The sequence below is a fragment of the Sparus aurata genome, chromosome 24, assembly GCF_900880675.1.
Source record: "Sparus aurata chromosome 24, fSpaAur1.1, whole genome shotgun sequence".
In the NCBI taxonomy this organism is placed as follows: domain Eukaryota; kingdom Metazoa; phylum Chordata; class Actinopteri; order Spariformes; family Sparidae; genus Sparus; species Sparus aurata.
In genome coordinates, this window is record NC_044210.1 from 17,120,631 (window position 1) to 17,226,655 (window position 106,025).

The window sequence follows — 106,025 nt, forward strand, 5'->3', positions numbered from 1 at the left end:
AAATATTAATAATAATAATTTGAAAGTTTAATCTCTGAGCAGGTGAGTTTTTTTTTCAACATATGTCATTAAAAATTGTTTGAAAAATGGGGAAAAGTAAAAAAAATAAATAAACAGGACACATTTATTACCTCATAATTCTGACTTTATATGTCTTTTTTTTGTTTTGTTTTCATAATTAAAACATTTTGGCACTGATGAACTTCCATAAAAGTGGAGCTCCATCATTTTCTACGGAGCTACTTCATAAAGTTTTACTATTAAATCTTCCTGTGGGAGTCCCACCGGGCCGACACACACACACACACGCACGCACGCACACACACACGCACACACACACATCCTCATTTACACACACGCTTACATGCACACGCACACGCACGCTCGAGCTGCAGGCTGCATCCCCGCCCCCCATGAGCGCGTCTCTCCTCCCGCAGCCGCCGCACATCACGCATGCAGCGGGCGCATCGGCAGCTGATCGATTCATGTATCGGTAAAAAAGAAGAAGAAGAAGAAGAAGAAAATAATCCATACAGCCGCATGGTGACGTCACGCCGCTGATCGGGTACAGCGGCTGGGCGGGCAGGTGGGCGGGAGGCTGGGCGCCGCGCGGACGATCGATGGGCGCGTTGGAACTGAAATAAGAAGGAAGGTGATCATAAAACCCCGCACGAGGAGAGGAGTGCGTGGACGTGGACGCGCGCGCGGGGTGACTGCTTTTTTTTCGCTCGCTTGTTTGTTTGTGCGTCGGCGCGTGCCGAGTGGAGTAGCTGTCACGGAGGAGGATGGATGCGTAACAGGACGGATCGAGCCAGCTGTGGCCTGCGTCTAACAGCAACATCTGGCCGGTGAGTCGCGCTCAGAGCCGGGGGGGGGGGGGGGGGAGAGAGAGGGACAGCGAGGCTCGGCTCCCCGGTGCAGCCGCGCTCCGCCGCTCCGTCTCCGGTCCGGTGAGTCGCTGTGACCTCGTCCTTGGCTGCCAGATGGAGGCTGAGTGATTGATGTGCACGGTTGACAGACAGGCTGCTGTGTGGCGTGTGATGGAGAGGCTGAGCTCGAGCTCTGCACCCTGCAAACGTGACATGCTGTGTTAAATGGCTCGTGCACACCTGCAGTTGTGCAGTGCATCACCTTTTAAGGTAGAGAACTATTGCAAGATGTGACCGGCTGAAGGGTTAAAGCCTCCCCGGTCCTCACAGCAGGTTCAGTCTGCACCCGGAGAGAATGAGTGAGTCTGTGGTGAGATCTGGTTTATAAACTCAGAGGTTTGAGGTCAACACCGTCTCCTGCAGGTCAGAGAGGGCGCCTCAGCAGCCAGCCGGCTCTGGACTATATCGAGGGGGAGGCGGAGGGAGAGATGGAGGAGGGGGACGCGGAGGGGGAAGGGCCCATGGCGGTCCGAGAGGGCCCGAGCTGTCAGGGCCTCACGCCCAACGCCAACAGCAACACCACCACCACCAACAACCTCCTGGCATCCGTCAAAGAGCAGGTAGGAGGCCTGAGGGGCTGCAGACACACCCTTCTTCTTCTTCTTCTTCTTCTTCTTCTTCTTCTTCTTCTTCTTCTTCTTTTTGTTCTGGTTCTGGTTCTGTGTGCTTCCAGACTTTTATCTGACCCTCTCTGGTTGGCTCATCTTATCTACTCCACTGTGTGACCGGCTGTCCAGGGACCTCGCTGCACATCAACACTTGTATCAATGAATAGTTGTTATCAGTATCTACAGACGTGGACACACAAACATGTCGCCACCTGCATGACACAACAGCTCCGACTGAGAGAGACACAAAACATGGTCGTTGTCTCTCTGTGCTTCTTTTGTGTCTCTTTGCAGTACGTGTGTGTCTCCTCGTGGTCGTTTTGCATCTCTGTTGTTGTTTCGTGACTCTGCTTCTTTCTCTGTACTCATTTTGTGTCTCTGAGTGGATGTTTTGGCAAAGCCCTTGTTGTCGTCGTGCATCTCTTTGTGGTCATCTTGTGTGTCTTTGTCATCCTTTTTCGTCTCTTTGTGGTTGTTATGTGTCTCTGCGTCTCTTTGTGGCAGTTTTGCATGACTTTGTGGTCGTCTTGTATCTTTTTGGTGTCATTTATCATCTCATTCTGGTTATTTTGTGTTTCTTTGTGGCTGTTTTTTGTCTCTTTGTGGCTGATTTGCGTCTCTGTTGTTGCCTTGTGTCTCTTTGTGGTTGTCTTGGGTGTCTTTGTGGTTGTTTTGTGTCTCTTTCTGGTTATTTTGTGTCTTTGTGGTTGTTTTGTGTCTCTTTCTGGTTATTTTGTGTCTCTTTGTGGTTGTTTTGTGTCTCTTTGTGGCTGTTTTGTGTCTCTTTGTGGCTGTTTTGTGTCTCTTTGTGGTCGTCTTGTGTCACTTTGTGGTTGTTTTGTTTCTTTGTGGTTGTTTGTTGTCTCCTTGTGGTTGTTTTGCATCTCTGTGGTTGTCTCGTGTCTCTTTGTGGTCATTTTGTGTCTCTTTGTGGTTATTTTGTGTCTTTGTGGTTATTTTGTGTCTTTGTGGTCATTTTGTGTCTTTTTCTGGTTGTTTTGTGTCTTTCTGGTTGTTTTTTGTCTCTTTGTTGTCAGTCCAGTGTTCCTGGCTCTGCACCCAGTCGGCCTGTTTAGTAAACCATCTATGACACTAAAAAGCCAACTGGCCACCATCTGACTCTGATGGCGGGCACCTCCACCACCACCACCCGTGTAGCTCCGCCCCTGCTCGCAGGATAAATGCAGCCTGTGATTCACCCAAATTTAGTGAGCAAATCCTGAGGATTATCTCCAGATGAGGCTGAAATGTAATGGGTCTCCATGCTGAGCCTTAACGAATTTGCACCCAAAATTCTATTAAAACTCTCATTAATGATTTCCTTGGACGTGGACCTCGGTGTGAAGTAATACAACAACAGCAGCCATGTTTCCCGACAGGAGTAAACTGCACGTCATCCGAAGCGGAGCTCTTATTTAAAAGACTTCCGACACGGCAGATTTTTCACGAGATGAAGAACAGAGACGACTTCGAGAACAAACGTTTATGAGAACTGACAGCGGCGTTATGAAAGTGTTTCTGAGCGTGTTCTGTTGTCTTGTTCTTCACACATTTCTGTTACAGTCTCGTCTTCTGCCTCCGACTGAAGTGAAGCTTCTCCCCAAATCATCAACTTCTCACTTATTCTCCCTCCGTTTCCATGCCGCCGTCGTCGCCGTCGCCGTCGTCGCTGTCGAAGCTCAAAGCCGGTGTGACAAAAGTTGTGACAGTCGTCTCCGGTTAAATGATGTAGAATTTAATTAATGTGTTGCCGACATATTCTGAGCTCTGCATGTTGATCTGAACTGACAGTTAGAGATGTTGACATCTGTTTCTTCTGCTATTGAAAACCCTCAGATCTGCGTTACATATTAATGGAGGGAAACACAACAGAGACTGGCGGCTGCCTCCGTCTGTCTCGTCTCCCCGCTGTTATATCAACGCTTCCCTTCCATCCCGTCAGCTCGGGAGTCTGTCTGTTCTCCTGCTCTTAATTATGCCTGGACAGTCGCCACGTTCTCAACTTAGTCCCTGGGTTTGTGACACTGAATCAGGCACACTGCTATTTAAAGGCTTATGATGTCCAAGAAAAGGGAATCTGCTTTACTTTTAATCTGCGATTTTCCTCGGAGCTAGCAGACAAAAATTGGGGCCTCGGATTCCTCTTAAGTCTCGATTGATGTGAAGTTAAGGAAAAGGCTGCTGGGCTCCCTTGATGTCGCTTTGGTTTTTTTCCCGCGGAGCGCAGCAGGAGCTGCTTTGTCACCCCTCGATCATAGTTAATGCCTCAAAGGCTCCGCTCGCTGCTGGGAACTCGTTCATTTCACACATGAGAATCCGTGACTGCTGCCTCAGTTTCCCGCTGCAGCGACGAGGATGCGTGTGATGGATGTGCTGCTTGTTTTATCCCTCGCACTCGGGAGCTCGATTCAGGACCGTCGCACCTCTGTAATTATCAGGAACGGATGCTTGATCAGTTTAAGGGTCAATAAGTTTGAACCAGCAACTCGCGCTGTGTAGTTTGAGGTAACAAAACAACTCCACGGACTAAGATTGCGATATTGATCTGCACTTTTTCTGTAAAAGGCAGCTGAAAGGGCAACTATTCCTTCACAATGTTCTGTTTATTGTCCAAGAAACGCCCCAGAAAAATGTCACGCTTGGTTTTTTTCCCAGCTGCTCAAAATGACTTATGGTCAAGAAACTTCCTGACCTCAAAAAACAAAGGTGGGAATGTGTTGTGCTGCAGAAGTCGACAATTTGATAATGTGATTGGATTTCATAAGCAAATATTGTGAGTGTGAGACGACAAGTTTGGTGTAAATCTTACAAACATTACATCCCCGGCATTTAACCTCTGAGGACCTCTAGAGTCGTTTAAATCCCGTTCGGGTCTTCGATCCAGCCGGCTGACATGTGAGAGTCACTGGTGTCAATATAAGTTAAAGCAGTTTGTGATCTAGTGAGGAAAAACTGCACAAATTTGGATTTTGGTGATGATTTTTCAAGGTCAAAACCTAGTACACAAACTGGTCTGGTTGATGTATTGTATGTAAGATTGCTGTCAGCTTCGGATTACTTGCTGGGAATCTGGAGGATGTGCAGTCGTACTTTCCCCGACAGCCCAAAGGATACGACAAGTAGCTAAACGTTGGCGTAGAAATGGAGTCCACCAAGATCCAGCAAGCCCCTTTAACTCGGTAGATGTTGGCACCAAAACAAAAACAAAACACGCAAGACAAAGCTGATATGAAGCATTGTAATGCGCTGAGAATGACGTTATGTGTTTTGTCATTTAGGCGTGAGGGCTGCCTGACTCAGAGACCCCTCCTGTGGGTTGTGTGTGGGGATTGGATGACAAATCATCTGGTCTGTCCTTCAGTCCTGAACGCTCGCTGAAAGCCATAATGTGTTTCGCTGCTCCGGAGAAGAGAGCTGATTTCTTTTATCAGCGGCTGCATGTTGATAACAAGACGGCAAGAAATGGATGATTAACAGCGAACAAAAAAACACACCCGGCAACGAAAGAAGCACGACTGCGATTCTGACTCGGAAGCAAACATTAGATCGTGTAGTGTCTCAGACTGTTGAACAGGCTGTGACCAGAAAATACAATCAACCAGCTTTACCTTCCTCTCTGTGTTGAAATGCAGGCGCCAGCGCTGCTGAAGCGTCAAATCTACCGCCTGCAGTTCCTCCACAAAAATGTCAAATTAGACGTGCTAAATGGAGCACATCAGTTATTGCCTGCCATTGTGTTCAGGGCCTGATGCTTTTCCACTTTGCTCTCATTTAGCCCATTAAAATTAGGAGTGTGATCGACGTGGGCAGGGAAATACCAGAGCTGGAGACGTTGTGGAGGGGGAACTTGGAAAACCTGTACGTGGTGTTGGTCCACAGTTTGTCACTTCTGCAGCAAACATTGCGAGATTGATTAGATGTTGAGACAACAGCTCGCGGCAAAGATGCTCCGGAATGAAAGATGAGACGCCCGTAGCTGCTTTTTGCACCGTTCCCCGAAATCAAGAATGAAATATGTCTCCGATATCAGAGCTGAACAGTTTAGGGAGCTGTCACAATATGAATTTTTCACCGAGCCAAAGTCTGGCGTCAGAGGATTTTGTGCTTGTTGGGGTTGACATTGAAGCTGACCTCCAGCTAGCTGCGTGCTAAAGCTCCTCAACCACTTTCCTCTGAAGTTCACAGCCTCTTTGAAGAAGCAATGAACCAGAAATCCTGTCATTTTTTTCCCCCCGTTTGGGGAGAAAACATTTGGCAGTGAAGAAATAGTCAGACATTTATAGAATGTGCTCATAAGACTGTCATACTTGTCCGTTCGTTGATGGCTGTATTATCTCTGTCTGTCTCATCTTATCTCATATCAAGGCTGTTACCAAGACAGCACTTCTTCATATTAGTAATATTGCATTTTTTTTTAATCATGGTGTGCTGCTGAATATGTAACTTATGCATTTCTGTACCTCACAAACTCCTCTTGGTTCAACTTATCTCCGGTTTTGTCTGTCTTCTCTTGTGTTTCTGATACAGTAGTTTCTAAGCTGTAGTTTCCCCGGTAAACACACCAACACCTTCTGCTTTTAAACATTAGATCAGACTGTTGAACAGAAAATATAATCAGCTTGACGAGCACAGCTGAAACATCAAATCAACCTCTTGTTAACTCAAAGAGTCGCGGTCTGATACGGTAGTTTCTGAGTTGTAGTTTCCCCAGTAAACACACCGACCTCTTCTGCTGCTGCTCCTCCAGCTGGCAACAACCCATTAGCTCCAGACAACCAGTAAACATACAGTTAGGAAGTAGCACGCTAGCTAGCTAATTCCCTCCACTGGTTTCCCTCCTGTTTGCTCTCCAGAAGGCGACCAGGGCCGCTAAAATAACCTTCTCTCGTGGAAAACATTTTATTTTTGGGTGATTACACACTAATGAGAACGTAATGAAGATAATATTTTTTCTGCCCATAAATCCCTCTAAATCCTGCACACTGGATCTTTAATAAAAATGGATTGATGAAGTGAATGCGATTAGCTTAGCTTAGCACAAAGGATTTAACAGATGCAACAGTGGGAAGTTACTGCTCTTACGCGAGAAATATTCGGGCATAAAAAGTGGTAAAAATTTTCATTTTGGCTTTTGTATCGATTAAATAAAGTCAAATATGTTCCTTTGTGATTAAAGTAGATGGGCTCGGATGTAGATTTCCCAGTCCTCATGCTAAGCTAAGCTAATCGGCTGCTTGATAGCTTCTATTTAACGGACAGACATCCGACTTGCCACTTCAAAATGTTCACATATTCCTTTCAGTATGTTTGAGGGAGCGAAATGCATCTTAAAGCACCAAAATCAAAATGAAAGTGGAGACTTTTTTCACTCTGTCTTTCTCAGTATCACACACATTTTTCATCTTGCTCGCTCCAGCAGTTCGTGAAAGCGGCGACAGATTTCTTACGTCGAGAGAAACATTCGAAAAAACAGCGGCTACCGAATCACAGTCAGCCGTAAATATTCTGCTCGTCCTGTTTCTCATTTTATACACTTTCTCTCTGTTGTTCGGTTCAGACGTACTTAATATGTTCGGTTGCTTCCCCAGAATTTAAAATAAAGCTCTGGGGGGTTGGACGATGCTTGGCTGCACAGCGTGAGCTTGTAGTGGTGGCCCGGCGATGGGTTTTGGCGTGGGCAGCCAGGTCAATAAACAACAACAACATCCCAAAGAATTCTCCCAGAGGTCTTTTTATCCTGTTAGAGGAAAACAAAGCACGCTGATCTTTCATTATTTCTAAAACACGGAGGCTGCTTTTCTGCCCAAATGACACCAGATATTCATCCAGCGACGCGTTTTGGTTTCCCCGTTGCAGACTGTTGTTGTGCGGGGCAGCTCCCAGGTGTGAAAGCAGGATCCCGCTGCATGAATGTGACGCATGGAGCTGCTGGAAAAGAACATGCACGCTCAGCAAAAGCCGGAGAGGGAGAGAGAAAAAACAGAAGGAGGGAGGGCTCGTTAAAACAACAACACAACTGGGCCACGTCAGCGCTCCTCCGTGCTCGGATTGATCCCGACGATTAGGTCCAGAAACGGCACGCGCCGCGTCAAAGCCAATTTACCGAACCATAGCGCTCGATATGACCGAGGGAGCTGCTTTTTCCCTGCGAGAGGCTCACCTCGCATGAGCTGCAGGGTCACAGTCTGAATCGGAGGGTTAAACCGGCTCTGTCAATCCAGTTATGTCACCAACCCCCGAGCTGCCCTGCCCATGATCGTATCCGAGGCATAAAAACTGTTGCTGTTTGACATCTGCCTGGATTTGAATGCATGTCATATTTTTGGAAAGAGAGAGCTTATGATGGCCTCTTGTCGCAGCCTGCCTTGTTGACTTCGGATCACAGGCGCCTGAGGTTTTCGTACAGCAAACGCTGATGTCTCCCGATTCTACAGAAAACCCGCCCTCGGATCCTGTTTCAGATCTCGTCAGGGGTTGTTTTTCTCTCCCCGTGAACCCGGTTTGCCTCCACATGCCTCATCTACTTAGTGACGTCCGCCGTCTCCCAGAAAGCCTTCCTGACATCCCTCAGAGACAAAAAAGAGCAAAACTTGTTGCTTCCCATCAAAGGTGGGCGTTTGGGCGTACAAAGAGACTGAAGTGTTTTTAATCCATCTATGGGTTACATGTGTAGGCGGCGAGAGCAGGCGAGATGGCAAAACAGAAGCCGGATGCGCGGCATTGTGGTCTGTCGAGGCTATTGTGGGTGTTGGAGACGATATCGCTGCTTCATCCTCTGATGATTTCTCCCTGTGTGATTGTTGGACGTCAGAGTAAGAGGCCACCTTTGGGAGGGAATAAAAGACAAACGCGATTAATGCCGCGTGTGAAAGGTTTCCGACAAGTCACGGGACAGATATCCGTCAGAGTAAGAAAGCGTTTAAGGGAGCGAATTCTTCCCTTAAGATGTTTAAGAGCGGCGATGTGTCGCAGCGGCAGAACTAGGGCGAACATTTCACGGGTATCTCAGATGCGGCCTGGATAAACCAAACTGCTGGGCTGTGATTAGACACGGCGAGGAGGAGGACGACGCGGAGAGAGGGCCTGTGGTTGAAGTCACTCGATAAGAGAGAGAAAAAGACTTTGTGACAGCGCACAATAAACCGAGGCGAGTCGTCCGGTAGCCCCCAGCTGGTACGAGACGTCGCCTGCCACGGCTTTGCCTCGGCCTGGCAGGGCTCGGCGTGTTTGCAGACATCACGAGGCGACGGGCGCAGGGGCGAGACGTGGCTCTGTTTGTCCCTCGAGGCGCGCCGTAACGTTGCGAGGCTGCAACAAGGAGGGCTGTGTGTTCCTGTGCCGTCTCCCTGCTGCTCTGGAGTGATGTAAGGAGCAGAGAGAGGCCGAGTCAGCAGTGATGCCGTGGACGGATGCAGCACGTTTGAGCAGCATGCTGGTTGAATGACACACTGTTGTGTCCTCTGAAGGAGTGAGCGCGTCAACGGTGCAGCTGATACCGTCGCTTCACATATGAGGCGACGTCTCGATGTCTCTTTCTCAGTGAAAAGCTTCCTGGACATCTCCTTTTTTTCTTTATGAACCCATCACTGGTTTTATCTCACTTGTGCAAATCCGACACAATCACCAGAATAAATGTCGGCAATGTACGTTCCTGCAAACCGCAGACATGTTGAAGCTTTCTATTTCTAATTGTGACATGTTTTGGCTACATTAAGGCACAAAAACACTCGGTCAGGGCAAAAACACTCGGTCAGGGTAACGACTTGATCATGTTTTGGCTTAGGATACCTGGTTTTGTCGTCCCTACCCCTCACCCAACGTATCGTCAAAATTATCCAGTGGTTTCACACTTAAAAATGTTTAAAAGCAGCCTCAAATAGTGGCTTTTCGCTTGTCAGCCATGCAGATCTGGATAGAGTCAGGGACTAGAACTATTTAGGATTAGGAAATGATTAGTTTTGGCTTAAAATAAGTCTGGAAAATGTTGTAACCTCTCATGAAAAATATCCGATTTAGTTGCAACTAACACGGCTGGGAAATGTCCTGACGTCTCGACAGAAAATCTGTTTGTGTTGCCACTAACAGCTTGAAATGTTCTAGTAGTTTCTGTAGAAATATCTGGTTTTGTTGGCGTCAAAATGTCTCGACGTCTCATCAAGAAATAGTTGGTTTTGTCTCCAAACACTGCTGGGATTTGTCCGGACGTCAGTTCCAGTTATGTTGCCACCAACATGGCTGCAGATTGTCCGGACATCTCCTTAGAAATATGCAGATGTTGCCATGAACACAGCTGGAAAATGTCCCCAAGTCTCGACAAAAATATCTGTTATCGTCTTCAAACACACAGCTATAGAAACGTCCTGACACACCGACATAATAATCCTAAAGTTTCTCTACTTATTTCCCTAGAAAAACGTCAAACCACTTAAAAACTTTAGAGAATAAACTCTTATGTAAGTCTGCACTCAAAACAGAGTCCATTTTCTGCATTTGCACAATAAATTAACATTTTTGCGATGGTTTGGAGCAGCCGGCAGCCCTGTAAGCGGACAAACAGCTCTCCAATTAACTCGGAATAATTGCTGCGGAAAAAATCAACACTTATTAGCGCTGCAAAATTAGCTGTGTGTACCCAATCTCCTCATGGGGATCGTTAGAGCTTCGTGCAGTCTGCAGCTGAAGTGATAACGTATATGCAGCCCTTCTGTCTGTATGTATATATATATATATGTGGCACATTATGTCAGATGATGTCAGGATTTTCATTTTGTATCCAGAAGCTGAATCATGGCGTCTGTTTGTTGTTGTTTTGGCCGTCAGCTGAGATATCACGCAGCTAACCAACATGTGGAGGCCATTAAGTGAAACCACTGCACACCATCCGGCTGACGGAGAGCGTCAGGGCGTCTCACGGGCCGGCGCTGACCCAAATACAAAAGAGCTTTTATCAGGAGATGTAAACAGATGGAGAGCTGCAAGTATGGATTTACTGAAAGTGTCTTTTGTAGTTTCAGAGGATTATGAATGGAAGCCTACTGAACCAGTTAGATAGATAGTCCGCCATCTTTGCTCGGACTCTACTGGTATTCATCTGATTTATTTGTGTTATCTGTATCTATACTTGAAGTAAAAACTCAAAGTAATCCCCCTTTAGATTATCTGAAGATGAATCTTTTAGGTGACACGTGTGTTTTTAAGAGAGGAGCGTATTTGTTGTGATCTCTGAAAGGTTTGGACGCTGGTCACCAGATTTCGTTTCCAGTTCCTGAAATATCTTCTCGTCAAGATATCTGCGAAAGGCTGCCAACAGGCTTCCTCGTTTTCATACTATCACACTAGTATTTTTACATTTTTGTGTTAACTAAAAGCCTCCGAGCACCTCTTGGCGTCAGTTTTCCTTCAAACGATCAATCGACCCAGACTACAGGTTGTGAAATTGACTTTAAAACAAGTCGACCTCTGAGAACATTTCCCTGAACGACTCCGACGTCAGGGGTTTCTCAGGAGGCTGTGTGTGTTCCAGCCGGGTTGTTTCACATTTAGACATTAGTCGCAGACAGCTAATTCTCCAGTGGCGCTCCGTGATGACACCAGCTGTGGTTCCTAGAAGATTTATGAAGCAGCTGGGAAGCCCTCCGCGTTATGTAACAGAATTCAAATGAGGGGAGTGCCAGAACAACCAGCCATCCGCAGACATTCGGCAAACATCTGCTTCGCTTTCATACCCTTGAGCAAGGCACCGGCTGCAGGTCTAATGCATAAGACATATTGTGTGTGGCTCGTCATATTTTCCAAAATGTCACATCAACCTGCAGCACAGATCCATCTCTAGTTCAGTAGGTGGTACCGCCTGAAGACTGAGATCAGGAGAGAGAAAACAAGCAGGCCAGAAGGTCTGAACTCGTATAAAAATCAAATTATCTTCACTGAAGGCTTTAAAAGGTTTTGAATATAGTTATGCATGGTCTTAAATTCCCAGAGAAAAGTCAGGTTAGTCACAGAGAAATGTGAAATGTGTCAAGTCTCAGTCTGACTTTAAAAAAACAATATTTGCTGTCAGAGAGCCTCTGTTGATATATTTTGGCGCCTCGTCGAGAAGCAAACTGGATCGTTTCTGGAACTGGAACATCCTGGTGGGCAGAATTCATTCAGTATCAAGACACAACACAAACATTTAAACGCTTTAATGTCCAGACGACAGTTTATGAGAAACAGCGAGTGCTCGTCAGCGAATACGTTCCCCTAATGACAGAAATGAAAAGCAGCATTTCAGATCTTTAATGTAACTTTTACTGTACGTATGAAAATCAAATGGTTATATTGAAAAGAAGCAACGAAAGACGTTATTACTAATGCTGCATAACATCCCACAAAAGCATTATTGCTGTGTATTTTTATAGTGTTTTAACAATTTTCTGTAATTTGTATAATCCTAGCATGTCGATATCTATCTCTGAATGGAAGATATTGGTATGAATGATGGATATTAGGGTTGGAATGATGCAAAGTGAGGAAAAGAAGAGCTGTAAATCTGAGAATTAACTCAAACTTGACTTAACTTGTGAGAGTTGCGTCCAAATCAATCCTCAAACTTCAGATCTGGGATGAATTATTTGTTTTTTTAAAGCCTAGATGCCAAAAAGTTTTTGGATCCAGCCTCTAAAATGTTTTTCTGAACATTTTATGCACATAACTATTATTTTTTTCATTAATAAAGGAAACAAGTGTGTATTTTTATAGTGTTTTAACAATTTTCTGTAATTTGTGTAATCCTAGCATGTCGATATCTATCTCTGAATGGAAGATATTGGTATAAATGATGGATATTAGGGTTGGAATGATGCAAAGTGAGGAAGAAAATATCTTTAAATTGGAGAATTTACACAAAAATGACTTGACTTGTGAGAGCTGCCTCCAAATCAGTCTTCAAACTTCATTATTTGCTTCATTATAGCTTAGATGCCGAAAAGTTTTTGGATCCAGCCTCTAAAATGTGAATGTTTTTGTTTTTCTCCACATTTTATGGACGTAGCTACACTGTTCCATTAATAAAAGAAAGATGTGTGTAAGAAGTTTGACAATGAAAACTACGGTTACTTGCAGAGAGCCAGAGGAAGTACAGATACTTGAGTATTAAGTACTGGTGCAACTTCTTTACTCAAGTAAAAGTAATCAAGTACAGCTCTGAAATGTACTCAGAGTATCACAGTAAAAAGTCTCCCTCTGAAGGACATTTCTACAGCCAATTTCTGGTCAAAAATAACTGAAGCTCACATCATATTAATATAAATCAAAGACTATTAAACTTAAAGGTAGAATCAGTAGGATTTGTCCCAGCTGTTCCTGAACGCACCACAAAGATTTGATGAGTCTCTGCAGAATACGTGGCACCAACACGCCATCATGTTATCATATCGTCAGTCAAATGTTCTGGATGTATTTGTTGGACCCAGAATCATCAACATGCTGCACGAGAAGCAGCTCATTATCTGTTTATACCCTCTAATGTCAGTCGCAGCCCTGTATTTTATCATTCTCTGCTCAACTCTCCCTCTCTTTGTACTTAAACGCTGAAATTATGTGTAATTATATTATCAGAGCTGACGGCCATTGAAAGGTCCCGGACACAGTTTTTAGTGTTTTTTTTAAATCTCAAATCCACTTTAACGGGTTTAAAACGGCGCTTCAGTCTCTTCAGCGAAGCTCACAGCCGGTGAGAAATCAGTCAAGTCACGCAGACCAGAACACAGAAATGGGTTTTACATTTAATTCTAACTGGCATCAAATGGGTCTTAAAAAGGAGGCTTAAAATTGCAGTGTCATGGTGGATGTGTGGTTGTAATCGCTGCTGTGAATGTCTTTCCCCGCAGGAGCTTCAGTTCGAGCGACTGACTCGAGAGCTGGAGGAGGAGCGGCAGATTGTGGCGAGCCAGCTGGAGAGGTGCATGCTGGGAGCCGAGTCCCCAGCAGGAGACAGTAGCAGGTAGGTTTGACAATGTGAAGTTGACCTGTTTGTTGGATTTAATGGCTGATTTTGCATCATTTTTCTTTAGCAGCAGATTGCTTATACATGAGGAAGTTTCTGTCCAATCATAGCTTAGCAACCGTAGCAACGCAAGCTAACATGGTGTGTTTGTGGCCCCTAAAATGAGTCTGAATTTTCTGGACCATCTAGGACAAAAAATACGAAAGCAAGATTACAAGGATCCGATGAACCTCTGTGCTCGCGCTCTAACTTGAGCAAATGTTAGCTTGTCCAGCTAACCCAGCGTAGCTTCCAATGCTAAGGAGCTTTTTCCTGACGCATTATTTCGTTAGAGGTTATATCAAAAAATAAAAGTAACTCCACTGTTTTGTCGCTCTGTTGAAGCTGATACTGGAGGCTACTAAATCAGAGTTCAAGCTAATGTTACCACTAAGCTAATTTTGTATTTGATTTGGAGAAGTTTACCCTGTAAAAGCTCAAAACAGGGATCGTTTGTGTAGATTTGCGTAACATAACGTAAAATTTGCGTAATTGCCTTAGGAGTGAAGCTGCTGTTCACGTCGAGGGTGGCGTGTGTTTGTATTTAGTCGAGCCTCTCAATGACCTCAGCACTCACCTGAGATCTCGGTTCTCACTCTTCTTTTACTGCTGCTGCAGTCGGGCTGATAAACAGGAGTGAAGACAAAAGTAATCTAATAACAACTCTGGATCAGAGCAGAATCTGACGTGACTTTTGGGTGTTTATTCCTCCTGTGGAAACACACCGTCAGTCTTCAAGAATTATATTATTTATGTTGCCATCAAGAGCGTATTTAAGATCCAAGTCGGCTGGTAAAACAGTGTTTTCACAAACGCGGTTCTTCTGTTAGCTTTATTAGCTTATGACAGCTTATTAAAACTCGCTAGCAACAGTTGTCGTTGCAGCGGGCATAATTGGCGGTTGTTGGGCGCGATATAAAAAGCCTTCTTTTGTCCTCTCGCGTTTGAAATCAAGGACGTATTGTTTAAAACAAAAGCTGGTAAAATGTGCCTCCGTTCAAATCTTGACAGGCAGATTCACTTCAGCTTTTCATGCAGCCGCAGGAGAGTTTTCAGCCGTTTGAAAGCATTTAATGTTCATAAAAATCAGATCAGTTTTATCCTTTGAGCTCTTATTCACGAGGTTGTGATAAAACAGAAAGCTTTCTGTGAAAATGATGTCATTGACTGGTTCTGTTTCACTTTGGATGCAATTTACTGTCATTTAACATTTCTTTTATGGGAGTTAAATGAATTTTTTTTTAGTCTTTAAATGCCCCCGAAACATAATCATTGTTGTTATTAAGGCTTACAGCCGGCTGTTACTCATGCATGGCTGCATTCGGCTCTGTCAAACCACATAATGGTGATATTTGTCTTCATGAGGGACGATGTTCACTCCCATCTGAACACACACACCTTCAGCTGATTCTGTCTATTTATATCTCGATTTTTTTTATTCGATTTTGACCTCTAATGCATGAAAATAAATCAAGATTATGTCTGAAATCATCAGGAATGTTTGATCAATAATTCATCCGCCCGCTTCTTTGTTCTCGCAGGTGTTTTCTTACTCCAGATAACTCATTTCATGGCGATGCGTCAGGTTATATAACACATCTGATCTCCAGCTGGGGGTCAACTGACTTCCATTTTTATATCAATTTGAAAAAGCAAATTCACACAATAACGCTCCGTTCCTCGTAGATTGAATGTGAAGAAATGTTTTCCGGGCAAAAAGGTTTTCATATATATTTCTTTCCTTTACGTTAGAAGCACTTTCTTCTTCCTGCCTCTTCCCCGACTGATTGAATATAAAGTATTCGGCCATGACTCTGATTTGATTTCTCTCTCTCTCTCTGCTTTCTCCTCTCCTCCATTTCCTCCTCGTCTCTTCTGCCGAAAGCTCGTCTGAGAAGTCGTTTGCATGGAGATCTGCAGGTACTATTTCTGTCTTTTTAACCACATAATTGTTTCTAAATCGCAAACTGTTAATTTAAAGTCCCACATGTTAGAAAAGATGATTTTGAAAGCTGTTTTTTCCGGATGTAGAAAGTCAATTTAACATCCAAAGGGCAGAAAATTGCCAGGATGCAGCGACGGCCGGCGAAGCAAAACAAAACAAAGTGTCCGTCGGTATATCTGAGCTTTGAAATGGACCCATTTACTATTCTGTCACAGATCCCTCCACTCGGGCTCCTCGCTCGTTCCTCACTGTCGGCTTTCCAATAAAACAAAAGTCACTGCTATAAAATGTAATATTCTTCTGTGTCAAACAATCAATATGTTCAGTTCCTGAGATTAAGAGGAGTCAGTCCGCCGTCTGACTCGATTTATATGTATTTACATTCCTCTTGGTTTTGTAGAGAAATGTTTAAATGTGTGTTTGTCGTGTGTGCTTGCGGCAGGAGACTCGCAGGGCGGAGCCATGGAGGCGTCCGGATGTCCGGGTCGTCCCATGGAGGTGGAGGACGGGCTCTACCTGCCTGAACCGGACCGGGCCTCCCTGCATGACAGTGAGGGTCTGTTAAATGTACACAGCACACGGTCAGAGCAGAGGTGCTGAAGATTATGGTGTCAGTGAGTCATGAAGCGGATGACTCGATTGATTAGAGATGCATTCGTCAATGAATCAGGTAGACAGCAAACAGAAAACTATTCGGAAACTAAATTTTGCTTGTTCCAGGCTCCAAAACGTGCTGGTTTTCCTGGTTGTGGACTATTTGTAGGACAAAGTGAGACATTTGATGAGGTCAGCTTGGACTCTTGGATGATTTTTCACTGTTTTCTGATGTTTTATAGACCAAACTATTAATCATAGAGAAAATAATAGGCAAACTAATCATTAATTTGGTGCTTTATACCCCCATTCCACGAAATTTAGCTGGTGATTTTAATCTAAAGCGTCACATTTCGTGTCCTGAATGCGTCGGAAACAGTTGTAACAGAAGAGAAAACACCAACCAGACCCCGTTGTGAAAGAAGCGTCTGTAAAACGGTGGATAGATTCTTTTAACCGGGTCACAATCCGGTCCAGTAACATCTGGAACATCTAGAAGAGACGTGCGATTGGATTATTTTATCCCCATTCAAGTTAGCCGGGCGCTGAACCAGAAGTTAGCCGGCTCGGTCGGTGATCCAGGTGTTTTCACAGCCGGGAAGTTGAACTTCTTTGGCTTCAAAACACGACTGAGCAGCTTTCATTGGATGAACTTGACTCCACCTCCAACACTTTGTCCACCAGCTGACCGGGGTCACATTCCCACTGCACACAAAACGCCAATCTGAGCAGGTTTAATTTGGATATTTGACCAGTGGAAAAAGGGGTGTTAGTGAGGATTTGGAGCCGCAGACGATTAGACAGATATAATAATAAAAGTACGAGGAAGAGAAGAAATGAAAGTTGGTCAACTTGCTGCCAACACACGAGATCTGAACCTCGATAACGAATCCCACAGATCCCACTCATAATAAACACGACAGTGGGAGGCTGATGTGCAGGTTTTTCCATGCCGTCGCTGAGAATCGAAGTAAAAATGAAAAGAAAAGAAAAAATCTATCGACCATCTGTTCCGATCACCCAGAAACACACACACACACACACTGCCGCTCTGCTATCAGGAGGTTTATTCTTTATTTTTTTAACTTGTCGATAGAAGCTTCACACGTACTCACACCTGGGAGGAGCTCTGCAGTGCAACCGCAGCCCGGCGCTGTCGGACATCAGGCATCTCCACCGGAGCGTTTGACACTTCGCTCCATCAAGCTTCCTTCCGGGCTTGTGTTAAAACCGCGAAACAGAGGGAGGCTGACGGAGCGAGGCGCCGCTGCAGCCGCTGCAGCTGTGAATCGCTTTTTTTTGTGTGTGTGTGTGTGTGTGTGTGTGTGTGAACGGATTACAGAAAAAAGAAATGATGCAACAAGGTTTGAAATACTTTTGTCAAACCTTTGCGTCGCTCCACAAAACACACGACTTCTCCCTGATTACAATAAATTATAATATCATTGGTGAAACTTCTGAGCAGCTGTTTGAAATTTCACCCTTTTGGTCTTGTTTACACTCCATACAGACGGAGTGGTAAAAATATCCCCCACTTCCTCCTCCTCCTCCTCCTCCTCCTCTTCATCCTACAGAGGAAAGTAGGCCAGCTTTATTGAAGCTGTGCCGTATACGCAGATTGTTCCAGGCCCGGCGTAAAACAGGGCTTAATGCAAATATCCACACGCATGCATTTACATGCATAATGTCTTCTAGCAAGTTGAAAGTCAAGAGAGATAATATGCAAATCATGAGAGCCGCGGTGGCTGATCGGGCCAATCAAAACCCTCCAGACGTGAGGTGATAATGAAGCGTCTCCAGGTGTTTCCTCACCCTCTTATCTCTCTTCCCTCGCAGGCTCAGGAGGTCACTCGGCGCAGATGACCTCGTACTCCGACAGCGGCTACCAGGACAGCAGCGTTAGTTACTACAGCAACCAGAACGTGGTGCGTTCAGAGCCCCGAGCCTCGTTATCGAGGAGCCCGAGAGCCGAGGGTCAAGCGTCTGGGCAGGTAGGCCTCACCTCCGCTGAGTAAAACATCAGACATTTATTAAAATCTTCTTTTTATGTTCACTGATTTATTTTAAAAAAGGTCGACGTTTTTTATTTTTCACAGACACATTTTTTGGGGGGATTTGCTTCCTGGCAGCCTCGATTCAAGTCTAAAAAAACGTAAAAATATATGAAATATTAAAATATTGGTCCAGAAAATATGAGAAATAAGAAATGAGACCTCGGAAAAAACACTTGAGGGCGGTGAGGAGCTAAAAGGGCGTTAAAAGATGAAAGTGAGACGTGACACAGGAGGATATAACTTCAAAATAAAGCAGGAAATAACAAACAACAAACTCAAACTATGACACTGAAGACGTGAGCTAGCATTAGCCTAATTAGCTTGTGTAGCTGCCATTATCGTCTGTAAATGAGGATTCTTCATTAGATTCATGAGATTCAAACATTATTCTCAGCCTCGGAAGTCAGCTGAGGAAGTTATTTCACCACGAGGTCATCGCGGCATCATTTCTTCTGCTGAATCTTGCGGAGAGATCGTATTCTACGTCCTACACGCGACTGTTTCCTCCAGCATGCTGTCACCTGGATGACTAATAATCCTCAGAGTAATGGCGGCGTGCACTGCTGGGCTCAATATTTACTGTCATGAACGGCGAAGAACATCAGCTCAAAGCCCTTCAAATCAAATCGAGTCGTACCTTAGAAAACCGTCCGGACTCAAACGCCATCAGCTTCCTTTTCATCGTGGCTAATAATTATCTGCTGTCTGCGTGACAGTGGAAGCAGGAATGACAGATAATAGCGAGCATGTTTGAGTCCTGGAATAAATCAGGAAGTGATTTATTCCGGGCCGAGCAGCCTCGCTGGATGGGCTTACATACCTCGGCTCTTAATTTCCCTTCGAGGCGTTCGAGGGGCTTTGATGGATTAAGGCGGCGCAGATCGGCATCCAGTTGGCTGAGTCTCTAATTGAGGGACATTTTATATTGATAATAAGGAGGGAAAAAGTAAATGTTTGTCAGCATAAATATAAAAACGTCGTATTTACTACTAAGAGCTCAGAGTGTAATGAATTTAGACGTTTATTCAAAGGCACGCGCGCTCAGTGAGGACGGAAACGATGGCCTTCATCAGACGAGTGTCGGATTACTGCTAATTAGCAAGTGTGTTTGCAAATAGGAGCGTTTGAGCGTTTTGTTTTCAGGTATTTATTCAGGGGAGAACTGAAATGTGAGCGATTGTCGGCACTGTTACGGATACGACTTGACATTTCTCTGTCGACTCTGGCCCGGAGAGCTCCTGGAAGCCAAGAGTCAAGTGAATTTTAATTAAAAAATGAGTGAAATGTCATTAAATGTCATTGAATAATGAGGCTGCTGGATGTGTGTAGATGGTTTTTTTTCCTGGAGCAAAAAAAGTGAGAAGAAGAAGAAGAAGAAGCAGCGAGTCCTCGGGTGAAACTTACCAAATCTACACAGAGGACGCAAAAAAAAGAGCAATTATGAAGTTAAAAACTCCAATTTTTAAACGTCTGTCTTGATAAAATGCATCATCTGAGCTTTTGGTCACAAGGCAGATGTTCTGAAGATGTTTTGATGTTTTTTCATGACTCTTCTTTTTTAAAATTAAGTCTAAAAATTCCTAAAAAGTCAAATGTTAATTAAAGTTATCAACAAACTATGACATGGGTTTTTCTCGGTATTGTGCAGAGACATCTACAGAAGTTAGCATGCTAACTGGCTAGCCTCGATCGACACGCTCTCCGGCCCGGTAGCTGCACGGCTAACTGAGCTAACTGAGCTAACGCTGTTTGTTGTTACTGTGATGTAGCAGAATTAGAAAGATGGTCAGTTCTTGCACTTTTCTCCCCCGTCTCCCTCGCAGGTGTCCGGCCGGATGTTACGCCGGATGGCCTCCCTCCCCTCCAGGAGCCAGTCTCCCGGTTGTGGCACCGCCGGGACCGTCTCGCCCTCCCGCATCTCCCTGCGAACCTCCCAGGGCAGCACCTACGACTCGCCCATCCTCTCCGAGCCCAAACCTCTGGCCGCCGTGTTCCCCGGCACCAGCATGCCGCCCTCCTGCCCCTCGCCAACCTCCCCGACTGATGGCACGCAGGCCTTGGGTGGCGTTGGGGGAGGAGGGGTGACAGGAGTGGGAGTCGGTGGCCGTCTTGGATCCACCCTGTCGCTGGTGGAGGGGAGGGCTCTGACGGGGTCGCCGCTGCGGTCGGGGATGACGGCCGTGCCGCAGCACTACGGCTCCACGCTGCCCAGGCAGAGCCAGCCGCTGGCCTACGGAGCCGACCCATACGGGCTGTACCAGAGGAGCGCGCTGCCCCGACCCGACAGCCTCATAGGTCAGTCTGACGCCCACAGCGGCCCTCAGTTCATCATCTGAGGTCATGATTCTGGACGTTGTGCTACCAGACAACCTCTTCTCTATAAACTATTTATAATTATTTGCTTCTTATCATCTCTGCGCTGATTAAATGTTTAAAAAAAAACACACACCATCTGTCTTTGGCTGCAGATTTGTGGAGCTGTGTGTTCACACCACGCGGCTCTGCACCACCAACCAACAATATGAGCTCCTTCAGAAGTTGTGTCTTTATTTGTGGAGCTGTTGTTGTTGTTGTTGTGTCTCAGCTGTGAGACGAGTGACGTGACGGACTCAAAGTTGTTGGTTTCCTCATTTAAATGTGTTTGGAACCGGTTCAAACAGAAAATATGTCGTATACGTGCCGCTGTCGTAGAGACACCTGGGTCTCTTTCTGCTGCAGCTACACACAACACGGGACAAAACACGAGTTAATGAGTTTATTCCGTCTGTAACGGAGACAGAAGACAGAAATGCTGCCAGATCTTCAGTCGGCCTTCATCTTCCCAGGAGAGACAGAATTGCACAGTGGAAGTAAAATGCAATCAACGTTTACTTCACGATGATACATTAAAGCAAAAAAAAACATGTTTATTTATGTTGAATCTATCATCTCTGTCCCCTAAATCAGACTCGGCACATGAGGGTAACAAACGTGGATCTAAAAGCTGAATTTTCACCTCTAAAATGTTTCATTTTGAGAGCTTAAACTCTTCAGTTTTTCCCATAACAGTGCTGCTCTACAGTTTATACAGAAAAAGTCAGGTTATATTCGATTTATAGCTTCAATATTCAAGCTCAATTTGAACTATATTACAGAATCTTTACAGGACACGGTCAGAGTTTGGATCGTATCTTTTTAAAGGCTGAAATCCTGCAGCTGTCTCTATTATAAAGCTCGTGTTATCGTCCCTGGAGGGAACTCATGTTAGACATTAAACACCCATGAGAGGATTTACTGCATGATCATCTGCATCCTCGTGTGTCTGAAGGAACATGCTGGATCTTTACATCCGGAGTCTCTGTAACGGCGGTCTGATATCATATTCCAGTCAGAGTCGAGTTAGAGAGGTCAGTCTGAGCGCTGGACGGATCCAATCAGGTCAGAATCTGGGCCAGAACACTCACATTAAGCTCCCTTTGAGCATTCTCGCTGCGGAGTTTCTGCCGCAGCAGACGACGGTTTGAATGTTTGTGTCCGAGCCTCGCGTGTTAAATATTTCCAGCCCACCTTCCTCCTCGTGAATAAACAACGCCGCGCTCCGCAGCCTCCACAACATTTCCTCTGTTGATTTAATAACCTCGCCTCCTTTGTCCGGAGAAAGTTGACTGAGCAGCGCTGATTTAATATTGAAGCTTTTCACCCGAGCCGAGCTTCCTGCATCTCTGCGAGGCAGCGAGAATTATCAAATAAGCCCGCATGTTGAACAAAATAACTTTTCTCAGGCAAACTGCAAACTCGGCATGTGATTTTATCTGGCGCGCCGGCTCAGGGAGCTCATTTCATGGAGTTTGTCAGTCAAATTATCTTAAAGCAGCAGCAGATAATGCTGCTGCGTTTGATGAAAAGCGTGTTTGAAAAAAAATAAGGAATGTAATCTTTAAAGGAAGAGAGGATTTCACTCCGAACAGGTAGATGTTTTGACGAGGGATTGATCCGCTGCAAACAAGCGAGGCGAAGATCACATCGCAGCCTCTTGGTGCAAAGTGCTTCCTGTAGAATTCCTCTCTCATGCACTGATTAGCAAATTGATGACCGCGTTGGTATCTACTGGACGTGAAGCAGTCGATAGGGAGCGGAAAGGAAGCGGCGGGTGGTCGTAATCCAGCTCGAGTGTTTCCTCCAGAAACGCTTCGAACACAGAGCTCTATTTTTAGCGAGCAGGCAGTTGATTAGAAACAGTCCAGCATACGTACGCTAATGTCATGTTAACGAGATGCTAAGAGGCTCTTTATGCTGTTTATGCTCCTGTTCCTCCTCCTTTTGCTGAAATGTTGCTCTTTAAAAAGCGGATCCTACTGCTTCTCTTCCCTCCTTGTTGGTTGTATTTGTTTGTTGCGTTTCCTGTGCTTGACTCAAATTGTTCTAAGCTCACGGTTTCTCTTGCGGTTCCTTTGTGGTGGTTTATGAGCGGTAGTTGTCCCGGTAAACACACCAACCTGTTCGGCGTCCTTCCTTATCTTCTGCTCCGACAGCTGAAGAGGTCGGTGTGTTTACTGGGGAAACTACAGCTCACAGTCTGCTGTATCAGCAAACCAACCGTGAAGAATATCAGCACAACCCTTTTACACCAAACAACATCTGAAAATACAGTTAGGAAATGATGTGGTAGTATTAATCTGAGTACCAGAACCACAATTTTTTAAAGAAAATGCCACAAAATCACTAATTCGAGCTCCTCAAGTGTGAATATTTCCCGGCAAATTAAATATCTTTGCGTCGACTGTCGGCTGAACAAAACAAGTACTTTTGAAATGTAAACTGAGGATCCTGGGAAATCGTAAAGAATAATTTTGTGTGATTTTCTGACATTTTATTCACTAAACAAATAATAATAATGGAGAAATAATCCATCTTTAAACGTGTAAAACCTGAAACGCCCTGAGGACAACATATAGGATATGTGTGTGATTGGGCCCGAGCTCTGGTTCTTAATTACTGCAGCTCTGCTCGTCTTAACGAGGGACTTCAGGTGGATCCGATTGGCCTGATGACCTGTGAGGAACGGAGAACCTGCAGAGCTGCTTTAATGTTCCAGTCTCAGCAAATGCAGGCGTGAGAGTTTCCAAGACTTTCAGGTAATATTGATCGATCTGAACTCAACACGACCTCGTTAAATTGCTTGTTTAGTCCCATTAATAGTCTCAAATCTAAATCTAAGTGGATGAAAAACTCACATCTGCTCGTTTGGCCTTCAAATGAAAATATAAACAGTTAAAATATCACCATGACTCACAACCCAAATATTCATCGAACCAAGCATCTGTCATAAAAACACAACATGTTGCCGTCAACACTTCGTTGAGTTGTCGCTCGTCACTTAACCTTTTTATTGCGCTGAAAACAATCTTGCTTTTGACATTTTACTCATAATCGTCAGGTTGCTTCGGTAGATTTGCAAGATGAGAAGCTGATCGACGTCCACGTTGGAAATCCAGCCTCCGACCTTGTGTTTTTCTTCGACTGGGGCTTGGCGGAGAAACCCGAGATGGGATTATTTCTGTACTCTGCTACCGGGCTGTTTATTGAACCGGGCTCAGAGAAGCCTTTGAGGACTCTCTGGACCACATTTCAAACCAAAACAATCAAACACACTTTTGCTCTCAGGCAGATTTATATAGAAAACGCCAAAGATACGACCTATCTCCTGCAGAACAGCATCGGGGAAGCTCAATCTATCGCAGCTCCTTGCCGCGCTGGAAGATTTACAGTCGTGGAAGCGCTGCTGATGCTGCAGCGACACAGATTTATTCCTCCGTCCTGCCCTATGTCACTTTATTAAGCCGCTCCCACTGACCCATATAGGGGTGTTTCTATCACAAAGCTTGTGGAGCATCAGCATGTGATTAGCAGCTGACGGCGCTGGAAGGCTTTATTACGCTGCGATCACTGTGTGTGTGTTTGTGTGTGCGTGTGTGCCTGGTTTAATTTTTCATACGCCACGTGGCCATGTGTGCTGCTGCTGCTGCTGCATCATTCTGAGCGTTTGAGTGGACGTCACATGCGTTTGTGCACCTTTTGTGTTGTGCTTTTGTTGTGTGAAAAAGAGGGATGGTAGCTGAATTGGTCGTATGTGGGAGGCCGAGTCAGTGAACTAAATAAAATGCCTCCTATTCTCTGGCTGAGTGATTTTTCAACCCGCGGTGCTGCTAAGTGGCCTAATACATCGCCTAAGTCCTTATTCTCAGTTATCCTGCAGATCCAGCGTAATCCCAGATTACACGAGCGAGATATGGATAGAGACAGAGATGGATATACAAGATTAGGCTATTACCGATCAACTGCACTCGTAGTCCAGGTCGTGAAACCTGGTGAGCAGCCAGAACATGTCAGCCTGCGAGGTGATCTCTTTTTATTGTGGGGAAAAAAATTGCAGTGTCACCGGCGAGGATGAGGTTTCAACAACGAGCCAGATAGAAAAGATTATATTTCTAATAGTGTTGTTTCCAACCGAGGGCGCTTGAAGATTTCCTCGCCGCGCAGTTGCCAAGGGTACCCGAGAGATGGAGGAGCCGAGCTAATTTAGCAACACGAGGATAATGACTTATTTACATACTGAGTCAGCTGTAACACCTGGACACTTATAAAGGAGAGCGTTTAAACTAACAAGCAGGCGAGGAGAAATCTGAGTAGATCGATAAAAGTATTGGATACATGCTTTAAAATAGCTGCAAGTACATGTGTTAAGTTCAAATAGTTTAGTTAAATAGATTTACAGTAAATGTGATTGTTAAACAGTTTAGATAGGTAAGATTAAATGGTGACAAAGCATAAAGTATGAGGTTGAAACAAATATTGGCTAAATAGTTTGATAAAATGAGTGGATAAATGACTTTAATAGATATGTAGCTCAAAATTAAGGGTTTAATAGACAGCAAAATGGTGAAAAAGCCAAAAAGTATGAGATTGAAATAGCTAACGTAAACAGGAAATGATAATAGTTAGCTACAAGTCGTGGGTAATTGGTTGAATTAATTAGCTAAAAGTAATGGCTGCATGTGGAAGAGTTGGCTAAACATAATGGATGGATGGTTGAAATAGTTAGCTTAAAGTAGGCTAATAGATAAATGTGGAACAGTTCGCTAAAAGTGAAGAATAAATGGCTGAAACAGCACGCTAGAAATAATGGATAAATGTGGAAGATTAGCTAAAATTAGTGAAAAGGGAGTTGAAATAGTTAGCTTAAATTTTGCTAATGGATGAATCGTTAAATAGCTAGCTAAAACGTTATGGATAAATATGTAATAGTAAGCTTAAAGTCATGAATACATGGTTGGAACGAGTTAGCTTAAAGTTAGCTTAAACAATTAGCTAAAATTAGTGATAAATGTTAATAACGGTTAGTGTACAGAAGGTGAATGGATAGATGGTTAAATAGTTAGCTAAAACTAGTGGATGCATGTTAGAAATAGCTATAGCGAAAAAGCTAAAGCAATATTTGCTAAACCAAATGAGTAATAGGCTAAATAGTTAGCTCAAAATAGTGGATAAATATGTAATAGTAAGCTTAAAGTCATGAATACATGGTTGGAACGAGTTAGCTTAAAGTAGGCTAATGGATAAATGTGGAACAATTAGCTAAAATTAGTGATAAATGGTTGAAGAGGTTAGCGTACAGGCTAATGGATAGATGGTTAAATAGTTAGCTTAAAGTCATGAATAAATGGTTAAAAAAGTTAGCTAAAACTAGTGGATACATGATAAAAAAATAGCTATAGCGAAAAAGCTAAAGCAATAGTTAGCTAGACCAAGTGAGTGATGAGGCTAAATAGTTGGAAGAGTTAGCTCAAAATTTAGGATAAATGATTGGAACATCAATTTTACCACTCAGAGTGGAAGTAAGAAAACCAGTTGATCAATAAAAACCTCACTGACAGTTTAACATCTCTAAAAGTGTTGAATAATGTAAACTATCAAAGATGAGTTTGAACCTGAAGGTCACGGTTCAGACTCGTGTCCTTCACTGCTGACGAGCCCTCCAGAACCGACACCGAGGTCCAGATTCAACCAAATTGTGTCGCAGCAAATGCACCACGTTTCTGCCTCATTCACTGATTCATGTATGTAAAGGAAAAGAGAGGAAACTGCAGAAGCAAACCGCTCCTTCATCACCAGCTCCCAGAGCAAACTGTGTGCTTCAGCTGTTGGACCGGTCCACTGAGGCGGACCCCTCCTGCCCTGAAGCCTCTTTATAATTGGAGCGCTCTTTGAACTGATCTGCTCTCAGATTGGAGGATGGAGAAACCCTCTGCTCCGCTTGTTTGACTTGCTGATGACGGCGCCTGCAGCAGATTGTGGACTGACCAGAAGAGTCTTCATGCATTTTATTAGCACAACACGGCGGTTTTTGCATGAGTCAGCGATATGAGATACAGTGTTTGGGATAATCCGGTTTGCACGGCCTCACCTGCAGATGAATAATGAGATGCACATGTGATTTATGTAACACTGTGACGGGTGTAACCGCGCTCAGCTGTCAAATCATGTACGTTTCCAAACACGTCTGCAGTGTAAATGTCCTTGTTTTGGAACAAAAACAAAGATTTTAAGTGTCTTTAAAGCCTTTTTTTGTTTCTGTTCGTGTCAATAAAGTTTATGGATCTCGTCGACAGGGCTCCACAGCTCGTACGCCGGCCACGCCGGGCAGATGGATCCAGAGCTGAGGGCGGCGTTGTCTCCAGACTGCCACATGACGCCCGTCTTCGATGAGCGCTCCTTCCATAGCCCGCTGTACCACAGCCCGACCCACGACGCCCAGGCCGGCTCCCTCTACAGGGGCAACGCAGGTACTGCAGCCACAACGACGCTAGCTTAAAGCGCTCATACGCTCATTTTACAGGTTAATATTTGTATTTTGGGCGTCTGTTTGCGAGCTTTAACACTCAAACAACGCATTAATTTACTCATCTTGTCGATTGATGCAGATCTAAAGATGTAATATCCATGTTTTTATGGAGATCATCAGAATCTATCAACAGATTCCTGCATTATCTCAGCGTAAAACCAGTTAACTTTTGCTTGTTTGGAGCATTTAAGCGAACAAACGCCTACAAATCTTGAACAAATCATTATAAAATAAATGTTTTCATTTTAGACCGTTTTTCAGACAAATACGGCAATTTTAAGACATCGGAAACTGACATTTTATTGACTAATTACTGATCCAAACAACTGTTGGATGGAACCTCACTCATACAGAATAATATATACCTAAACAAACACTTCACCCTGCATGTAAAATGTCTGTTTATTAGTTTGTTGGAAGGTCTGATTGTTTAGATTCGGGAGATAAAGTTCAATACATGATCACAGAACTGGGGAATCACCATAAACTACTCGTAAAAAGATGCATAAACTTCCAGTTGGAATAAAAAAGGGAGAAGACATCGCTCTTGTCGGCGGTCTTTAACTGAGAATCTGGATTATTAGAAGTGATGGCAGCACTTTTCAGCCGCACCAGTAGTAATAAAGTAATGATAGTGTGGGGGAAAACATTTCAAATCACTCAGAGATCCTCTCCCGACATCACAGAGAATCACTCAAACAGCCGCTCGTTCCTTCACATCAGCATCCCGCTGGCTCCGGCTTCACATCTGCTCGCAAGATTATTTCTCTCCCCCCAAAAAAAATCTGAGGCGGAAATCACAGTTTACAGGCGCAGGAAGTGTTGTTGTTATCGCTCCCCGAGGTCACAGCTTAATTAGGCTGAAACCTTTCATGTACTCGGCTGCGTCTTAATTGAAGGATGATTTAAAGCTGAAAGCTCGGCGGAGTTTGATAGCGGAGGATCTGAGGAGCCATTTTAGTTTTTCATTTAGTGGAGATTTAAACAGGTTTGTGGCTCTGAGACGGCCCGCTGCGTTTAAAAACGGTCTACTGCGTCTTCAAGCGCTTACACAACTGATGCTTCTTTCTCTTTTATGTGACCTTGGATGTGTTTTAGCTTCAGCCGCCTTCTCTTGAACTCCCAAGTTAAACAAAACCTGGACTAGATGTATTGTTTGACTCCTCTCCTCAGGTATGGGGACCCTCCCGAGGGCCACCAGCCACTGCAGCACGCTGCCGTACCAAAGAAGCAGCTACGGGCTGAGCACGGCGGCGCTGTACGTCGACTCCTACCGGGTCTCCGGTGAGCCCGTCTTCTCCCACCGCCACTCCGGGATCGTGGACCGAGTGGCCACGCGGACCCCGTCCATCGAGAGCATCCACAAGGACCCCAGGTGCCCACACATACGTAGATACACAGCATGCATGTGTAGATGTTTCATTAAGATTTAGAGACAATTTGCTATAAGAAATAGTGTTAAATTAATCAGGGAAGGTTGGAAACTGTCTGGGTACGTAACCATTTTGACTGCCGACCAAAATCTGACTTCTGCAAAGAGTTTATTCTCATTCCATCATTAGATATCGTCTAAATTAGTTTTAAGTTTGCTAGTTTGTTTGGGTTTTAAATCATTCTATTCAATAGAAACAATATTAAGAGTAAGACTTATGTCGGCCATGTTCTCCATCTTAGCGTTTTAGCATGCTAACGTTTGCAAAGACAATTAGCAACTATCGCCAAAATCACAACAATCGATAAATCGTTTCTGTCATTTTTCAAGGAGCTGCTGATTCATAAATCCATGTCAGGGTGAATAATAGTTTCGCTGTCAAGTTTTCATCCAGACTGTCTTCGATGCTAACATCAGCAAGCTAGCACGATCACAATGATAAGCAGGCGGCTGCATCGATTAGTTGATTGACAGATTAGTTGATGGAATGACGTTTCAGTCACTGTGTCAAACATTTGCTTGTTCCAGATTCTTAAATGTGACGATTTGCTGCTTTTCTTTGTGATTTCTGACAGTAAATAAAACATCTTTGTATTTTTGGACAAAAGAAGCATTTTTCACTATTATTTTGACATTTTATGGACAAAAAGACTAATAGATTAATCAATTTTTTTAGGTATTTAGGTTTTTAGGTATTAGTTTGTTAAACAAGTGTTAGATAAAGTAAAACTGGACCTGAGGACTGAGTAGTTCATCCTGAGGGGAACATGAACGTCTTTATTACGTTTAAAGAAAAATCGGTTCAAAACTTCTTGTTTTTGTTTTTTTTGCTCAAATCCAAAATAATTAACCAGCTGGTGGCGCTAGAGGAAATATCAGGGGATCGCCAAAGTCGGGAGGGTTTATCCTCTGGGAACTGTGAATGTCTGCACCAAATTTCATGCCAATCCATGTGACAGTTGTTGAGATATTTAAGTCTGAACCGAAGGGATGAATCACAAACTATCCACAAAACCTTTAGCAGCAAGAAAATGAAGCCGTTCTCCTGCAGAATGACACAAAGAGAATAAAAGATGAAAGGAGGAGAGAGTGAAGTGAACCCTTCTGAAAGTTTCCCTCCTCTTTTCCCCCCTCAGGGAGTTTGCCTGGCGCGACCCCGAGCTGCCCGAGGTCATCCACATGCTGCAGCATCACTTCCCCTCCGTCCAGGCCAACGCCGCCGCCTACCTGCAGCACCTGTGTTACGGGGACAACCGGGTCAAGGTGGAGGTAAGGTTGACGGGACACGCTGGGCTGTCGGAGTAAAAATAAACGTGGTGGACGTCACAGTCATGAGTCACTCCTCAGGTGGAGGAAAGAGCTGCCATGTTTGAGAAAGACGGAGAAACTTTCAAAATGGCTGCAGCTCTGGTGGCAACAAAGGAGTTGAAACGGATATCCAGGACATTAAATCACAGCTGGATGTACGTACGACACTTTGGGGATAAAATAAAGACCTTAAACTTAAACAGACCCTGCAGAGGAAACAAGTGTTCCTCCAAAAGGTTCCTTATCTCCAGGGAAAGTTCCTCAGATGTCTCCTGTTGTGTCCCTTCACTTGTTTTCAGAACCTCGCTGCCAAACTCGGAGCCAAAGCGCCATCTGCTAAAAAAACTTTAAGTAACGTCGGTGCCAAAATGTTGCCGTCCGCTGCCGACACGCTGCAACGCCGCGCTCCCTCTCTGCTCCGCTTCCCGTCGCAATAAATAACTCCGGCAAGATGGCGGAAGCTTCACGCGCGAGCCGCCGAGGTGCCGTTCGGTTTGTTTGGCGACGAGCTTTTAATTAGCCTTTTGGAAGCGGCCTGGACTCGCGCCTGCTCATTCAGCCGGAGACTAATGTTTCTCAGCGACGGTTTGAACAGAGCGCCTGCTGCTCTCCTGAGACGGGTTATTTCAGGATGACACCAGAAAGTTTGGAGCGCGACTCCAGAGAGGCGTCTGTGTTTCAGCTCAGGTCGTTATTCCACAATATTCAGAGGATCTTTCTTATTATTGGAGCTTTTAGGGATGATTTATTGTCCTTTCAGTGCAAAGAAACATCAAAACATGCCGTATTAGTCTCGCTCTTCTTGACATTCATCACTCTGTTGAGGAGAAAGTGACAGTTTTTCAATGTGGAGGATGTTTAAACTGTAATTTTAGGTTTTTACTGATACCACCGATCAACACAAGATAAATAACAAATCTAAAAATGTTAAGTAAGTGAAAAAAATATATTGATCATGAGAAAATATTTTTGAATAAAACAGAATTTTTTTTTAATCTAGAGTTTCTTTTTTTTCTATAAATAAACTAAAAAACTAACAAAAAAATCTAATAAGACTGGAAATTTTTTTAAAAAAATAATACAAAAATAATAATAAATAATACACAGGTGATCGAAGAACATACATTTAATAATAAATCCTATAAAAATAATTTAAAAAACGACTTTATATTTGTAGAAAATGTGAAAACGGATCATCCCTGTGTCCTAATTAAAGGATTTGTTGAACAGTACTAATATATTACACATGCAAATGATTTATCCTTACATTTTTCAGACATACTAAACAAGAAAAACAAACTATAAACTAAAAAAACTAACAAAACTGTCGAGAAATATCAAAAAAATAATTTTAAAAATTTATAAATTGTAAAAAAAACAACTTAAAAACCTTGAAAGTATATATAAAATGTATATTTCCCATGTCGATTTGTAAAAGGGTTTATAAAAGTACAACATCACAGTGATATTCATATATAGTTCATACTTTTAATGTATATTTGTCTATAAACACATTTATCTTCACATTTTATGAAGAAAACAAGCTCAAAGTAAACTGATAAAACTGAAGAAAAGAAATAAACAGATCATTAAAGGACATGAATGAATAAATAAACTCATAAATCACATCGAATGATCCAGAACGAGTTTCCACAGAAGCTCTCGGCTTCAAAGTGGATGAATCCCATAAATCTGAGCGGATCTGCAAACAGCTCCCGCTTTGAAGTTTTGATGTCAGTGTTCAAAAACAGATGAATAAATAATGTATCCCACATTTATTCTCAGACAGAAGTCGAGTTACTGTAACTCTCAGTGAGAAACACCTGACGCTGATCTCAGGTGACGTTAAAGCTTCAGAGTTAAACGATGACTTCAGACACTGACGCTCGGTTCTCTGAGCTGTAGAGACGTAAATCTAAAACTCACTTTATCCAACAAAACTGCAGTTTGGTTAATTTGTCTCGTCTGATTAAGTTTGTGCTGTGTGATCTGAAGCTGGAGGAGGAGAAAAGCTCTTTGGTTTGATTATGTAACGCTTTGTCTTCAGCTAACAGCAGCTCCTCTGAACAGGCAGGATGATTTTATTTAAAGTATAAATGCTGCGCTGACGAGCTTTGATCTGCTCGATTTTACATAAAGAATGAAAGAGTATGTTGTGTCTGTGCTGATGTCCGTCTCTGTGATTGGTCACGACCTGCAGGTGTGTCACCTCGGAGGGATCCAGCATCTGGTGGACCAGCTGGATCACAAGGTGGCCGAGGTCCAGAAGAGCGCCTGCGGGGCCCTGAGGAACCTGGTGTACGGCAAGGCCACCGACAACAACAAGGTGGCGCTGAGGAACTGCGGCGGCGTGCCCGCGCTGCTGCGCCTCCTCAGGAAGACAACCGACAACGAAGTCCGAGAGCTCGTCACTGGTAGGTCCGGTCGGGTTCAGTCACGAGGTGTGCAGGATTTAGTTTACGTATCTTTTCATCAGTGGATAATCACCTGAGACAAAGAGTTGAGTTGTTTGTTACCTTACAATGAGACTTTAATATCCTCAGAGCGAGCAGCTGGTCCTCAGGACAGTCCGCCATGTTGCACTACAGAAGCCCAGAAGAGACAAACCAAACACTAGCTTCAGAGCCGGCTTCTCATATTCTGAGTGATCTTTATTATTATTTTGGCCCTTTTCTCTTTTATTTTCAATTGTTTTACTTCATGCTTTTTCACTTTTTTTCACACTGAATTTTTTTGGCATTTTTCACATTTTTTTATTTTATTTTTTTTTCACCTTTTAATTTTTTGTTTTTCAGTTTTTCAAATGTTGACTTTTTTTAACAATTCACAACTTCTGAATTTTTCACAATTTTTCGCTTTTGTGATTTTTTCACATTTTTCATGTTTTACACATTTTTTCACAATTTTGCCTTTTTTGCTTTTTCACATTTTTTTCATTTGCATATTTTTTTCTGTCTTTTTTTAAACATTTATGCATTTTTCCCGCAAAAAATAATTTTCAGTTTTTTATTTTTTTATTTTATTTTTTGGGGGCTTTTTATGGCAATTTTCAAATTTTTTAAAATTTTTCCGTCACATTTTTTTGTTTGTTTTTTTTCCGCAGTTTTTGCAATATTTTTTGCATTTTCCCAAAAAATTCTTTTTCACATTTTTTTGTATATGCATTGGGCTTTTTTGTTATTTAAAAAAATATTCATAAAAAAAACAAATAATTAAACCCCAGAAATAAAACTAAATACTCACTCACTCAGAGAGTAATTATTGCTGCTGCCTGTCTCATTTTGTTATTCCAACAACACAAATGTGGAGAACGTTTGCGTCTGTACCTATACAACCTATACTATACTACTATACTATAATTATAGCAGCTCCTGAGATGTGTTGGATGGATATCTCTCAGCTCAGTGCTGCAGTATTTAATGAGCAAACAGCAGAAATGATTTAAAAAGCCCTTCAGACGTCCTCGGTCACACCAGTGTTCTGTCACTCTGGCTGAACCTCTCTGGCAGAAGTAACATGAAACAACATCTCCAGCAGGTCAGAAAACAACTGGGAGCCTCTAAAGTCGGCCGTGTTGGTTCAGCTGTCGCCTCTTTTTATCCCTGAAGAGATGAACTCAGGTGAAAACAGCGTCCACACTGACAAAGACTCTCTCCAAAACATGACACATGGAAATCCCGCTGTGATGCTCGTGTGGGCGTCCGCCTGCTCGCGAGGTTCGCCGGCCGCCCGGCTGGCCGAGCGTCGGTCTGCGTCGCCCGTCTGACCGGCCGGCCGGCTGGCAGCGCATTAATCTGTGTATCGGCTGTTCTGTGGGAGGTGAGAGCGGCGGCGGCTTAAACACTCAGCGCGTTGTGTTGACAGAGCAGATCTCGGCACAGTCCGCGGGACAGATGCTCAGATAATGTGCTTTGGAAACAGGATGCTGCCGACAGCTCTGCAGCCACACCACACACACTGTCGACTGCCAGCAGATATGAAGCTGAGACACCGCTCGGAAAAACAGGGAGAAGGCCTCAGTTTGTTATAAAGCTTTTAAAAAAGTTTAATTTTACAGCTCAGGGCTGGATTTCCATTATTAAAGCTGTGCGTCACACTCTGGTGGACGTGAATGTCTGCAGGACGTCCGTTTTTTTTGTCTCTCATCACCTCGTGACTAATATTCAGAAACTTACCTGCACATTTTGGAACACGCTTTGATTTCACTCATCTTAAAACAAAAGAACTGAAGCACAAAGACTTTCTTCCTCGCAGCGTGGAGCGAACAAACACTGTTGTGGTTTGATTCACGCCCACGCTAAAAATACGTGCCAGCTCTGGAGAGCTTTGGAAGCCACGAGGAAGTTTTCTGTGTTATTTCTTCCACGGAGTCATATTTGGCTCCGCGCTGTCGAGTGTTTGAGGGGGTTTCTCTTCTTATAATGCCTGGAGCAGATTTTACTCTCAAACCAGGAGATAAAAAGACGAGATGGTAAAGAGACAGAACACCGAGGAGGTTATTCAATCAAAAGGAGGCAGAATAAAGGAAGTTTCGTGTCCTGATTTGACTCCTCAGCGTCGAGCGATAATCCGACAGCAGCTGGAGCGTGCTCGCTGCGGCGTGGGAAACTTGCGTTGCCTACGTGCAACCCCAAACATGTTGCCCATGCTAAGCTAAGCTAAGAGGCTTATTACCCTCCCAAAATGTCAATCTAATCCTTTAAATACTGTCTGTCTCGTGTCTTAATGCTAACGATCGTCACTATAAACATTTTTATTATCCTGTTTTTTTCTGAGGTTTGTTTGATCTGCAGTCGTTGTCGTGTCACTGTTTCTTTTAATCATTATCAACTCTTTTGTTTGGTTAAAATTTGCATTACTTGCAAACATTTTTTTTTCCGTCTCCTCTCTCCTGATTTAACCCAAAATTGTAATCTTTTGTTGTAACATCAAACTATTTCTGTGACATTTCCTAAGCGATTCCGAAGAAGACAAAAAGGAAACGTTCTAAAAACTTTGACTTTTCCTCTCCAGGCGTCCTGTGGAACCTCTCGTCATGCGACGCGGTGAAGATGACCATCATCCGCGACGCTCTGAGCACGCTGACCAACACGGTCGTCATCCCGCACTCGGGCTGGAGCAGCGTCTCGCACCGCGACGAACACAAGGTCAAGTTCCAGTCGTCCGTGCTGCTGCGCAACACCACCGGCTGCCTGAGGTGAGCAACGAAACAAACGCACCCGTGTGCTGCTGTTACGAGTCCTACGATGGTAAAAGATCCACATATATGAGTGTTTGTCATAATCTTTGCTGATGACGCTTCTGCATATTCATCTCAACGCTTTTACACTTTGAAATGTTTGAAAACTCAACAAATCCTTTCTCACTTTTCCAAAAAAATGGTTAGAACAAATTTCGCGTTGAGTTTCCAGACTCAGTTAGCTCATTAAACTGCCCCGGCTTTGAAATGCAAGGGTGACTTTTGGATTTATTGCTCGTCCGCGCTGCTTTTGTCTGTCTGCTTTTCATTTTAATGATTCTGTACAAACCCCGGCGCATAATCACAGTCACATAATCGTCAGCGAGAGGCGCCGTAATGGAGATTTTATGCAGCCGTGATGTCCCGAGTATGAGTTTGACCACATTAGCTCACAGTGACAAATAACAGCAGTGAAGATGCGAGTGTGTCTTTAAAGTCAAAGCTCAGGGTGACGATCCGCCGCCGTTACATGCAGATTACTCGTGTGTACGAAAACAAACGCTCATCTTCATTCGACGGATGGAATTTGAAGTGGAAGCTCCAGATAGCTGAAGATAAAAAAGTTGATCTTCATGTTTTAAAAGATCCTGTAAAACTCCAAACAACACGTTAATATTTCCTGGTGTGAGCGTTTTTTAACACCCATGAACTTCTCTCCTCTCTGTCTGTCGGAGTAATGAAGAATATTTTCAGTGTTTTTCATGAAACCGATCGAGCACTCGGCGTCTCCTCCTCTTTAAAATATATCTAATTAAAGAGGAAGCTGTCCGACCTTCATGGCAGGAGGCGATGAGGCTTCAAGAACCCGCGTGAACCGGCAGATCCTCAAACTAATTTGAAACAAGAGGGTCAAACTGTACCGAGTCATGAAAATACTGTGTTGGTTTTTAAATGATTTATTATTTATTTATTGCTTTCTGGTCTCAACAGAAACTGACGTACAGCGAGCTAAAAAACGAGCACAACAAAAACAAATAATGATAAAATATATAGCCAACATGATGGCCAACGGCATAAAAGTCTGTGTGCAAGTCAACTATTCTGTTTTTTATTAAAAAGAGAAGAAGAAAATAAAGAGGGAGATAAAATAAAGAAGTAAAAATGAATAACAGACATGATATGAAACATAGATACAGAAAAAAATGTCAATTATATGCAAGAAATATTAAAAAATATACACAGAAATAAAGTAAAAATGAAAAAAAGGATTATTTATTATTATTATTTCCACATTTCTTTATTTACTTTTGCCTATTTATTATTTTATTTCTTTCTTTTTATATTTCCAATTTTTTATTTGTCCTTTAATTTTAAAATAATTTAATATTTTTTTATTTGCGTATTTTTTTTATTTCTGTTATTTTCACATACTTTTTATTTAATTATATATTATTTTATTATTATGATTTATTATTTAAAAATATTTAATTATTAATTAATATGTTTTTCTTTCTTCTTTACTGATTTTTTTGTCTTTTTTATGGCTCATAAAATTGGACGTGCACAGTCATAATATACTAGTGTAGTTTCTGAATGTCAACATTAAAGTCATAGATTGATTGTGATTATCTTAAACATCCGATAAATCTGAATTGGGTTAAAGTGTTTTAACCCAATTTTTCAGATATTCTGCTTCATTGTTTATTTCCAGTCTTTTAACCCTCAAACGACCAACTGTGCATCCATGAAATCATCCTGAGCCGTCAGGTGACCCGTCGCAGTGACCACACCTGTCAGCTGACTCACTGAACGAGCCCTCGAGAGGAGAATCTAGTGGATGAAATTGATGCTTTATTGGACTCTGATTGGCCTCCAAATCAAACGAATCAAACCTGCTGAGCGGAGACTTCCCAGCCCAAATGTTACAAACTGGCCCGACTGGACGGACGCCACTCGTTCTTTCAGAGTCAGGAGCCAATCAGGAACAAGTCCAGGTGTGTTTAATGAAGAATGAGCTTGCAGGAAAAAACGATTTTTAACGGCGTCGTTAACCGTCTCTGATGACGAGCGTGGTGCAGGTGAACTGGCGGTTCTTCATCTGCTCTTATACGACGTGCTGCTGCAGGGAAGCTGTCTCTCTGAGCTCAGATGCCGCCAGCGTTCCTCAGCTCCCAGGCTGTAGATTGATAGTATAGAAATGCATTGTGGGAGTTATGTGCCGTTGTGCAGTCTTCTCATGTCAGCGCTCCATTAGCAGCAGCTGGAGGTTCCTATTGGAGGAGCAGCTCCCTCCTTTACTGTATCCGGGCAGGTTTTTTGAGCCACCCTGTGGGGGAATCCACACACTGCACCTCGGTCTGAGTTAATGTGTGTGTGTGTGTGTGTGTGTGTGTGTGTGTGTGCGTGTGTGTGTGAGGAACCTGAGCTCAGCAGGGGAGGAGGCGAGGAGTCAGCTGCGTTGCTGCGAAGGTCTGGTCGACTCGCTGCTTCACGTCCTCAAAGCCTGCGTCAACACCTCCGACTACGACAGCAAGGTGCAACACACACACACACACACACACACTCACACACACACACACTCTCACACACATACACACACACACGTTTTAATCCTCAGATACCTGCCTTTACCTCCACCCAACACTGACACTGATCATTACTGGTATCGCTACAGGTGAGGTGTCGGAGATCTTTACAACACAGATTCGTTTATATCATCTGTGAAAACATCATGTGACTTCTCTTCATGTCTCTAGGATTATATTACGGCGTCACTGAAGGGTCAAAATGTCCAAGATCCTGATCCCGCCCTTCCCTCTAGCGCCACCTTCAGACTAAAACTATAAAAATCTGGAAATCAAAGCCAGCGACCACAAAACAGACTAAAGTTCCCCCCTTCTGTATCTGACCTCAGATCGTGGAGAACAGCGTCTGCACCCTGAGGAACCTCTCGTACCGGCTGGAGGTGGAGATGCCCTCCTCGCGTCTGCTCGGCAACCAGGAGCTGGACACCCTGCTGGGCTTCTCCTCCCCGGCCAAGGAGCTGGACTACCTCTGCTGGGGGAAGAGGAGGCGCGGCAGGAAGAGGGGCGGCTGGCCCGACGACAAGGTATGAACACGGAGGTTCCCCAAAACACTGAATCCCCTCAAAAGTAAAAGACTTTGGATTGTTTTGTAAGATGTTTTAATGAGTTTGGTGTTTGGTGCAGTGGGACGGCGTCGGGCCGATCCCGGGTTTCTCGCAGCCTCTGAGAGGGGCGGAGCTGCTGTGGCACCCAATGGTGGTGAAGCCGTACCTCAACCTGCTGGCTGAGAGCTCCAACCCCGCCACGCTGGAGGGCGCCGCCGGGTCGCTGCAGAACCTCTCTGCTGGAAACTGGAAGGTACGACTTCGAATAAACATCTTTTCGTTTCAGAAAAACATGACAAGACGTGATAATAACTGTGTATGTGTCCAGTTCTCGGCCTACATCCGAGCGGCGGTGCGTAAGGAGAAAGGTCTGCCCATCCTGGTGGAGCTGCTGAGGATGGACAACGACCGGGTCGTCTGCTCCGTCGCCACCGCGCTCCGCAACATGGCGCTGGACAGCCGCAACAAGGAGCTGATAGGTCAGAACGCACACACAGTCAACACACTGTGAAAAGACCATCGTAGCACGTCAGTCAGAAACATCAACAGCTTGTTCACATCACAGGATGACACCAGTCCAGTCATCGAATCAGTGAGAACACATCGCCCCCCGGTGGACGACATGGGTGTTTTATCATGTCTGCAGATATTTTATTGACAATTATAAAAACTCTGGGCTTGGAATTTAGAGACAGTCAGTGTTGGAAAGCTGATAAAACCATTTGTTTTATTAGGAGCATACAGTAAACTGAAAGCCTGACAGAGAGAAAGAGGCTTAAATGAATAATGTCTCAGTCTAATGTTTCTGCGTCTCCTCCTCCAGGAAAGTACGCCATGCGGGACCTGGTGAACCGGCTCCCCGGCGGCAGTCCGTCGGTGCTGTCGGACGACACGGTGGCGTCGGTCTGCTGCACGCTGCACGAGGTCACCAGCCGCAACATGGAGAACGCCAAAGCTTTAGCCGACAGCGGAGGCATCGAGAAGCTGGTGAACATCAGCAAAGGACGAGGGAAAGGGTGCGAAAGTCTTATTTTTACGAGTATTGAAAATCACATTTCAAGCAATTAAATCTGAAATGTTGGGTTTTGTGAAATGTCATTGTGTTTTGACCCTCAGGGCCACCATACATCTGTCCAGAAAAGTGTACAAATTCAGAATTTTTATATATTTGAAGTGGAAATCATTTTTAGATGCCGTGTGTCTTGATGTCTCAGGTACTCGATGAAGGTGGTGAAGGCGGCGGCTCAGGTGTTGAACACGCTGTGGCAGTACAGAGAGCTGAGGAGCCTCTACAAACAGGACGGCTGGAACTACACCCACTTCGTCACCCCCGTCTCCACCCTGGAGCGAGACCGCTACCTTTCACAGCCGACCCTGCCCACCAGCCCGCTGCAGATGTCCCCCGTCATCCAATCAGGTGAGAGATCCGGTCATGAAGGTCAAAATGAAGGTCAGACAAAAAAAATAAACCAAAATCCGATAGAGGAAGTAGGATTTTACGACTTGTTTCTCTCTCAGGTGGTAGTGCAACGTCCTCACCGGCGATGCTCGGGATAAGACGACACAGTACGAACTATCAGCGGGCTCAGTCATCTATGCAACTCGACACGTATTATGGAGACAACAGTTTACACAAACGGCAGTACACAGGTTCGTACTGTGGCGTCCCTCAGGGATCTATCATCGGACCACTGATGTTTCTGTTTAAACACAAAAAGGGTTTTAAATACATAAACTATCCAAATGGATTGTTGAAAAGTTGTCTTTACCCCCATGTTTTGTCTTTAATTTGTTTTGTTTAATTTTGCATTTCAGGGTCTGAGAAGAAAACTCCGTATTTCATTGGGACGTATTCCTCCCAGTCAGGAGAGGATCTGAGAAGGTCCCAGGTAACAAATCTTTCAAATTCAGCCATTTTGTTGCATTGAAATTAAATAAAAGTAAATTATAACAGACCAGTAACACAGTTCAGAGTGTGAATAAACAACAGTGTGAAGATTATGTGAAAGACGTCTGTATTGTCTTCTCATCCCTTGATTTGGAGTTGCTGTAAATCGCCTCCTTACTTTTCAAACTGACCTCCATCGGTCTCTGAGGTTGTGTTCAGTGACAGTTTGATGTGTTTATCTTCAGGATGCTAAGCTGAGACATGTTCCCACTGGCTGCACAAGTATCTGAGTCATGAGCTAATTAGCTAACAGTAGCTAGCTACAGCCAAGGATAGCTCACAGTGCGGCACTTGTCGATCTGGTGATGTCCTGCCGTTATATATTTTTGGAGTTACTGTCAAATTCTTGCCATATTCTTAAAACTAGACCTTTAAAAACTGATGCTCGTGTTTAATTATGACGTCATCATTCCTCTCCCAGCACACAGAGCCATTTTACGACGAGCCCGACAGGAAGAACTACAACAGCTACAGAATGTACCTGTCGTCCCCACAAGGCTACGGAGAGGAGAGCTACGAGGACGAGCCAGTCCACCTCACCCCGTCCTCCCCCGACGGCTACGCAAGCCAAGCGCTCCGATTCAAAGCCAACACCAACTACGTGGACTTCTACTCCACCACGCGGAGGCCTTCAAACAGGGCGAACAAGTTCACCGGCTCCCCCGACTCCTGGGTGTAAAAAGAAAAAAACACGACGGACACCGTGTACGTTGAGTCTGTTTCCGTGGGTGTGTGCGCTGTGTGGTTGTGCGAAAGCGTGAGGATGCATGTGGATGTGTGTGCATCTGTGTTGAAACTGTTCTGAATGACCGCGGCTCGGTTTGACACCTGCAGCTTTTGACTAAGTTGAAACACGGCCAGAATAATGCAGATAAATATGAACTAATCCTTTATTTTTCAACTTTATTCCACATTAAGAAACATCTTTCACTGTCGTAGAAAAACAGCAGAAATTGTGCATTTAAACCTAAAATGATTCGTCAATTAATCGATTAAGTTTACTGATATTTAACGGACCAAACATCAAATCGGTTAATTGAAAAAATCATCGATAATGGTACACATTTTTGAGATTATTGGTGCTCTATTTTTTGTGCAATAGCTCTGTAAATAGCAAACAATTCTTGAAAAGTACAGCAGGAAGAAGTTCACAACCCGCACAGTTGAAAAATGTCACAACCCAGTAGTTGCATTTGCAGTTTTTGACCACTAGGGGGAAGTAAGACTCTGGGATGGTGACATTCTTGTATATAAATTGTTTAAAAGGTTTTAAATTGGTTTTGTAGATACTTCACTGCCACTTAAATTTGTTTTAACTGTGTTTTCCACCTTATAAAATCTCTTGGAAGCTTCTTGAAAAACATCAGATAAGTGATGAGGAGACTGTAACCTTGAATTAATACATGAAACAAACATAAGTCCCAGTTTCTTATCACAGTTTCCAGTTTGCTGAATTAACAAGAAAGCCAAAATAGTAGCCATAGTAACACTTTATCTTGACCCCGATGGAAAACATCATGAGGTCGAGGAAAGACGCGAACGAGAAATCAGACAAAGACAACCATGGTGCTACGAGAATCCGACTGCAGAGACACTAGGCTGCAGAATTAGCCGAGATTTTCGGGACTGCGTCGTCTCCTTTCCTTTCCTAAAGGACGTTCCAGTGTAGAGCTGCAACCATTCGTCGATCAAAAGAAAATTACTAGTTTGTTCGATTAATCGCTTCAGTCTTTTTCCAAGCAAAAAATGTAAAACATCTTCTGGTTCCAGCTTCTTAAACGTGAGGATTTGCTTTGTTTCTTCGTCATTTATGACCGTAAATGAAGAGTCTTTGAGTTTTGGACAGTTGGTTTGGAAAATTAACAGTTTGAAGACGTCACTTTGGGATCAAGGAAAGCATATTTCAAATTTTTTTTAATCGACTAAACAATTAATCGTCCTAGTCCGATGTTTCCTTCACTAAAGGAGATAAGAAAGGAAGCACTGAAGCATATTTCTTCAGCCAGCTTCTGGCTCATTTTGATTTGGTTAGGAACCGTCCTAAAAGTCATGTGACTCTCATTAGACAACCAGGTGGACTAACGATGTGACCTTAACGACTCTTAAAGGTGCGAATGTCTCTTCAGAGTCAGTCGGAAGTAAAACACGTCCAGCTGATTGCGATGTAGCAGTTCTATGTAAGAAAGAGGCTCAAACTTTATAATTTCTTTCTTGAAAAGATAAAAAAAATTGAAGAACATTTTTTTCTCAACTTTATCTGCATTATTGTGACTCTTTTCCGTGAAAGATGCTTTAGTCAAAAGCTGCTTTTTGAGAGAAAACCCGGCCCTGACGTTGTTGTTCACCAGAGTGTTTGTTAACAGTCAACAGATTTCATGTTTCTCTGCAGTAAAAGTGTGCAGTGTGTTGGCTTAATGACATAAATATTGTTCGCCAGCATCTTCATGAACGCGAGCGGAAAAAAAAGGGACTCCGCAAAGACGAGACCTCACCTGGGACAAATACTATCTCCTCTTTAAACCTCGAGCTCTAAAAAAAGGTGTTGTTGGATATAATTTGACGCAGGTTTGGAGGAGAGAAACCGAGGAGCGACCTTTAAAGACTCAGAGAACCCCGGGTTACATCAGTGACCTCTCCTGTATGTTGGCTGAAAGTGCAGTATATCATAAAGTGTGTGAAATATGTGACGACAACATGTGAAAATCTATTTGTACAGACGCAATGGTTTAACTGTCCTGTTACATTGTTGTATTCAATATGTAGAACTTTATATGTGATCGTGTGGAGAAGATTTTTCTATTATTTATTGATTATTTTTATTAATTTAATTAATCGTGACCTGACCAAAATACCCCCCCCCATCTGTCTGTTCTGTCCAACACTGATGATGATGATGATAATGTGCAATGTTACAGAGGGAAATATATGTATAGGGATTAAAGATTATATCACGACAAGAAAACATGAGTTTCGTTTTGTTTTTTTGACAAGAAAAGGACAAAAAAATGAAAGTTAAATAGATATATCTTTATTAGCTTCAATTGCATCAGTAGTAGGTATATTCAGAGATGCCACAGCCGAAAGAAAAAGACTAAAAAAAAATAAATAGCGAACTCAAAATGCACGTCATGATGAGGTAAATGCGCGGCGTGTACAAATATCTCTCAGTTTGTCCTCCCTGAGCATGCCTCTGACACAAGCTCCATGCAGTTACATTCATGTATTTATTGGTCGTGTACAGCCGCCCTGCTCGCTCAAAAACGGCCACAATCAAACGGTTAAATGTCAAATAAAGAAGCTGAGTCGTGATGTTATTCGGCAACGATCCCGACACTCCGTTTGCGTGAAACGTTGCCCTTCGCATCATCGCTCGCTCAAATTGAAAACATGCTAAACTGGCAGCACAGATGTCGATCGTTGATTAGTAAAAGGGGGGATCATCGATTTAAAGTCTTTTAGTGATTCTGGGAAACCCTGTAAGGTGTTTTGATTACTTAAAATAGTGTCAGTTAAAGGGAAAGTTCACCCAAAAGTGAAATTCAGTCATTATCTACCACCACCGATCCTCTGATCTGGAGTCGTTGACCGACGGGAGGAGAGCTCAGAGATCTTCACTCCTGTTTATCAACCAGACTGTTGCAGAAAGCTTCAGTGCAGAATTCAGCTTTTAAAAAGAGAGTAAATAATGTTGCTTTATACCAAGTTGGGATCTCAGAGCTTCCGTAGTTCCGTCATTTGGCAATTTCTTTATGTTTTAAAACAAGTCCCGAGCTACTTCAGTTGTTTACAAGAATGCTGCAACACTGTTTTGCTGTGAAGCTCCAGAAAATGTTCCATCAGAGGGAGATAATGACTGAATATGTGGGTGAACTTGGGACACTGAACTAAATTCAGTCTTATTCTATTGATTCTAAAGGCACAAGAGTGAAAAAATGACTTTTCCAGGATTGTTCAGGCTTAAATCAATTTCAAACTTTTCTTATTTTTGTGTTTTTTCGAGGGGAAGTCTGTCATAAGATCTCTGATTGGTTGATCAGGAGCTTTTACAGATGTTTTAGAAAATATGTCTGCTGTAGTCTTCAAACCAAACTGTGTTACTGTTTTCTGAGTCCTGGAATGCCTGATTGGCTGGTCAGTGTTCCTGCAGGACGTCAGCACAAAACACAAATCCTTTTGACTTTACAGCAGCGTCCAAAAACTGAGAGAATATCTAACTGATCCAGGAAAAGTGTAATTTTCTGTAAACGTGATAACATTTATGAGGAACAATTAAATTTCTCTTTTCTGGCTTTTTGAATGACATTCACATTCTGCTTTTCCTGCTGAAAAAAATCTCCTTTTGAAGCTCGGTAGTGTTTGTTTTCAGATGATTGTCACCTTTAGGTGGACGACAGAGCCGACAATAACTGGGGAAAAATGTCAAAAAAGCGACGACGACTTCAAAGACAATACAAGGTTTTAGTACATACGTAAATACAACCAGGGGAGTTCAGCGAAGTGTATTTCTGTCTGCGTAAAGTAGCTCAACCTCAACTGTGACTGAACTTCATCGAGGTGAATAATCCCCAAATCCTGCATAAAACACGACATTCTTAAAGGAACATTTGACATTTTGCGAATACTCTTATTTCCTTTTTTTTGGCGCGAGTTAGACGAAAAGATTGACACCACTCTCATGTCTTTGTGTAAAACATGACGCTACAGCCAGCGCTAGTTAGCTTAGCATTGGGAATGGAAACGTTGACTCAAGTCTTGACTAGTTTCCTGCAAACGCCCAGAGATATAACAAATGAATGAATTATAGACGGGGCTGGTAGTCGGATTTAATTACCTACAGACAGAGCCAGGCTAGCACTTTCCCTCTGTTTTCAGTCTTTATGCTAAGCTAAGCTAATTGGCGTCTTGCTGAACCTTCATTTTATCCGACACACATGAGAGTGGCGTCAATCTCCTCGTTAAGCTCTTGGCAAGAAGGTGAATAAAGATTCTTTAAATAAATTAATGCTGGTTTGAGATTAAATGATAAAACTGCCTTTTCTCTCTGGCTCGTTAAGCTTTGGGAAGCTGTACAATCTTAAAGTCGCGATCATAAATCAGAAACACTAACGCAACGAGTCTTCAGACTTCAGCTCAGGTGACGAAGATTTCTCAAATTTTTTTGGTCACCATCCTTCAGAAAGAAACTCAGGGCCTCATTTATAAATGTTACGCTTTATTTACTCTGTTGCATAATTACGAATATAAATAAGAACATTTATAATCAGAAGATTATTTTTCGATCGGTCAGTTTTCGCCTAAAAGAATAATTTAGGACATAAAGCAAAACATTTTCTAAGTGAGGCCTCAGACATTCAGCAAATTAAATATGTTTACATCTCATATCAGTTATATACACGATGGATGTTTGGATGTTGCTTCTCTGAGCGGTGACAGTCTGTTGTGATGGCCTCCCATTGGTGCTCCAACGGGAGGGGCGGGGCTTGTGGTTTCCAGGTGAGGCGGTGGGCATGCGTCGAGTTGTTGATGGTCTGTCTGCAGGAAGAAAACAAAGGTTTTATGAGATTATGACACATTTTTTTCTTCCAGTTTATTGTTTTAAATTCATATTTTTAATATTTGTAATCAGTTACATGCGCAATATGTAATTTCTGCCACTAGGGGGCTCTCTATCAAACAAGATTGGAAGAATAAACACCCAAAGTCACATCGGATTTGGGTCTAATCTGGACATGTTAAAAGTGGATTTATTCTATCTTCATTCCTATTAATCAACCCGACTATAGCAGCATCCATGTGACTTTTCATGAGCAACAGCCGAATGCAAACACTATTAAAATACCATCAAAAGGTCGAATGTATTTTTAAAAATAGATTTTAATTCAGGATCTTCTGACTGGTACTCACAGGGTTTTAACTTGCAGTTGTGGTTTCAGTTGTGGGTGTAGATTCCTCCGGCCCGGATGGAGCTGGTGATGGGGGACGACAGTGGATGATGGCCTGGCCGGATGGGCTTCGCTGTGGCACAAAGAAACAAGTTCAGTAACAAAGATTTGACTTAACATCCGTCCCAGAATCTGACCGTCAGCTCACCGATCTGTGCGGAGAACCCCCTCCTGGCCATGTTCTTGGCCCGGACTGCCTCCTTGATGCGGTCCACCTCCTGCTGGTAGCGCTTGCGGTCCCTCATGGCGTTCTCCTTCGCCTCCTTCAGGGCGTTCTCAAGCGCTTTAACTCGCTCGGCCGTGGCACGCAGGCGCTTCTCCAGCTTTGGCAACTCGCAGCGAAGATCTGCGTTGTCCCGAACCAGCTGAGGGCAGTGGGGGAAAGTGACTGAGCACATTTACTCAAGTACAAGTACAAAGGTGATTGTACTTCCATTTTTCTACCACTTCATACTTCTACACCACAACATTTCATGACTTTACCTGCTTGTGGACCTTGGTGAGCTGTTCCAAGTTGTTCTCCAGGAAGGAGATCTTCTGTTTCTGGGCCACGTTGCCGAGACCCTCCTCACAGTCCAGCTCAGCACTCTGAAAAACCCAGACCACAGGTTCAAAGTCACGCCGGTGTTGTCATAAAAAAAGGATTCACATGAACACAACCAAGGGAAAGGTCATGTACCTTCTTGACCCGCGTGGTGAGGTCCTGAACGAAGAGTTTGCGCAGGTTGTGAAGTGTCTGCAGCTCTTTGGCCTGAGAGAACAGAAAGAAAATGATCTCGGCTGAGGAATAAGAGAATTTTATTCAAATGTTTGATGTTGTAGGTTCAATACTCGGGCTGCTCTTGAACAACAACATACAAGTAATCAAATGAGTATCTCCCTGACCAAATAGCACAAGATGATATTGTGCTTCTTTGAGGTTTTGACTTTGTGAGTTCAATTTCGGGACATTTCCTTCAATTCTGCTCGTCAGTGGGCTGATCACAAATTCTGAGGATGGAAGTTGGTTCCATCCTCAGGTGACTGTAAGAATTTTGAAGTCCAACAACAAGAGAAAGCATAAAAAAGCTTCAAGGAACATTATATAAGTTTCTTGATCAAATAGCTCAGGATGTTAGAAGTCTACCCTGGAGATCTTGAGGACGTCTGTTTGATCCTGGCTCAAGTCTTTGAATTCAAAAGTTGGTTGCTCAAAAGAGAAAGTGAAAAGTTCTCAGAAATGGGTCTGAAGCACCTCAGGTGAAATAGCCCAGTATGTTAAAAGACTTGTCTGAAGTTCTGAAGGTTGTCAGTTCAATCCTCAAGTTTTTAAGAAAAAAATCCAACATAAGGAGGAAGAGTTGCTGCCCAACCATCTGATCCAGTAGCTGGTGTGTTAAGAGGATTGTTTAGAGTTTTGACATTGTGAGTTGGCTGTGGGAACCCACCCTGTACCCTGCCAGGACTTGAACTCATGTCCTTCCGTGCCAGCTGCTTATCTCACTGAGCTTCTCAGGCTGGACCATGATGTTGAATTTCTCACATTTCACACTAAGAAGAGGAGTAGACGTAGAAAATTGAACCGTGATGTTGTTGTTTTAAAACTTCTTTTGGGCCCCACACCGGGACTCGAACCCTGGGCTGCTACAGTTTGGTCAAAGCCTCTGTACTCTAGACTTATACCAGTTAATCCCACTGAGTTATACTGGGTCTCTCCTTGAGAACCACTGAACTTTTGTAGGTCAGAGTGTTTAGATCTCAGTCATTTGAAGAATGAAGACTAAGTAATTTATTGTGTGTCATTGAGAGTGTGATTGGTTGCAGGTGTGTGTGAGGGACTTCAGGTTGTCCAGGGAGCTGATTGGAAGCCAAGAGTTTAAGGGCCAGCTCCCCTTCAGTTCCTGTAGTTGTCCCTGACCAGATGGTGGGGGCACGCTTGTGGTTGGAGAATAAGTGTAAGTTGGAAACAACTGTGTGTAGTGGTGACTACAGAGTGACGGCTAGTGTGTGCTGGCTGTTGCGCGCCACGGTTGTGTTGGTCACCTGTTGCTGTTTTTATGGTGTGTGTTGCCACAGTTGGTGCATTTGGTTTTAGTTAAGGGCCAGCTCCTGGGGGCTCTCCTCTGTTGTCCCAGACTGCCAGCACGTTTGTTTTTAGTGTACAAGATGTGTTTTTGTATAAAACCATTTAAAAATGCGTCGCTGCTGGTAGTGCTTGGAGGATGGGAAGAGGGGAGTCTTATTTTCATGCTATTTTCAACAGTGTGCCTGGAAAATAAATGAAATATTTTAAAGGTTTTTATAAACAAAAACAATTATGAAACATTACGACCTTCAAATGTATAAATGTTTGTAGCATGTGGTCCAGGGTTACCTCCAGGCAAAATGGCCGCCTATCAAACAGGAAGTGGGAGACTCCAATTTGATTCATACTCAGAGGAACCCAGATTGTACAGAGGGGGGTATCTGGTACCCTAGAAAAGCATTTTTCAAGACTCTGCTTGACATTGAAGTCCAATATCTGTCCATTCTCTCTCAGAACATTTTCAGCTTCCTCTGGAATAAAAACTTTCCATAGTTTGAGTCAGAGACACTCACCACAGTCTCCTCCAGGCCCTTGAGGTCCTCTCTGGCCTGCTCCCTCTGTTCATTCAGCTCTCTGGACAGAAAACAGAGATTTGACACCAACATTCACAGAACACACACAGTATTATATCAGATATGAATCACTAACAGCGGTGCTGTTTGGACCTACATGAGTTTCTGCAGCTTGGTATCCTTCTCCTGCTCTTCAGCCTTCACTTTGTCGTAGTCCGACATCAGTCTCTCCTGCTCCAGCAACAGACCCTGGTTCAGACTGGAGACGACGAGGAGAATTAGAAAACTCTTATTAAAAACTGAGGAACTGGGTGAATTATTTTTTTTTTCATGTGTGAAACCAAGCGGATATTGAATTCATTTCCTGCCAAAACTGTTTTTTCACCCAATTTCACAGATGGTAGAAAAAAACGGTTCTTCATCTGTTTTGGAGGTAAAATTACTAAAGTTATTTAAAAATTATTCAAATCTTTTGACTTGGTTTCAGACAAAGAAACAAATTATATTTCTCTGATTTTTATTTTTTTTTATTTTTTTTATTTCTTACTTTACCTAGTAAAGTGTGGTGAATTTCCCAAAAAGTTCTTTTTCATTTGTTTTTTTATTCCATTTGGAAAAGATAGATTAAAACTACACATGGTAAAAAAAATAATTTAAAAAAGCATAAATAGCTCCACCAATATGTCCCAAAACATTCTTTTTGACTCTGTTTCAGACATGGAAAAATCAGTTTAACTTGATTTTTATTTTTATTTTTTTCCTTTACCTTAAACCTTTAATGCTTTACTTTAAATAAATAGATAAAAATGTCTGGAATAATTTCAAAAACTGACAAATTGAGTTAAAAAAATCTTTCAGGACAAGTTTTTTCTTCCTGTGTGAAAATAGATGAGTTTGTTTTTTTTCAGGAGAAAAGTTTTTTCCCGTGTGTGAGTGGAAAAGAAAAATCAGGAATTTTTTCCATGATAAATTTTTTTTTTCATTAACTGAGTGGGAAAAAAGATTTCCGATTCACACAAAAATTTCTTTTCAAGTCAGTTTTTTTTAAATATATATAAAAATGTAAGGATTTCCTGCCACAACTGATCATGGTAAAAACAATAAAAATAATAATTGTTCCCCCCAAATTCTTTTGTCCAAAAATGTTCTTTTTGTTTCAGATACAGAAAAGAAATTCTAACTAACAACATCAGACTTATAAGTTCTTTTATACCTGGTTTGGCCCTTAAAGTCAAAGTGATGCTTGAACACACGTCTCACATTCAAATGGAGCTTCTTAACCTACTGAACTGATTCTCAGCGGTGCTAAAAGTCCGTCGCAGCTCATCTTGAAGCTTTGGAAACCTGAGAGTGGAACCTGACTCGAGCCCACGAGTTAATGACTTTCATGCAGCGGCTTTATTCACCGAGCTTCACTTCACACACTCCTGCTCCTCAACAGTCTCTTTGAAAACGTGCCTGAGTGGAAGTCAAGCTCAAGTGAAACCTTGAACTGTGCGTTGAATGAAATCCTCTGTGATGAATGGACGACTTGTGAAACTCGAGATGGATGACACTGGATTTAACATTTCCAAGCAGGAGTGAGTTAAATGTGAAGTGTTTTTCCTGGAGGATGTTGTGTGTGTGAGTGTATCAGTGTGTGTCCTCACTCTGTCAGCTCGTCCAGCATCCTCTGTTTGTCCTCGATCTCGTCTCGGAGGCGGCTGAGCTGCTTCTGATGAGCCTCCCTGTGGTTCTCCAGCTGCTCCTCCAGTGTTTTCTGGAGGAAACAGAGACGGAGGAGCACATTAGAGACGCGCCATCGCTTGACATCGTTTGACTGTTGCGGGTTTCCAGCTGCGAACAGACGGCGGTGATGTTCAGGTCCACCGCTCCTCACCTTGATGTCATCGTCGCCATCCAGTCTGCTGATGTCCTCCTTCTCCTTCTCCTCGCCAGACACCTCGTGTCTCTTCTCTGAGAACCAACAAAGAAGACACGTGACATTACAGGTGTTTCACTGACTCCACCGTGACATATTTCATCTAACAGGAGGATTATTTGTCTGTGTGTGTGGAGGTTGCGAGGCTGTTTGTCTTGCCGTGTACCGACCCTGAGCCTGCAGTTTGGCGAGCTCCTCGGTCAGAACGTCCTGACTCTCCTCCAGCTGCCTCTTCTTCTGCTCCATGTTCTGCATGTAGTCAGTCAGAGACTTGATCTTGGCCTGGTGCTGCACACACAGAAGAGAAAAACACAAACACCAGTGATGGTGGCAAGAGAAGAGAGAGATTCTTGGATTTGGACAAACGTCTGGCTGATTTCAGACGAGAAGTCGCTGTTCACCTGCGAGATGAGCAGCTGACAGGACGCCAGCTCCTTCTCATTGGCCTGGATCTTGCGGTGGGCGTCGGCCTGAGCGCTCTCCAGCTGCTTGCTGCGGTTCACCAGAGACTTCACCTCCGACTTCATCTTACTGATGTAGAGACGGGCCAGAGTGAACTCCTCCTCCACCGCCGAGCCGTTCCCCTTCGTCTCTGAGGACTGAAGGAGGAGGAGGTTTAAGGGTTTGAGTGTGAAAGATGACGTGAAAGCTTGCGTGTGTGTGCTCGTACTCACCGCGGCGCTCTTGACGTCGCTCGTGCCGATGATGGCGCCGATGTCGCTGAGGTCACGCAGCAGCAGGTTGAGGACCTCGGCGGCTCTCTTCCTCTGCAGGCCGTTCAGCTCCTGCAGCTGACCCAGCTCCCTCTGCACCGCCGACAGCAGCGCCTACAGGTAAAACCACCGTCATGTAACATGTTGCATCATGGGAAACTTAGTCATTGTCACATTAATTCATTTTCAAACCGTGGACTCACCGCCTTGTGCTGCAGCTCCTCGGTCAGCTGCAGGTTGGCGTGGTCCCTCTCCTCCACCTCCTGGCTCTTCTGGTCGTAGTTGACGGCCAGCTCCTCCAGCGCCTGCAGCACCTCCTTCACCTCCTCCTTGGCCAGCTCGTTCTCCGTCTGCAGCCGGCACAGCTCCTCCTGGATCTTCTCGTAGTCGCGCCGCGTCGACGCCAGCAGCTAAGAAATGACAAAAAAATGTCAAATACGCTCACAGGCTCGTTTTTATATCAAATAACTTCATGGCGTGGGAGACGAACCTCGTCCTGGTCCATCATCTGCTCCTTGAGCTTCTCGGACAGCTGACTGTACAGGTTGATATCATCATCCTGCAGAAACATCAATAATAGTCGTTATTACAAGTAATGTAAGTGATGAGAAACAGTTACAAGATCTGGAGGTGTGGCCTCGCCTTGTCGTCCAGCTGTTTGTACAGGTTGGTGATGTCCTCCTCGTATCTGCTCCGCTCGTCGCTGCTGACGGAGACGCCTCCTCCGGCCGGCAGCAGGTTGTCGATGACGGGAGTGTTGTCGCACGGCTCGATGCTCTTCTGATCTTTGGCGCTCAGCTGCTCCTCCTCAGGAACATCCTCACCTGTAACCACAAACTCACCTGTGACTCATCCCAACATTAAATAAACACACAGCCGTCTGTTGGATTTCATTTTACTGTTTGTTATATTTATATTTATTGTTTATTTTTATTTTGCCCGTGTCTGTCCTCCATAGTTTACTGCACCAAACATCCTGTTACAGCAGCGTGAGATCATCTTTAGCTGTGTGTTGCTGTGTGTGTGTGTGCGTGGCCTGTCAGCAGCCGTGTGACTTCAGTAGATAAAAGAATTGATTCCTGTAATAATTATTGACATTTTAATTGAGGTGAGATGAAAGCCAGCGGGGGAGAAGAGGTGAAGAGCCGCTCCGTTTAAATGGCTCGGCACGGAGCCAGCGGCTGACTCATGTCAGAAACACTGCATCAGCATAGTGTGTGTGTGTGTGTGTGTGTGTGTGTGTGTGTGTGTGTGTGTGTGTGTGTGCAGGCTTCACAGGCTGCAGCTGAGCTGATTTGTTGCTAAGGAGGGGGAGTGTTATCGGCATCCGCAAGGGAATTAAGAGATTAAAAAAACAAAGACCAGAGAGGGAGAGGGAGAGGGAGAGAGACATTAAAAGAAACAGATGAAACGAAGAGAGAGAGAGAGAGGTGGGGTTGAGTGGTTACTATGCAACAGAGATGGAAAAAAGGGCGAGGATGCTGAGGAGGAGAGACCGCAGTCTCTGAGGAGAGGAAGATAGTGTGGTTAGAGACACAACAGCACTCAGTGCAGTGACCTCGATACTGTGTTTCAATACAATCTGAACATATGTAAATATTGTTATGTAGGTCATCTATATTACATGATGTTAAGTGTATAATTAGGCTGTAATTAACCGGATATACGAAGGATGATGATGAGGACTTTTCGGATGAACAGCTGCAGGCAGTGGTGTGTACAAGGGGGGGCAGGGGGGCCCAATTGTTGAAAAACGCGTGTTAAAGTGCCCAGTTTGTTGGCAAAACATACTAAACTGCCCCCAAGGCTGGTTAAAACATGATAAACTGCCCTCTTGGGTGGCAAAAACGCATGTTAAAGTGCCCTCTTGGTTGGCAAAACACACTAAACTGCCCCCATGGCTGGTTAAAACATGATAAACCGCCCTCTTGGGAGCTAAAACGCACGTTAAGGTTGCCCTCTTGGTTGGCAAAACATACTAAACTGCCCCCATGGCTGGTTAAAGCATGATAAAACTGCCCTCTTGGTGGCAAAAACGCCATTAAAGTGCCCTCTTGGTTTGGCAAAACATACTAAACTGCCCCCATGGCTGGTTAAAGCATGATAAACTGCCCTCTTGGGTGGCAAAAACGCGCGTTAAAGTGCCCTCTTGGTTGGCAAAACATACTAAACTGCCCCCATGGCTGGTTAAAGCATGATAAACTGCCCTCTTGGTTGGCAAAACATACTAAACTGCCCCCATGGCTGGTTAAGACATGATAAACTGCCCTCTTGGGTGGCAAAAACGCGCATTAAAGTGCCCTCTTGGTTGGCAAAACATACTAAACTGCCCCCATGGCTGGTTAAAGCATGATAAACTGCCCTCTTGGGTGGCAAAAACGCGCGTTAAAGTGCCCTCTTGGTTGGCAAAACATACTAACTGCCCTCCCATGGCTGGATAAAACACGGATAAACGTGCCCTCTTGGGTCCAAAACGCGCTAAAATGCCCTTCTTTTCTCCCCTGCCCTTAAAAAAGTCTGTGCACGCCACTGGCTGCAGGATCACGTCTCATTTCTTTAATCCTGGGCTTTGAATGATCCATCGTGACTTCCTTTAAAATCACGCCTCAGTCGAGATATCACAATCTACAGGAGTCTGGTTTTGTGAGGGCTCGTAAGTCTTTGTATCTCACCGTTCCTCCAGCGGTTGAGCTCAGCCTCCAGCCTCTGGATGATGGTCTTCAGACTCTTGTTCTTGTCCTTCTCCTTCTCGTACTTCTTCTTCCACTCCTCGGCCGTCAGCTCCAGGTTCACCGACACCGTGTTCTTGATGGTCTTCGCTCTGAAACGGACGTTTTAAAAAGACGTTTTATGAAGTACAGTCGCAACAGATGTGAGGAACTGGAGAAACCAAACACTCCAGTATTATTCTGATATGAAGTAACTGTTGCATTCATCAGTAGGAAGCATTAAAACACCCTTTAGCTTTTCACAAGTCCTTTCTGGTAAACTCCCACATGATCCTGTCATGCTCGCCCAGCTGTCGTAATCCCATTTTGGATTGAAACTCTTCATTTCCTCTCAGTTTCTCCTCAGCAGAGGGCAGATGGCTGCACACTAATTGTCATCAGTCATCTCCTCGTTCGCTGATGCTACTTTGTGGTTCGTTACGTAAGCACTTTGAATTCGGACACTGTTTTCCAAAACTCTTTTTTACAGCTGTTCTTTGTTTGAACACGCTACAAACACGAAAGACCGGTCACACAAAATGTCATTATAACAAAACAGGAAACGAGAATATTGTGGATTATTCTGAGTTTTAGGGGACGAAAAACAAGAAGCCAACTTGTGCTCGGACTGCTGTGCCAGAGCGAAACACAAACAAAGTTGTGAGGGTGTGAGTGCACCGTTATGTTTCATCAGAAGGATCTATAAATAGACATGAACACAGACACACCGCAGGAAACTCAGCGCCATCTGGTTGCTAGTTAACAGCACTGACGTCAGCCCAAGTCTTAATGAATCATTAAAAATTAAAAATCAGTATTGTACAGTATAAAATGTAAAGATTGTTTAACTGTGAGTCGTATTGTCTGTTCCATTTATTATCCAAGCATTTCACAGCTCTATAGAGTCACAAACGTCCCATATATACAAAAAAATAACAACACGGCATTTTTTTGCACACCGTGAGTAGATACGACTACTCGTCTCGCTGCAGTGACGTCAACGTGAACTCCTGGGAGTTACGTGACGTCATTCTCAGGTGTGTTTACAAGAAATCATCGACCAGAGAGGATAAGGAAACACCTCCGCCTGGTGTCGGCTTGATAAGCTGCAGAAATCTTCCTGCTTTGTCATTGTGGTATTTGAGGAACTGCCTTTTTTTCTGGGTACCTCTGTCCGAACATGAGCGTAGACTTGGTCTCGGCCTCGTTGTAGACGGACGGCGAGCAGCAGATGATGATGGTGGTGCGACAGTTTCCCCCCAGAGAGTCCTGCAGGATCCGAGTCATCTTACTGTCTCTGTACGGCACGTGGCTTTTCTGACGGATAAAAATATCGCCGTCAAACCGTTTGTTTACATCCTTCAAATACACGCAGACGGAGGAGACGATGAGTGACTTACCGTTCCCTCAGCGAGAGCCGAGATGACGTTTCCCAGCGCCGACAGAGATTTGTTGATGTTCTTCGCCTCGTCCAGCACGGCGCCCTTCTGCTCCCGTCTTACTGACCTGTTCCACCAGACAACATACAGATTTCACATCAACGCTCTGTTTCATTAACGGCTCAAACCTTTCACTAATTATCAACTGACCTTCTCGCTGCCCGCCAGGTCGACCAGGTAGAGCTTCCCCGACAGTTTCTTCTCCGTCTCGATGTTTTCCTGCTTGATATTAATGAGGAAGATGCTGTGGCTGCGAGAGCTGTGCTCGTTCATGTCTAGAAGATGATTACAAAAAACAAAATTTGTAGATATTTTACTGCAATTTCTGTTTGTCTCCTTCATAAAATGTCAGGGGGCAGTGGTGTGCACAAGGGGGGCCCAATTGTTGAAAAACGCATGCTAAAGTGCCCTCCTGAGAGCCAAAACGTGCACTAAAGTGCCCTCTTGGGAGCCAAAGCTCATGCTAAAGTGCCCTCTTGGGAGCCAAAGCTCATGCTAAAGAGCTCTCTTGGGAGCCAAAATGCGTACTAAAGTGACCTCTTGGTTGGCAAAACACATTAAACTGCCCCCTTGGCTGGTTAAAACATGATAAACTGCCCTCTTGGGTCGCAAAAATGTGTGCTAAAGTGCCCTCTTGGTACCAAAACACGCGCTAAAGTGCCCTTCTTTTCGCCCCTGCCCTTCAAAAAGTCTGTGCACGCCACTGTCAGGGGGAAATATCAGAAACAGAGCCAAGTTTATTGCCACGCAGGTTTTCACATACGAGGACAGCAGAAAAATAAAAGAAATCGTTCATCTTTTTCAGATACAGACATGAACAACAACATACAGGCTACAATTTTCATTTTTTACTTAGAAATAAATATATTAAGATATCAAAGACGGGAGAAATAAATAAATAAAGGTGCATACTTGTCACTGCGACGTGCCGATTGGATTTGCCCTCATCGATGACGTCCATCACCTCCTCTGGACTGGACACAAAGCGCTCAGTACAACCCTGAAACAGAGAGACATCGTCTTGTTTCCTGCAGACCACGATCACGTTGTATTGAGCAAAAACGGAACGTATAGAAATAACAAAACAACACCAACCTTGACGTATGGCACTCTGTTTTTGTCTTCGTGCACAGCCAGGTTCGTCTTCGACACTTTAACCAGAACGAAGATCAACAAAGTCAAACACAGATTCTTAAAAAACGGACGTTACAAACTTGAGATAAACCCTTTCTTACCGTCCAGCAGGTCTCTGATCTTGTCCAGGTAGATTTCAAAATAGGAAACCTGCAGAGAAACTCAGAACATTAAACATCTGCTCACTTCCCATTTATTTATCATAATTGTTGAGACTAACAGGGTTAATTGTTCCGTACCTTGATGTGAAACTCGAGGTTCTCGTCCATGGAGTAGATGTGGTCAAAGATATCGTGGGCGATGCGAGGGATGATCCCCATCAGCTGGGGGTCGTGCAGTTTGCCCTGAGGACGCCAACATATTCACATTTTAATGCTTTTTAATGTCTTAGGAACTTTGAGGAAACTTGAGGAGTTTTGAGAGGAACATCGGGAGTTCAGAGGTGGAATTAAAACTAAAAGTAAAGACTGTGACTCATCACAGACTCACAGATCAGATCAGAGAATTAAAAAGAGGTTTTTAAGCTGCTGTCTCGGTGGATTAATCTGCCACTGAAGTAAAGATGCCTGATGCTGATCTCGTTTGAGGACCGTCTGTGCCAAGAACTCGGCTTATTTGACTTTAAATCAACTAGAAAAACAGCGAATTCGTACGTGTTTGCAGGAAGTTTGAACCTTCCTGGTACAAGAAGCTCTCCGCTTTCAGGCGTTTGATTCCTCAAAGCTCAGCCATCGTATATTCTTGACTGGATTTACTGTTGGCAGTAAGTCTGTTACACAATGCCTGCTGTGCCGTAATCCTCTGATGGAGGCGAGAGCTCGAAATAAAGGTCACTGGATTTACACGATGGCTTTGACTCCGGGGTTTATCGATCGATAGACAACAGTAACAGTACAGAGTCTGAGGTACGCTCACCTCCATGGTGTGTGTCTTCCCAGAGGACGTCTGTCCGTAGGCGAAGATGGTCCCGTTGTAACCGCCCAGCACATCTGGAACGACACAAAGACAAAGAATCAAGTCCAGGTGGATTCTTGAGACATCTGATCACGTCAAAGTCAAGTTCTGAGTCTTCAAATCAAGTCCACATCAAGTATTGAGTCCTTGAAGCAAGTCAAAGTCAAGACTAAATTCATGGAATGAAGTCCAAGTTGGACCTGAAGTCATCAAATCGGGTCCTTGTCAAGCGTCGAGTCTGTTATTCAAGTCCAAGTCAAGTCTCCACTTACGGAAATCAAGTCCAAGTGAAGTCTTAGACATTGGATCAAGTCAGAGTCGAGTCTCAAGTTCTCAAATCAGGTATAAAGTCCTTTAATAACATCTCAAGTCAAGTTTGAAGTCCTTGAATCAAGTTAAAGACAAGTTTAATGTCATCCCATTAAGTCAGAGTCAAGTCTTCAAATCAAGACCAATTCAAGTCTCAAGTCTGAATATCAAGTCTTGGTCATGTCTGAAGTCCTTAAATCTAGTCAAAGTAAATTTTTACATCCTCAAATCCAATACAAGTCCCAAGTCATTGAATGAGTACAAATCAATTCTTTAATCTCCAAGTCAAGTCTCAAGTCTTGAAATTATGACAAAGTCGAGTCCCAAGTCCTCAAATCAAGTCTCAAGTCTGAATATCAAGTCTTGTTCATGTCTGAAGTCCTTAAATCAAGTCAAAGTCAATTTTCATATCCTGAAATCAGTACAAGTCAAGTCCCGAGTCACTGTATTAGTACAAATCAATTCTTTAATCCCCAGTTCGAGTCCCAAGTCATCAAATCAAGTCAAGTCTCCACATATAGAATCAAGTTCATGTAAAGTCTTGAGACATCTAATCAAGTCAGAGTCCAGTCTCAAGTTCTCAAATCAGGTATAAAGTCCTTTAATAACATCTGAAGTCAAGTCTGAAGTCCCTGAATCAAGTTAAAGACAAGTTTAAAGTCATCTGATTAAGTCAGAGTCAAGTCACAAGTCGCTGAATCAAGTCCAGGTCGAGTCTCTAGTCTTCAAATTATGACAGTTGAATCCCAAGTCCTCAAATCAAGACCAATTCAAGTCTCAAGTCTGAATATAAAGTCTTGGTCATGTCTGAAGTCCTTAAATCAAGTCAAAGTCAATTTTCATATCCTCAAATCCAATACAAGTCAAATCCCAAGTAACTGAATTAGTACGACTCAATTCTTTAATCCCCAATTCGAGTCCAAGTCCCAAACCTCAAGTCATTGAATCAAATCATAGTCAAATCTGAAGTCCTTGAATTAGGTCCAAGTCAAGTCTCAAGTCTCAGAACAGACACCTGATTATCAGAAATTTAAGTCTGTGATTAAAGTCTGAAGTCATTCGGCACCTGTACAAAAACACCTATTTAAATAAGATAGTTGGGGATTAAAAGAAAGAGGACAGATTAAGACTTAAATCTGATATACGGTAGATTACAGTTACATAAAGACAGAGTTTCATAACGTTCCCTCCAGCAGGTTTAAACCTTCGTACCTTTAACGATCTGTTTGGCACACTGGTCGTAGACTTGTTCCTGCGACGTGTTGGGAGGCAGCACGCGGTCGAACACGTAGGGTTTACTCTGTCACAAACCAACACAGAGACGTTAGTAACAGCAGAGCAGTGAAAGCATGATTTCAGTAAACAGCGTGACAACATGATAACGTAACTTCACAACTTCACAAAGCAGCCACAACATTTATCGAATCAAATCGAACTCAAGTTTCAAGTCCTCTAATGAAGTCCGAGTCAAGTCGCAATCGTCAAAGCAAGTCCTAGTCAAGACTGAAGTACTCTGATAAAGTCCAAGACAAGTCAAGACCTCGACTCAAGTCCTAGTCAAGTCTCAAGTCTTTGAATCGTGTCACAAGTCTTTGAATCAAGTTCCAGCTCCTCTAGTAAAGTCCAAGTCATGTCAAGACCTCAAATCAATCCAAGTCAAGTCTAAACCCCCTGACTTCAAGCCAGACTCAAGTTTCAAGTCCTCTAATAAAGTCTCAAGTCATTAAATCAAGTTCCAAGTCCTCTAGAAAGTTCCAAGCCAAGTCAAGATCTTGAATCAAGTCCTAGTCATGTCTCAAGTCTTTGAATCAAGTTCCTAGTCATCTAGTAAAGTCCAAGTCACATTAAGACCTCAAATCAAGTCCAAGTCAAGTCTAAACTCCTCACTTCAAGTCAAACTCAAATTCCAAGTCCTCTTATCTCAAGTTGTTTATTCAAGCTCCAAGTCCTCTAGTAAGGTCCAAGCCAAGTCAAGATCTTGAATCAAGTCCTAGACAAGTCTCAAGTCTTTGAATCGTGTCTCAAATCTCTGAATCAAGTTCCAAGCCCTCTAGTAAAGTCCAAGTCATGTCAAGACCTCAAATCAAGTCCAAGTCAAGTTTAAACTCCTCGCTTCAAGTCAGACTCAAGTTTCAAGTCCTTGAATCATGTCTCGAGTATTTGAATCAAGTTTCAAGTCATCTAGTAAAGTCAAAGCCAAATCAAGACCTTGAATGAAAACCGAGTCATGTCTCCAGTCCTCTTATTATGTCGTGAATAACATTTGACAAAAGACAAAATAAGATTTGAGGACTCAAAAACGTCTCTGGTTAAAATGCTAAAATCTTTCAAGTGTTCGCTGGAAATATCTCAGCACTGTTGTTGGGTTATTTCAAGACATTTATCTGGCAAAAGTAAACATTTTTGGAAAGAGTTTCTCGTCCTTCTTATTAAAAACGGTTCTATAAATGTTTATGAAGAGAAATGCAGTAAAACAAGCAGGATTATCTGCCAGAATGATCCTAAATAGTCTAGAAACGAAAGAAAGGCCCAGGCAGACTGGGAGAATCTATTATTACATCCTCATGTTACTTCAAAACACTGAATGTTCGCCAGCAGCTGAAACTGTAAAAGCAGCATATTCACAGAACTGAGCCTGTCGAAAATATTGATCATGTCAGGCACGTGACGCTTGTTTCTATCACTTTGGTGTTTTAAAATTAGAAGTCCTGCGCTCTAAACGCTCCGGTAGCTTCCAGGATCCGCTCATCCATCACTCCCGCTGCCCTTGTCCAGCTCCTGACTCGGTCTCTGGGGGGGTAAAAGCCTCGTCGCTGTGAAAAGCAGCTCTCAGCACTTGGCGGCAGCAACAGCAGCACTCTCAGTCTCTCTGAACCCCCGAGATGAAGCAGAGAAACCACTGACACGAACAGTATCGCAGCGTTCCACCTCGGTAATGTGTTTCTGCAGCGTGATTGATGGCGAGCGGCCGTGATGAGCAGGTTCTGGTTCTGGAGGACGTGACGACTCCTAAATTTGACAGATCTTATTAATCAGGTTGACAGATTCAGCTGCTGATCCTAATCAAGGATTTTTGTATTTCTGTGCCATGATTTTCCTTTTCCTCGTATTTTCAGACTGAGCTATAATGCTGTGTTCAAGGACAGGTGGGAAAATACAGCATCTGAAGCAAAAACTGACATTGTGTTTTGTACAAATTGTATGCGTGAGCCCTTTCCGGAGGTCGGAGATGAGCTGCGTGTAATAAAATCACTTTTTCAATCAATTTTCTGGCACCAAGTGTAAATCTGTCTCTTTTATCTCCACCCACCTGGAACTACAAGGTGTAGAAAACAAACACCAGCCTTAAAAGATGCTCTAAAATCTAAATCAAAGGCTGGTCAGTGTTCACAAAGGCGCTCTTGTATCTCAGTGATTCACACTGTGGATAAACACAGTATTGATCTCCCTGAATCAGCACATTTATAACGGTGAGTCAGCGTGAGTTCAACCTTCGACCTCTGACTCCCAAACGATCAATTATTAAGTGTCTGAGATCAAGAGATCGATATTTAAGACGTCATAGAGTTAAAATTTGTTTTTAACATTGTGTTCACAGCTCAGCTCGCTCCTGATTGGTCCATAGAGAATCACTAAAATCTGTCGTCCATTTTGGATCTGTTTCTACCAGCGTTGTAAAAAATATCCAAAATTCTTATTTCAGTAAAAGTGAAGATATCGTGTTACGACATTATTCTGGTAAAAGTGAAAGTCACGTACATGAACAGTACTCGAGTAAAAAGTCCTAAAGTATCTGATATTATACGTACTTTAGTATCAAAATCACACATACAAGTACAAATATTCTACTTTGACTCTGTTGCAAAGTAACTAGTAACTAAAGTGATCGAATATTTGGACAATATTTGCCACCAACAAGTTCAGAAAATGTAAATACTCGAGTAAATGTACTTCAGTTTCATTCCATTAGTGTTTTTTTACCACCATGGTATATTTTTTTGTATTCAATAAACATAAAAAATGAAAGTATTTGATTAGATTTAAAACAATATCCACGTTGTTTATGTTCTGTCTCGTCTCTGCTCATGGATGTAACCATTTTGTCTGAGTACTTTTACTTTTTTGGGAGTATTTTGTGTTTACGTTGATGTCAACATGACTCAACAGTCCTCCGTCTTGTTTCTGCTCATCATCTCCAACATCTCCTCCATAATTTAAGACAAAGTAACGCAGGTTAAAATGGCGTTAACGGCTGAATTAGTAAATTTAGATGATTTATTTACCTTTTATATCACCTGTACTTGATACAAATTCCCTCATATTACATTATAGCAGCATCATAGCGCCCATTTTTTCTATTAATTTCTATTTTTAAGCTATTTTAAATATCTAAGTAATGTTACGAGCAGCCTAGTTGGAATTTTTTTCTTTATTTACACAAACTGTCTGGAGTTAAACTTCTAATCAAGTCTTATTTTTAGCATTTTAGTCACATATAGCTGAAGACTGAAACTTACTGCAGACTTACAGATCATCTGTAGGTAACGTCATGACGTCACGTCGTCTCTTTTGCCTTTTATTTCCTACATGTTTCTATTTATGCCTGCTCCCTTTTGATTCTCCTACAAAGAGAGGCCTCATGAGCCTCGAGCATAGCGACAGAGATAGTTTTATGTCCGTAATATCGTTTGTAATATTTGTTATTGAGCTTTAATATGAATCTAAACTCTGCAGGACTGGAGGCTCACTGCGCACTTGGCATCTCCAGCCTGCCTGCAGAGCTCCAGGTGACTTTCTTCCTCCAGCTCCACTGCAGTGTTTGTGTTGTCAGCTCCACACAGACACGTAAACAACATCAACACAACAACAACAACAACAGCAGTGACACTGACAGACTCACCGCGATCACCACCGTGTCCTCCTCCTTGAATTTGGGGATGTATTTGTCTCCTCGGGTGATCTCGGCCTCGTTCAGCGGCCTGAAGCGACACATCACCCTCACCCCGCACTCCGACGCATCCATCATGTCTGCGGGTCTGCTGCTGCTCACGCAAATGCAAACAAACAAATAAACAAATAACCGGATGACGGAGGGGGGAGAGAGTCTGTGTGAGGCGGGGTGGTGCCCGGAGGACAGGCTGACAGGGCCTGGATGGTGATCCACAGAGCGGGAACACGCACTCAGATCATTCCCGGCGACCTGGAGGAGAAAACGTCAGAAGTTTTAACCGCAGCGCGACGCGTCCTTCATCCACGCCGAGTGTCTCCGCGCCTCCTCCGCTGCGCCATGGCCAAACCGGATCAACCCGCAGCGCTGCGTCCCGGGGCCGGCGTGCAGGCCTCCAATCTGCGGCGGTGACACGGACAGTCTCTGCGGGAGGCTGGAGGAGGAAGAGGAGGAGGAGGAGGAGGGCTGGTGCGGGTGTCTGCGCGTCCTACCAGAGGGAGAGCCGGGAGAGGAGCCGCAGAGACAACCGCATCGTCCTCAGCTGGCAAACACAGGCGCGCTCCCGCTGACGATGCCGCGGCGCGCTCCCGTGTGCCCTGCATCAGTACCATCACCGTGTCGTCCGCATGCACGCGCACAAAACACCTGCATTAATTTCTTATGAATCCCCCAGAGATCCTTTTTCCAACCAGGTGGACGATATTAGAGGGATTGCTTATTGATTACGTATCGATTCGTGACACTTTTATAGGCATTTTTCTGACTGCACATTCAGATGATCAATAACCTGAAATAAACAAACATTACAACGTATTATTATGATCTAATTAGCCTTGTCTATCCTAAAATTAACCTTTACTAGATAATATTATAGCTAAGCTAACGTTATAGCCTACATCAGTCTGAAATGGACCATTTTAGCACAACAAGTAAGCTAACGCTACTCCTACTTAGGGTTTATTAGCTATATTTTGAAGCTAGCATGACTTTTACTTCATCAAGTGGAAGATAATTAACTGGTTTAACAGTTCCTATAATGAGTTTATAGCTAAAAACCCTTATTTATCTTAAATTATCTCCTACTTTCTCCTATACTGTGATTGATGCTAACGCTACATTCATAACTGACAAGGATCACAATCATATTTTAAAGTGAAACATCAATATGAGTTGATTTGGATGATATGTTTTCCCTTATTACAACTCTACGTTTGTAAATGAAAAAAAAAAATAGATTAAAAACTCAAAAAAGAACAAGTAATTAATGCAAATTACCCTTTAGTTGAATCACAGTGGCGGCCATTTTGCTAAAACGGCAGCCGTCTTCGGTTAACTTGCTAATGTTAGCAACATGTAAATATTTGTTGTTCTGTAAGAAAATTCAGATAAGAAATGATAGTAACCAATTATTTAATTATTCATTATTCAAACTCACATTTCTGGGAAAGAAACCTGCACTTTGAAAATAAATATTGTCTCGTGGTTTTATATAAACTAGGCTAAGCTAGCTAGTTATTAGCTAACACTACAAGCTAATATAAAGTGTCATGTCATGTTTCATTTGGAGGATCAAGGTTAATTCCTGACTGTGGAAACAAACAATCTCACCACAGAATCCATTAAACAGCTTTTCTTGACCTTTCCATCTTCTAAATAATTCAATAATTAAAATCTGAATGTCTGAACTTTTTAATATGACATCTTTGATTCCTCATGAAGATCATATAATATAAATGAAGCTCCAGGACAGCTTCTGAAAGGATGAAGTGTTGAGATTGTAACTGAGTTAATGTTCTACCGCATCAGTATGGAAGGAAAAATATGTAAAATAAAGAAAAGATTTTAAAAAATAGAAGATTTAAATGTAAGTTATGAGGCAAAACAACATTTTTATAGACTGAATATTCAATATTTTAGTATATTTAATAATAATTTTGCAAGGCTAGCTAAATAAACTAACATAAGCAATCCTGCAACTAATTAATGAACAGATTAAAAGGATTTTTTTCTTACATTACAGGCAATTTAAAGTAGTATAACACAGTATTAAGATTGTAACTCTGCAAATGTTTTTCCATTAATATGGAAGGAAAAACATGCAAAATTAAGACACTAAGTAAAACACTTTTTTAAGATTTACATGCAAATTCCTTCCAAAAAAAATCATATTTTTATTTACAGAAAATTAAAGATCTGTTGATAAATGATGAATAATTTGCCTCACTATGTAGGTCATTCTATATATCCAGTAAATTGTGCATTAAAAATACCTATCAGTGTGTTTTTAATTCACATTTTCAGCCATTATTTCATCTTTATTCTTTTATTTTCCACATTCCCAGGTGGAATATGCAGAATTTAACTTTCAGTGCTTCATCTTAAAGGTGTGATCTCATGTTTGCTCACTAGAGGCCAGTGTGGATCAACAAACACTTGCTCGAGACTTGATTCAAAGAAACTCGCTGACCCCGGCTGTGTAAAAGTGAATGTGTGTGAAATAAGAAACATCTTCAGGACAAACGGGAGGCAGAAAAACACGTTCCACGCCAGATTATTCAAGTAAGAGTGACCATGTTTTTAATATCTTAAACATCTGTGCAACATTTTTCAAAATGTTACATCACTGCATGACCTGTAATGTTTCACAATATTTACAAAAAAATGCTGCTTACATCAAACCATTAAAAAAAGTCCAAACAATCTCAAAATAATGGACTCTGACAAACTATCCCTAGCCCACATTAATGCAAAAAGAAAAAAAATAAACAAGAGCAATCAAGTGCACATCATACTTCACGCAAGTCTATTCTTTGTAAAGTATATATTAGTGAGTAAATATATACTTAATTACAAGTTTGAAAAAATAAAAATACTGACAACGAAAGATGTGGAAGAGGAAGATTCAAAGAGCAGAAAAATAAAAACCACACTCACACCTCAACACACACACAATCACAGGCGGTAGGAGGGGAAAATAAAAAATAAAAATAGACTGCACAGATCATCTCAAAACACAAAAAACGCTTTGAACTCTTGACCACAAACAACATGAAACTGATAGAACAGATCCATAACACATGGGTTCCCAACGTGAGACCGGGTTCCTGCATGTCATTGCACAAAAAACAGGGGCTGGGGGAGGAAGGAGAGGCAGAATGAACTTTACCGAAACAGCTCATGTGTTCTCGACTCCGAACGTCACATTTTTGAAAACGGCACAGATTCCTCGCCACAGATTACAGTAAAAACTCAACTGAGGTTCTTAAAGCGTGCGCACTGAAAACATAAGGACATTTAGATTTCTTTTTAAGAAAAAAGATGTTTTTGACAATTTTTGAGTTTTTGACCTTTAAATACTGATGATTTTTGCTACAAATTTCACCGTTTTTCAAAAACGTCCTCGAGTTTTTCTGTGAGCACACGGCGACAAAAAAGGAAAAAGAAAATGTTTCGTAACAAGTGAGATCTCGTTAGAAAATACAGTACAACTGAAGTTTAAGGTTCTTAAAAGTGTGCACACATGAACAACGTAAGACTGGTTGAAATTGTTTACTTGGCTGCGATTCGTCTTTTGAGTTTGAGGCTCCTCCTTCTTCGTCGTTGTGGATTTAAAGGTGCAATATGTAAAAAATCTGTGACGTGTCAAAGAACATTTGGCTGCCATTAGCTAGTTAGCTCAGCTGGCCGTGCTGGGTCAGGCTAGCTGGTTCGTCCCAGTGTGTTGAAACTTTGCCATTTCTTTAATGTTTTAAACCAAAATTCGTACCTATCGCAACTTTAAATGTAGCGTTTTAATGTTTTATTGAGCGATAAAGTGAAGAAACGCTCCTGAAAGTCGTGTATTATTGGGTTTTTCCTCGCTGTAAATGCAGAAAACTTTGAAAAGTTCAAGGAATTTGTTGCATTTTAGATATTAAGTGTCTGCATCCTTTATTTTGATAAGGGTGGACAACTCTAGCTACCATTAGCCAGTTAGCTGAATTAGTCGTGCAGTTACCGGAGTTGGGATTAGCATTACAGGACAGGATGGGTCGTGGTTAGCATGCTAACTTCAGTAGATATCTCCCTAATGTTAAACTTCATCTTTGCCATGATGTTAAACTTGTTTCTTCCCATTATGTTGATGATTTTAGTACATTTTTCTTACATATTGCACTTTAAAAAGAAGTGTTTTTGTACTTTACTGAGTCAGAAAGTAAAGAATCTCTTCACAAACAAGCGATTTATCGACTTTTTCTTGTAATGACACGGTGAAACGTTCAAGTATTTTGTGGCGTTTTAGTGTTTTATTGTGCATCAGATATTTGTAATAAGGGTTGAAATGGTAATAAAATGAAATGTGAGCCTGCGTGTAACAGATGTTAAGAGGTAAAGCTACAGATACATTACTACTTCGTGGCTCTTAGGTTAATCTGGAGGAGAAGATGAAGACGAGGAGACATTTGGGGAACAAATTACAGCCGGAGTTGCTGAAGAAAAGGTGTCAAACAATCAAGAGATGCAGTGTTGATCTTCGCCATCGATCGGTATATTGCACTTGATAACTCTGTAGTGATTTCAGGTTGTTTTGATCTGGAGGAGCAGCTGCGAGCGAGCGATTCAGTTCCCAATACTGTCGACTTTAAGACCGATCAAGTGATGATTTTGATAGATAAGTAGTGTTAAAACTGCATTTATTAGCAACATAAACGCCGTCTGCCTTCTCATGTGTGCATATTCATAAATAGTTCGATCCTGTAGGCAGAATTTTCCTTTAACTAAGAAATCTGTGACACAATGTGTAACAAAAAAAACAATCCTCACTGTAAGAAAAAGAAGAAGAAAGTGTTATCTGTAATGCTCACTTCTTAAATAAAAAAGGGAACATGGACTCTGAATACATGATCTATTCACTGTTAAAAAAAAACAAACATAAAAACATACATATACACATATAAGGCTTGAGTTCTCAACTCTTGGTAGTATTATTGCCATCTAGCATATTTGTAAAGCTTAAAATAAATATGGAGTACTGTACATAAATAATTTACATCGATAAGCAAAACAAAAACAGAAATAAAAACACAAGGCCCCTAAATGTGAAGAAATGCTTTCATCGCTCTGGAGTTAGTGTTCCTCATGATCATCTAGACTCTCCTCTGAGGCTGGTTACTCTATCTAAAGCTATAGTTGTGGCGAAAATAAAGACGACTACAGTCATGGAGAAATCAAACATCACTGTACAAACGAGCACGAGAACATGATCACAACAACCCAATGATTCATCGATGCAGCCGGTTGATTCTTGGCTGGAGCCGAAGGAAGAATCCACCTGGAAACAACCAGAGTGGTGATTCTGTGTTGCGTTCAGGGTCCATTTTGTTTGCTTCGTGTTTTGTAACGAGCCAAATGAATGAGACACTGACACGAAGGAGCGGTCACGAGTCTCGTCAGCTGTTAAATTAATCACCTACTAATCTGATAATTGAGTTGAGTGTTTTTTAAAGATAGAGAAAGTCACAATTCTCTCAGTTCAGCTTCTTAAAAGGAGAATATTTTCTGGTTTCTTTCTTCTCTGAGGCCAAAAGAGACATCTGAGATCGTCATCTTTAAGTTTGGGAATCTCTGATCAACAATTTTCCCAATTTTCTAACATTTTATTGACCTCAGTTGGCTCATTGATCTTAAATCAGATTATAGATCTATTGAAGATATATGCTCCACTTAAAGTTACCAGGTTACTACAGTGTATGTAAATGTAAAGCTATTCAATCAATAAAGCTCCAAATATTCTAAAAGAGAGACGACATAAATGCTGCCAATCACCACAATTTAGAAAATGGATCCAGAGAATGTTTTTCAGCATTTTCTCTCAGTTTTTACTTGAAATTAATGATCGATTATTAACCAGCTCAAGTTTTGGATGAGTTGATGATTCCTTCACCCAAAACATTGCAAAACAACAAATGTTGACATTTTAGAAGCTGGATCCAGATAATGTTTGACATTTTTCAGCATCTTTTGCCTGAAAATGACACATTTCTGAGCATCAAAACTATAAGTTTGATCCAGAAATGATGGAAAAAATGTCTTGTTTTGTTCTCAACCCAAAGATTTTCCATTTACTGTCACAGAGGAGGAAATAAATCAGGAAATATTCACATTAAGAAGCCGGAATCAGAGAAATTTTACTTTCTTTTCCCCCAAACAAAATGGAATTATTCTAATAACTGAAGCTCAAACAGGTTATCGTCTCCATTGAACCCAACGTGACATTTAACAGTGTAAAAGCGCCTGCAGGTGGATTTTTCCTTCGTCTATCGGCAGGTAACCAAACTTCCTTCTGCCTGCCAGTTATGACGAGCCAACAACATCCAAAACATCATGATTTTCCCGTCAGAGTGACGGCTGGAGCGAGATGAAGATGTACCGACACTCGTCCGGCCGCTCTGTTTCCTGCTGCGGGGGAGGAACATTGAACACTTTCTGCTGGTAAAGTTCATTCTGTATTATTATTTTTTCACCGCTGTTTCCCCCAAAAATACAAAACGAACACTTAACTGGTGTGAAGCGACTTTCGTAATGGAGAACTCATAATAATATACTCATGCCTGTTCCACTGCTGTTCCCTTACAAAACAAAACCAAACAAAAGAAAATAAAATAAAAAACAGCACGTCTTACAGTTCATCATATAAAAGCTTTAGGCTGTATTCTTATTTATCCTATGCATGCGGCCGTATGCAACCGCACTTCTGAATAGAAACCAAGACATTGGTACACTTCTGCTTTGTTTTGTACAATAAAAGATAAAATGTGCATTAGGTATGCTTGTACATGACATTGTACAATATTTACATACAATTCTTAATAGCATGAAATTTCAGGATTATCTATATACATATTGAAAATGTATCAGAAATATTTGGACTGTCTATTTTCTTAAATATGTAAGGTAATGCTTGTAGCTTTTTTTTGTTGGTTTTTTACTATTTTATACTAGAAAAAAATAGTTAATTCAGTGAGCTGTAGACAAATTGCAACCGTTTTTGACGTTTTTCCTCTACTTTTCCTTGTTTTTTTCTTTTTCTTCTACAGTTAAAACTGTATTGGTGATTGGAATTTCCAGCACCTTCTGTGGTCAGTCATTAAGTCAAGTTGATGTCATGGAACAACGATGTACCACTGAAGAGTCCATGTGTAGCACCTGTTAGAGAGCTCAGATCGCATCAAGGCTTGAACGGACGAAGTCTCCGAAAGGCTTTGAGGACGTTCTGCGGCCGACACATTCAATGTTATCTGGATATCTTCCTCCTCTTAGGCTTAGGGAGCTTCACCTGACGATCTCTCGACGGGATCTGATGACAGACGGACAGAAACGTTAAGGACGGATTAAAAGCAGAAAGTCAGGAGGAGGAAACAAAAGGTGGAAATACTCACTGTGCCCGACATCTTATCCAGCTCGCTCATGGCCTCGTGGATAGCAGCTTCCAAGTGATTATTCAGTTTCCCCGGTCTGTCGGACACATTTCACATTACTAACAGCCACACTGGGATTCAACAGGTTTATAGCTTTAAGACATTTAGTTGCTGCAGGGAGAGAGACACACTTTTTCAGGACATCATCTTAACCACTAGGTGTCAATGCTACACAGGACAAACACCAACGATAATAATGAAACTGAAACAAATAACGAAGGAGCAACAGTTTAAAGGATGGCTTAAAGTCCAGAGAGTTTATCTGCTCTAACGAGAGCTCCAAAAGTTAACAAGCTTGACTAACTAGGTTATTGATCTGCTATTAAGTATGGTTTAAAGATACTTTGGGAAAAGCTCTCGACTGGAACATCCACTAAGTTGAAGTGGGAGCTGGATCTGTAATGCTCTGTATTGGATTTGTAAGCTGACTGAGCCCTCCAACCATCACCACCGACTAGAAAATGAGAAGTCTACTTTCATATATTACCGTTCAAAGGTTTGGAATCAATAATGGCTGTTAACAGACTCCAAATGTCTTGCTTATATTTCAAACAGTTCAAATTACAGAAATTAAATGATTAAAACTTCCATTCCACACTTCATGTCCCCACAGTGTTGTGTGACAGGGGAAAATAATGTTGTAAACATTTTGTTCTGTTTGATTTTTAGTTTAATTTCCAGTCCAGAAAAACCCGAGTGTCCCAAAATAAAGACTGAACCAGAACGGCGCCTCCACAGTCCACTCAGTGGTTTTGATTGAACAGATTTAAAATGTTCATCTGATATTCTGGGATCTAATTTTAAAAGTGCTAACCCCAGACCGACCTTCTATTTGTATTTTTTAATTATTTAAAGAGTAGCTGTGCTAAAGCAATATGGCCGTTCATTTCAGCTCGTTACAGACATTGTTGTGCACTCGGCGCTGAAACAGGAACCCGGTCCAAGTCAAGTTTACATGATTTTGTTTGCTTCTTTTGTAAAAAGGACTTTATATAAACAGCATGAAATGGTATTCAAATATATACCAAATGACTGAAATCAGTGACCAATAACTTAAAGAATACACACAGATTTCAAGTGATAAATCTGCTACCGTCATCTCTGTAAACTGTCCTTGCTTAGCAGCTACAGCATCAGTAACTAAGGGTGCTGAATAGGGTCAATTAAGGCAATAATATGAGCAACACTGTAACTTTGCGGCAGGCAGGTTTACTTACTTCAGGCCTCTCTTGGCGGCTCGGTCAAGTGCCTCTAAATCGTGAGTTAGTGTTTTTAGCTTCTCTGGCTCCACCTGGACAGAAACACGAGAACACATCTGAGCACATTCAGGACTCAAAATTATAGTGAATTTGTTGTTCTGTCTACCAGAGTGTTTGGCAGTCATCGGCAGAAGAACCTCTTGTATTCAGAAAGGCTGTTCTGGCAGGTAAAATGGTGATTTTGGAACCCATCTGCCACTATGGCCAGAGGACAGAAATGTTTGTTTCCTTCTGACTCTTTTTCAGTGTTGCCACAGATTGGTTTCAGTCACATACAACCTTTTCTGTCAGCTTACACTGGAAGAAAACATTGCTGTCACCCACGACTCTCCAAAACTTTTGATGTGGGAAGATTTAGTAAGGTTATTGAAAGCAGCTGTCAGTCTGCAGTCTTGTCTAGTCTGAAAATTTAAACTTGGCTGGTAAAACGATGACAGGTGGTCACAGACGGTTCCTCACCTTGGCCTGCTCCCGCAGCTGCATAGCAGCGCTGTGCACTTGTTCGTCCCCAGCCAGCTTGGCAGGCCAAGGCGGGAAGCCCTTCAACTGGCCCCACACCAGCTCCCCCATATTGAAGGTCCTGGAGCGGTAATGAAGCAGCTCTGAGGAGGGCGAGTCCGGCTGCCGCAGGTCCTCCTCGCTGCTCAGGCTCTTAGTGTCCGACGGGCTGGGCGCCATGCCATTGAAGTGGCCGTTGTAGTGGCTGTAGTCTTTGGCTGTGGCCAGAGGTCCCTCTAGGCTCGTGGAGGAGCTGGGCGACTGGTCGTCCCCCGTCAGCTCCTGCCGAGGGGGGCCCAAGACTTCTCCGTAACCCCGGGTGTTAAAGTGAGGGGTGGCGCCGTTGATGTGGGCGCAGCGCTCCACCGTCTGCTCCAGACGTTCCTTGTAGTTCAAAGGAGTCCGGCTGCAGTTGTTGAAGCGATAGCCGTCGTCGAGGAAGGCCTTGTCGTGGGCCATGACCAGGCCGTGGTCGTTGGACCCCTCAGTGGGGCAGGGTGGAGCTGGGGCCAGGCTGGCGGGTCGCTCCATACAGGGACTACTCCTCACTTGTGTGGAGCACTCCAGGAACTCCTCACCACCCCAGGCGCTGTTGTTGCTGTGGCCGTCGAAGCCTCCGCCGTGCTGCGTCTCCCCGTCCCACTGCCCCCTCGGAGTCCCACGACCAGGAGAGCGGAAGTAGTCGTTGGCATCGTGGCTGTCTGGCGTTCTCTTCCCTGGGTCCATGTTCTTCTGACCCCGACCCAGCCTCACCTGCCTCGGTCTGACCTGCTGTGCTAACACCTCCCCCTCCTGGTGCCCGTGCAGGACTGAGCTGACTGCTTTGGGGAGGTTGACGGGCTCCCCTATAGAGGCAGTGAAGGCACTCATGGCGCTGAGGGCGGGCACCGGACTCGCCTGTGTGGTCCCGCTCACTGTTGTCGTTATGGTGACGTGCATGCCCTTGCTGGCGGCGTCCACCACAGCTCTGTAGATGGCGTCCACCGACTCTGGGCCTCCGCCAGGGCCCCTGTCAGAGCCCGCTGGAAGCCCCTCGCCCTGTGGCTGTTGTCCCTCCCCGAACTGTGGGTGCGACAACATCCCCTGCTGTGGACACAACAGCAAGGTCACAACATGACGAACAATATTCATACGAAACTTTCTGAAATAATAAAACGTAGTTCGTGATCCCACCTGGTAGTTCTGGTAGAGGCAGGCCATGGAGCCGGCGTTAGCGTTGTTGCTGTCTGTGTAGGGTTGGTTGTCAGAGAAGTGCTGCTGTCCCTGGTAGGCTGGATGGGAGGCCACGCCCTGCTGCATGCCCTGGTGGACCTGCTGCTGGTACATCGGACCCCCGCCGGCGTTGACGTGTGGCTGCAGGCCCATGCCACAGCCGAGGGAGGAGGGGTTTCCTGCAAAACCATCAGGACGTACCAGTCAAACAGATGTCAGCGCAGCAGCTCTGTACCACTAAATGATGGGAGCACAGTTTGAACTGTTCTCATCGGGCCACATACAAGGAATTTGAAGCTGTCATTGATCCTTTTGCCTGGAAGGGGAAAGCTCTGATGTGTTAATGATCAGAATATGAGGTATTTTTGTCACTGTGTTGATGCTGCAAATGTTCCCATTAGAGAAGCTGGAACCACAGAATGTAAAACATTTTCTTCACTGTTTTTACTTGGAAAAATTCAAGATAATTGATTGAATATTAAAATAACAGGGAGGGGTACAACCAATGATCACTTTAATTTTCTCAATTAATCAATGACAAATTTGTTCTATAAAATTTCTTGTTTTGTCCCAACCCAAAGATATTCAGTTTTACTGTCGTAGAGGAAAAAAACAGATAATCTTCTTAAAATTTACTCAAACAGATATATCAACTATTAATTTAATAGTAAACAACTAATCGATAAATCGTTGCAGCTGCCAGAAAACACTGGACACTGTTTCCCCACAATTTGATCCATTTTTGACAGGATTTACAACCCGAGCGTGACTATTAGGCAATCAGCAATATTATGCAAACTTTCAGAGCAACAATTTTAACAACAACTGTGGTACTGACAGTTCTGTGGAACACTTCAGTGGAGTTTAAACCTTTTCTAATTTATAACTGCGAAGTGGAGACAGAAAAAGTTGCACAATAACAATCTGTTGCTCTTCAAACTAACAGACGGACACGCTGCCAGATGCGAGCTGGAGACGGACTTGTTAGCAGAGCGACACAAGGACAGAACATGTACGACACACATCAAGGCCACAGATGTATCAATGACTGAAGAGAGCGCCCAGCAGCAATGTTATGCAGACAAAGCCGAAGCAAATACAAAATCTCCGAGGCCTGACGCTCGCTCTGTGTTTGTGTGTGTGTGGACGAGTGGCGACTGGAGCAGCTGGTGCGATGCTACGTAGCTGAAGGGCAGCTGTGTGTGCTCTCCATTTTTTTTCTCCTCTTTTCTTTCTCTCTCCCTCTCTCTCCTCTCTAACGCTGAGAGCCACGACTCGGCCAACCCCCTCCCCCCCCATATCCTCCGCTGCTGCTATGATATAGTGACGGCTGTTGCCGGGGGAGGTTGCCATGGGAACCGAGTGATGATTGGTGGTGCTGTCCACTGCCAGGAAGCTTGTTGGGGGGAGCCGGGTGGGTGGATGAGGGGTCGGGTGGTGTGATTTTAGCCTGCTGGGGGATGGGGGGGCAGTCAGCTGGGTGGCAGGCGGTCTGGGGGGGCGGGTTTACAATGAACTTTGGGGTATTTGTGAGGGGGAGCACGCTAGCTGTCTAGAAACAGATGGTTAGAGGCTAATGCTAAAAAGCCACTTTCAAAGAGCTTTCAGTGCTCTTAAGATCCCTAACATGTCATCCAAATTAGCTTCAAGTATGAAGAGCCACTCAGAGGCAAAACATCTGCCATTTGGTGACAGAATATTCTTTTATCCCAGGAGACCATGCACACTTATGTGCTTTTGCCACCAGGGCCCCAAAACACTGAAAGGACCTCTTTATTATTTCATTGCACTGGTTTTGTTTTCGTCCAGAGTAACTGCAGTGCACTGTTTTCATGCCGGGGTCCAATAGTTTCAGTTGTTATTGACTGTCGGGGTGAATGTTGGCGATGCATGTAAGACAAGTGAGAGACTTCAAGTCAAAAAAAGAAAGAAAATGAAGTAACAAATACATTCATAAAACAGAGCCAAGTGAGCAAACTCCAACACAAGAAGCAGATGGCTGGAGTTTAACTTTAAAGTGATTAAAGCAATTATCTGATTACGAACACACAACAGCCAAACAGGGCAAATATTGGGGATTTATAAGTGAAAAGGTCCATGGCTCAAAAGGATTAAAAGAAAATGGTAGAAACACACCCAATAATAGACACTAAAAAATGGCTAATTGACCATGGGCAATAACAACAGACATAAGCAACAGGAGGAGGCAACAGGTTGGAGTGTTAAACTCCATATGGTGTTTAGTCAGACGTGCCTGCATGTTGGTTCAATTGTAATGAGATCTATAACTTCAGCCATAATCAAGCTTTCTTTCATTCACAATAAACCCCAAATGAAGGCCACAGCTTGGACAAATAAGCAGGTAACCCATGAGTGGTTATTTTTTCTGTGTTTTTAGATTTATATTAAATTGGGAAACGTGGGACACTGGCAAATCTGGGCATATTTTAATGGATCATATTGGCAGACTTGTTTTACACATGATGGGACAGTCCTGGCATTTAGTTGGCTAAACCCCTACAGAAGAAAAGGTAACAGCTCTCGGCTTGTTTAGCTTCATAAACCAGCGTCGGTCTTGATACAGCAGATTGCCATCTGTAGTTTCCCCAGTAAACACACCAACCTCTTCAGCTGGCAGCTGTGTCTCTCGGTTACTGCTTCGGAGGAGCATATAACCCTTGAAGAGCAGCAGCAAGCTGGACAATAGCAGCTCGTCAGCTGAAGAAGTCAGTGTGTTTACTGGGAAAACTAAAAAAGTCACAATCCCCTGTATTAGCACCAACACTAGCTGTTAGCTATACAAACAAACCATAAGAAAACTCACACATAAACTACATAAATTACACCCTTTGTGCCCGACTCAATCTCTTAACGCAGAAGCCCACTCATTCCCAAACCTAACCATGTGAGGATGTAACGGCCCACCCTTTCTAGCATCAACTAATTAACAACTTCCAGTTAGTCCTGCTCAATTCTAGTTTTGGCACCACCCACTTTCAGTTTATTCTGAGTATGGATACAGATATTCAGTTGGTTGAACAGATATAGAAAATGGTGTACTAGCTCATCCCTGACAAAACACAACTACGTGCTTCAAATATGTTGATTAAAATGACCATTTCTGGAGACACTTCGAGAATATTAAAATTGTAAATGTCAAAACAACATTTCGTAACAACTGTTTTCCTGCCATCCCTACAGGACTGGCACAAACCTCATAGGCTACCTCCTGACCTGCACAGGACCACCTGAATTTCAATGACTCGACGAAGGAGGAATACAGAAGAACTGGGCACCTGGTGATAAGAACAGGTGGCCTGCAGCAGACCTTGGTGATATCTCCCATTATAAACCATATGAAGACACACAGACGCACAATGAATACATAAACTCATAGTCCATGCCTCACAGCAGGCAAGAGGGGAAAAAAACAAGATCTGTGCCTTTTCAGTGCTTTCAAAACACAAACACACACCAAAAAAAAACAAAAAAACATACAGTCACACACCAAGTCATTCAAATGCACACAAATAAACAGAAGCACACACACTGTAATGCGCAAGTAGTCATAGACATGCACACACAGTCATTCAAACACTCACACAGGCCTAAACCCTCATCAAAGGCTTCACTCTGGTCTCTATTCAGGGTCTATCGTTACTATAGCGACCAGCTAGCTGGGAGAAGCTCTTTAGAGCGCCCTATCTGGGCTGCTTCCCTTAAAGCGTGATCCAGATCCCATTTCCATCTTCTTACACCATTGACTGATGCTAGCATACAAATAAAACAAAGAGAAACACTGGCTGACTGACAATTAGCCGGGCTTCCAAAGATGAGGGGGCCTGCTCATTAGCTCGGAGATACTGGAGGAGCCCGACTGTCTCGGCTCGGGGCCTATCACCTAAATCCTTTGGTTTTAGTTCACTCACAGCCATAGAAACCACATCTTCACCCAGCCATTAGCTTATCATGGGAAAGGGAGGGGGATACACACTCGTTAACTAAACAGGATATCAACACCATCACCCAGCCAGAGGGAGGTCGCTTTGGACACGAGTTTGTGTGCTGTCAGTCGTTGTGAAATGTCACCAAATAATTATTATCTTTTAGGATTTAATAACTGGAACTACTGGGGTTATTAAAGTAGCTGCTGAGTATTCAAATCTACGTGCTGGGTAGATGAAAGACAGCTCACGATTGTTATTATTATTATTATCACTAATGATTTGAGTAGCTTTAACATGATATGTTGTAAAATCGTAAGTTCCTAGTCACCATGATGAATGTAAGCACTGTCATGTTCACATGAACTCGTATTGGGTGCCAAGACTGACTTAATTTACTTATTGGATAATGGACTGATGTCACCGATCCACATACATATCCAGAATCAATAGTCTGAGTGATTAATTGCCAATTTGCCAACAATTTAATGCTGTACACTAGAGCCTGACTAATACTGGATTTTGGACGCTGATGCCAATATAGATATTAGAGATTCATATTTCATGAACAGAATATATACTCAAACATACATTTTTTTGCCATGTTCCCTGATATGAGGTGATCGAACACTGGAAGCAGTTATGGAGGCAGTTTCAATCGGATATTAATAATTGTAATATTAACAAAATGTATCTTTTTGCATCTTTTTCTTCATTGTGTTTTGTTTAAAAAAATTTTTTTTTCATATTGGCACATATAGGACAACATACACACAAATATCGCTGATCTCTGATAGGCCAATATTACTTGATAATATCAGTAAGGCTCTACTGCGCACCTGAGTTTTTTTGATTAGTTTTTTAAAATTTCAGTACAACCTCGAGGCGTTCTTAATATCCTACAATTCAAGTAAATTGCTCTGGAATCAATACACAATCTTTTGCTCTTTTAATAAGAAGTTTACTACAGCGTCTGCACCCGACTGAGTAACAGCATTTTTCAGTTTTTCATACTTCTTTCTACATATCATGAAGTTACTGAGCAGAGCTGACGTACTTAGTGCTGATGTCTCACCTGCATCAGAGATGGTCTGTGTACAGTTTCCATCACCACCTCCATGTGACATCACCACCATGTTAGTCCGCCCCATACCATGAAGGAGGTTCTGCTGTGAGGGGTGAGGGCCGGGGTGGGAAAGCGGTGGGGGGTTAGTGTTGGGGCGTCCCAGTGGCATGCCATCGGGACCCATTGGTCCACCTCCTGGCCCCATAGGCCCACAGTTACTCATGGAGGAGGCCTGCATCTGGGCCATCATGTCAGGGAACTGGCCTGGACGAGGTCCCAGATGGGCCCCAGAGGTGTCCATGTTCTGGCAGTGCTGCATGGCATCTCCTGGTACCCGCAGCCTCTGCTGAGCGAGAAGGTTCTGCTGAGGGCCACCGGGGACCATACCTGTGCTGTCGTTGTAGTGCAGCTGTGGGGCTCCTTGAGGACCAGGCCCTGGACCGGGACTGAGACCTGGACGATGGCTGTTCCCAGCCATGTTGTGGGAGCTTTGGCAGCTCATGGACTGGAGGAGCTGGGCCATGGAGGTGTTTGGGGGAAGGTTTCCGAGTCGACCCACTTTCCGCAGCTGCTCAGTTGCACTGGGCCCCTGCATGTGGGGTCCTCCCATGCCTCGTTTGTTAAGCATGTTATAGACCATGTTGTTACTGGTGTCGTGGTTTACAGCAGCGCTGCCTGACGACTGCCTCCGTTTACGCATGGGGTCCCTCTGCTGGGCCATGAGCTTGTCTCTCAGAGCCGCTCGACCGCTTTGGCCCTCAGGAGTGTTGAGCAGCATGGTGGAGTTTGGCGGGAGCATTGGATTTAAAGTGCTGTGTCCTTCCATGCCTCGAGGGCCGCTCATAGATCCAGGGTGCCCGCCACCTCCTCCATTACCTCCTCCACCTGCCCCCATGCCTGCCATCCCAACACCACCACCAGCAATGCCAGCAGTGCTGTTGCCAGCAGCGACGAGTTTGTTTTGATTTGCTAGCTGTGCTTTGGCTGCAGCCGACAAGAGACTGCTGGCGGGGAAGGAAGCGGCATTCTGTTGGTTGAGGATCTGATTGAGGGGCATCCCCAGGAGCCCTGGGTGGCCCTTCTGGGAAGCGCTGGGGGTTGCCAGAGAAGAGGATGACGAGGAGGAAGAAGTGGGCGAGTACATGGGGTTGCTGTGCTGCTGGGTGCCAATCGAGTTTCCCATCCCTGGCAACAGCTGGGAGTCTTTGTACTGGTGGTGTGGATCAGTTTTGTTGGTGGAGGGGCTGGAGGGCATGGCCGGCTTGGGAGATCCCATAGCCGACCTGGGGGAGCGAGGAGGGACCTTCATGGTGCCACATGGGGCCTGGTGCCCCGAGGGCATTGCAAAGTTCCCGTGGTCAGAGGAGGTGGAGGACGAGCGTGAGCGATGAGGGGAGGCCTCCATTCTCCCAATTGCAGGCCCGGTCATGTGGACAGGGGAGGTGACAGGGGAGGGGGACATAGATGAAGCAGGACCACCCTGTTGAGTCCTTTGAATATGGCCGCCATGCCCCACAGGCCCAGGCTTCACTGTGGGCAAAGGTAAGTTGCTTGGCAAAGGAACAATGGCGGGAGGGGGTACGTTTACATTCATCATTGGTACCTGAGAGTGGATGTTAGGCTGGAAGTTGGAGGGGTTTGGGGTGTTGTTGGGAGCTGGCTTGTTGGGGATGGGGTCCAGAATGCCTAAGGGGTCTTTTTCAGAAGTCAACTGCCTTTTCTGAAGGGCACAGGATGGTGGTATGGATGAAGGTGGTACGGGATGCACAGGGGGTTGTGTTTTATGGTGAAATGCTGCACGGGACATATCCATACCAGGGGGGAAGTTGCCCCGTGGCATGTTCATGTTCATGACAGGGCTTTTGGCAGTGGCCGTCGGGGAGAGGGGCGTGCTAGTCCTCCCTGTCATGGCGCAGGATGGCTGGCCCACAGGGGAGCCATGAAGCATTACACTGGGTGGGGAAAGAGGTGTCCTAGTGTTCCCATGGATGGAGGCTGAGCCAGGACTGCCGGCTCCTGGAAACCCACAAGGATTGGTCCTTGGAAAGCCCTCAGGGCTGCCTAGAGTGTCTGCACTGGGAGACTGTGAGCCATCTCCATACAGCTTAGCACTGGAGGGAGGTGGGCTAAGCATGCCCCCATACCCAACCCGGTAAGGGGATTTAGGGCCTGGCTCCCCACTGCCCAGCCTTTGCGGCCTGGGGTATCCAGAGTAGAGCTCTGGCTGCTGGGCTCCACCCATCTCCTGGGGTGGATACAGCCTCTGCTGCGGCCCAGCTGCCATCATCATCTTGAATGGATTCTTGCAGTCCGGGCCAACAGCATTGGGCAGGCCATCGTGGGGTTTAGTCCTTATTGCTCGTTGATTCGTGGAATGCGCAGTGACCACAGATGATGTACCTTGAGGCAAAACAGAGCACAATTAAGTTAAATCTATAGCAAAACCTTGGACACAATTTTAGACAGAGAAGGAAAGTCTTTGTCATCCTGGCCAGAGTGGCAGATGAACCTTTAAAGGACTAAATAGTTAAGATGTGTTCTTAACCAAAGTGTGTCTGAGGGGCGCCATCAAACTAAACATTTTTGATTTTTGAAAGGTAGAACTGGATTTACATGTTCGCGTACCTCCCCCTGGACTGGTTAGTGTCAGAGGAGGGTGCGTCTCCATGCTCTTGTGCAGCGTGGCCACAGCCAGAAGCTTCCTCTTGTGAATGCAGAGCTTGGTAACATCTTCATCTGCTTTCACGTCCTCCGCCGTCCTCTGCTTGACGGCTGCCCCTGGGTCAAAGTTGAACACCTGAAGGGAAAGAAAGATAGCCATGTTTTAGTTTTGGTCAAAGAGGTGACGCTCCCACAAGAATAAAAAGCTGCATGCCTGATTAACTGAGGGGAAAGTCCCTGCAGAGATTTATATTACGACTTGGGTCCAATTTTGTTTTTAAATCCATAACTACATGTCAATACTCATACTTAAAATATAAATGACGATGCATGTTTAGATGATCCATTTAGATGGTCAGAATACATACAGAAAGATGGATACAGTTGAACCTTAATTATGACGCTTTCGGCTTCCACAACTCATCAAAAACCGACGCTTTGGGATTGTTGGTCAGGTTGGCCGCCATCCCGAAGCATCAGTTTGTAGAGTCAGGAAACCGGAAGCATCAGAATTTGAAGAGTCGGGATGGACTTGAAATATCAACCTTGCTTACAAAGAGGACCTTTAAGATTTTTCTAACACCATTTTCTGTCGAGAGAAGACAATTTAAGGGGTAAGTGAAAAACAGGATAATGTTTTCGCTCAAAACATAAATTATAGGGCAGAGTAGTTAACATTTTCATCTTGATAATGGTCTGATCCAACCGACATGGTATGTTGGGGACAAATTTAGCTTCAAGAAGGATAATCGGTTGGATTACCCTGTGTAATGTGATACAGCAGACACCTTGCAACACCCCGACATGTGTAGCTCATCGGAAGTGGTGAGCCTGAATTCATTTCATACATGCTGTGCATATGGGATGGGAAGTGAGTTATTCTGGCTTGAGAGCTTCCTCTGGACATTTTTATACCTTTCCCCACTGTGAAAACTGGCCACAATTGGAATTCATTGACATTAATTCAAGCTGACCACAGCCACCGTGCTCCGTGAAGGACGAAACTAAAAACTTTTTACAGGCACCTTTCAAGCTGAAAGGGGTGACTTTTCAATACTCAAAAGACCATCTCAACAAAAACAAAAAGGCATCACGTTAACAACAGCCTGTCAGAAGTTGTTTTCACCTTGGTTTGACTAGTGTGACACAATTTCCTCTTCAAAGACATGTTTACTTCCTCCTCATTCCTCCTTCAATCCCTTCCCCTCCGTCCGAGCTGTGGTAACGAATGTCAAGCAAGTAATGTGTCCTATCTTGAGGCCAGGACACGTCAAGCTCTGAATTAAAATATCATGTTGTCTGAAGAGGCATTTAGCCAACACTCATTCTCAGTGCAAGTGCAAATTTGTAATAAATGGAGAAGTTCCAGATCAACAACCACAACATCTGCTCCAGACGCCTGTCAGTTTTCACAAGCCATTACCAGGAGGAGCAAACAGTTAAATGGCATTTAATTCCAGTGGAAGAAATTAAATGCTAAAATTAACAAACCTTGAAATTGTATGAGACTTAGGGAATGTCAAATTAAATGTTTTCCCATTTGTGGTCACATACACTTCAAAACACCTTCAATTTCAATAATCTTGAATTTAGCATGCCGAACTAATGTTTCAGGCAAACAAACTTTGTGACAAACTGAATTTCTATCTTTTTTTGTTTACTTTTTGTTATTGAACTCTGGAATCTCTGCTTTTGATTAATATTCAAAAATATATTGGGGCAAAATGAAGCAGTTGTGAAATTGAATATGAAAATGTAAATTATCATTCATCTGTTTTTTTATACTTGCTGCTGCTATTATGATTTGATGTTGCTGTTGTCTTGTCATGTCCCTCATGCTGCTATTTTGACTCACTCGCAAGAGATTTTAATCTCAGTGTGACTTCTTAACAACAAACAAAGGTTATATTTAAATGCAGATGCAATAGAATGACAATGGAGTGTACTAAAGAAACAATTAATCTTAAAGTTAAACCTGCGTCTCCAAACAGCAGCGATAGGATCAGACATAAGATCCCTCAAACTGAACCAAAATCCTGTTTGACGCCATCTCCTACTGCACGCTTGAAACAACATGTGGCTCACCTCCTTTTCTTTTTTGTCTTCAGTTTTTACCTTTAAGGTAACAGCTAATTGGACCTCATCATGTCAGAACCGATTGAGGGTTTTTAATCTGTCTGTTTGGACAACAGGTTTTTTATTTCACTAGCAGATTTGGACCTCCATCTTCTGGAGGCAGCTGTAAGATCTTTTCCCCTGCTGCTGACTTTTAAATGAATCAAGACAAAAAAAACAGAAAAACAAAATCACCTTGTGGAGGATGAGTGGGCACTCCAGGCCGCATTTGCAGGTTCCATCCGTCAGCAGGTAGGTCTTCACCTGCTCCAAGCTGGACAGCAACGAGCCACTGGGACTGCACACAGAAAACAACCACGTTAGACGGGAGGCTGCACAAAAACCCCTTCTGTGATATTTTATGTTGCAGCGCTCAGTTGCATTGTCTGAAATGGGTTTATGCACATCATTCTATATTTTAGGACTGAAGCTTTCACATTCAACGGAACATTTTTATGCGGAAATATCACAAAGGTGCAGCTCTACCACCGCAAATTTATTCCTGACTCAGAAGAAGAAAAGGAACCGTTGCACACTGAAATGCTCCGCTGACAGACACACAAATGATTTTTTTAGGTGGGTTAGCAGCTCCTTCAGGCAGGTTTCGCTGCAGGTTTGCAACCATGAAATCAAACAGAAAAATCCTCCCACTCCATAGTGATACACCAAAGTGGGATTCTTCCATCTATGTGAATTAAAAACAAAGATTTAAAAAGGGCCCATGAAGGAGGAGGAGCCTGACTCGTCCAGTTTAGCAATATTTAATGATTTCAATATGCAGACAGTAGCTTGTAAATGTGTCAGCTTGGACATCAGGCCAAAAATAAAACCAATTTAGTTCATTTTCAGCTACAGCAATCATCAGATTAAAAACAAATTTGACAAGGAGCTAACATTACAACCAGTTAGTCCTTAATGTAAATATTTGTTTATCTATAAGTTTATCAGTGACGGGATTTCCTCTCTGTGGCATCCCTATTGGACATAAAACCCAGACAAAATAAAATATGCTATCTGGGTGTTTACCAGCTAATGAACAAATATTTGGGGCTTTCTTTTTTGGGCCCAATTCATGTCTTTAAAACCAGGAGTACTGAAAGACAAACGTCTGTAGTAGGTCATGGCTGCAGAAATGCCGTTTGAACCCATGATGCCACGTGTCCACGGGGAAGTTTTTGGACACAAGGGCTCACGACACTTTCCTTTGGTTTTGGACGCTTGACCAGCAAAGGCTACTGCGCAAACATTTCATGCCTGAACCTGATTAGATGAATGCCACTTGTGGGCTTTCCACTGTGGAACTTGAAAGCAGACCAACATTGTGGCTCGTGCTTACATAGACAATAATTGGAAAGCGTGGAAATGACGCATCCTGTGGATGCATAACATGAGACAGGAGAGGGGAGTTTGTGACTAAAATTTATGGAAAGCCTGCAAAATATCAAGTGAAACATTTCAAACTTGCCACGAATGTAAGAAGAACAGTATGTACCACACCGGAGCTTAGAGCGGTCAAAAAGGACGAGGGAGTCGCACTTTAAGAAACCTTTCTCACATTTAATATACTGAAACAAAACAACCAAAACTGTTTTGATATAAATCATAATCAAGCAGCTCTAGTTGAGGCTGCGGTGGAAATATCTACTGTGAGGATCTACAGTCGCACATCCCTGAAGCCAATGCACACTTCCAATGCTGGAGAACGTGTGCGGTGACAGTATCAGGCCACGGTCACAGAAGTAGACAGGATTCTTTCCAACACCCAAAATAAACCTGACACCAGCCAACTGCTTTAGTTCATTGTGGCTGGTAAACACACGTGCTGGCGTTCATATTCTGGGGAGGACACCAACTTCCAGTCCTCGTGGCATGCCGAGTGCTGAAGGATCCAACTCATTACACAAAGTCCCTGTTGCACCAGCTGAGTGGATTCTGTAAACAAATGACTTCAAGAATGACGAATGACTTGAAGAGACTGTTAATGGAAGGAGGCGATGGGCTTGAGAAATCTGGTGATCACATTAGAAAATCGACCAGACTTTGGTTTCACTTTCCCGTCCAAGCAAACATGTGGGCTGCAGTTTACCTGTGTCAAGGCATCCCAAAGTTACATTTATGGTATTCTTGATATTCCAAATAAATTGTAGTTGATGTAATAACACCCAGAAATCCTCCCCTTGAAATCAAATCAACCAAACTGTGGCTCTAAAGTTGAGGTCTAAACAGAAACATGGATTTGGAGAATGGTTATGCACCTCTCGAAGAATCGCTTCTTGCCTCTAATTTAAACTGTTGTGGGTTGAATAATTTAAGTTGAAGCCCGAATACTATTGGTCAAACATCTCCTTAGGTCCTGCTAACTCTGACAATCACAGTCTTCTGACATTTGCAGACTATAATAATGAATCAATCAAGAAAATAACTGGCATATTCGTCCATATTCAACCGCAGCAAGTAGACACATTTGATGGACTATTTGATGATCTTACCTTATGTATATGACCACACCGCTGTGCTCCGCCCTGCGCTGCCAGCCAATGGGGACCTGGACAGGGACGGCCTGCCTCTCATCTCCCGCCTCACAGTCCTTTCCGCCATTCATTGCTCCGCTGGTTTTACGCTCGACACCTCAGAGGTATATATATCAGACATCAACCAGCGTCTTCGCAATGCACGTCATGTTCGTCTTCCAAAGCCGTGATGGTGGTGGTGGTGGTGGAGGGAGGAGGAGGGAGGGTTGTGGAGAAGGGTGGAGCTGCTTGAATGTGGGAATCTGCTCTCAGGTGGAGCTGATGGGGTGGGTGGGTGGCTGGGTAGGGTGAGGCGAGCTCACAGCAGACCCTACCCTTTGAGCTGCTTCATGACGACGCTGCTGAATGGTGCGTGGACTTCCATTACTGCATCTTGTCATTCAGAGCCATCTGACTCGGGAAGATGCCAACCGAAGAAGTCGAGTCAGGAGTCGGCGCACGCTGTGCTTTCACAGGAAAGTCTTTTATTATTAATACGTGACCATTTGTCTTCTGCTGCCCAGGATACAGTCCCTCAGTCGGACGAGTTGAGTGAGTTCAACATATTGGATCCCAAACGCAGTTGGGTAGTGGTATTCCCATGGTTCCTGTGAGGCGAGAACAGAGGGGGAGTTAATTTTATTTGCATGAGTTTTTCATCATAAATCAAATCTGGTCTGGGCGTTTACAATAACAAAGTCTTGACGCATTCTTAATACAAGTTTCTTTCTAGATCCAGTCTAAATCTAGATCCATTCAAAGCTAACAAAAACATAATGTTTCTCATATTCAGGTGGCCATACACTAAGGAAAACATAATAATTAAACCAAAATTCAACACACTGGACCTTTGTGTCATTTTTCCAAGCAAAAATTACAAATATTGTCCAGTTTAAGCATTTGAAATAAGAACATTTTCTGCTTTTCTTCGTCATTTCTTCGTCAGCAATTTAAAGACGTCACTTTCTGCTCTGGGAAACTGATTTTAAATTTGTCTTTCTTTTTATAGATTCAAAGATTAATTGGCAAGTGTTAAAAATAATCATTAGTGGCAGCCCTGATCTAGAGTGCAGTGTTTTTACAATACACTAAAACATCAGGACTGGACCGGGCTTTATGTGGCCGACACTGACCAAATTAAAACAGCTGAAATAAAGGATGTCACTGCGATAGACACTAAGGATGCTTCTCATCTCACGCTTCTAATATTGCAGCTTTAAAATCAAACGTCTATATCCAATTTAAGAATCACGTATTTTAAAAAAAGATTTAATTTTGACACTGCTATATTGCCAGTTTTCCCTCCCGTCTCTCAGACTGAATTCAAACACTAGTAGAAGCCCAACAAAGCTGGTAAATGGAGCTGAATTCAGTATGTGAGTGATAGAGCTCCATGCAAAGCCTCCCTCTCAGCCGCCGGTGCTGCTGACTCATAACTGCCCTGTGAGCTGCTGAGACCAAACCCAGTGACACCAGCACAGAGGAAGGGGAGGTACAGAGGGTAGTGCAACCCGTGGCACAGTAAAAACAAGGCGGCACATAAACGTATGCCGTTTATCTGGAAATGCGCAGCAGCAACAGTCGCACCTCATCATCTCAGGAGAGGTGCGGCGCGTCCTATCAGACAAACCACCACGTCGTTAAAATCTCATTTCCCTGAACTCCATGTTTGGAAAATGCAGAGGTAACAGAGAAAACATAATTACGATTGTTGTCTTCACATGTGAGGAAAAAAAATTATTATTTTTCCAACAGGAGCTCAGTGCAGAGGAGCTGCTGGAGGGGTGTTTAACCTCCATTTTCAAAGGTTTCAATCTGGTGTTTTGTCTTTTTTTTCTTTGCTCCAATCAGAAAGAGAAAGACATTCTGATTAAATATTACATAGATGCCTGGGCTGAATGTTTTATCTTAACCTTTTGGCAAAGCAACACCCCCTAAATCAGCCGCCTCGCTAACGTGAAAGCACAAATTCAGATCTCAACTCTCTCCCCACCATTTGCTCTCAAGAACTGCCGTATCCAAATTACATACGGTACCTGCTAATGTGTAACCTTTCCCTGCAGGCGGATCATTTTGAAGATTACGTTTTTGGCCTTTTCGCTTTTATTGTTCGTCGCAAAAAACAAGAACGAGACAGACAAGACGAGGAGAGAAGACGGAGAGGAGCGGAGAGGTGGTCCAGCTCAGGACATCGTGAAATCAGAACGTACCCGAAACGCAGCATGAACTCAGTTATTACTGCGCTGGGAACATCTTAAAGATGAAGATGGACCAGTTAAAACTGCATTTTTGCCTGTGCATTAACGGATTACGACAGCTCTGGAGCCAGCACACACAGCTTCTTAAGCTAGGCAATGGTTGAAGTGTGGCTCCTCAAAACATGTCGGGGCAAAGGCGGGTACCTCATGGGGGGAACGTGAACTGTGATTCGTCTGTGCCTATACTAAGTTGGTTACGCCAGTGGAGATAGCTGATCATAAAAACAACATTTAAGAAAGTTGAAAACACACTCAGCAGCATTCATCTTTGCAGGGACTTGCATCTAGAAAAGCCATCTCAACTGCAACCCTCACATGAACGAAGCTCTTTAAAACACAGTATCTGTGCCGGAGAACTGAGAGGAGAGGAGGTGAAATACGCAGATTAAACTCCAGTTATATGCACAAACTGAGCCTGCAATACTCTGTATTGTAAGTGAAAGAACTATTTTACAATGCTTGATCAAGGCGGGAATGTTGCGCCATGATTCGCTGATAGATTCCAGCCTCATCGGGATGCGAGTTATCACCGGCGTGCAAAGTGACTATACTTGAACTCAACTCGCATGAAGTGCCTGATGCTTTTAAAGAAACGCAGAGGAGAAACATTAGATTTCAAGGCTTCACAATAAAGTGGAATACTGCTGGGAAATATGTGTGATATGCAGAACTGTGCGTGGTGATCGTCTGGTCGAGAGCAGGTTGAAAACAAGAGCGTTTATGACATTTAATGGCCAATCTGACTTTCCATAGCTTTCACAAAAAGCAACCGCGGATCATGTATGAGCATCAAGAAGACGTGAAATGTTCTCTGATGATATCTGTGACTCCAGAGGTGATGGGTACACTTGTCAATTCAGGGATTTCAGTGATCAGTGATTGATCAAGCTGTAACAAGAGGGAAGAAAAAAGACTTGCCCCAGATTTTGGCTCAGAAATAAACATGGAAATGAACTCCCAATTTAATCCCATAATTAAATGTTCCCCAATGTCCTCAGCTTGTGCTGTTGTTGTCATTACTGGTGTGCCATCACAAATGATTTTGGAGAGCAGTGCCCTTAATAAATGACAAGGAGCTCGATAGAGTCACTGCAGAGTCACTGACGTCGGCGATTTGACTGAAAAAAATGGTGCGTCGTACATTTTGTGCCACCTTGGAACGTGAATCCGACCTAATTGTAAAGGAGAAAGTGTAAAACTAAAAAGAAGTCTTAAGTATTTCCCATTTCCCCACCAAACATCGCTCTGAAAACATATTTTTGGGGGTTTAAACAAACAAGTTTTGGCACAAAACTGCCTCGCATGTGATGGGAATTCAACACAGCTTGGACTCGATCCAAGCTGCAAACTTCATTGCGAACGAGACGTAAATACAGGAGACTTCCTGCATCGGTGCAGTCCGAAAATGTTTTATATAAGAAATCACATCTAAATGACAAGCGGAACCACAGCCAAAGGTTGAGTAACTGAATTTGTGATCCATTAAGGATAGCAGCTTATGCAAATGACAATGTTCTTATCTCAGTGCCAGATTTTTTTCTTAAAGAATATGATCAGACAACGCAGCTTCTGTGCATTCATTACATGGTCAAGAGGCAGCGGTCCGTCGTCTTGATATTTCTGTTATTCTACAGTGAAATAAATGTATCCCAACATCTTTCTGTGATCACAGGAGATTTCTCTGTCTGGGATTTTCCTGTCACGAAGGTCCGTCCAGCCCACAGTCGCTTCTAATTGTCCTGACTCATCCTGACCAGAGCAAGTAAACAAACTTTTTATCTACTAGCTGGTGCAGCAGCTGGTAATCTTTACCCGCCGACTCATGACTCACATCTGATCAGAACCTTGAAGTTTTTTTCAACATTTAGTTTGGGGCTGCATGTTATATCTTTTCAGCATCGACATGGCAATATGTGCATGCAAAGATCCTAGTTTAGCTCTTGGTAAATATTGACAAATCTGCCATTTAGTAGGTTTTCTACCAGTCAGTGGTTGTCAACATGTTAAAAACTCCTGTATTCATTCAATATATTGCATTGTTTTGGTTTTCTACCATTATATATTGTGATATATGAAATAAATACAGGAGATTTCAACCCTAAAGTACACCTACACGGATAAGAAGTCTTAAATCTTCACTAAAAGCCAAATTAACAAAGCAAATTCGAAGTGATGAGGCGAGAGGATGGTAGCATTTGAAAAAACTGCATTATAATAAAGTATTCTATTGCTGCAGAGATGTACGAGCCTACAAATCTTCTTCTGGTTTACCGGTTATCAATATTATCGACCCATACTGGCTTCTTCACACATATATATCGGTATTAGCATGTATCTGTTTTCTGATATGAGCCCATTTAAACATAAACTATAAGGGATGTAACATAGAAAGGAAACTTGGGATAATTTATAAATATTTAATTCCCAGTTGAAGTGTTAAGAAAGTGTTGAAATATCAATATCGGGATTGTTTGACTAATATCGGTATCAGACCCAAAACTGGGAGCATCAGTTGGGTTTGAGTACGGACTGAAATGATCATTCCCACTGACCATGACTCGTATCGCAATCATAATATCTGTCGAAATAATAACAATATGATTCTTTAAACATATTGTGAAGCCATCGTTTCATCTGACTGTTGCACCAAGAGCCAGAAATGATCTAAGGTGCATTCAAGGGATCATTTATGATCAGATTTTTAGCTTGCATTCAATATTTGTCTGACAAAAACCCCACATTTTGCTCAGCCACACAGGTTACTGAGAGGATTATTGTGCTATTGTGTTTAGAGCAGCAATGATGAATAGATTAGTTGTCAACAATGAAGTTAATCTCCAAATATCTAGAAAATTGACTAATTATTTTGCATAATTTTAAGAAAAACAGAGTCAATAGTGCTTGTTTTCTGCTTGTTAATCATTAATATTTGGGGATTTTTCATGTTAAAAATCAGCGATGGATTGATGAATATATTTCTAATTATTAGAGGGAGTTTTGTGCCCTAAAAACTTTGGTAAAATCTGAAATATACCTCCAATGACACGCCTGCAACTAGAACTGAAATGAATAATTGATTATTTGATGAGCTGTCAACTGTTTATTGGTTCGAGTTTTTATTTTTAAAGGAAAATAAATCAAAATTTGCAGATTCGAGCTTCTTAAATGTGAAAATGTTCTTGTTTCTTTCCTCCTCTGTGACAGTAAACTGAATATATTTGGGTTGTGGATAAAACAGGACATTTTTCATTATTTCATAGACCCAACAACTAACAGATTAGTCAAGAAAACAATCAACAATGAACATAATAGTTTTTTGCAGCTTGAATTATGTCTATACATGCAAAAACACACGGCTGATTTGAAGTCTAGGGCACGTTTACGGTCACAAATCCCACTTCAGAGCATTTGGAGCATTTTTATCTGCGTTTACGGATCAGATCTCTAAAAATGCATTTAAAACCAAGTGAACAGGGTCTGTCGTATGTCGTCACATGCACAAAACATATAATGTTTATGGAGTATTATCTTGGGTATGATTTAATTATGGGTTATTATCTTTAAAAAGGAGAACAGATAAAAAATTATCTGATTGCAGCTTGTTAAAAGTGAATATTTTCTGGTTTCTTTCCTCCTCTGTGACAGTAAACTGGATATCTTTGGGTTGAGGATGAAACGAGACATTTAAGGACGTTATCTTGGCCATTTTATAGACCCGAAATCTTAAAGATTAATCCACAATGAAAGTAATCATTAGTTGAAGCCCTAATCATATATATGCATGCACAATATAAGGCTGAAAACAGAGTCCATGGTCACAAATGCCACTTCAGAGCATTTGGTGCATGTATTTATGCATATACTGGTCAGATCTCTAAAAATGCATGAGGTGCCAAGTGAACAGGGTCCGTCATATGTTGTCACATGCACAAAACACGACAGTGGACTGCATATCTTAAGGTTTGTGTGCAAAACGACACATTTAAGGATGTCATGTTAAGCTTTGGGAAACACAAATCAACATTTCTGAACATTTTCTGACATTTTATAGACCAAACAATCAACCGACAGTGAAAATAATTGTTCGATTCGACCCTGATTATGTTCAAGCCTGCTCGATACGAGGCTGACTGCACAGCCGAGGGCACGTTTACGGATACAAATGCCACCTCAAGAGAATCTGGTGCATTTATATCTGCATTCTGTGATCACATCACTAAAAAAATGCATTTAAAGCCAAGTGAACAGGGTCTGACATATGTTATCACATGCACAAAACATGCACTGTTTATAGAGTGTAATCCTGGGGTGTGATTTTTATTTTTAAAAAAGAGGTGCAGGACACAAATTGTGCAACAGCAGTATGACAAGTACACCACAAGATATCCACGACTGGCTAGATCAAGTCCATTAAATCTCAGCCTGGCATTTTAAATCTGGCTGTAACCCCATGGCTAAGGCTAGCTTTGGGGGTAAATTAGCCATATTGTCCTGCTGCAGCCTTCAAAGTTGACAGCTACACAAGTTGGCTACGTCGCTAGCTCCATGACAAGACTTTTTTTTAACCCTAAATATCTGGAGCAACATGACAACCGCTTGTGTACACTGCCCATGCAACCAAACGTTAAATAATAGCCAATTAGCTTTAGCCTACTCTCAACTGTGCCAAGTGTTGCTTTAATAACGTTTTGGCGACAACCGTGAGGCGTTAAAGGTTGTTGGGCTTATCTCACGGTGAGCCTGGCCGCTCAAACTCCATCGTCTGCGGGCCTCCGCGTTCAAAAGTGACCGTGTCAACAAGCGGAATCGGTCCTGTCTGACTGGGCTTTTTGATGCATTGGACACAGCATCTGAACTAGCTGTGGGGGTTAGCATGCCAAGCGTCAGCTGTCTAGCTACCGTTAGTTAGCTAGCCAGCTAGCTTGTTGTAACGAAAATGAATTAGCGCTCGAGCTCGGCTACGCTAATAACGGTTTAGCATTTAATTAGCGAGCCGCGACCCGGTTCGCGGACGTCGAGGAGCCGCCGGACACGTTCCGACTTCAAATCTGTCGAGGTAAAAAGCAGCTAGGCCCGCCGTTAGGTTTCGAGCCAAAGGGGGCCAGGCAAGGCCAGGGCCAGGCCGAGTTAGCACGGGTTAGCCTAGCATGCTAGCTAGCAGCCCGTTGCGTTCGCAGGGAGAGAGAGCGAAGAAGAAGAAGAAGAAGAAGAGAGAGAGAGAGCGAGAGAGAGGGACGCTTTTCAGGCACTAACGCTTCTGTCTGCGTCAAATCAACCCGTAAACAGTCGCTTCTTACCCGGGCATCCCCGCGAATGCATACCGGTGCCGAAACCGTGTCACGGGCGAGCAACAGAGCGTTTCTGACCTCTGGAAAAATAAGAATAAGAAGCCTACCCATTAGTTCTCTGCCTCTGCTGGTTCTCCTACACTGGGATATTGGAAATGATGGAGAGCCGCACTGCGCATGCGCGGCAGGGGAGCAATAGCCAGCAGATGGGAGAGGTGATGCACGTTACCTCCAGGAGCACACACACACACACACACACACACACACACACACACACACACTTTGACAGCTGATGATCAAAGATAAAAATTACATGTACATTTAATCGAGTACCTCACGTAAATATGATTGTACTTTTTTTACTCTTATGTGACAGATTTAGTTATTTTGATGATGCAATCAACAAATAAATAAAGATGTGATATAATAGATGATACATTAAGGGGAAAATTCACAAACTACTCAGCAGATAAACTACATAAAGTTGTTTACCCACCTCAGCATTAAAGTTATGAACACATAAATGCATCAGTAATTATTAAGGATGTTAATGGTTCATAGATTAACCCCACCATAAGATTTAAGCAATTAAAAATGTATTGATCAGCAATCAGAGGCGGACACAGATACATCACAAAGTATCTTACATTGACAGATTGTTGCCTTTCAAAATAATAATAATAATAAAACACAAAATACTGGTATGACAAAATGTATTTAATTGAAATAAACCAAAGAGTAAAGGTGTAACAATATATGTTAATACATGTTGAATATATTGGATCTGGATGAAGGATAAAACAATTAAAATTGAGAATTTCTTTGGAAAATGTTCTGCAGAAGCATGCAAAACCACAAAATTCAACAAATAAACCTCAGTTTTAAATAACATCCAAAGAGGTGAGCAGTATTTTCACCTCATTACTAAACATTCACTGTCATCACCTCCTCGCCAATGTAATAAAACTCACCAATAATCATCCAATTAACTGTAAAAGAGTTATGTTGCTAATAGCTCAGAGGCAATGTGTCGTTTTAATCAGGCGTGTTGTGTTGATGAGATTATTACACTGTTAGGCTGCAAATTGTTGTAATGTTATTAATTAATTAGACTAATTGGAAGGTTTCACATCGAAACTCACAACTTTTTAGTCTTTTATAAACCATCAGGGATCAGAGCTTAAATTCTCAGGTTAATGAACAAGATAAGGATGAAAAACAGGAGAGTTCTTTCATATTTTTTAATTTTAAAAGACAAAGAAATACTATTTAATGGCCAAGAATTGCAAGGCACTGTCATATTGTGGTCATTTCCCAGCAGAGACGGTAATTATTTGTATTAAATTGATATTAATATGAAGCAGACGTAAAGACAGATCATGTCCCCGGATAAATAAAGGTCATAAAAGCTCCAAACAACCCCGAGGAGTTCAGTCGTCTGAAGGGAAACGAAGACGCAGCTCAGGGTGCAAACGCTGGACTTTTGTCTGAAGGTCAAACCTGAGAAGACGTTAAATTAATTCAGTGTTCGGCGGCTGTAAAAGGGCCGCTTCATGTATTTCTAAGGGCAAACACGGCGCTGAATGTGGGAGCGGAGAGTTGTATTTTAGAGTAATGTGACAGGATAAATGTGAGCCGAGACAGAGGAGACGATCTGTGAGATATCTGATGGTTTATTGGGGCTTTTTTATTTCAGCAGGGAACTAAAAGAAGCATAAAAAGTGTCTCTGGAGCTTCAGTGTGAATCAGTAGAAGACATTCAGGAGACACAGGACACAGGAGACATTCAGAGGAGGATGACTTGATGACTATAATAATAGTTGTTGACATGATTTTTAGCTTGTTCAAGAGTAAAAACAAACATTCATCTTTTTACTTTAGCATCCTCACAATTATGTTAATTTTGAATCTAGCATATTGATTTGTACTCTCTTATTTCATTGTACGTTGTATGTTTCATTGTAATTTTGCGTGAAAGGCTCTTAATAAATGAGATAAAGTTAATTATTCAGGCATGACAGAGCTTGTTTCTGTTTGTCGAGGATGTAAAAAGGGATGAGAGGTCGGTTATATGGGCTAAAATTCAATAATAATGTAAATTGTCTTATGTGTTATTGAAATATTTGCCAATTATTGATAAAATACTATTTGTCTGGACATTTGTTGGGTGGTCAGCTTAATTAAATGTCTATTTCAGAGGTTAACAACAAATAAATCATCATTGTTTTAGTAACAAAACACCAACCAGGACTTTTTTGTTTTGTTTAAATATATTTTAATGTACATTAATATCTATATATTTATTATTATTATGATTATTATTATCATCATCATCATAATCACTTCTTCTTCTTATGTAATGTTGTGATCAGACGCCTCATTCTTTATGTGACAGTGCACTTCTACTATAATCTGTTCTACTCTGTGCCTCAGCCAATCAGAGCCCGAGAATCAGCCAAAGCCGGAAGTCGTCACCGCTGGCAGGAGAGCGTTCCCGCGAAGATTGAGACCTCTGAACGCCTGAATCAGCGGTTTCTGTCGGTAAGCCTGGTTATTTTGTTATCTGTAGACATTTCTACACACTCTAACTTTAATTTGAATGTTTATTATAAGTATTTTAACGTCGCTGAGACGAAGCGAGCTGATAGTTTGCTGCTGACGAGCTCTGATGACGTTTAGATCAGCGTGAGGAGAAAGACACCAAACTCCATTTTTAAATAGTGGAAAATAAGCACATCTTTGCTTGTCGGCAAATATTAATGTAGTTTTGAGTACAACCTTTATTTGCTATTGAAATATAATGAGTCACTTTATAATTCGGCATACATATCATCCACTCAGGCTTTAAGGACATTATTATAATGTAAACAAACCTCCGAGGCAGCCATTAAAGTTGAAATTGTACTTAAATAGATGTTTATTGATGGTTTAGCTCAAAGCCGAATTGAATGCTGGGTTGTCTTCATTCATTATAGAGCTTATTTAGTGTTAAAACATGATGTATACAGATAACAAAGCGAGTTTGATGTTTTGACGAATATTGCATTGGAGTTTGGCAGCTTTGGGGGTTAAGGCTGTAGAATCCATTGTGTTAGTGCACCATAAAGGAAACATAACTGCCATTTCTAATGGTTTTATAGTAACATGAGATTAAATACAGAATTATAGATGAGTACTGTGAATGAGACAGAAACTACAACTAGGTCATAAAAAGTAGATTTGATGTAATTACCGATGTATCTTAACCACTGACCCTCATGTTTTGCAGTTTCCTCACCATGAGTAAGAGAAAGGTGAAAGATGATCACCTGCCAGTAGGAGAATGCATCACACAGGTGTGTATCTGCCAGTTTCCCCCTTCTAATTTGCGTGTATTGATCGATACGAGCATCTGGTTGGCAAACACATGATAATTTGCATTATTGGCTTCATTGATGTTCAGGTTCAGGACATTTTAAGGGAGCGGTTTTGCCGTCAGCAGCTCCCCGACAGGCTGGAGGGAGTGGAAGCTCAACACAAGTAGGTTTATTTCATCTGCGCTGGTCAGAAAGTCTAAAACCTTTTAATATTTTGACATGTTGAGGTGATTTTTTAAATGTTATTTTGGCCCAAATTATTATAATTATAATATGTTGATGTTAGCATGAGTGCTGCAACTGAGAAATATTGATTGAATGATGAGAACATTCCACACATTTGTTACTGCTGCAGATTCTTCACCAAACCTCATTTGATTTCTTCAGTATTTAAGGACCTTAATGTTTAGAGGATCTTTAATATCTGGATTTATTCCGCCAGAAATAAATCAGCTAAATGTGATTTAACTATTTTTATTAGAATGTATTAAAACAGAGAACAGATGAGCACTGTAGTCGGATTGTCATCTGTTGTGAAGACACAGTGTGGTTCTCTGAGCTTCACTGACCCAGTTCTGGCCCACCTGGCTGACAGCGCTGTCCCAGTTTGTGTGCTGGAAACGCTCCAGCTTCCAGCTCACGAGCATCCCAGGTGTTGAAATCCACCCGCAACGCTGACGGTTTAACCGCCATGGCGCTCATTAGATGAAACTGTGCTACTGTACAGCTCTCTTTGGAGAGGAGCATTATGGGTATTGTATTTTTTCAGACACCTCCTGGAGCTCCTGAAGCGCACGGCGGTCCACGGGGAGAGTAACTCGGTGCTAATCGTCGGTCCCAGAGGAGCAGGGAAAACAATGGTGAGCACGCGCGCTTAAAAAGGGCTTATGGGTAAAAAAAAAAAATGGTTGGAAAAGAAGATGATGAATTGTGTCGAGGTGTGTTTAAAATCCCCAGAGGGTTGAATGTTGTGTGTTTTTGTGTGTGCAGCTGCTGAAGTGTGTGTTGAGAGACCTGTTGGAGGAGAAGGAAGCACAGAAGAACCTGCTGCAGGTTCATCTCAACGGTACCGATTCCCCACCAAACCTCATTCGATTTATGCACAATTTAAGGACGTCCTCTTTCACTTTTTGGAATTTTGCATTTCGTGTGTTTTTGTTGTAGGTCTCCTGCAGACTGACGACAGAATAGCGCTAAAAGAAATAACGCGGCAGCTCCACCTGGAAAACGTTGTCGGCGACAAAGTGTTTGTGAGTATTTTTGTTCAGGTTAAATTAACATATTAGTCGTTAATAATGCAGCAAAATTGCTGCTAAAAACCTGTTTGTGTTTAATTGTTCAGGGAAGTTTTGCGGAGAATCTGGCGTTCTTGCTGGAGGCGTTGAAGAAAGGTCGGAACATTTAGAGGAATTATCTCATTTGTACTCTTTACTTTCAAAATAAAGGACAGAAAATGTTGAATGTTTGGTTTTTGGGTGTGTGTGCAGGCGATCGCAGCAGCAGCCGGCCCGTGTTGTTCGTCCTGGATGAGTTCGACCTGTTCGCCCACCACAAGAACCAGACGCTGCTCTACAACCTGTTCGACGTCTCCCAGTCCGCCCAGGCTCCCGTCGCTGTGGTCGGCATCACCTGCAGACTGGTGAGCCTCCGGTCCTCCCAGCGCCGCTGCTGGTTTTCACGTTATTTAGTTTTAGCACTTTAATGAATGAGGTTTGGTTTGTTGTTTTCCCCCCGTCCAGGATGTTCTGGAGCTGCTGGAGAAGCGGGTGAAGTCGAGGTTCTCTCACCGTCAGATCCACCTGCTGAGCAACCCGACGTTCCCTCAGTACCTGGAGCGGGTCCGGACCCAGCTCAGCCTGCCGGACCGCTTCCCCGACCAGGAGTTCTGTCAGGACTGGAACGACGGCGTGGAGGTGAAGCCGAGTGAAACCAGAACCTGCTGGTTTTTTTCAGCGTCCGTGTGTATTTTAACAGTTCTTCTGTGTTTGTGTTTGCGTCTTCAGACTCTGTGTGAAGATAAATCCGTGCAGGACGTTTTACAGAAACACTTCAACTCCAGTAAAGACTTCCGCTCGCTGCACATGCTGCTGGTACAACACAAACACAAACACACATTCTTTCAACCGTCCCTCTCAGATCTCCTCTCGTCTTTCATCCTCTCCCCCGCTTCTCTCTTCCCTCTGATTTATCCTTTCTTCTCTACATCTTCCTCCATCTCCTCCTCCTCCTCCTCTCCAGGTGTCACACCTCTTCTTCTCTTGTTTTAACTCCAGATGTTGTGTCTGAGTCGAGTGTCCGTCTCCAGACCGGCCATCAGACCCGCGGACCTGCTGGAGGCCAGCAGACTCTGTTTCACCGACTCCAAGGCCAACATGCTGCACGGTAAACACACAGAACAACCCAAAACTTCCACGTTTAACTCTCTGCTTTCATTTCACAGGTTAATATTTGTGTGTTTTTGTCGTGTGTGGCTGCAGGTTTGTCCATCCTGGAGCTGTGTCTGATCATCGCCATGAAACACCTCAACGACGTGTACGAGGGAGAGCCGTTCAACCTGCAGATGGTTCACAACGGTGCGACGCCAAACTTCACCCGCTTTTTAATCAGATATCAGACGGGATTTAGTTGCATTTGTATAGAATCGTCTGATTTTGCCTGTTTTCCTTTTAGAGTTTAAGAAGTTCCTGCAGAGGAAGTCGAACTCTATGTACAATTTTGAGCAGCCGGTCATCATGAAGGTCTGTAGGAAGATTAAAATGAGCCCTGTGATACTTTTAAGGTTTTGATAGGAAGATAAATTTAAGAGAAAACTTTATCTTTTTGTATAAATAACCAGTTACGACTTCTCTCCCGTCCTCAGGCCTTCGAGCACCTGCAGCAGCTGGAGCTGATCCGGCCGGTCGACAGCACCGCGGCCAAAACCCAGAGAGAGTACCAGCTGATGAGACTGATGCTGGACCACAGTCAGATCATGGAGGCCCTGCAGAAATACCCACAATGCCCCACTGACGTCAAGCAGTGGGCCATGTCGGCGTTCGGATAGGTACTCCACGTTCATCCGGACTTCATGTAGACATTCTGCTCACAAGAAAATCAGCACAGAAGAAAGTTCTGAGGAACAAAGACGGTTTGAAATGGAAACAAAGGACCAACATTTAAACTGACCAGAACCAGGGAGCAAACATGGCCGCCGGTCTGCATCATGTTTCATGTATTTGTTTAAAAATTCATGAAATAAAAATGTTCTTTCATTTATTCACAAAAACTGAAGAAATCTGATGCAGATCAGACTTCTTGATAACATGTTTGATAAGACTGAATGTTTTTTATTCATGAGGTGTCAAATAAAAAAGTTTGAGGATGAAATCTCCTTTAAATGTTCTCAATAAAGTCCTCAGTTTACTACAAACAGTCGACTGAATTAAAAGAAACTTTTTGGATGTGAAGACTTCAAACCTGTTGACTAGATTTTGAAGAATTAAACTATGTAGTCACACACTTACATCTTCTGTCAGACTTCCTTTCAGCCTTGAAAATGCAGATTTGATGTCATTATTTGATTCTGTAAAGATCATGAAGGCCTGCAGAAATCTTTTAAAGAGTCCAATGATCCTTTTATACCGTTTCTGATCTCCAGTTGTGACAGCAAGAAGGTTTTAACAGAAATAGTCAATATTTTCATACAAAAATGACCAAATTCTACTTTGATGGAAAGATTTGATTCTTTAGACATTCTGAAGCTGTGTGATGTCTTCAATGTGTCAAATAATCAAACCCAAAAAGGGCAAATATTCTCCTCATAAATAGAAGTATTTGGGGATCTTTGTAAACTGTTTGATGTCATCTAGAATTTAAAACAAAATTGTGTTTGACTGGACTTAAATGAAGGACTGTCTTAGCCCAAATCTCTTTTTTAAAAACACTGAGAAGTGTTGGAGTCAAGTCTTCATCTGCTGAATGCTGCCATCTAGTGGTGAAAGTCTGCAGTCAACATTAACCTGGACGGTTGATGCATAAAAACCTCAAGATGAGAGGACGCAATTTTGATTTCTGGTTCAAATATCTTTGGGTTGTGGACATGACAAGACATTTGAGGACGTCATCTTGGGCGTTTTTCACCGTTTTCTGATATTTTATAAACCAAACAACCAAACAGTTGATCAAAAAAAAAAAATGGACGGATCAATCGAGAATGAAAACAGCTCTGAGAGCCTGGAGTTGTTCAGCATTTTAAGGACTCTGAAGAGAAGCAGGCTCTGGTTTTGTCCTTCGTCAGTCCTGCAGAGAATAAGCTTTCATCCAGACGCATGCGACGATAAATAAACTGCTTTAAAATTCCATTTACTTTGTGTCAGAATAATTTAATTCTCTCTGACTTCACTGCAGGAGACGTGTCCTTCTGCTGGAGTTTTATAGTCTTGCTCAAGGGCACGTCTCGTTGACGGATGAGATGTCGCTGTTCAACACTGGTGTTTGTCAATCTTTGTCATTTCTGACCTGATTAAATAAAAAGGTAAGACAAGTTCTTCAAGCTCTTAAACTTTGTTAAACAACAAAAATGAACAAATGTTTCCCTGTTTTGAAGGATTATTCTGTTACATTCAAACTCCATTTTTCATATTTATATGTATGTTTTGAACACAAAACCTTATTTTGTCTTGTACCTCCTGAATTTCCAAGTAATTACCTGATAATTTCAGAAGTTTACTGGGAAGAAAATACAATTTTATAATTGCTAATGTCTCCCTGATGGTCTTTAAGCTGGTACATAGTGTTCTTTCTGTCAAGTGGATGTGAGATAAAAAGTGATCTGAGTCAGACTTTGTGATTGTCAGTGGAAAATAAAAGGCAAACATCAGCATTCACAATCTAAAAACACATTTATTTACATCACGTGGATCACTTCAGCTGATAAAAACCATTAGCTGAGAGTCGCAGCGCCGATCAGGGATCAATATGTCTCCTCTGTGATGATGTTTCAGGGTTTCTCAAGGTTCCTTCCTGCTGTAATACTTCTCAGGACTCAGAGGCGAGAACCCCTGCAGCTGGTTTTAAAAACTCACTCAAGAATACTTTTGTTGTCATTTCCACTTTGAAATTCCAGACGTCTGTTTCTCGTCCTATTTTCACATTTTGTTGTCAGTAACATAAAACGTACAGTCACATGTATCAGGAGCAAAGAAACAGGACGTTTTCACCACCAACGTTCACGACGTCGTCTTCCAGAAACCCTGCGAGCCATCGTTCACATTCAGAGGCTGCGTTGGCAGATCCTGGATCAGCGCTGCGACTCGGGAGCTTTTTCGAGAAATGTGGGGTCAAAAATGCTTGTAGTGTTGTTGTTGTTGTTTTTTTTCCTCGTAGAAATTTCAGGCCTGGCAACCAGACTTATCCTCGTCAGCGAGGTCACTGGAGTTCAATGTTTCCTCTAAAATTCTTACCAACAGTGGGGAAAAAGCAGGAGCTCGAGATGCTGGAATGAAATACCTGTAGTGGGTGATTGCATTATCACATATGGAGTATTGCAACTGCTCTTAAAAGAGCTTCGGGGGTTCTTCAGAATGAAAATGCCAGGGGACCCGAGCAGGCGCCATGAGGAACACCAAAGGCTGAACATTCGTATTTATTCTCTGCCAAGGAACCCTTAAGTGCTTTCTTGGATGCCTTACTAAGTACTCCAATGAGCCTCTAGCTTTCAGCTTACACAAAGCTCAACTTAAAGTTGTTTTTTCCCGCATAGTGAAGGACAATTTTTTTTATGCAGCGTCGGCTGCGTCAAAACACAAGAAAAAGTATAAATGAATGTAGAGGAAACACTGAAGTTCAACACGCACTTATAAAGATTCAGCTCAGAGTATATAGTTGATACAGGTATTTATGTTCTCATGTCTGTACAGAGCCTAGACTGCTTAAAATAGTGGGGGGGGGGGGGAGGGGGCAACAAGACACAAATGTTTCACTGGTAGTTTATATGCACAGCAATGTGAGGCGCTGGGCTGGAGGAGGTCGAGATAGAAAACTGTAAAGCCGAGCTGTGAAAACCCATTCATACACCTTTACATCACGACCTTTGGAGCATTTAGATTCTAACTGAGTCAGGAAAGGTTTGTGACGTTGGCAAAGACGTGAGGGGAAGTGAAGACACAAAAAATGATGGTCTCCAATCGCCTCACCCGAGCTTTTGATGGAGACGAACAGACCATTTCTTTCTGGGATTTTCTTAAAAGGTTAAGGAGCCTTTGAAACAAGGCGGTTCAGGTGCTGTAAGACCTGCTTACGTCGTGACCAAGGACCAACTAAGGACTCTTACAACCACCACTTTTCAAAACCAGAGCTGTAGTGTAGCGTGTCCTGACTTACCCACAGGAGAATAAATAAAACACCCTCATTATTAATGCCAAATCTAAACAACAGTAGTCTGAGGACCAGGAGCAACACAATGTAGTCGGCCATCGCTGTTCCTAGCAATACTGGGAAATTTGAGACTTATACAGTGACGAGACATTTTGGTGCTGTATCGAGATTTGAAAACGGGCAAAAGCAACGGGAAGACAAACAGGTACAGCAGAAGCGTAAAAGATGCAAATCCTCTTTGGGAAATTTGCAAAAACAGGGTTGGACAAAGATCATGGCGCATTGGCTTCAGCAAAATGTTCAGGGTGTTCACATCTGGATGCTCAAACAACAGACAAACAATCCTAAACATGTATTTTGAAGGTCCAATTTGTAAGAATTCCCAACTCGACACATACTGACGCTTTCAGACATCAGCTGGATCCACATACAATCACAAAGCGTCAGTATTTGAGGGGTTGGGAATGAGACTCAAGGATCAACTTTCTTACAAAGTGGACTTTTATATAAGCTGAGATGCTTTTTAAAGACTAAGAAGTCTAAATTGGATATTTGGACTTGGAAGTTTCGGCAGAGCATCAAGATCTGAAGACGGGCCAAAGCAACAGGAAAGCCAACAGGTCCAACAGGACTGTTGAGATCCAAATCCTCTTTGGGAGCTATATAATTAAAGATCACTCCGATCCCTTGTAATTCACTGTCGTCAGAGCAGGTTCACATCTTAAGCAGGTAAACTTAACACCAAGAGGTGTATGAATGGATCCCAGAAAGCGTCGGCTTTACGAGTTCCTACAGCGACGGGGCACAATCACACGAAACCAGCCAAACGCAAAGCCCTCTAAAGTTACACAGGGCCGGGCTCAATCCATCGAAGAACACACAATACTGGAATCCAGGAGTCTGAAGAACATTCATTCTCGGTCGTTTTGTCCATAGACTGAATAGAAAGAAGCACGTTACAGTTTATATCTTTTTCTTTTTGAACTAATGAAAGTATTTCCTGAATTACAACCAAAACACCCACCCCCAACCCCTCCCTCCCACCCACCCACCCAACCACCGGCAACAACCGTTAAAATCGTGCCAACTCTTTTACGACGTTAGTCCCGAGTTGTCACCTGAGCTCTGATCCCCAAAAACCTCAGGCCTGTAAATTATAAAATAAATACAACATATCAATATGCAAGGTCACGGATTAAAAAAAAAAAAAAGAAAAAAAGAAAATGCTACAAGTTATTTGTGTGTGTGTGTATATTGAAAGTCACTCCTGCAGCTGATCCTACAGAAGTGTAGGGTAGTTTGCGGCACTGGTTGCATATAACTCGCGAGAACTTAGAAAAGCATAGTACTGAATCCCTGAATGGTATTTGTCGGCTTGGGTCGGTTTCTCAGGCGCAGTTTAAACTCAAAACCTTTCCACCGTCTACCTACAGTACTGGGATGTGACCACCAACTACACGTTGGCACACTTTTTTTTTTTTTGCTGTAGCTGATTCGTCAGCCACTTTGGCAGGTAACCAACCAACATTTGGAGGCAGTTTTGTTTGAAATCCACTTGGCTGCTGAAATACTGGTGAGAAAGTTTTGCATCATCGGAGGGCACAAACTTGGGGACAAGAAAAGGTAATACTGGTGTTTTTTTTTGTTTTTCCTTTACTTTTTTGCAGCGAGATGCTGCATCACGGTAAGAATGAGGAAACTTCTTTATAGCCTTCTCGAACTCATGGGGAGAAACTGGAGTTTACTGCAAGAAACATTCCCCCCGAAGTTCAAGAACTTTCAGAAGAATTTTTCGACTAGTTTTGGTTTATTTGCCATGCTCTCTACCCCGAAGAAATCCCTGCGAGTGAGGTAGTACTTATTGAAGGGCTGCTGGGGTTTGCAGTACTGATCGTCCCTGACTGGTGAAGCTTCATGAGGACCTTCGATGATGGCTGTTTTTTTTGTTGAGTCGCAGTTCGTTGGAAAAACAGCAGCAGCAAAAGGAAGCGATATCGAGGCAAATATCGTACTAGTGCTACAGTAAGTAAATAAGATGATGGCTTCTACTTCCTGCAGGTTTGTGGTGTTGTTGCAGTACTTGAATCATGTGCTGAAATAATATCTGAAACGCGTCCTTCTACTGTCACCCTTTTTACTGTTTTCGAGAAAGAAAATACAAATACGCTCAGGGAATTTTCTTGATTTCTGAGGATCCTTTTTGTTTAAGTTTCAGGGTTATGTGTTGGTAATTGGCCTTTTGTTAGCTAATGTTAAGCTACGTTGGCTGTGTAAAGACGGTAATTCGGAAAAATTAAGAAAAAAGTAGGTAACATACGTAGAATAATTGGGGTACATGACAAATATTTCCCTCAATTGTAGGCTCGACTGTTCGACTCCCCACTCAAGAAATTATTCACTTGGCTCTTATCTCCTCGATCACTACAGTACAGAATTTGCTTAAAATGCTAAGCGTGTTATAAAGAAAGCATAATTATGTATTGCCCTGAATGTGAAATGGTTTGGTAGAAAGAAGTTTCTTCATGTTTGAAGTTTTCCCAACCGCAAAACTTGATTTTGTAGCGCTTGATTTTGAAGCGCTTGCTTTTTAAACTGCGTCCTGTGAAACCTTCCCGAAGCTTGAGGAGAGACTGCAGGTCTGCCGGCACCAGTGTTCAATGTCCCTCAGAGGAAATAAAGACTCAAAAATGCCACTGTCGCCTTCGCAACAAGTGACAGATACATCCGTTTTGCCTGACATCTACAAGAGTAACTAATATGGATACGTAGAGATGGCACCAGGATGAAAGAAGAGAGATTCCTCGCCTCGACTCGTCTTGCTCGAGTTAGCCGTGCGATCGTTTTCAGTCCTGTGTGAGGTTTTCTTGTTTTGTGAACCAACTCTGGAGAAGACACAAGGCAAGCTGTCTATTCAACCAGTTGTTCAGAGCTAGTAAAGGTCTGATCAGTAGGCAAACAACCCTAATTGTCCACTAGGCAACGAATAAGTTGCACAAAAGTGGAAACACCTGCCGACTAACCATCTCTGAGGGTTAAGGCCGAACCAGATGGTTTGGTTCTAGAGGGAATTTGCGGACAAGGTTTAGTCTCTGGAGAGGATGCCATCTACCGAACTAGTTTCCCAGAGCTAGAACAGTCTGATCAGGAAGAAAATATCCCTTGTCATCCACCACAAATCATTGGGGCAATAAAATAGTTGCCTAAAAGTGGAAACACTGGCCAACTAACTGGATCTCAGGGTAAAAGCCAGACCAGATGTTTTGGTTGAGACTGGTTCTCTAGGATTGGCATGGTTCGACCAAGTCCTAGAGATGGTTTCCAGCACGACAGCACGGCTAAACCCGTTCCAAATCGAGACGAGACGAGAAA

The 106,025-nt window shown here is 43.0% G+C and overlaps 4 protein-coding genes across 8 annotated transcripts; 2 read left to right on the top strand and 2 right to left on the bottom strand.

Moving 5' to 3' along the window:
• Positions 1–367: 367 nt before the first annotated feature.
• LOC115576788 (plakophilin-4-like) lies at positions 368–42,995 on the top strand. Of its 3 annotated transcripts, XM_030409355.1 has the most exons (21): positions 369–848; positions 1,293–1,489; positions 13,408–13,520; positions 15,448–15,482; positions 15,950–16,063; positions 17,938–18,092; positions 19,979–20,450; positions 26,804–26,977; positions 28,210–28,411; positions 29,605–29,737; positions 31,977–32,190; positions 34,790–34,973; positions 37,372–37,489; positions 37,870–38,064; positions 38,165–38,338; positions 38,414–38,564; positions 38,909–39,101; positions 39,300–39,502; positions 39,604–39,735; positions 39,901–39,974; positions 40,455–42,995. In XM_030409355.1, exons 2-21 carry the CDS (start codon positions 1,358–1,360, stop codon positions 40,710–40,712), a joined length of 3,426 nt encoding a protein of 1,141 aa, XP_030265215.1. In that variant the 5' UTR covers positions 369–848; positions 1,293–1,357; the 3' UTR covers positions 40,713–42,995. The 3 variants fall into 3 exon arrangements, with proteins under 3 accessions (XP_030265213.1, XP_030265214.1, XP_030265215.1); XM_030409353.1 differs by having other exon boundaries at positions 368–848; positions 38,165–38,564; XM_030409354.1 differs by having other exon boundaries at positions 368–848; positions 15,950–16,057; positions 38,165–38,564.
• Positions 42,996–43,045: 50 nt separating this feature from the next.
• Positions 43,046–63,275, bottom strand: LOC115576789 (kinesin heavy chain). The gene is given in 27 exon segments (XM_030409356.1): positions 43,046–45,565; positions 45,938–46,048; positions 46,124–46,340; positions 46,459–46,563; positions 46,655–46,726; positions 48,553–48,613; positions 48,710–48,811; positions 50,202–50,311; positions 50,432–50,508; positions 50,644–50,761; positions 50,875–51,072; positions 51,148–51,300; positions 51,390–51,596; positions 51,677–51,745; positions 51,829–52,010; positions 53,859–54,007; positions 55,063–55,211; positions 55,295–55,378; positions 55,380–55,400; positions 55,484–55,608; positions 56,246–56,333; positions 56,429–56,484; positions 56,569–56,617; positions 56,707–56,811; positions 57,383–57,456; positions 58,943–59,030; positions 62,631–63,275. Coding segments are annotated over 26 exon segments (2,871 nt in total). The 5' UTR covers positions 62,757–63,275; the 3' UTR covers positions 43,046–45,565; positions 45,938–45,962.
• A 1,954-nt stretch (positions 63,276–65,229) lies between these two features.
• On the bottom strand, positions 65,230–93,145 carry mbd5 (methyl-CpG binding domain protein 5). Of its 3 annotated transcripts, none has more exons than XM_030410137.1 (10): positions 93,054–93,145; positions 85,380–86,008; positions 83,086–83,188; positions 80,740–80,911; positions 78,124–80,514; positions 73,066–73,283; positions 71,854–72,978; positions 71,353–71,426; positions 70,097–70,172; positions 65,230–70,014 (listed from the first exon to the last, which is right to left on the bottom strand). In XM_030410137.1, exons 2-10 carry the CDS (start codon positions 85,490–85,492, stop codon positions 69,952–69,954), a joined length of 4,335 nt encoding a protein of 1,444 aa, XP_030265997.1. In that variant the 5' UTR covers positions 85,493–86,008; positions 93,054–93,145; the 3' UTR covers positions 65,230–69,951. The 3 variants fall into 3 exon arrangements, with proteins under 3 accessions (XP_030265997.1, XP_030265995.1, XP_030265996.1); XM_030410135.1 differs by having other exon boundaries at positions 80,728–80,911; XM_030410136.1 differs by having other exon boundaries at positions 80,728–80,911; positions 92,956–93,067.
• orc4 (origin recognition complex, subunit 4) lies at positions 92,754–99,804 on the top strand. Its single transcript, XM_030410138.1, has 15 exons — positions 92,754–93,161; positions 95,380–95,487; positions 96,215–96,281; positions 96,389–96,465; positions 97,072–97,162; positions 97,293–97,368; positions 97,467–97,552; positions 97,645–97,693; positions 97,790–97,941; positions 98,042–98,215; positions 98,306–98,392; positions 98,576–98,684; positions 98,780–98,875; positions 98,973–99,040; positions 99,163–99,804. The coding sequence occupies exons 3-15, from the start codon at positions 96,225–96,227 to the stop codon at positions 99,343–99,345; spliced, it is 1,305 nt and encodes a 434-aa protein (XP_030265998.1). The 5' UTR covers positions 92,754–93,161; positions 95,380–95,487; positions 96,215–96,224; the 3' UTR covers positions 99,346–99,804.
• The last annotated feature ends 6,221 nt before the right edge of the window (positions 99,805–106,025 follow it).

Excerpts from the sequence above, each read along its gene's own strand:
- orc4 (XM_030410138.1), top strand. The coding sequence starts at position 96,225 with ATGAGTAAGAGAAAGGTGAAAGATGATCACCTGCCAGTAGGAGAATGC. Across the intron at positions 98,216-98,305 it reads ACTGGAACGACGGCGTGGAG|ACTCTGTGTGAAGATAAATC; the intron begins GTGAAGCCGAGT and ends TTGCGTCTTCAG. Across the intron at positions 99,041-99,162 it reads AGCAGCCGGTCATCATGAAG|GCCTTCGAGCACCTGCAGCA; the intron begins GTCTGTAGGAAG and ends TCCCGTCCTCAG.
- LOC115576788 (XM_030409353.1), top strand. The coding sequence starts at position 1,358 with ATGGAGGAGGGGGACGCGGAGGGGGAAGGGCCCATGGCGGTCCGAGAG. Across the intron at positions 18,093-19,978 it reads AGGGTCAAGCGTCTGGGCAG|GTGTCCGGCCGGATGTTACG; the intron begins GTAGGCCTCACC and ends TCTCCCTCGCAG. Across the intron at positions 39,503-39,603 it reads GTCCCCCGTCATCCAATCAG|GTGGTAGTGCAACGTCCTCA; the intron begins GTGAGAGATCCG and ends TTTCTCTCTCAG.
- mbd5 (XM_030410135.1), bottom strand. The coding sequence starts at position 85,492 with ATGAATGGCGGAAAGGACTGTGAGGCGGGAGATGAGAGGCAGGCCGTC. Across the intron at positions 80,515-80,727 it reads AGGGGGAGGTACGCGAACAT|GTACATCATCTGTGGTCACT; the intron begins GTAAATCCAGTT and ends TTTTGCCTCAAG. Across the intron at positions 70,015-70,096 it reads TGGATAAGATGTCGGGCACA|ATCCCGTCGAGAGATCGTCA; the intron begins GTGAGTATTTCC and ends GTCTGTCATCAG.